General features: G+C 36.3%; 1 protein-coding gene across 2 annotated transcripts; it reads left to right on the top strand.

The window, feature by feature from the left end:
- The first annotated feature begins 42,822 nt into the window (after positions 1-42,822).
- On the top strand, positions 42,823-137,550 carry GLS (glutaminase). 2 transcript variants are annotated; one of them, XM_044669691.1, is made up of 18 exons: positions 42,823-43,187; positions 62,204-62,300; positions 62,636-62,757; positions 67,158-67,287; positions 70,042-70,121; positions 74,497-74,660; positions 78,095-78,153; positions 85,571-85,603; positions 85,701-85,759; positions 90,999-91,065; positions 91,538-91,588; positions 97,801-97,977; positions 99,075-99,206; positions 100,880-100,972; positions 131,937-131,998; positions 133,301-133,377; positions 133,464-133,527; positions 136,063-137,550. In XM_044669691.1, exons 1-18 carry the CDS (start codon positions 42,823-42,825, stop codon positions 136,217-136,219), a joined length of 1,989 nt encoding a protein of 662 aa, XP_044525626.1. In that variant the 3' UTR covers positions 136,220-137,550. The 2 variants fall into 2 exon arrangements, with proteins under 2 accessions (XP_044525626.1, XP_044525627.1); XM_044669692.1 differs by lacking the exons at positions 131,937-131,998; positions 133,301-133,377; positions 133,464-133,527; positions 136,063-137,550 and adding an exon at positions 102,109-102,255.
- Positions 137,551-144,179: the final 6,629 nt, after the last annotated feature.

Below are 144,179 nucleotides of genomic sequence, written 5' to 3'. Positions count from 1 at the left end.
AGATAATCCCCCCTTCCCCGGTTAATAACATGCCTTCTATATAGTTCCAGTAGCAGGATCACTGGGTCAAAGTATAGGATCAGATATTATTTTTATTGTCCTTTTTCAGATTACATGCCAGAAAGATTACACAAATTTATAATTCCATTAGACGTATAATATAGCATGTCTATTTCCCTATTGCTGTCCCAACATTAAATTTTATTGCTGTTAGCTATCTTTGCCACTTTGATAGGCATGAGGCCATGCTTTAGAGCTGTTTTAACTTGCTTTCTTATTATTAGAGAGTTTAAACTAATTTTCATATGACTATTGAAATGTTATGTTTTTCTTTTTAGAATTACCTATTCATATTCTTCTATCATTTATCTATTGGGGAATAGATATTATTTTTTAAATTTGTGTTAATTTCTTATCAGCGTAATTATCAGTTTCTTTACTATATATACACATGAGAAGAATTATCTTTTTTTCTTTGTATTTTTTAATTCTTTTTTTTGTGTAAAAAAAACCCTTTTTTATGTGGCAATTCACATATTTTGCCTCCTTCAATCACTTCCATCTGTTAAATAGGCAAAAATGTCCCTTCTCTCCACAATGGTAAATAGATGGATATTGAAATACTGATTATTCATTTTAATCTAATTTACTTATGGGGTATTCTATAACTTTTATGTCATTAATCCACTTTGAATTTATTGTAGGATATAAATATCTTTTTTTGAGTCAAAGTTAAGTGACTTGCTGAGGGTAATAGTAAGGAGCCGAAGCTGGATTTAAACTCAGGTTTTCTTAACTCCAAGTCCAGTACTCTTATCTACTATGCCACCTAGCTACCCCTTAATATCCATTTTATCATATTGCTATTCAATTTTCCTTAAGTTTTGATTGAATTATCTTATTTTGCAATGTAGTGTTTATGAGACATAAATCTCTTTGGTTCTCCTTCTTGTCTATTGTGTTCTAAAGTAACCTATTTGTCAACTTTTTAAATCTAGTGCCAAATATTTTCAAAATTATCTTTTTAGAGTATGATGTAAGACATAATTGGGCAAGTTCCCTTTCCTCAGTTTATTACCCTCTACTCCATACTACACTTCTTGACATTCTTGTCCTTTTGTTTTGCAAAAAAAACCTGTTATTAATTTATCTAATTTTATGAAGTACCCTTTGGTACTTTTATTAGTAATACATTAAGTCTCCAAATTAATTTGGATAGTTCTGAGATTTTTGTTATGTTGACTCTACCTAACAATCTATAGTCAATAGATTTCCAGTTACTGAATTCATCTTTTATTTTTGTTAAAATTGTTCTTATAGTGGTTATATAGGGCTCAGAGTTATCTTGCTAGGATATGGCTCAAGTATTTTGTACAATTTTTCATTATTTCAAATCACTTTATCCTAGTTGTTACTAAGGATATAGAAACACAGATTTTTTTGAGGTAGTTCTTTTCTTTAACATATAGAGGCAGTGAGCACAGAGTGATCTCAACTTAAAGTTAGAAAAGGTGTGGGCATGAATCTTGCTTCTAGCACTGATTGGCTGCATGACTATAGGCAGGTCACTTAACCTCTCTAAGGCTAATTTTTCTCATCTATAAAATGTGGATAATAAGATTTATACTACCCATTTCACAGGGTTATGAGAATCAAATGAAATATAAGATACTTGGTACATATAAGATACTTTAAACTTTAAGGTGCTATCTACATTTGTCATACATTTGTATGATTATGATTTGATATAGACCTTATGAGTAGAGTGATAAAATAGATAGATGACTTCAGACTCAGAAAGACCTGTATACGAGTCCCTCTGAGACATTCTGTGTGATCCTTGTGAGAACTCAGCATCCTAGGACTATCCTATTCTGTTGTGCTTTTAGACCCTGCTTAGAGGCAGCTAGATACCACAATGGATAGAGTACTGAGCCTGGAGTCTGGAGGACCTGAGTTCAAATATCTTCTCAGATGCTTACTAGGTATATGACCCTGGGAAAGTCACTAAGTCTAAGTTTGCTCAACTATGAAATGCATAAAATAATAGTAACTATCTCCAGAAGGTTGTAAAGTACTTAGCACAGAGCCTGAAACACAATAAGTGCTTAATGAATACTTCCTTCCTTTCTTCCTCATATCATTACAGAGGTCTGTGTATTTGGGTATTACTAACTTAAAGAAACTTTTTAAACTCTAGACAGAGCAATGAAAGACTTATACCTGATTGTGCAATTTTTAATAGTCCATTAGCTGTTAAATGTTGCCTTTCTCTGAATATTCTTGAGAAGTTTGCTATACTTCAGTGATTCACTTTTAAATATATACAATAATTTCATGAATAATTCTATAGATTCTCTAATCTCCCAAACTCTCATGCTCTCTTGTCAATGTACAGCACACCTCTCATCACTGATTCTTTTTCCTCGTTATTTTTTTAAATTTATATTTAGAATATTTTTCCATGGTTACATGATTCATGATCCCCCACTACCGTTTTCTCCTCCCCCCCTCCCAAAGCCAAAAAGCAGTTCCACTGGGTATACATATATCATTGTTCAAAATACATTTCTATGTTTATTCACATTTACAGTAGAGTGATCTTTTAATATCAAAACTGTGAAAGGGCTTCCCCTCATTTTCCAGGTTTTTTTAAACCCTTAACTTCTGTGTATTGGCTCCTAGGTGGAAGAGTGGTAAGGGTGGGCAATGGGGGTTAAGTGACTTGCCCAGGATCACACAGCTGGGAAGTGTCTGAGGTCATTTTCCAGTTTTTTGCCACCACAAAGAGCAGTTATAAATATTTTTGTGTAAGTCTTTTTCCTTATTATCTCTTTGGCATACAAACCCAGCAATGATATAGCTGGATTCATTTTTCTCATTATTAAAAGTTTTGATTTGTTCTGTTTACTGAGAGATTCTTGCTATTCAGACAGTTAGCAATAGATCTTTCTCATGTAAACATGTGTTAATAAAGATAATATATCTTGGTCAGTCTGAAGCAGAGATTGGGTAGTTATTTCTTCAACCTTGAACAAGTCAATAAATCTCTCAGTGCCCAGAATACCTCACTGAGATTATAAATTGAAGTTTAGTCTACCAGTCTACTTTGGTAAAAGGAATTTCCTCACCAAGATTTCCTTTTTCCAATGAAATCACCAACCTGAACCAAAATCATCATCATCATCATCATCATGAATTAACTTCAACGTTATCCATCTGTTACTTCCACTATATAGTTGGCCCACTTCCATTTCTGATCACATATATATATATATATTGATCAAGTATTTTATGCCACTTATCATGTAAAAATTATGGTTGGTAATATGCTACAACTATTATTGAGGAAGCAAGGTGGCACAGTGGATAGAGTACCAATAGTTCTGATTCAGTTTCAACCACAGTACTCCATGCTACTATATAATGGTGATAATTTAGCACAAATTCCTAATCCACAGCCTAGTAGCATCCTTACCTGAGAACCACGAGCTCTGGCAACAGACAACGGTTGAGGATTTTCATTTCAGTTCAACAAGCATTTATTAAGAACCAACCATAGGAGCAGTTAGCTGGCTCAGTAGAGAGCCCAGCCTAGAGATGGGAGGTCCTGGGTTCAAAGGCAGTATCAGACCCTTCCTAGATGTATAACCTGAGCAAATCACTTATCCCCGTTGTCTAGCCTTACCACTCTTCTACCTTGGAACCTCTACTTAGTTCTAAGAAGATAGGGGTTTAAGAAAAAAAAGAACCCATAATGTATCAGTATATCAAAGTGGAAGATAAAATGTCATATATGTAGAGTAGGCCAATTTGGCTGGAGCTTAAAGTGCATAAGGGGGAGTTACAGGAAATCAACAAATATTTATTGAGCACCTACTGTGAGGCAGACACTATATTAGGCACTGGGGATATAAATACAAAAAATGAAAAAATACTCTGCCTCAGAAGCTTACACTTTATTTAGAGAGACAATACATATGTAGACATAAGTTTATGCAGAATAAATACAAGAGAGTTAAATATAAAGGAACTGGAGATGGAGGCACTTAAGGAGAATCAGAAAAGGCTTGATATATAGCAAGTGATATATAGGCTGTGTTTGGAAGGAAGAGAGGGATTCTGAGATAGAGGTGAAGAGAGAATGAATAGCCTATGTGAAAGACAGAAGGTCAGTTTGGATGGACCATAGCGTTCATGAAGGGGAATAATGTATAATGAAGTTTCTTAAAATAATATTTTAATGAGGGCAGCTGGGTAGCTCAGTAGATTGAGAACCAGACCTAGAGATGGGAGGTTTTAGGTTCAAATCTGGCCTTAGACCAGTGATGGGCAACCTTTTGAGCTTGATGTGTCAAAATTTGCCAAAAAAAAACCAAGCATAACTTGGGTGGTATGTCACATTGAGAAAAAAACCATAATTTTGCAATATTTAAATGTATAATTATAATATGTAACTGTATTTAATAAACCCAAATAGGTAAATTAATATAGGTAGACTGGTCATCTATAGTGCACAGAGTGTCTACATTACACTACAGCAAATGTTTCATCCTTGGCATATGGCTCCATACTTCTCTGTATGTAGCCACATGTGGTTGCGTGTCATTGAAAATGGCTACATGTGTCAGCGCTGACACACATGTCATAGGTTTGCCATCACCACCTTAGACACTTCCTAGCTGTGTGACCCTGGGCAAGTCAACCTCCATTGCCTAACTCTTACTACTCTTCTGTCATGGAACCAATACTGAATAATAATTCTAAAGTAAAAGATAAGGGTTATAAAAATATTTTATTTTCCCCCAATTCCAGGTAAAAATAATTTTTAACATTCATCTTCTTTAAAATTCTGAATTCTAGATTCTGTTCCTTCTTCTCTCCCCCTTCTCTGAGAGTGCTAAGTAACCTGATATAGATTTTACATATGTAATCATATAAAACATTTTCCCATATATAATAAAATGTTAAGATAGGTTGCAGTCAAGTGTTAAAAACCAAACATAGGGGTTTCTATTTTCTTCTAGAGGCAATAGGGAGTCACTGCTGTTTATTAAGCAAGGGAGAGATGTGGTCAGATCTACCTGGAGTCAGTCACTGAGCATAATTAAACACTATGTATTGTGCTAAGTGCTGGGGATTCAGTGAAAGGCAAAGACATCCCTGCTCTCAAAGAATTCATATTCTAATGAAATGTCCTTAAGGAAAATCCCTGGCAGTTATGCCAAAGACAGATTGGAGTGGGAGCTACTTGAAGCAGCAAGACCAATTATGAGTGATTTAGTATTAGTCTAGGAGAGAAGTAATGAGACTCTCAACTAAGTTGGCAGCTGCATGAGAAGAGAGAAGGGGGTTGGTGAGCTGTGAGGTATGTGGAGGCAGAAGTGGCAATATCTGGAGCAAGGAGCACTACAGGCTGAAGCGATAAGTCAGTTAATAAGCATCAAAGTGCCAGGCACTTTGCCAGATGATGGAGCTAGAAATGCCAAAATCAAAATTTAAAAATTAGCCCATGTTTTCCAGGCACTCATGTTCTAATGGAGGAGACGCGTGAATAAGGAGGAATGAATAGGATTTAGACAGATTAGATGAAGGTAATCTAAAGGAGGAAGGCTCTAGCATCTGAGGGAGCCTCTAGCCAAAGGTGGAATATGAACTGAGTCTTGAAGGAATTGATTCCAAGGAAATAAGGTATATCCCAAAGTAAAGAAGACCATTGTCAAATAAATAGTATCACAGGTTTCTGTGGGAGTGCTTTGCTTTCCACAACACGGAAAAAGCAGGCTTTGGCAGGTGGAACTCAGAAGAAAACTAGGGATTCTAAGAGGCACAGGGAAGGGGTGGGAAGCTCATTCTGGTCAGACAAGCAGGCAGGAAGGTCAGATCAAACACCCTGGGCCAGAGATACCTCACCAAGATCTGGGAACATCCAGTAGGTTTATCTGACTACAAAACAGGAAATAAGATCATCCACTGAGAGCAGGCTATGGTCATTTCTATTAGAATGTATTATAGTCTTTAGAATGTATTAAAGGATTATTTGCAGTAGGTTTGCCTTACTAATTTTTTGGGGGGCTTGGCTAATATTAAACTTACTTGTCACTGACTGTGAACACAGTAGTTGTTAGCAGAGAAGGCTGAGGATAAGGAAAGAGGGAAGAGAAAAACACCCATGGGAAGGAAGGAATTAGTTCATAGACAGCTAACTTTGAATTTAAAATTTGATTGAGAAATCTGGATATGGATAATTTAGAATTGACTGTTTTGGAGGGGTAGCATGTTATAGTTAAAGGAAACCTGTAGTAGATTAAGAAACCTAGGTTCTATTCCTAGCCTCTTAATAGATTACATTCCTCATCTACAAAATGAGGGGGAATTCAGGGATAACTTGAAAGGTCCCTCCCTTATGGCTCTAAAATTCTCAGAAACTAAGAAAAGACATTTTGTGTAGGTAATAGAAAAGGAAAAGTGCAGGGGAAATGAAGAGGAAGACAAATGGGTGACTTTGGAGTCCATAAAAATAAGGGTTGAGTGAACACATAAGAGGAATATGCCCTTGACAAATAGCTTAATGCCTCAGGCAATTCTCTAGGACCATAACTTATAGACAAGTTGCTGGTCTATTTGAGGAAGCAGGAAGCAACTACATTGGCAGTTCCTTAGGTAGATGAAATCACAAGTCTTGCACACACACACACACACACACACACACACACACACACACACACACATATATATATATATACACACACATATATCACATACACACAGGTATAATATAAATGTAGGAACACATTTTCCAATGACCTCTGTAATTTACTGTAGCATTTTCAGAAACGTTTTTTTCTCATTCCACTAACCACTTGAGAAACACATAGTTCTAGCATAGTCCAAGGTTATAATTTGAATGAGATTATCTTCATGCCTATTGTTTCAGAACTTAACATTTATGGGTCTAAATTAAATCAGAGAAGGAGGGCAAACTTTTTTCAAGTACAGAATGTGCTGATGTGGAGTTTAAAGTTCAAGTGGTGATCTAGTTTCGATTTTCTCTGAAACTCTTTGGAAGTATTTATCATACTGAAAACCTCTCAGGTGCTCGTGCTTATAAAAAAATGCTTTGTGCTCCTAAGGGAAAACTACTCTTTAAGAGTCTTATTGTACCCAGTGTTTAGTAGTTTTTCTAGCAAGCTGATCTATTGTTGAGTGAATTGGTCAGAAAGTCAACATTAAATCAAATCCCCACTTGGTACAAAGCACAGTTCTAAAAATTGTAGGCTGAAGTAAGAGACTTTGAGTGTGTATAGTTGTGCCTCCTTTATAAGATAAGGTTCTTCTAGGCTTTGGAATATTTCCCTTGGGAAATCTTATTATACCAGTGAAGATATAAAATAAGAGATACAAATAACTTGTATCCTCAGCAAAAAGTTTAGGAGATGCCCTCTCCCAGACAATAGGGGCCCTCATACTGCTCCCTGGCAATCCAGAGTCCTCCACTCTGACCTGGGCCTACTTTCTCCAAATCATGCCCCTGTTTCAGGTTCTGGTTTGTTGTTGTTTTTTTTAATTCCTTTTCACACTAAAATGTACTTGTTATGTGTCTGTCCCATTTTCTTAAGCTCACTTTAAAAAATTACAGTTCCTTTCCCTCTATATTACCAACTGTCATTCATAGCCATTTCATAGCTAGCATTTCTTAAGCATCTAGCAGGAGCTAGGCTCTGCCAATTGTTGTTGTTACAATAACAGCAAAAAGCAAACAAACAATAGTCCCTGCCCTCAAGGAGGTCACAGTCCAAGGAGGGAGACAACCCAAAAAGAACAATGTACAAACAAAACATATATAGGATAAACTGTATATGTCTCAAAAGGAAGGCACTAAAATTAAGAACTGGGGGGACTCCTTGTAGCACAGGAGCCAAGGAGATCACCCAGCAAACTGGCACAGAGGGAAAAGAGAAGATGGTCTTGGGATAACCACAGTTAGCAAGCATGGCATGGGTGAAGATCAAGGGAAACAGAAGGAATAATGGTCTGATATGGGAGAACCAAGAGAAAGCATAGTGAGAAGAGAATAATCCACAGTGTTGAAGTCTGTAGAGGCATTAAGAAGGATAAAGATTGAGAAAAGGCCATTAGATATGGCAATTAAACTTTGAAGTGAGCTGTTTTGGTTGAATAAAGAAATGGAAAGCCAGTCTACAAAAAGTTGAGAAGAAAGTAAGAGGAAAGGAAGTGGAAGTGTTGTGGGAGAAACACACTCAAGTTTGCAGCAGGGTCTCCCCCAAAGAATGTGAGCCTCAAACTCCATTCAATCCAAAAGAAAGAATTTTATTTGAAGAAGAGGTGTAGTTGGTGAAATAGCCTGGTTGCAGGTAGAATAGCCTGAGGACTATTCAGATAGCCTTGGGGCTGATGGATAATAGCCCCTGAGCTAGTGGAGTAGCAGCTCTGGAGCAGGATGGACTGGCAGCTCCCCAGGTGTGAAGTAGCACCCCCAGCTGATGGGATAGCCAAAGGGATGATGAAGAAGAAGCCACAGATGTGGAGTAGCAGCTCTAGCTATAGGGATACACCCCGAGATGTGGATCAGGGTTTGCATATTTATTAGGTCTGGGTACTAGTCATCTCCTATTCCAGGGAAAATACCTTTCCAGAAAAATCCTAGAAAATGGGCATGCCCAAATTCAGGTGGATGTGTTGTTTGGGGTTTGACCGTCATAGAATAACTTGGAGACACAAGAAAGGGAATAATGAGAATGTGCTGGTTTGGGAGATTCTTCTGGAATGCCAGAGTCCTTAGTGCACATGTCCCATGCATGTTCCCTTATGGTTCCATCTTGGCATCATTTGTCACTGTGGGAGATATCTCACTACCCTTCAGGAATGGGAACATTGGGATGGGGTACAGCACAGTAGACAACCACTATAGGTAATTAATAATGCCTAACAGTTCAGAACCAAGGTAAATTAAAAACAATATGAGTATTTAATAGTGTAGAGCAGGCACAAAGCTGATGCCCAATGTAGAACATCACAGATCCAGGACAGGTGATTGATGATATTGAATGATCAACAATACAGATTCTGCAACTGGTGAGAAATACAAGATTTCAGAGTCTGAGGGTCCTGTTTCTATTATTGCCTCCCACTGCCCACTGCCCCTCTGTATCAGAAAGCATCTATTGGCCTTATCAAGGAGTTTAACCACAAAAAGGAAGAGAGATGGATAGGAAAATAGCCAGCATTGATGAACTGATTAAATGAGTGTTTTTTTGGAAGATGAGGGAAAAATGAATATGTTTGTAGGCAATTAGGGAAAGTAGCCAGGAGACAGATTGAAAATAAGTGACATAGTAAAGATAATAGAAGTGACTTGCCCAGGGTTACATTACTAATAAGTGTCTAAAGTCAGATATGAACTCAGAAGGTGAGTCTTCCTGACCCTACAGTTGTCACTCTATCCACTGCACCACCTAGTTGCCCACATATAGGAACACACGATACATAGAGCTTTATATATTTATATCTAGAATCTAGTTTAAGCATATCTATATGTATGGCTATAATTATATGCAAAAGTTATTTTCTAATTATTTTATTTAAATGTTATTTCATTGAGCCAAGTTAGAATTCCATCTTATCTAAAGGAAAACAAAAGAACTTCACTCCTCTAAATGAAACTATTTATGGCATCTAAAGCTTTGATCTGCCCATTATTAAAGCAATTACTTTTGTTAAACCTGGATTATTAGTAGTTCTTCTCCCATCTTAAAAACAGTTGATACTAGGATATTGGAACACATATGTATTTCATGCAAATATAGGAACATGTGAATATATATGCATGTGTATATATTTATATACCAGCTTTCTGGGCTGTTTATCCAATTGTGCCTCATAAAATGCACAGCACACATTCGTTATCACATTAGTTATTCCTGGGGAAATGGGCCAAACTCTTTTAAGTGATTAAAGTTATCATTTGGAAGGCTGTAAAGTTCTAGAATTTACCTCCAATCGGCATAATGTCATCTATAAATGGAAGGACCTGGAGGACTTTGTCATCAAACTCCCTCTTTGATTTCTATTCTTTGCTGAACTTCCTCCTTGAGAATGGGAAATACTTTTAATTAGAATGTTTCCCTCTTTTATGCTTTTCTTTATATAAATAGTCAGAGAGACATTGAACACAGCTTTTCTGTTGTTTCATATTTCAAAGGATTGTGCTTGATTTGGACACAGCTTGTTGGAGAGCATTTATGGTTTTATTCTGCTCAGCTGCTCAACTCAAATGTCTTTTTAATAGTCAACAATCGCTAAGCACAGTGGAATATTGTAGTGTCTTCATCTTATAGTAAGTCGTGTGACTATAAAAATATGATCTGCTGCCTGTTGCTTATCCTTACCCTCATCAAGTATTTCCTTAACCCATGCATGTATTATTTTCCAGAGATTTTGTAGAGATGGGAAAGTAATCACAGGGGTTGGTAATTACTGATATTTTCTCAAATGTCTTTTTCAGTAGCAATGTCATCCATGCTTGTTTGTTTTTTGAGTATTTGGTAGCATCTCCACTTTTAAGTATTTAGAAAATTCATCCCTCAGTACCCTTGGAATTGTACCGTCTCCTACAATTATCTTCATGGTAGTATTTTTAACAAAGAAATAGTCCTGATGAGCACTAGGAGATAAAATGACCAATTGTCCAAGGGAATTATGTTTACTGAAGCTTCTGGATGCATGAGCCTGTGAATAATTTAGCCATGATGTAGATTTAAAAAGTTAGTCATGGAGTATCACATGGACAATTGATTATCATCATCATCACTCACATTTACAGAGTTCTTTAAGATTTGTTGTTGTTGTTCAGTTGAATCTGACTTTTTAATCCTATTTGGTCTTTTCTTGGCAGAGATACTAGAGCGGTTTGCCATTTTCTTCTTCAGCTCATTTCGCAGAGGAGGAAATTGAGGCAAACAGGGTTAAATGAACTCAGGGTCACATAGTCAGTAAGTGTCTGAGATGAGATTTGAACTAAGGAAGATTAATCTTCCTGACTCCAAGACCAGCATTCTATATACTCTGAACCACCTACCTGCCCCTTCTTTAAGGTTTATGAAGCCTTTTGCAAATATTAGCACATTCTATCCTCACAACAACTCTGGGTGGAAGGTGTTCTTATTATCATCCCCATTTTATAAGTGAATAAACTGAGACAGCATTTAAGTGACTTGTCCAGGACAACACAACTAGCAAAGACCAATTTAAGATAAATTTTAGTAAAAGAAAAAGAATTTAAATTATTTATTAATTGTACTTTGCAAAGCATTTTATCTACACTATCTCATTTGAGCTTCAGAATAAACCTATGAGGTAAATACTACAGGATCATGTGATCATTGATTTAGAGTTGGAAGGGAAACCTTAGATATTATCTGGGGCAGTTAGATGGTTCAATGGATAGAGAGAAAGGCCTGTAGATGGGAGGTGCTGGGTTCTAATCTGACTTCAGCTACTCCCTAGCTATGTGACCCTGGGCAAGTCACTTAAATTCAGGTACCTAGAGAAGGGAAGGATTTTAACACAGAGTGAAGATGGAATGCTGATGAAGCAAGATTGACAGCAACGCAGTTAGAAGGTTGGAAGAAGCAAAGGCTTCTAGAAGGAGGAGTTACGGAGGGAATTCAATTTGAATGCTGGACTGAGAGGAGCTCGAAATCCAGCCTCGGGAGTGAATCCACGGCTTTCTCAGAGGATTTCCATATTTTTTACTATTGCCATATTTACTGTGAAGAGAGTTAATTTATCAGTATCTGCAGACCTGAGGGCTGACAGGACATTCAGCTGTCCAAGAGGATTTTATCCTAGGGGGCAAATTATGTCAGTCCCAAAGAGAGAACTATCTTCCTCTGAACCTGCCACATCTAAACCCATTCAGACCTCTGTGTCAATAGATTAGATTAGTCAACATTAGAAAGTCAAGAAGATAGAGCAGTGATAGCAAATCTATGACACACATGTCAGCACTGATACGTGTAGCCATTTTCAATGACACGCATCCTGAGGATGAAACATTTGCTATAGTGTAGTGTAGACACTCTGTGCACTATAGATGACAATTCTACCTATATTAATTTACCTATTTTGGTTTATTAAATACAGTTATATATTGCAATTATACATTTTTTGTTATTTAAACTATAAATATCACAAAATTATGTGTTTTTTTCTCAAAGTGACACACCACCCAAGTTATGGTAGGTTTTTTGGCGAATTTTGACACACCAAGCTCAAAAGGTTGCCCATCACTGAGATAGAGGCAAGTAACAGGCTGATCCTTTTAGCTGTTGGCCAAAGCTAAAAGGAACCTGCATATCTCTCTGAAACTTTAGATAGGGAACTCCTGTTGTCCCCCTTTCCCTTAGTTCACCCTTGTTAACCTATCCAAAATAAACATCTTTGATTACAGAGTAGCAGTCAGATTAATTCAAGAAGAAGGTAGTAGAGGCTAAAGAGAGCAAAAGGTTTATTTGAGGGGAAAACCTTTCTTCAAACTTGGGTAAATCCAAATTCCTAAGTTGCCTGGTTTCCTCTAGTGGGGGTGTGATCAGAAAGGAACATAGGGGAAGGTTAGTTCATGCAAAATCCCTAACCAACCGACAATCTCCATTCCTTCTGCATTCCTTAATCTGATTCGTACCTCTACATTTACCTCTACAATCATCTTATACAGTTAGGCACAGAGGGCAGCCCTTAGATCTCTGGCTGGTCAGGGAGGGGGAGTATCCTGGGGCTTGGTTCACTAGCACAAACCAAGAAACCATTTAACATCATCCCAGGGATTCCCTTTTCCTCTTTTAACACTAGTCTTTACCACTCTTTTACCTTGGAAACAGAAGTATTGATTCTAAGATGGATGATAAGGGTTGTTTTTTTAAAAGGGATATTATCTGCATTTTATAGATGAGGAAGTTAAGGTGCTGCTAAAATCTTATTCTTCCTGACACCAAGTCCATCAAGTACTCTAATACAGAAAGAGAGATACAGAAAAAAAAGAGAGAGATGTACTCTAATGCAGAAAGAGAGGAAAGAATCTTCAACTGTCCCCAATAACACATTAAATCTAAGAGGTTTTACTTTTTGGTCTTAAGCAGGTTCTGTAATGGACCAGCCTCTATATAATAGGTCTCTATTATCCTGATATCAATTATTTTAAAAACTGAGTGAGAGAAAAAAAAAACAACTTATAATCTAGATTTAACAAAAATAATTTCCAGTGAAGAGTGGGCAAATCAAAGCTTCAGGTGTCATAAATTTGGAAAAATGAAACCCATTTGTTCTTCTTTAGATAAGACAGATCTCTGGGCTTGAGGGTCAGTGATTATGCCTTTTTTAACTAAAAAAAATCTAAATAAATTATTTGAAAGGAAATTAGGTAGAAAATAATTGATTTTACCATCTTAAAGTAAAATAAACATCTTCATGTTTTTACCTCTAATGTAATTATACCACATGATGAGTATTAGGTAAGAAATTAAAAAGAATACATTCTAGACATTTTATAAAATGTCCAATACTTCCACAAAAGAATGAATGTTGAGGCTCTGAGATTTTACATTGTTCAGTAATACAAATGTTGCTACTTCCAGGCTAGATTGAAGATTTTTAAACTTATATTGTTGATATACTGATGTTAGTTCATTGTAACTTGTGTGCTTAGATGTGACAAAGTAGATAAGGAACTGGGCCTGATGCCAGAAGGATTTGGCTTTGGGCATGTGGAAATTGAGCCCAGAAAGAGAAAGCATTGCCCAAAGTCACATTGCCAGTAGGTGATAGAATCAGGATTAAAACTCAGGTCTCCTGATTCCAATTCTAATGCTTTTTCATCTACAAAGACAAAAGGGCCAGAATGTGTAGATGGGTTTTCTACTACTCCCACACAGATTAGGGGGTTTTACATCATGGTTCTTGTAGGCACCTTTCCTAACTATACATTTTATTATCACTATCACTGGTGGCTCCAAGAAGTTGTAGCATGCACAGGGGCCATATTCTGGTAAAATTGTGTTGGCAGACAATGGGCTAAACCAGGTTGAGGGCAACTGACTCCAACCCACTGCTGAATTGGGGGATGTGTATATCAAGACACAAAACCTTTCCCCAGAAGAATGAGATGAGAACAACTTGTTCTAACAGTCATGAAGGCTGATGAAGTAGGTACTCTAGAATGCTTAGAGATGGTCAGCTATCAAGGATGCCAAGGACATTCACTTCATCCTGGGCCATTGCCAGTTGTCCTGGCTTTTGTCTTGCTACTGGGCTTTGATGACTCTGGAAAAGGGAGTGAGGCTATGGACTCTGAAAAGCTGCCTCACTGAGATCCCATTCACAAGCAAGTCATCACCCCATGGTGTCACTGGTCTTCTTCAAAAACAAAGGATAAATAATAACAGTTCTAAGAGTCCACTGTCATCTCCACAAAAGAAACAGGGATTTCCCCAAAGATCCAGACCTATGCATCCTTTTACAGGAAAACTGTACTGGCTGCTGAAACTGGCAAATAATCCTTCCTCGACTCAGTCAATATGGCACAAATCTTACATACTTTGGTTATTTAGGTCTTTAGGCCCAAATTAAATTGTTATTTAGTTATTTTCAACTTAGCTAGAATTTTCTTTGGATTATTTATCATTTAGTTCTTTTTATTTCTCTTTAATTGATTCTTTCATATGTATATCTAAAATAAACGTATTTATTTTATAAATGTACATTATATCAAATATATTTATATTCAGAATAAATTGTTAGTTTTCATACTCTGATTGGCTAAAACTATTCCTCCAAATCAATCAACTTGTGGAGAGGCATTGTAGACAAAGAGATAGCTTCAGAGTCGGTAAAATATGGGTTTAAGTGCTACCCTGCACCCTGGTCACTTAATCTTTCATTTGCCTCAGTTCTAAGACTATAAATTGCAAAGGGGCAGCTGGGTGGCACAGAGGACAGAGTGCCAAGCCTAGAGTCAGGAGATCCTGGGTTCAAATGTGGCCTCAGATACTTCCTAGCCATGTGACTCTGGGCAAGTCACTTACCTCTGTTTGGCTAGCCCTTGCCCTTCTGTCTTAAGAGTTGTTACTAAAACAGAAGGTAAGGGTTTTGTTTTTTTTAAGTTGCAAAGCAAATACTACTCTATTGATAGGAGTTTCTCCCAGTGAACTCCATACTCCAATGAAATCATACATAAAACTTTTAAAAATCAGTTTCTCCAGATCCTTATAAATATATATATATATATATATAAACTCAATTAATTCCCCCTTTTTTATTTTTTTTGTATGTAGGTATAACCTGTTAGGTATACTACTAGAGTATCTAAAATTGAAGTCAGTTTCCCCAGTACCATAAATCATATGAATATCTTGCCTGACTCTCTTTTTTGCCCTGGGATACCCTTTCTTCTTTGGTCCCTTTCTCAAATTCTCTTCTGGATCTAGATAATCCTATGAAGGGGCAGCTTGGATTCATATTATGTAGTTCTTAGAATGATATAACAAAATATGAAGTCTGGGAGAGAAGGAAGAAAATGAATCGGGAGAGCATATACTTCTTCTGGGTGGGAAGGAGCAAATGTTGCCCTTTCTTTCAGCAAATCTGTGAAGGTATTCTGTCTGATTTACTTGACTCCTGTTTGACCATGGATGAGAAAACACATATATTTGCTTTGTAATACAATCTGGATACAATTCTAACCTTAATTTAGAGAGCTGGCTTGGATTTCCTTCCCTTCAATCTAGCTAGTTGAAAAGGTTATCCAAAAAGTAAGCAGAGTATATCCAGACATATACAGAATATATTCTGATAACATTCTGCCATTTTCTTTAGATGCATAGCAAAGACATTGCTCTAATCTGCTTCTGTGATTCCTCGATTAGTGTCCTAGAACTCCAAATCTTGAAGAATTTGATATGTATTGCTACAAATTTTGAGCTAAATTATGAATAATGAGGAAACAGAAATAAAAGACAAAAGGGCTTTACAAAATCTTAGGGGTTCGCCTCAGAGCCTATAGGAGGGGATTTGGGTATGTAGTGAGAGAACTAACCTTATTTGGAGAGCCAGTAGGCTGTAAATATGTAAATATGATCAGATTTCAGGGGTTCCAGGAAGAGAAATGATTCTCAATTTTTTTTAGTAAGAACAATGGGCTTGTGCCATAATTAGAAATAAGATTAAAATGTGTAGGAAAATATAAGTAATGGGGTCACCAGGGATATTAAAAATCAACTATGGGGTTTGTGGGAACACTCTCTGGGATGTATGAGAGACTAAAACTGAACACTGAAGACTTGTACAGCTAAGCCACTCCCAACTGAAAAAATAACAGCCAACTGTCACTCTGGCCAGAGGCCTTGAATTAACTGACAAGGTAACAAGGTGAAATTGGGTTTTAATTAGAAACAACTAAAAGGAGGGATAGGAATGACTACTCTAAAATCTTAATAACTAATAACAAAATCCAAAGGGACAGGGAAGGACTTATTCAACTACACTAATCTAAGCTATCTAACAGGGCCCAAGAAGCTATACTGGAGTCTTTGGGTTTCTGCCTCACACCTGGAACCTGCCAGGCTTGAGCAGCTCAGCTAGGGGCTTTGTGGCTTTGGGATTTCTCACTGCAATCCACTGATGATCTCTGGATGCCAGGAGCTACAGTTGTCTCAGGAACCAAGCAGTTAAGGGTTTTGCTTGGAGCACTGTCCGCCAGAACTCCAATTTCACCTCTTCTCTTGGCTTTGTAGATCTTGTCTTTTTTAGATGCCACACCACACAGGATCCAGGGGAAAACAGGAAATAGGGTGTCCTTTGCTCTGAGGTCTCCCAGGCTGGCAACAGTTTTTGCCTACCACTAATGGAGTTCACACACAGAACACAGATAGACTTCCTCCGCCTTCATTCCAACCTGGAATTCCCAGCTCCAGCTCCTTCCTGCTAGGTACTTCCTAATCAATATATAATCAATACCTAATAACCAGCTAATCTAATCTTACTCATAACAAATGCAAATGCCATATAGAGAAGTAATGCAATTCACATTAAAGTATAAATGACAGATATGTATACTCCTAAAAGAGCAGTTTTCAGGGCACTGGAGATCTGAAAAGAAGGGAAGGAAGCTGCACTCAGAGGAAAAATGAAGAAGGCTGGAGGATCCAAAGACAAATCACTTATTTCACAATTTTGCCTAGAGTGGTACTGCTTGAGAGTTTACAATGTCCAAGCAAACCTTCCAAGAAAAAGAAGATATAATAATAACTATTAAATAATGAATACATAATAACTATTAAATAACTGTCTCAATGACTCAGTAAGTCACTAAGGGGCTAGGTGGTGCAGAGAATGGAGTGCTATGCCTAGTGTCAAGAAGACCTGAGTTCAGATATGGCTTCAGAAATTTACTAGTTTGAGCAAGTTACTTAATCTCTGTCTTACTTCATTAGAAAAGGAAATGAAAAATCATTCTGACATCTTTACCAAGAAACCTCATGGACAATAGAGTCCATGGGTCCTTGAAGAGTTGAATGCATCTGAATAACAACTCACATGGATAATTTCAAAAAGTTATCAGCCTTATTCACCTAATTCAACAATTAATCAACAGATATTTATAAGCTCCTACTATGTGCTGGTCCCTCTGCTATGCACTGGGAATAAAGAATGAAACAACACTCAATATCAAGGATTTAACATCCTAATAAGTATTTATTATAATTATTATTATATTACTTTGGAAATGAATAGCTGGTTCCTTAATGATAATTTATTCTTAGAAAGGTGAAGGAACAAGCAAGGGAAATCTTCATAATGTGAATCTGATATTCTAAAAAAGGAAGAACTGGTCCCTGGGATAAAAATGAAGGAAAACTTGTGGGGAAGTGACCATTTCATTTTGGAATTTGTGATAGAGGAAAGGAAATCCTGGAATAGTATTACATCAACCCTAGTTTACGGGAGAGCTAGTTTCAAAAGGTCAGAGAAAGGAAAGGTAGGTTCCCATGGGCTAAGATTCTAGAGGGGAAGTCAATCCAAGAAAAATGGTAAACTTATAAATGAAATTCTCAAGAATTCTCAGCAAGAGTTTCCTGATAGAAAGTAAAAGGGCAATTTGTCTAAAGAACTGGTGTACATATACAAAGAATTCACTAATCAACTTAGATTTTTAAAAAGACATGCATAGAAAACAAAAGCAACAGCAGGTAACAATGAAAAATATGGCATAGTCCTGTCAGAAGTCAGTAATGTGGAAGTTCAGAATAAGCTGAAGCTAATGAAAAAAGTAAAGGATAACGATGGAGGAGGAGGAGGAGGCAGGAAAAATTAGCAAATCAGAGAAGGGACAAAATCATTGCTCAGAGGGGATGGCAAAATGATAATTGATTATGGGAGGAAAACAAAGCCATTAAGCTCTGACTAACCCACTGTTTTTTCCCATTAAGAAGAATGATTGTAGATTGAGAAGGGTAGGACAAAAATGGCTAATTGAGAATTATCTCTGACATATGGAAATATTGTAAGAGCATTTAGCTGTCCTACCTCTTTGAAAATGAAAGAATCAACATGAACCAACATGAGCCATCATTAGTGACCTAGGAAAGATTCTGGAGAACAAAAGAAAAAACTACCATAGGATAGTGAAAAGCAAAAGTCCCATTTTTCAAAAAATGGAAAGAGAATGAATTTTGCAAACTTTAGGCCAATGATCTTAATTTAGATTCTTGGAAAAATCCTAAAATGTATTTTTAAAAATATAATGTCTATCTAGGAAATGAATCATTGATCAGAAAGTAGTGGGATGGAAATAATCTCTCATATTCCACCCCAAAGAATGGTTGGCCTTGTGCTGGATGACAGGTGGATTAGGAATTGATTAAATTTGCTTTTCTTAAAGAGTTTGTGGTTAAAGAAAGTGTTAGTTATGGTTTGATGTTAACATGGAGAATGTTTTCCAATAGGGTACCCTAGGGATCTATGTTTGGCCCTGTGCTGTTAACATTTTAATCAGTAATGGGAACAACAATGTAGATAGCATGTTTATCAATTTACAGATGATAGAGCTAGGAGGGTTAGGTAGTATATTAGTGGTCATCCTGGAGTCAGAAATTTTTGACAGGCTAAAACGTTAGACCATATCTAATAAAATGAAATTTAACAGGAATGTTTGTAAAATCTTATACTTGCTCTTTGCAAATGCAAAATGGGAGAGGTATGGCGAGGCAGCATTTCATCCAAAAAGGATCTTGGGTTTTTAATGGACTGCAAGCTCAATATAAATCATCCAAGAAAGCTAATGCAATCTGAGGGAGCATTAAGAGAGGTAAATTGTCCAAGAATAAGAAAGGAATATCCCAGTGTACTCTGCCCAGGTAACATCATATCTGGAGTATTATGTTTAGTTTTGAGTATCACATTTTTTTTAAAGACTGATTTTTAGCTATGATCTTTTGAATTTCCTTTTTGGTTTGGCCTATCCTGCTTCCAGCAGGTCAATTCTGGACTCTAATTTGCTCATTTCTCCATTTAGTTTCTGTGCTGCTTTTTCCATATGAGAAATTTTATCTATTAAGCTATTATTTTATTTTTGTATTACTTTCATTTATTTTTCCCACTTTTCTTCCCATTTTTCTTCTATCTTTTTTTTTACCTTTTTTTTTAAACCCTTGTACTTCGGTGTATTGTCTCATAGATGGAAGATTGGTAAGGGTGGGCAATGGGGGTCAAGTGACTTGCCCAGGGTCACACAGCTGGGAAGTGGCTGAGGCCGGGTTTGAACCTAGGACCTCCTGTCTCTAGGCCTGACTCTCACTCCACTGAGCTACCCAGCTGCCCCCTTTCTTCTATCTTTTTTACTTGGTTCTTGAGCTCCTTTTGTTTCTCACTTTCTGCTGTTGCTTCTGAATTTTGCTCTTTTTCTCTATAGAAATTCTTCAGGGTCAAGAGCTTTTTTTGCTGTTGCCTATTCCTTTTGTTGCTAGTGGATTGGGATTCCTGCATGTTGGTGGTCATTGCCTTCTTAGCTTCGGTCTCTCAGGGCTTTGCCTTGGTACTACTATCTTCCCTTCCCGGTCAGAAACCTGCAGGAGGGCAGGTAGCTCCCGGATGTTCTTTGTGGAGCAAGCTTTAAATCATTTTGCCCTGAGGCTATATCTTCCCATCCCCCTACTTCCTCAGCAGCCACTCTGCTCCCCTAGCTCTGTGCTCTTCAGCCTCAAGTCTCACTGCCAAGGCCTGGGACAGACTTCTAGAGAAGGGCTGTGGTATTTTCAGCCAGGCTCTGAGAATTTAGAGATTGCCCTGGCCCTTGCTCTGACTCTGCCATGGTAGGTGGTGTGGGGGAGGGGTGATCAGCTTGTGCTTTGATTAGTACAGTTTCACCTCCTTATAGTGTGAGAATCCCCTAACACTGCCTACCTTTATGAATGCATCCTGTGGGAGAGCCCCTTTACTCATTCGATTGATTTCTGTCCTTTTGAGATGCTTTGTAATGATTAGTTGGAAGGAGATTCAGAAGGCTTCTGCTACTATGCTGGCATCTTGGCTGGAACCACCCCCTATCATAGTTTTTAAAACCCTTACCTTCTGTCTTAGAATTGTATTAGTTCCAAGGAGGAAGAGGCTAGGCAATTGGAATTAAGTGACTTGCCCTAGGGTCACATAGCAAGGAAGTGACTAAAGCCAGATTTAAACCCAGAAATTCCCATCCCTAGGCCTGGCACTCTGTTCATTAAGCCAATTAGCTGCCCCTTGATTATCACCTTTAAGTAAAGACATTGGTAAGCTGGTGAACACTCAGAAAGGGGTAATCAGGGTGGTGAAGGGCCCCAAATCCATGACATCTTAAGATTGATTGAATTGTAAGCATTTGGTACAAAGAAGAGAAAACCTTAGAAAAATATGGTAGTTGTTTTCAAGTATTTGCAGAACCCTCATCTAGAAAAGAAAGTAGAGTTCATTCCATTTGGTCCAATGTTGCAGAATTTGAAACAAGGCTTATAATTTTCTTTCTATTTTTTTCAAAACAAAAGACATTTACTTAGGCAAAGAAAAATAATTAAGCAAAACCTTTCCCCACTCCCACCTCCCGCTGAACCGGGATACACTATCCCTTTTCCAGATTACTACCCAAAGAGTGAGAGAGAAAATTCACTTAGGGGATATATATGTCCAAGAAGCATCCCTGGGAACATAACCCAGGCGCCTTATGCTTCTAGGGCACAATTCGACTGAATTCCACCTCTGCTTCTACCACATTTACTTGCTACTATCAGAGCCACAGATATAATATGATGATATCCTTGAGTATTGGAATGACTAAAAATGTCAAAGAAGTAGATTTAAACTTGATATAAAGGAAAACTTCCTTAAAAACTAAGAGATAGGGGCAGCTGGGTAGCTCAGTGGAGTGAGAGTCAGGCCTAGAGACAGGAGGTCCTAGGTTCAAACCCGGCCTCAGCCACTTCCCAGCTATGTGACCCTGGGCAAGTCACTTGACCCCCATTGCCCACCCTTACCACTCTTCCACCTATGAGACAATACACCGAAGTACAAGGGTTTAAAAACAAACAATCAAACAAACAAAAACTAAGATAGTCAAAAAAATTAGAGATATTCAAAAGTGGATTGGTCTGCCTCAAAAGGGAATGGGATTCCCTTTATTTAAGGCATTCACATAAAGGCTGTGTAGCTACATGCCAAGAATGTTATAAAGGGGACTCAATCAGGAGGAACAGGTTGGCTAGGTGGCTTTGGAAATCTCTTCCAAAACCAAAATTCTGAACTTTATGTTGATTGTAATCAGAGGAGGCCATTCCTCTTTCAAAGACCAAAAGGGGGATAAAGGTAGGAACTTCTTTGGAAGCAAGGGTGCTCAAGCCAAAACCAGATAAAGCCTCATAGGAGGGACTAAAGAAATATAACAACAGAGATCATCTGATTGAGTGCCTTAAATCCGAGAGTTTATGAATAGTTCATAGGATCATTGACTTAGAGCTGGAATCTATAAATCTCTGATATATTTTAATTAGATGGTGCTTGTATTCCTTAAATTGCCTCTTCCAATCAAGTTGTGCACTAGACCTTGTTATGTTAGAATCACCATCTGTAAATGCCAAACTACAGTTGATAATTTGTGAAAAGATAGAGAAAACACAAGAGAAAAATAAGTAGTGGGAAAAATGTGGTATCCAGAAATATCTGACCTTTGAGTCACTAACCTTGATCTTCTCCTTGTAATACCCCTGAGTATTGGCAGAAGTTGTTCAGTTGTTTTCAGTCATGTCTGCCTCTTTGTGACCCCATGGGACCCTACTCTCCATGGGGTTTTTCTTAGCAAAGACATTGGAATGGTTTGCCATTTCCTTTTCCAGTAGATTTAGGCAGAGGTTACATGACTTGCACAGGGTTACAAAACTAGTAAGTGTCTGAGTCTGGATTTGAATTCAGGTCTTCCTGATCCCAGGCTCAGCAGTCTATCCACTGAGCTATCTAGCTGCTTCATTGGCAGAAGAAGAAAGTTGAAATAGGTTCCCATACCACATTTTGCCACATGAGGTAGGCCTCTACAAATGCAGGCATAATGATAGATTTTCTTGATTTTGATTCCCTCATTTAGATTCACTGAAAGCAATTATTATTATTTTAATTTTTTTATTTTTAAATATAATTCTATTTTAAAAATATTTTCCATGGTTACATGATTCGTGTTCTCTCCTTCCCCTTTTCCACTTTCCTCTCCTGGAGCTGACAAGCTCTGGGTTATTATACATGTAGTATCACTCAAAACTTATTTTCATTTTATTCATTTTTATAAAAGAGTAATCTTTTAAAACCAAAATCAGATACCCATATAACAAGTGATAAATCATATGGGTTTTTTTTTTTGCATTTCTACTCCCACAGTTCTTTCTCTATCTGTGGATAACATTCTTTCTCATAAGTCCCTCCAGGATTGTCCTGGATCATTGCAGTGCTATTAGTAGCAGAGTCTATTATACTTGACTGTCTCATAATGTTTCAGTTACTGTGTATAATGTTCTCCTGGTTCTGTTCATTTCATCAGTTTGTGTAAGTCTTTCCAGTTCTTATAGAAATCAAGCAGTTCATCACTCCTTATAATACAATAGTATTCTGTCACCATCATATACCACAATTTGTTCAGCCATTCCCCAATCAAGGGACACCCCTTCAGTTTCTAATTTTTTGCCACCACAAAAAACACAGCTATAAATATTTTTGTACAAATAGATCCTTTCCCATTTTTAGAAATCTTATTGGGATACAAACCTAGTAGTGGTATTGCTGAATCAAAGGGCATGCATTCTTTTATAGCCCTTTGGGCATAATTCCAAATTACCTTTCAGAATGGTTGGATCACTTCACAACTCCAACAGCAATGCATTAATGTCCCAATTTTGTCACATCCCTGCCAACATTTATTATTTTCTTTTACTGTCCTATTGGCCAATCTGCTAGGTGTAAGGTGGTACCTTAGAGTTGTTTCGATTTGCATTTCTCTAATCAGAAAGGATTTAGGACACTTTTAAATATGATTATTGTTAGTTTTGATTTCATCATCCAAAAATTGCCTATTCATATCCCTTGACCATTTGTCAATAGAGGAATGGCTTGATTTCTTATACATTTGACTTAGTTCCTTATATATTTGAGAAAGTAGACCTTTGTCAGAGAAATTTGCTATAAAATTTTTTTCCTGGTTTGTTGCTTCCCTTCTAATTTTGGTTGCATTAGTTTTGTTTGTACAAAATGTCTTAAAATTTAATATAATCAAAATTATTCATTTTACATTATGTAATATTCTCTATCTCTTGCTGGTCTTAAATTCTTCCCTTCCCCATAGATCTGACAGGTATATGATTCCACATTTGCCTAATTTACTTACAGTATCACTCTTTATATTTAAGCCATATACCCTAAAAGCAATTACTATAACATTACTTTGCTAGCTAGAAAACCTTACATACGAAGAAGTTTCTTGGATATTGACTTCACTTTGGATATAGACTATGGCTTGTGGGCAGTGTTGGTAGTGGACAGCGACTAAACAGAGTCAAAGCACTACATGGGACCTGGAAGCATTTGGAGGATAATGTCTTCTCATGTTTCAGGAAGCTCTCAAGGCTGGCAGCATATCACAAGTCTGAGCTTGTAGAGCCATTCCTATCATTGCTGTTAGTATTAGGGACTTATCTACTGCCAGGCAGCAAACCACTGTGAGATTATCAGTTGTAGTGAGCATTTGATTTAAGATAAATAGAGGATGGGTATTTTGCCTCCTGAAAAGACCAAAAGAAACTAGACTTAAAAAATACTTCTGACCAGCCTAAACCATTCTGCTATTTACTTGTGGTTATCTACTTCTAATGACTCTGAAGTAATTTGCTCCAAAATACAGCCCTCAGCCAAGGGATATCTCCAATAATGAGTGGAGTGTTACTATGGCAGCCGGAAAGAGAGCCAAGAGCCGTTTCTGATGACGGTGAGCACGTGCATATACACTGTCTATGCAATGACCACTACCCCAGTGGCATGTGTCCAGCCTGCTGCATAGTGCATGAGCTACTCTTGGTTTTTATCTATCTCTGTATTCTGATGTCTACCACTGGAAAAAACTCAGATGATGAGAGGAGATCGCAGCCCTATCAGCTAGGATATTGAGACACCAATCCACACTCTACTGACAAGTTTCCACCAGGCAGCCTACTCACTCTAAGCCTAAAAGTCTTTGATGAGTTTGAACCCCTATAATATGGTTCTTGTAGGACTTCTGGTTGGCAGCCCAATATCATAAACCAAAAGGAACTGTATTCTTTATTGCTGTTGTGAGATTGCCAAGTGATTGTTTATCGCTTTGGTCTAGTCTGGGGACTTAAAATGTTGGTAGGGTTTTTTTTTCCTTCCAATTTTATTTGGTATTTACAGCATGTCACCTGTTATTTGAAGTATCTGATGTGGGGAGGGGGCAGGAGAAGACTATGAAATTTAATCAGTCAAGGTCTGGGAAAGATTTCGTAATCTTCAGATAAAAGATGCAATTCAGGGTGAACTGTGAATTAAGGAATGTTCAACTAGAAAGCAAGATAGAAGTAATTTACTATGATCCAATCTTTTTATACAGATAGAAAACAGAGGCCCAGAAACAATAAATGATTTGCTAATTAGTGGCAGGTCACCTGATTTCCAACCCAGTGTTTTGTTAGCAAACTACATCCAGTCTTAGCAAAAATTTTTAAATGAAAAAAATTGGTTATTTTTCAAAGGAACTTTCTTTGGCCTACTTTTCACATTACTGAAGCAAAGCTAAGATTATTTATAGATTTGATGAAGGTGCTTTGTCCCTGCACCCTTACCTTCTAAAATGTCTAAGCCACTTATCATTTCATGAGCTCTTTTTGAGTCTTTTCTCTGAAGATAGCAATTCATGCCCTGAACTTTTCTAGACCTTTCCCCCACTACCCACTAATACAATTGATCTGTGTCCTATTCCTTAGGGTTATTTTCTCTTAAATGAATGTTAACCTAGCATGGAAAAATATAATATTACACTTAGAAAGGATCTCAGAAATTATTTTGTTCAAACTCCCAGGCCATGCAGGGAATTCCTTCCACGGTACACTTGATGAATTCTCCTCTGACCTTGGCTGGGACACTACTAATAGTAAAGAATTTTGCTTTTCAACAAAACTAATTCCAAACAAAATAATTGTTTATTTATTAGTTACCTCTCACAGTTTGCATCAGCCAAAATTTTAAAAATTAACAATTAGCAAGATATCTTTTTAGCCACAATGAGGTATTCACCAATCAAACATCTGAGTATACAGGCAATGAGGCAGTGATATCAAGTCCCCTGAGTCAACCAGGTTTTGAAGAGCCTTTTATGTCCTCATGTAAATCATTGATAAAATTGTTATACAGGACTATAAGGAAGACAGCCCCATGGCAAATCCTAGAGATCTCTCTCTAGGTTATTTCATAATGTCTGCAAGGAAATCATGATAGAAACTGTCAAATGTCTTCCTGGAACCCAGACATGCTATCATGTTGTTTACACAATATTTTCCTGATGTATCCATATAACGAACCTTTCTAAAAATTTATGAATTTGACATTTGCTTCCAAATGATCCTCCTTTTCTTCCTAAAAGCTCAAAAATGGTTCATTTAGGAACCTTTTGGGGAATTTTATCGGAGAGCAACATCAGTTAGCATAGCAGACAAAGCAGACCAAATAAGCCACAAGCATCCAGCAGTAACTGTAGCTGGAACTAGTAGCCCTAAGGACACAAGCCTTTCACCCGAAGGTGTAAGGCAGGGCTAGGCAGGGTCCTTATCACTGATGTTTTAAAACTTGTTATTTAACCGCAACAGTCTTCATGGCCACATTTGGGGTTTTCTTATCAAAGATACTAGAGTAGTCTGCCATTTTCTTCTCCACCTCCTTTTACAGATGATGAAACTGAGGCAAACAGGGTTAAATGACTTGCCCAGGGCTACACAGCTAGTCAGTGTCTGAAATTAGATTTGAACTCAAGTCTTCCTGAGTCCAGGCCTGGCACTCTGTCCAGTACCAACTAGCTGCCCATTTGGAAATTAGCCCTCATAATGTTGGGCTTGTGGAGTCATGTAGTCCTAGGGGGGAAAAGGGAAGGAGAGCTAAGACTTGCAAGTCTTATTACAAATTACAAAGAATTGTAGAATTAGAAAGGTTGGATGCTCCCAGGAATTGTTCCCTTTGTTTTTATTAATGTTTCCTTATCCTGTAAATCTTTTCCGGAAGAGTTTTATTCATAACAAAAGTTGACATTTACATAGCACTTATGGTTGACAAAGCACTTTATATACAACATCTTAACAGACTCTCACAACAGCATAGTATTGCCTCCATTAAACAGATGAAGGAACAGAGACTGTCAAGGGTCAAGTAACTTGCCTGTGACTGTGACTGACCATACAGCTACCTAGTGTCAATGGTGGGATTCAAATCCACATGTCTCCTGGCATAAGTACATCATACTTGCCACTATTACAGACTAATGACTGGTTCTGCAGCCAAGTTGCCAGAGGTCTGGGCAGATATTACACCAGTGGATCTGGGTTGAGAAATCCAGAAAAGGTACGACTCTAATTTCTTTTTTCTGTAATCATTCTCTATCCCTCTCTTCCATCCCCATTCCTCTCCCTTTGGGATAGATATGAGAAGACTCAAAAGACTGGTGACAATAAGAAAGAAGTGAAGTATTGGGATTATAAATGATCTTATTGAGGAGGATGCTGTGTTAGAATACTTTGCTTGATGATCACAAAGTATCTTTCAGCTCTCCTTTAGGAAAGCCAAGAGTGACTTGCCTTCACTAGAGCAGTATATAACTCCTTGGAGACTAAATATTTATATAAAAATCTATTTATTATAATTTATAATAAGCCTGCAGTCCCAGAGATACCTTCTTAAAATTCCTTATCTTAATCAATACTTATTTAATATATTTCGTATTTCATTCCTATAGAAGGGACTGACAATTTCAAGCTCGCTAGCAGAGAGTTTCCAGAATCTAGTCTTTTCTCCCCATTCTGAAGTCATTGCTTTTGCTTATCTTCAGCACTCCCATCCTCTCATTATCTATAATTCCTCAAAAGGTTAATGATTTCCCCTCTTAGGTCTTTTAGTACTATAGGGTGTAATTTATCTGGGCCTGGATATTTGAACTTATCTAACATAGTGAGGTACTCTCTTACTATCTTCTCACCTATCATTGGCTCCATTCCTTTTTTAACCATGTCCTTTTCAGTTTAAGAGCCTTTTGTGTCCTTGCTACTCTTTTATATTTATCTTTGGCTATGTGCTCCTCTTATGAATATGTCTTATTAGCTCAAAGAAGAGTTCTTTGTACAGTAACATAGATCTATTTCTATGATTTCCCCTTACCCTGTCAATTGAGATACTGGACTATTTATTATATTATCAACTTTTCTTTTTAAAGAGATTCTCATCCCTCTTGACCCTTCTCTCCTATTAGAGCATGAGGTCATAGGATCATGTCTATTTCTTTGAACATTACAAAAATCTTTCTAAATGATGGTCACTTTCTCCTAGGATTTTCATTGCTTCTACTTTGCCATTTCCTCTGGCCAGAAATAGTTTTAGATGAAAAAAATTATGATATATTAGTGAGGTTCAGTGAATAGAACATTGATCCTAGAGACAAGAGGAGACCTAATTCCAAATCTAACCTCTGACATTTGCCAGCTTTGTGACCCTGGGCAAATTATTTAACTTTGCCTCAGTTTCCTCATCTGCAAAATGAACTGAAGAAGGAAATGGCAACTACCCCAGTATCTTGGCCAAGAAAACTCCAAAAATAGTCACAAAGAGTTGAACATGACTGAAAATGACTATAAACAACAAAACAAGTGTGATGGAATATGATTGAACTATAAGATGTGATGAAATGGATGGCTTCAGAGAAATTTGGGAAGATTTATATGAATTGATGCAGGGCTAGGTGAACAAAACCAAGAGGATGATATATATACATACATAATATATACATATATACATACGTAATATATACATAATAACAATAGTGTAAAGAAAAATTTTGAAAGACTTAAGAACTCTGATCAATATAATGACCAATCCCAAGAGAGTAAGAGAGTACCTAGCTATGTCAGATAAGTTCAAATATCCAATTCCAGAAGACCAATGTTGATCCTACCCACCATCTGACAGATTGGTGAATCAAGCTGCAGGAAGAGATATATTTTTGGACGATGTGAGACTTTATTTTGTTTGTCTATGTATATTTATTATAAGTTTTTTCTTTTTTTTTTCAATTGGGAGGTTGAAGGGGATGGTAGGGTTAAGGTCGTCAGAAAAATAAAGAAAAGAAGGTTACAGAAATGCTATAATACACAGAAGGAAGACCAGAAGTAATCATTAACTAACAAAATATCTCTTAAAGTATTAGATTTTTTATGTAATTAAAAGCAAAATCAAGGTATAATATTCACAATTTCAAATAGAATTAGCCTTTTCTGTTCTATTGTGTCTGTGGATATGCTCCTTTTAGGTGATGTTTGTTAAGTTCAGAGGGGAAAAAAAAACAACTTAAAGAAAAAAAGAAAAAGGCACAGTGTCAGTCAATCCCAAACTTTTATTAAGTGCTTATGCTATCCTTTCCCTCAAGTAGTTCCAGCTATAATGGGGAGACATGCAAATAAATAAGCATATAAAATATATATTCAGAATATTTTATGAAAGGTCACCTCAGAAGGAAGACACGAGAGGGTAAGGTGAAGGAAGGACCAAGAAAGGCCTTAGCAAAAGCTGGAATATGAGTAGACTTTTTGAAAGAAGCAAGAAAAACTAAGGGACAGAAGTGATGAAGGAGAACATTCCAAACAGGGCATGGAGGATAGCCAGTCTGAAGGATGGCTGTCCATCACAGTGTCCATAAACTTAAAGAGGAAAGGGTTTCAAGTAGAAAAAAATAATCAATAGTTTCAAAGGCAGAAGAGAGGTCAAGAAGTATGAAGAGTGAGAAAAGGTCATTAGATTTGACAATTATGAGACTACTCTTAACTTTGGAAAGAGTTGTTTTGGTTGAATGATGATGGTAGAAGAAAGAAAAGAGAAGTAAGAGAGTGGGAGGAAAGATTCGGAGGCACCTGTTATAGATGACCTTCTCAAGGTGTTTAACCACAAAAAGGAGGAGAGACATAATGAGATAGCTTGGACATTGGGATGGAATGCATGGAGATAGAATGTTGTGTATAAGGAATAGCAAGCAAGTCATTATAGCTGAATCAAAGAGAGAAGCATGGAAGGAATAAAAGGGTAAGAAGACTGGAAAGGTAGGAACAGACCAGGCTGTAAAGGTCTTTAAATGCCAAACAGATCTTTAAATGCTAAATAGCTGACCCTGAAGAACAGGGAATGACCGGAGTTTATTGAGTGGAGGAGTGATATGGTAAGATCTGTCCTTTAGGAAAATCATTTTGGCAACTGAGTGGAGGATGGATTCAGGAGACTTGATGCAGGATCACCAAACAGAAGAATATTGCAGTCGTCTAGACCTGAGGTGTTGAGGATGGTGCATGTGTGAGTGAAGAAAAGGTGATAGATGTCTAGAAGAGTTGCTGTGAATATTATCCTCATGACAAGATTTAGCAAAGAATTGGCTAGGTGAGGTCAGTGCTGGGGAAAAGTTAAGGATCATACCAAAGTTTGGAGCCTAAATGACTGGGGAGCCATGGTGACCTTTACAATAATAGTGGAGTTGGGATGAGAAGTTCTGTTTTTGGATATGTTGAATTTGAGATGCCTATAAGACATCCAGTCTATCTTAGAGGTAATTTTTGGTGCAAAACTAGAGCTCAAGAGGGAGACTAGGGCTGGATTTACAGATCTGGGAAACATATGCAAAGAGATGATAACTGAATTCATTGAAGCTGATGAGAACAGCAAGAGAAAGAAGAGAAGAGGGCCCAGGGCAGAGCCTTAGGGGACAATTAGAGTTGTGACAATAGTTCATAATACTATGTTGCTTTGTTTCACAACTTTTTTTTCTATCACAACAACCCTGTAAAATAAATTAAATATTATCCTCATTTTTGTAGATGAAGAAAACAGAGCCTCAAAAAGTGTCTTGCCTAAGGGCACAAATCACATACTACTACCATGGCTTGACCTAGGTCTGGTAATTCCAAATTCAGTGTCTTTTCCATTTTATAACAATATTTGCTACATCTGTGCTTCTTGACTGGCTATCCCAAATTTATTATTATTATTATTCCTGTTGACTCCTTAGGAGCATAGGGCCGCAACCATCTCACGCCAACGGACTCTGTTCTGGGCAACTTCCCCTAGCTGGGCTCATGTCATTCCGACCGTTTTTGTTTCATTTTCAGCAGATCTTCGCCAGGTCTGTTTTGGTCTTCCAACTTTCCTCCTCCCTGAAGGGTTCCAGCTCAATGCTTGTCTGGCTACGTTGTCTTCCGGTTTTCGTAGCGTATGTCCTATCCATCTCCACTTACGTTTCTTTATGTCCTGACTAATGGGGTACTGGAATGTTCTTTCCCAGAGACTAGCATTGGAGATCTTTTCAGGCCATCTGATGTTCAAGATGTGACGTAGACATCTGTTAACAAGGACTTGGAGTTTGTTGGTGTTAGCTCTTGTCACTCTCCAGCTTTCTGATCCATATAGGAGGACGGCCTTTACATTGGTATTGAAGATTGCATGGGATATATTTCTTTCTTATTTCCACCTCAGAGTCTCTCACTTCCTTTAATAAGAAGTTTAAATGCCATTTTCTACAAGGAAATTTTCTTTATTTCTTTTCCCACCCCAAATGCTAGTGCTCCTAGTCTCAAATTATCTTGTATTTAACTGTTTCATACATTTGTGTATTTTGCCCCTCTATGTTTAAACTACATATATTTTTATATGTATTTGTCTCCCCTACTATGATGCCAGGTCATTGCTGGTGAGGATGGTTTCATTTTTTTAACATGTCTCCCTAGGGCCTAGCATATGGTAGGTGCTTGACAGATGCTTGCCGATTAACTGATTCATTCCTCTGCCTTCTGAGATGAAACTGCTAACAAGGCAAATCAAAAATGTTTTAGATGTGCTTTTAACAGAATGATATTTCTAGAAGATGAAGTGCCCTATCATTACTGCTATTGGCTTTTATACCAATTTAGCAATCTTCAACAGGAAAGCTTCATTTATATCCTCTTTCTTTGTCAAATCAAGACAAGAAGCATTTATCCAAGCCCTACTAGGTGTCAGAGACTGCGAAGTGCTCAGGATACAAAGAATAGGAAAACAGGCAATGGTCTCAAGGAGCTTACAGTTCAGTGGGGAAGACAACATGTGCAAACAAATACAAACAAGATATAAATAGGATAAATTGGAAATAATATCAGATTAGGAAGTATTAGCTTTAATTTTTTGGGAGATCAAATTTTGTGGTGAGAGAGCGAATGCTGGTTCTTGCCCAAAGAATTGCAGGCCAGATTCCTTCATCCTAAGGTATGAAATGTTTATTCGAGGCTGTTACAGATAGTGTAGCCAGGACGATAGAAAAGCCAAAACAGGATTTCATGTGGCTACATTTATTATAAGTCTTGGGATTTCTCTGCCCTCCCTCAGATTATTCCTTCCATGGACTTTTCAGGGAGCATTCCAGGGGAAGGGATAGGGAAGGAATATAAAGATCCCCAGTGCAATTTTCAAGATTGTTTGGATGCTTTTGGATGTTTTGGATGTCTCTTCTAAACCTTGCAAATTCTTATCAAAGGGAATAAAAGTGATAACATAGTTCAAATGCTCTCCCCTTTCCAGGCTCGCCCTTGTAAGCTCTCATCAACTAGGAGTAGTTGGGAAAACACAAGGTGGCATATGCTTTTCTGCTAACTAGTAAAGAACATAAGATCTAAAAGCACCATTAAAGAAGAATTTCAAAGCATTTCTAACATTTTAAAGCTCCATTTCCCACTGCCAACCCTCATTATAAACAGGATAAATTAGAAATAATCTCGGACAAGGGGTACTAGCTTTAATGGAGACTAGGAAAATCTTTTGCAGAAAATAGATTTTAGCTATGGCATGAAAGAAGTCAGTGGAGCAAGGCAAAGGTGAATTCCAGAATGGTCAGTGAAAATACAAAGACTTAGAAAGGGTTGGGGTGGGGAGAGCAACATCACTGTAGAATACATGAAGGGAAGTGAGGAGTAAGAAGATTGGAAAAGGTAGAAAGGGGTCAGGTTTTGAAGATCTTTAAATCTTCTAAGTCTAAGTTTTAATTTTATAAATCTAAAAATTCCAAGATAAAGCTTATCTCCAATCACTGGGATAGTATGGGAATAATTAGGGAGTGGCAATGGACAGCATATGGATGATGAGAGGCAGCACTTCAGGATCACTGGGATATGGGATGCAGTGGATGTGTTTGGAAGTTGGACTTAGAGGAATAAATTCAGGTAAGCTATCAACATTCCTAGGGGTATGATGGCCTTAGGGAAGAGTCCTCTCAAGTTATCAGGCAAGGTGGCCAATGAAGGGAACTGACTTGCCCTTCCTTTGCAGGCAAGTTAGGAAAGATCAGGAGATGTATGGAAGAAGCTCTACTGGTCATGGAGTCTTAGTCCTCTCAGGCAAAAACAGGTTTGGGAGTTGGAATGGCATGATTTCTCTCTGCTTCCTTCAGGTAGTTAGGGTCCCAGGAAAGCAGATGAGGAGATTGGACAATGACTATGATGAAATGGTGTGTAGTCTCAGGGCATTAGGCTGAGATGGAAGAGGAGTGGGAAGAAATACAGACATACTTCTTGTGGAACTTTACTTTATTGTGCTTTGAAGAGATTGTGTTTTTAACAGATTAAAGGTGTATGGCAAATCTGTCAAGCAAGTCAGCAGTATTTTTCCTTTTTTTTTTCTTTTTTTTTTTTTTAAACCCTTAACTTCTGTGTATTGACTTATAGGTGGAAGAGTGGTAAGGGTAGGCAATGGGGGTCAAGTGACTTGCCCAGGGTCACACAGCTGGGAAGTGTCTGAGGCCAGATTTGAACCTAGGACCTCCAGTTTCTAGGCCTGGGTCTCATTCCGCTGAGCTACCCAGCTGCCCCAGCAGTATTTTTCCAACAGGATGTGCTCACATCATGTCTCTGTGTCACATTTTGTTAATTCTTGATATATTTTCAACTTTTTCATTATATCTGTTATGATGATTTGTGATTACTGATCTTTGATATTATCACCATAATTGTTTTGGGGTAACACAAAACCACCATATAAGAGGACAAAGGACAAATAATTGATAAATGTTGTGTGTGTCTTGACTGCTTTACCAGCAAGCCATTTTCCATTTCTCCCTCTTCTCAGGCCTTCCTGTTCCTTGAGATATATATATATATATATATATATATATATATATATATTGAAACTATATAAGTTAATAAACCAGCAATGGCCTCTAAGTGTTCAAGTGAAAGAACAATCAATCAATATGGCAGTCATCATTGTTGTCTTATTTTAATAAACTGCCACAGTTACTCCAACCTTCAGCAAGCATCAATCAGCAGCCATCAACATCATGGCAAGACCCCCTTCATCAGCAAAACATCAGCAAAATGATTACAATTTGCTGAAGGTTAGCATTTTTTTAGCAATAAAGTATTTTTTAAATTATGTGTACATTGTTTTCCAAACATAATATACCATAGTGTAGTGTAAACCTAACTTTTATATGCATTGGGAAACCAAAAAAAAAAATTCATGATGTGCTTTATTGTGGTCTGGAACTGAACCCAAAATATCTCTGAGGTATGCCTGTAAACCCCCCTGGGGAACAAGACAACCAGTGTGGAGTTGTCAGTCTGGGAACTTCCTGGCTTCTCTGGTCAGGAATTCAGGAGTATATTTCCATTAAGAGATCATTTTTTTTTCCATCCTTTTGTCTCCATCTAATGCTCTCCACCATGCTTTCACTCATCAGAAAAGTTCATGTATGCTAATATGTTGTAATTAATAGGCTTGTATTTAAATTGGGGTCTTCTGGAAACAAGGCCTTAATTTCAGGGCATAGTACATATAATGCTGGACTTGTTTAGATATACCTGGATTCAAAACCTGCCACTGATATTAATTGACTAACCTCTGTAAGACTCAGTTTTCATTAAAATGGGCAAAAATTACAAATCATACTATCTACTTTATTGGATTATTATAAGGCTTAAATGAGATAATATATTAATCATTTTGTAAACTTCAAAGCTCTCTATAAATGTCGGGTATCATTATCATTATTTTAATGATGGCAGATCTAAGGAGATCAACTTTGGGGATCAAGAAAGGCCCTCTCAAATTGTGTTGGGTCAAAGTCACCTTTTTGGTCAGGTGGTCACCAATACTGGAAGACACTGACACTTGGTCTACCACTTACTGTCCCAGAGAATGTCTTGCTTAGAAAAAAACCCAATTAGCACATATAACATGTAAGACACTAATAATGCTGGGAGGATACAGAGAGGGTACCCCATCTACATGGCAAAGCAATTGAGTGAATGCTTTTTTTTAGCAACAGGAGGGAGGCACCATGTCACAGTGGAGGAAGAGCTCTATCTGGAACCAGATGATCTTGATCTGGCTCTCTCTTACTTTCTATATGATGTTGGCTAAATCTCATAATCTGTCTGAGCCTTAGTTATGTTCTTCTCTGGAAAAAGAGGAGGCTGAGCTGGATAACCTCCAAGGACCCTTCCAACTCCACATCTATTATTCTCTCTGCCTTGTTTCATTGTTCTTTGCTGGTCCAGCATCTATTTGAAAGTTCAAGTATTGTCAGTATTGAGACAACTGCAAGTAACTTCAAGAGAAGCTACTCTGAGACCCAAGCATAATGGTTTCTCATTTTAGCCTTGGATGTGTCCATACTAGTAAGCTGGAGCAGACATTTTGGTCCAAAAGATTTTTTGGTGTCCCATCTACATGGTAAAATAAAAAACATTCATAAGGAAAAGGATATTTTTGAGGATGGCTCATTCTATGGGTTACAAACAGCTCATTTAGTAGTTTGGTCATTGAGCACTGATAATGAGAACTATATTTATTGAGCCAGTTTCATGACCATATCTGTTAATTAGCTCTAATTATGAATTCATTTAACATTCATCTATTTAATTTTATTATGCAGAAAAGCTTAGTAAGACATGAGACAGAGTCTGTACCCTCATTAACCTTATAATTTAGTACAGGAAATAAGATGTGTAAACCAATTCTTTAAATATAGGCTGTCCCAGAATTTTAGTGCAGTTTTAAACTTTTATAAATGCTACAAACTTACAAACAAGAACATTTGGGAGGTTAATTATCAACAATTTAAAAATTGCCACAACCTCCATTTTGTGCTATACATCATTTTGGCCAAATTTTCCAATTTTGTAAAACTCTTATTAACTGTTGTTCAGTAATTGAAAGCACTGGATATCCTAGCCTTAATATCATCCAAAGAAAGAGGTTTTGATGTATACATGATAGGTTAGACGTGACATCACAAGAAGAAAATCTAATATAAATCAGGTGACCAAGGTGGCCAAGCAAGAGAAACTCTTCTGTTGATCCAGTGGTCTGAGGAAGTATCATTACTGTTTTGTTCAGGTATCTGAGGTTTAATCTGGGTTTTTTTCTTTTCACCATCAGTAGTAAGATTCCTCCCCATCTTCTACTCTTGCAAAGTAAGGTCTTATGGCATTTATAAAAATAAGCAAGATACAGTTTATATTTTTGTTGAGATTTTTTAAATGGTATTAAATAATTTTTAAAGAACCTAAAAACTGGATAATAACAACCTTCTTGAGTTATCATTTCAACATTTTTCCTATCAGGTCAGAACTTTTAAAGAAAAATTTCAGAATTTTAAATCCATCATGTAAATATACTGTATTTTTACAATGATGATTTTTCCTTTAGTTTACCCACTTTATCCTCTATATTTTCATCCCTCTACATCTATCTTTCAGAAAAAAGAATGGACTAGAAGTTCTTTAAGAGTCATCCTAGCTCTAATATTCTATGATCTCATTATAAAACGTTGTAGGAATTTGGAATTAAAAGGAGAAAAAAGATTACTTGCTGCTTGAAGTGATCAAAAAAGGGTTTACAAAAGAGGTAACATTTGAGCTGGGCTTTGGGGGATAGGTAGAATTTTCATAAGAAGAGATGCAGTGAAGGCTCAGAGAAAGAAAGATAAAAGACATCCTGGCAACAGTGAGTAGTAGACTCATTTAGATGGAGTGTCTATTTCCTGTAGAGGAGTGGTGCAAGATAAACTCCAGACATTCATGAATCAAATAGTAATTACTGGGCGCCTTGGTCAAAAGGAAAAGGAAAACTCTGGTTGCTGGATTCAATCAATATTTATACTGAATGCATTGGGTATCATGATTGTGTGACTGATTACATTAATGACCTAATAACTTGATCCAAAGTGATTCTATGAATTTTTCAATTTTTCAACTAATATGGGTTATGATATGCCGGGGTAAAAATTTATTTTTATCAAGGTCCATTGACTGGAAGCGGGGGAACTAATCTATCTTTTAGTTTCCCTGCTTCATTCAAAACAACCCAAATTCTATCTTCTGCAGGAGACCTTTCCTGGTTGCCCAGCTGCTAGTGCCTTCCTGTAGGAGATTATCTTCCATCTTGTCTGTGTTTATCTTTTATGTGCCAACTTATTTAAACGTTGTCTTCCCCAGTAAAATGTGAACTCCTTAACGTCAGGACCATTTTTGGGGGTCTTTCTTTGTATTCTCAGCATTTAGTATAGTGCCTGGAACACAGGAAGCACTTACTAAATGCTCATTTACTAATTATCTGACAGTGCAGTTGATGTTCAAGTGTACAACTGAAATAACTCACAATTATAGGATAGATTATATCATACAAAATGCTTTTCTCATAGGAGCCCTATGAAATATAGTACAAATATTATCTAGATGCAGAAACTGAAGCTCACTAAGGTTTAGAGCAGCACAGATTTAGATCTGTTGGGAACTTAAAGGTTAATTAATCTAATATCCTCATTATACAGATAAGGAAAATGAGGCCCAGAGAGGTTGTGACTTATCAAAGATCACACCATGGTAGGTGGTAGTCTATTTACTTATAACTCTGGTCTTCTTCCTCTAAATTCATCCCCCCTTTCCACTATACCATGAGGCTAAAGTAATCTACTGAAGGTCACTCAATATTGCTCAAGTAATGGATTGTCTCCATTGGGATTATAAAGAGCTGATTAGGTGACCAAAATTTAAGTGGGGTAAACCTACAGTTCAGCTATTTGTCATTGATATTAATATGCAAAAGACTGGTGTTCTCATGATTAGCAATGACACTCTGGTGTGAATGTGGGATGCATGTATGTGTCTATGAAAAAAGTATTTATATATAACATATATTTGAGTACTATAATGGATCTGTGATTTCAATGATGTGTTCTCTCTAACCATTCAGATCATATTGCCTATCCTGTGTGACTCTTGTTCAAGTCTTTCTATAAGTTTTCCATAAGGATCCCACTCAATGAAATGAAAGTCATTTTTGTTCTTTCTTGAAAGGACACCAATGGAGCACAAAGGTGACTGCCCTTCATTCATCCTTCATCCTTTTCAGGTGACCAGCCCATTTTGATCATGCATTTCTTTGATAACATTCTTTATACTACTCTTCCTGAGTGATTTGTTGCTTTTATTTATGTGTGTAAATAGATATACACACATATGTGCACATACACATATATGTGGTCTATATGTTTACCTTCATTATAACTACATTTTTCTAGTAATTCTTCTCTTTTTTGGTTTTCTTTCTAATTGCTTGCATATATCTGATAACCTTGGCACTGAGCTCAGATTTGCTTAATCTGATTGTCTTTATAACATCTTGGAATCCTGAATTGTATATTGAGATGTCTTCTAAATTACTTCTAGTTATTTTAAGGGGAAATTAGATGTATTTTTAGAAAATATACTTTCATGACCTGATAAAAGTTTTAAAATATCTTTAACTTGTGTTTTCAAAGGTAGGAGTGAAAGTTTATCACATTACTAAAAATTTACATAGGGGGATTAGCCTTTAGAATAGAGCTCACTTCTTTTTATATTAGTCTATATGTACTTCATATATATGTATGAATATATATGTATATGTATATATATACGTACATATATATTTAATTGTGGTGCTAAAGAAGACTGTTGAGAGTCTTTTGGGCAGCAAGGAAATCAAATTAAATGATACTTAAAGAAATTAACTGTGACTATTCATTAGAAGGACAAATACTAAAACAAGCTTAAATACTTTAGCTACATAATGAGAAGGCAGGACTTATTGGAAAAGACTGATGCTGAAAAAGATTAAAGGCAAGGAATAGTAGGGGATGGCAGAGAATGAGAGGGATAGATAGTGTAGTGTCACGGAAGCAACAAATATGAATGTGGACAGACTTTAGAAGATAATGGAGGGGGAAAGAGTCTGGTATGTTATATCATGGGGTCACAAGTCAGACTACAACTGAACAATAACATTGTCTTGTAGGGGAAAGTTAATCTCAGGGCTTCAGCTAGGGAAAGCAAGACACTAACAACAATAACAAAAAGGACCAGCAGATATAGATTCTCTAAGAATAACTACATTCTACAAATGTAGTCCTAAATTATAGCTCTTTTAAACTATCCAAAGGGAATATAATTTTCTGTGTGTTTGTAAATATCTACAAAATTGTAAAACCAGTGGTATTTTTTGGGAAGAAAAAGTTCTGTCTCAGACCCTCAAATGCCTTCCTTTCTTAGAGTCTGTACTGGAAAATAATTATTTATAAATCCATCTGGGGATACAGAAAGAGACAAAAAAGGTTTCTGCTCTTAAGGAGCTTGCACTAATGAAGGAAACAGCAGGCAAACAAATACATAAAGAAGTAAGTTATATGCAGGATAATCATCTTCTTTTGAAAAGAGTCTGACCTCATAGGTTCCCTGAAAGGGTCTTCCCACAACCTACAGGTCCCAGAGCATACTTTGAGAACTGGACCGCCCCACACTTTGAAGAATCTAGGGAAATCTCCCAGGTGAGGAAACTCAGGTGAGAAATTTCTGTTTAACTTAGAATTTTAGAAAATTGCATAAGGAGACACTCAAAGGTCAAGTGACTTGCCCAGGGTAACAATCAATATGTGTCAGAGGTATAGGACTGAAACCAGATTTTTGGTTTACAAATAAAGCTCTCTATCCTTCTTGCAATGCTCTTTTTCTCTATATGATGAAATGAAATAATAGGTGAATTTAATAATAAATCCAATTAAATGGAGAATAAACTTAAAATTAGATTTTGAAGTTGATTTAATTTGGTTGAAATGATTGTCTAAACTAGATAAAATATGTTAAAGGACAGAGAGACTATAGCAATTGAGAATCAAAATTTGAATATTAATGATCTACAATTCTAAATTTGTTTACTGTGGGTAACTGTTTAGATTTGTAGTTTACAACTTGTCCAGTTGCTGTTTGACTCACTGAATCTGATTAATTGGATAGCATGCTCCTATTTTGTCTAGCTACTTGGATTAACATTCGATGGTCATCTCACAAACTTCCTTCTTCAACCTTATCCCCTAAATCACATGATTCTGCCCCGACCCTTTCAATTTTGACATTTTAATTTTGTTTCATAGGTTGTCATGATCAAAGAACTTATCACCCCAGGAATAACCTATTATGAGCACCTCTATACTTGGGTGGATCCTTAGCAGCTGATTATATTGAAAGCCTTCTGTTTGGGTGGAAACTGCCTCTACTCCAGGCTATGCCATGATGAGGCACTGGAGGAGAATTTTTGTGCTTTTATTACATGTAAATTAGAAAAATGAATAGGCTAAATTAAAAATATAAATATTGTTCATTTATATTGGAGACTGGCAGGATGAATGAAAAGCTATTAGGAAAAAAACAAACCTTGATTTGTTAATCGCCTGGATATAAAGTCAAAGCATAAGAAAACCACAATTGGCACCAAGATTGTGTGTGAGAGGGAAAATAATAAGGTTTATAGAAATCATTGTTAAACTGAGCACCAAGGAGAGGTAAGAGGGACCTTTCTGGAAAAATTGACTGTCTCCTCTTGAACTTGTTTTAGATTTACTAGCACTGTAATATTAAGTTATAATAAATTGTACACAAGGAAAAGAAAATACTTTTTAATTTTATCAAGAGGCTTTTCAGGAAGATTAATGTGTTTTACAGCTGTTAGTCTTCCTAAAAGTTCAATAAATCAAGGAAACATTTATTAAATGCTTACAAATGTTTAAAGTGTAGTGCTAGGTGCTAAGGAAGATGAAAAGTTTAGAAAAGATGAAGTTCTCACAGAATTTACAAGAAGACCCAGACTCAGATAACTAGATAATATGAGATAAATGCCAAGACAAAGTTCAATGTGAGATATGAGGGGGAAGGTTGTAATGGAAAGGGAAGTTTCTGGGTAAGATTCTTTGAGTAGGTGGCATTTAAATGGGTTTTCAAATCCTAAATTGAAGGAGTGGGGCACAAGGGGATGGGTAGAACTTTTAAGCAAAGGCAATCTGAGCAAAGCCTAGAGATTGTTCTATAGGTGAATGAACCAATACAGTTAGCATTTTATAAAATTAAAAAAAAAATGTGCACAGGAAGGTTCTGGCATTCCAAAGGTCAAATAGCTACAAGTGCAACTAGATTTTTTCTTACTATTAACTTAATGAAATATGCCAGGATTCATTAGATTACTAAGCCTGGTGAGCTATTAATGATATATTGATGTTACATCTGAGAACTTTGTGCAACCATCAATTTTAAATCTATTTTAGTGGTATACATAAAAACATTCTGATTATGAAGCATCATAAAAATGGGTTTATGGCACACAGTCAAAAATTTAAATCAATTGGAATTTCTAGAACCCCTAATTCACCAGAGATTTTTGGTTAAGAATGAAAGAGAAATGGATATAAAGTTTAGACTAATAGGCAGCTTGCACATTTTCTCTTTAAATGAAGCAAATCACTGTACAATTGAAAGTATATGAAAACTACTTAAGGTTTTATTTTCAAGCTAATGAGTAACTGGTATAAGATGATGAATGAGTGCAATTAAAAATTCTTACTTTTTGAAGCACTTGTGTAGCCCTCGAAATAATTTCTAAAAAGGAAGGGAAATTTGTTCTGTCCCCTGTTCCCCCCCCCCCCCCCCTTCTTCATTGTGGCTTAAGTCACATAACAGAAAGGATTTTATTCATTTTTTCCAAAACACTTCATATCTGGGTGGAAGCCAAACATGGAAAGTTTCAAGAAAAACACACACACACAAGTGCCATTTGGGAAAAGGTATCTTACTCCTCTTAACAGGACTGTTCCGGCATTGAATCGCATTTCTGCATACCTTTATCTATAGCTGGGGGTATCGAGGCAAACCTGGAATCATCCAGAACTCAATCTACCCTCATCCCCAGCTGCTCTTGCTCTATAGCCAAGCGCTCAAGGCCCATCAGTTATACCCAGTTTAAGGCCTCAAAGTCAAGAACCTTCCCGCCGCCCACACAGCCTTTCACTGTCTAGACTGCAATCTTGGGAGAATGCTTGGGTCCCCCAATTCTCGAGACTAGGACTAATGCACCTCTGGGAGCCTGAGGGCACGAGAGAAGAGTCTGATGCCCGAAAACAGGTTCCTCCCCCTCCTCCTACGTCAGTTTAATTCCTCACCCTGCCCCTCCTCCGTCTTTCCCCCTCGCGCACCCGGCATAGAGAAATTTGACTGTTGCATTCGCCAATCAGAAGAGAAGCCTATCTTTCGAGCCAATAATAATTGGCGTGGCGGGCGGGCCGTCTCCAGCTTCCCGCCTCTGGGTGGGCGAGAGCAGAATGTGTCTGGCCCTCCCCTTTGCTTAGGTCTCAGTACTGATCTCTCGGCGGCCGGAGAAGCGGTTCCCGAGGTGGTAGCAGCAGCAGTACCGGCAGCCGCTGCGGTCACTGACTAGGATCTCATCCATCGCCACCCTAGCCCCGGAGCCCATAATCCTTCTGTTCCCGCCGCGGCCCGAGAGCCTTCCTGAGGAACCGCTCACCCGGCGCACCTTGCCTTGTCGAGTCGGCGCCGGGAGAAGGAAGCCTTGGGTGGGGGCGGGTAGCGCGGGGGTGAGCGAAGCTTAGTGGCCGGCATGATGCGGCTCCGAGGCTCCGCGATGCTGCGGGAGCTGCTGCTGCTGCATCCGCCAGCCGCCGGGGCGGCTCTGAGACGGGGACAGCCTCTCACCACCTTGTGCCGGCGCCCCCGAGCCGGGGGCCGGGCTGCCGTTACTGCCCGGGAGCTGTTTCCTTGGCGGGGTGGAGGTGCCCGCCGTCTTGAGCCCCCCCTAGCCCGTGGGCTGTCGAACTCGCATTCGGAGATCCTGCAGAACCTGGGCAAGGGGAGCGCCAAGCCCGAGGCATCGCAACAGCCGCAGTCGACCCCTCCTAAGGACGGCCCCAGCGAGGCCAACGCCTATGGCAACAGCGAAGGGAAGGAGCTGGCTGGGGGAGAAAAGTGAGTCGCTTCCTCTCCAGGAGGAGGAGATGGAGGCCTCTCCCTTCTCCTGGGCTCGGGCTGGGGAGTGGCCGGGGCCGGGATGGAGATCCAGGAGGCGAGGGAGGGAGGAGGGGGAGATGCCGGCTTGGCTGGCTCAGCGCAGAGCTAAGTGCGCCATGTGATTAGGCCCGGGCCCCGCCCGCAACTTCAGCAGCCTGGTGGCCGCGTGCACTCACTCCTTTCCCCTCCCCTCTTCTTCCGGGCGTGATGTCCGTGGGCCCATCCAGGAGCCTGAGCCCCCAGGGAGCTAATGGGGGGAGAGGCGGGAGGACGTGGCCCGGGCTGGCCACGCTGCTCGCGTGCGGAGCAGGGATCTGCCCCAGGGCTCCCTCCCCTCCCCCACCCTTTCCCCCAGTGGGTCCTGCTACCCGACGCCACTACTAGGATGATATCCACGTGAACTTTCTCCAGTGACATGGGGGGGGGTGGGGGGGGGTGATGCTAGAGCCAGCCTCACAGCCCATATTTTCTTGATTTGTCACACCTTTTAAAGAGGTCGTTTCCCTTTCTCCCTTTGCTTCTCGTCTTCCCTTTTCTCCTCGCTCCTCCTCCTTCCCCTCCCCCATTCTCTTTTACCACTCCTCTCTCTTCCCTCCCTTTTTCCTCTCCCTTCTCTCTCCTTTTCTCTCCTCACTTTCTTATCTCCCCACTATCTTTCCTCCCTCTCCTTTTCTCCTTTTCTCTCTTATGTTGATCTCTGTCTCCCTCTCCTTCCCTTTGCCCTTGCTACCACATACCTCTGGAAGCCTTATATTTCGAAATAATTATAGTATGAGGAGTCTCCTTTACTTAGGTGCAGAACCTGTGGGGACACTTGAAACAATGTAAAGGAAACCAGACTATGAGGAAGAGTCCTGTAGACCCTCAGAGGATGGCATAACACTGTGGCTTCCACTCGGAAGCAGCCTTGGATTGCCCCCGATGTATTCTGTAGGATGTGCTGATATCTCTTAGGAAGCAGTCAAAAGAGCCAAACGGAAATAAGAAATAACACTGGTTAACCTGATGAAAAGAAATCTTCACTTAAGGTGGCATATGTTAATAGGATTTTTAATTAAAACATGCATTACGTTTAGTTTGTTGTACTTTTCTTCACTTATATGAACATTTTGCTAGTGGTATGAATTTTGCATATTTAATGTGTGAAACCTAATAAGTGCTTGTAAAATCTAAATAGACAAAATGTAGAATGGGCTCTTAAAAAACGATTTGTGAATGAGACAGATTCTCCTCTGCATTATCTGTTACTTCACCACTCAGTGTGGATATCTGCCACTCCTACTTTTTTCTTTTTTTTTTTTTTTTTAAACCCTTACCTTGTAGTTCTAAGACAGAATAGTGGTAAGGGCTAGGCAATGGGGGTTAAGTGACTTGCCCAGGATCACACAGCTGGGAAGTGCCTGGCTTGATTTGAACCCAGGACCTCCCATCTCTAGACCTGGCTCTCAATCCCCTGAGCTACCCAGGGGCCCCCTACTTTTGCTTTTCTTAACCATCTTCACTCATAATTGAGAGTAGTACAACAGGAAACTTGGCTTTTATAGTAGTCACCTGTTTGCTACTTCTGGTAGTTAACATTGGTAACTCCTGAAGCCATTTCAAATACCTCTGAGTATTCCCAGTATTCAATACTCTTGTGTAATTTTTTTTCTCAGAATGAAAAACATTTCAGCTCTTTTGTAAAAGTTGTACAGTTCTGTATTATGAGTACCTTTGTTCTCTGCCAGTCTCAGAGCAAAGGTGTGTATGTACAAAACCAAAAGTCGAATGGTAATATACTTTGGAGAACTATGCTATGTAGTATTTTATAATTTGGGTGATTTACTATTTTTTTTGAGGCAGCTGATCAATAACAACACACCTGAAAGCATACATTTTTCCTAAACATAGAATATTAATACCTCAAGATGAAAACAAGACTAGGGAACCAGTAAGATAATTATCATATATAACTAGTTGCAAAAATGCAACACTTTTCAATATTTGATGGTAGTGTCCAAAAGAGCCACAAGATGGGGATCTTAATACACAATCTTTTCTCCCCCCCAATGATATATAAATGCGTGCAGTATCCCCCCATATGTATTTAATAAGCTCTAAATCAGTGTCAATCTAATGTGTAGGTCAGTTAAAATTATCCAATTCCCCAAACCCTTTTCATTTGGTTGTTCTTTTTTGATATTGATCTTTTCCTTCTGACCTCTTGCCTTTCCCCTACCTGCATCCCTCCCTGACCTTGCCTGTCATTGGGGAGAGAAAAGAGTTCCTTGCTTGGATAGGAAGAATCCCTAATGGACTCCTTTGACTTGAATTTATGAAATATGGTTAGAAATTTAATATTTTCTTTTCCAAATAGATAACAATCTGTTAACTCTTAATTTATCAGAAAAATCAAAAAGGCATTTTACCTTTATCGTTTCTGATAGAAGAGTGCATTTATAAAATAAAATGTGCCTTATTAAAATAATCATTCTCTTTTCTGATAATGGGTCGAAAAGAATAGTCACCTTCAGTTCTGTGATCTAGAGTAGAATTTGAAAAATGCTATTAAAACTAGGAATTCAACATCAGCTATTCAAAATACAAGGAGAAATAAAAAGAAAATAATGATATTTTGTTCAAAATAAGCTAAGATTTCCTTCTGTAATTATGTTCAGCTGAATGAGACAGCTTCCCAAAGCTCTGTTGCTGCATCTTTGGAGGAAAAGATGCCAGAATGTATCAGATAGCTAGAAGCAGATGAAGAGAGGGTGAGGAGATAACCACACTTGAGGGATATGTAAGTGAAAAGGACAGATTACTTTCAGGCTAGTCCTTGGATAGCTCCAGAGAAGGTGGAACTAATTAATACTTGTCATTACAAAGAGGAAAGTTGAGAAAATCAGCCTTAGGGCCCATTGATGTTCTTGCCATATTGACAAAGTCAATCTTTGTCTAAAAAAAGTGATTCCCATCTTCTCTTTATACATTACCAGGAGCTTTTTTTTTTTTTTTCTATGCCTGGAATTAATAATAAAAATCTCAAATTTATCATTGGCTATTTTTGAATGCACTGATTTCTTTTTCACTGATAGCCCTATTTACTCTCAACTTAAGTACCAGATGTTTGCTTTTAAAACTGAGGTACCTTGAATAAACTTAGAAAGATAGACTTGACCTTTTTTTAGGAATGAATATTTGCCTTTTGTTGTTTTGAGAAGCTGGAGTAAAGGAACAAAGACTTAAGAGAAACAAGAGAACAGCAACATGGGACTGAAGAATTAATAAACCTTGTAGGACCTTTAGGACCTGGGAGGTGCCTTAGAGATAAATTTAGTCCAACCTCTTTTATATAGATAAGAAACTGAGATCCAGAGAGATAGAGGAGATGTCTTGTCTAAGATCTGAGTCATTTGAGGTCACCTGTATAGGGTAATTAGTAGAGCTGAGATGGGAACTCAGACCATTTAACTTGTGGCCTTGTACATCATGTGAGGACCATCGTCTGTCTGGTCCTGATTGTTGCTTTTATTGTATCTTTTATCATCTTAGCTTTCTGCAGTTATTTCTTTTTAGTATTCCTAGCAAAATGCTTGCCTCACAGCAAGTGCTTAAATCCATAGAGAATTCTCTGCTAATATATTGTGATCTCTAGATTTTTTAAAACAATTATTTACATTTTGAAATATTTAAGTTGATGTTACCACAGGTTGTTGGTGCTGTGAAAAGACTGATTTAGGCAAGGAGCCCAAGTTCAAATCCTGGCTTTACTACTTTGCCCTTGTTTGATCTCTAGGCCTCAGTGTCTTCATCTTTGTAAAGTAGAGGATTGAACTAAATGACTTTAAGGTCCCTTCTAGATCTACATTTATAAGCCTTTGAATTATTACAGTATGCTATAAGTAGGGCTAACCTTGAAAAATGACTCCGACTATTCCAACTATTTTCATACATCCTATTCTTGCATTAATGCTTGCACTGTGATGCACTCAGTAGTGTGATGGTTTAAGTTGGTTCGTTTTTCATTTAGCACTATTTTGAGTCAAATGTAAAATCAAGGTGGTAACCATCATATGTAAAGCACAGATTGGATATTTTAGAGGTGACCACTTTCCCTAAGAATTATTACCATAGTAAAGACTTGCTATAGGGTACTCCTGGCTTCTCTGAACTTAGCAAGTCAGTCTTTGGACAATAAATAGGGTATAGCCTGTCACTGGTCAGTGGTTGGAATCTTTTCAGCTTTAGGGGAAGGATCTCCCCAGAACTTCTGCTTTGCTAACATAGCTGGCAGGAACCTGGAGTTATGAGGAAGCATTAGAAAAAATTTTATTAGTAGTCAAAAACATATACACAAAATAGGGAATGCTAATTATTTTCATTTCAATTATACTAAAATCTGTTTCATACTTTTTTCTTTAAGTACACATGGATGCAATTGGTGTCTATACACTTTCTAAAATCCACTGAATTGCAATCAGTGATTATGTTTTTGGCATTGAAAAATAAAGATGTGCTAACTTTAAAAGTTGACTTGTAGGGGGAAGCTGGGTAGCTCAATGGATTGAGAGTCAGGCCTAGAGATGGGAGGTTCTAGGTTCAAACCCGGCCTCAGCCACTTCCCAGCTGTGTGACCCTGGGCAAGTCACTTGACCCCCATTGCCCACCCTTACCACTCTTCCACCTATGAACCAATACACAGAAGTTAAGGGTTTAAAAAAAGTTGACTCGTATAGCTCTTAATTATGCTTTTTTAAATAGAAAAGCAGAACATTAATGTTTAATTGATTGATATCCCTAATTGATATTATTATTTCAAAACCAGTCTGAAAATGACTCTCTTAATATTACTATTTATTGATAGAAGAATACAGTTGAATAAGACAAGATTGGTTTGACTCCAGGCATACAAAATATTATTATGAAATAGCACTCCATAATTCTACTCCATTGCTGTGATTTTCTGCTGGTGACTTCATCACTGGTGGTAGTGGGGACCCTAGGTTGTGAGCCTACTCTGAGGTGTGCTAAATCCTAGTTATTTCATTGATACATTTTCTGGTTTCATTCCCTGAGGATGCTAAAACTTGAGAGAAGGAAGAAAATTTTGAGGATTGGTCTTCCTAGGGTTTTAGGAACTGTGTTTATTAGATCCTAAATCTTTGTTCTGGTTTTAGAGATATAAAAGACTATGCCAGCCTCAATGCATATGTTCTCTTCTTGGTGAAGGGTCCTTGGCAAAAAACTTTTTTGGATGAAATTATTTTCCTGTGGATCACAATGGAAAAATGACTGTTTTAGATTTACATACCATAAAAAGTTGGAGTAAGATTATTATTTAGTGGCCTATAAAATAGCTATTCAAGAAGTTGTTTAGCTTAATAAAGAACATTGTTTATTCTTTAAATACTCCAAGCTGAAATGTGTTTAGGTAGCTTTAAATTGTGGTTTTTGTAGTTTTAATAAAATAGGAAGTCCAGTGGGGGGGGGAACCCACAAAATCTTAGGATATTGGGAATTGTATTGCAAATTGAAATTAAATAATGTTTCTAAATGTATAATTGTTCTTTCCATGTTATTACAACCCAATCAGCATTGAATTAGGTTCATGGTGATGAGATAAGAGTTGGTAAGTGAAGTATATGTTTTTTGGAATCTTTCAATAACGACCCATTGATTTTGGTGGCTAACCTTAAAAAAAAAATTTACAAAGATATTTTGTGTAATCTACCCAGTTTTTCAAGATTGTTTGAAAAATTTAATGTTTTATATTTTTCTCTTCTGATTAATGACCTCTTCAATTACTGCATTTGATAAAATGACTTCATTTTAAGAATATTTCTTAAATTCAACTTTTTATTATTTAAAGTTTATATTTAGTATGCATGCTTGCTTAAAAAATACTACTTTTGTGCCTGGAAATAGCGTGAATTAGCTAACTAGTGAAATTTGTTCAAATTATTCATAGTCATTTTCAGTTGTTTATGAGTTCATTTGAAAGCTATTTAAATGAAGATTTTTACAAGGACATTGCCAGTTAAAGTTAAAGAAATCATAGAAACAGAAAATAATTCCTAAAGTTAGAATTTGCCTTTTTTTAAAAAGAGTTAGTCGCACCAAATTATTATAAGACTGTATAATTGCCTGTGATTTCTGGATTATACTAATTCAGCTCCTGACTGACTTTCTGATATGTGCAATACTTAAGAGATAGCAAATGTAACTGATAATACTAAAAAATTTAAGTAGTATTGCCAGGACAAAAGACTTAAGTAGTATTGAAAAGTTTCCAAGTGAGAGTATAGCAATTAACATAGGGTAATGGAGCTGCTGGAAAAGTTTTGTCATGGAATCCAGTGTTGTCTGTTGTTTAATTGTGAATGTTCAAAAACAACATTTAGCTAACTTTATGACTCTGTAAAATTTAGAAGCATAAATTTTAAGGCATTTGCCATGCTATGAATACCCATCAAAGCCTATCCAACAGAGATTATTTGGTAATTAATGTTTATTATCATTTACTAGATGTATTTAAAGAGGCAAATATATTTAAAAATTAAAACATCAGTTTTAAACCAAATAATATTGTATGTTAAATTAAAATGGATAGTTTTCAAGGTATGTTTGTATTTGACTTACTTGTAGCATAAGCTTATAAGATAGATTTTTAAATGATCCTCTTGAAAAGCCACCAGTGTAATTAATTCCCTAGTATTAATTAAATCTGAAGCAAGTTAGCTTTATTATTACTCCAAAAGTACTAAATTGTGGATAGTTATAATAATTGCTTTGATGTGATTTGGGAATGAGATCTTCTGTCCAATGTGAGTCAGTTTTGTAGGTAGCTGGAACTTAACTCATTTAGGCATCAGAACTTTTTGATTTAAAATTAAAAAAAAATCTCAGTGAGAACAGACAATTCTCAAAAAAACCTTTTTGATTTAATAATTTTTCATGTAAGTGAGCAAACATATTTAGCCTTATGGTAGTGCTTCAGGGAGACAAATTACTAAAAAAGAGAGGAGATTTTATTTATGGCGACTTTGAATAAAAGAGAGTACAGGGATTTGGAGTCAGGTGACCTGGATTAAAATCCCAACCCGGTTACTTACTTACCTCTGTGACCTTGACCAAAGCACTTACCTTCCAAAACCCTTAGTTTTCTCATCTGCAAAATGACATTTGGGATGGGCAAACTTTAAAGAGGGGGGCCAAAGGAAAGGAAATGCTCATTCGTCAGTCTGTTTCTAATGCATCTTTCGAAGTTTCATTGTATTGCATCCTACTCATTGAATTCATCAGATTAGGAATTAATGTCCAGCAGCCAGATAGAACATTTCAGAGGGCCACATCTGGCCCATTGCTGGGTTAGAACAAGGGTTCTTAATCCTTTTTGTGGCATCATAACAGCAGAATGCTTAAAGATTTTCAAAGTGCTCTTTAAGTTTAAGGTTTTTCAAAGTGCTCTTAAAACATGACAACTCTGATGTGCTATTATTATCCTCATTTTATAGATAAGGAAACTGAGGCAGAGGTTAAATATGTCCTGGGTCACACAGCTAAGTGTATAAGGTAGGATTTAAACTCACGTCTTCCTGACTCCAGATCTAGTGCTCTATCCACTAGACCACTTAACTGACATAGCCCCTTTAGGCTTGTATTTAGAACTTTTCTGGCCTACTGTAAATCTTGATGGAGTCAATACTTCACTGTTACAGACTTCAAAAATCTATTTTCACTCTCGTGCTAAGATGAGACATTAGAATAGAACTTAGGTAGAAGCCTTAAATTCTAAAATAATAAAATTTTTGGAGCCAGAATGTACCTTACAAATCAGCTAGTCTTAACTTCCCAATTTTATACATAAAAGAAACTGCCAATAGCCTGGTGCCATTTAGTACTAATCTGTTTCTTTCATGTACTTGCTGATATAATTGAATTAAAATTATAGGGCATCTCATTTTCAATTGCAGCCTTTTTAGTTAATGGAAAAAATTCTTAAATGACTAATTTGAAGTTTTTCTCATTTTGTTTTTAAGTAGATGTTCCTAAAAATGAGACTGGCATCTATAGCATTCTCTATAACATTATATAATAGCACAGATGCAGTCTAAGGTCTAGATAAGGCTGAGATTCATCTACTACCAGCAAGTAGCTGTTACTATTGTTTCAGTTCACATTTTATTCATTTATTTAACTGGTGACTCACTAGGGAGTCTTAGAAGATGAAAAGAGATTGTTATTGTTTTTTATGACCAGCAATTATTCTTGTTAACAAAAAGTTGAGGGACATAATCAGGATTTATCAGCATGTTGGACTCAATATATTTGTTTTAACATCTTCTTAGGTGGTCAATAAATAATCCATCGGATTGACAGCAGAAGTATAAACAGGCATAATCTAAATTTTTAGAGTTGACGTTCATTGGCTGTGATGCATAGCATATAAATATACCAGTAAGTAATGGTAAAAGAACAAAAATAGTTAACTTATAAAAGATAATTTTATATGTTATTAAAGTAAGAATAATAGACATTTTGTTATTTTTATAAATTTGTATTAAAAATAAATTTGTATCTATTTTATATACATATATATGTGTAAGTTTGTGTATATATAATTGTATATATAAAAATAAAAAATAAGTTTGTATTAAAAAAGACACTATTTGTAGAATCTCAGAGTTGGGAAAAAAGACTGCAGAGGCTATCTAGTCTACCCTGAACCTAAACAGGAATCCTTTAATAAAAATACCTATCTCCTAGGGTTGTCATGAGTGTCTAATGAGGTAATAATTGTGAAGTGTTTAGCACAATGCCTGGCACACTGTAAGCCCTATATTAATGTTAGCTATTATTATTATTAATTGGCCTCCCTACTTTATCTTCTATATAGCTATCAAAGTGATCTTCCTAAAATACAGGACTGAATATATCCCTATTCAATTGACAACAATGGCTACCTATTACCTTTAGGATCAACTATAAATCATGTCATTTCAACCCCTTGATAGCTTGGCTGTTTCTTTACTTTGCAGTCTTTTCATACCCTACTCCATTCTATATACTCACAACTCAGTGATAATGTATTCTTTGCTGTTCCTTGAGCAAGGTACCCCATCTCCTGACTCCTTGTATTTTCACTGGCTGTTCTCTAGGCTGGAATTTTCTTTCTCCTTAATCTTTACCTTCTGGTTTCCCCTGACTCCCTTAAAGTCTTAGCTGTAAAATTCCATCTTCTGGCAAAAGCTTTTTTAAAAGTTCCCCTGATTGCTGAGACATTGATCAATAACTAGTTAGAATCAAAAGAGGCAGTAGGTTTCAGGGAAAGAGACTGCTTTTCGGGGAATTGAAGCTCTTCATTAGACAATTCATTTCAAATCAGAGACAAGCTATTAATACTATATTTAAACTTGAAAGATCCAGCTCCAGTTAAAGCCTGATAGTAAGGCCTAATAAAGAGTCTTGTTGCTTGCCTGACCTGGCAGGATATGAAATTCTCTAAAATCCAGAGTGCGATTGTTTCGATAAATTCACGGAGTGTTAGAGGAGACAAGAGTTCCTTAAATTAACTTTACAGATGAGATAAACTAGAATAATGCTACGGGGAGAAGAAGAAGCTGGTGGGCTTGGAAAGCCAGGCCACAGAGCAGAGCAACTAAGGAATCAGATCTTATTGCCTCTCTCACTTTCTCTCTGGAAAAGGATAACAGGGAGAGTTCTCCCAAAATATATTGTGATAATTTTTATGGGAAAGTCCAGCTCTTTGGACTAGATAGTTTCCATTAGAAATACTGTGGGAGATGAGAGACCTAAGTTCTAGTCCATCCTACTACTAATTACTGTGCAACTTTGGACAAGTTACTTGGTCCTTTTCCACCTCATTTTTCTTCTTTGGCCAGCCAATGAAGGGGATTACATATCACTAAATAAATCTGTAAATGTACAAGACTGAGTTTAAATAGGGATGCCAGGATAGGTACTTGATTTATACAGTAGAATTCATAATAAAAAGTTATGCACCATTTTTCAATACCATAAGCTGCAACAAGATATTAAAGATTCACTTACTGGGCAGAACTAATGGTATTCTTCATTTGCTTTGGGGTTCTGTTAAAAGTGTTAGAACTCTTAATCTAAAGATGTTGCTGCTTTATATGAGCCAAATTTGTCTTGTTAGTTGTGATGGGAGGTGGTACATACATGAATACATAATATATATGAATGAATGAATGTATAAAAAAGTGACTATTAGGGGGGCAGCTGGGTAGCTCAGTGGAGTGAGAGTCAGGCCTAGAGACGGGAGGTCCTAGGTTCAAACCTGGCCTCAGCCACTTCCCAGCTGTGTGACCCTGGGCAAGTCACTTGACCCCCATTGCCCACCCTTACCACTCCTCCACCTATGAGACAATACACTGAAGTACAAGGGTTTAAAAAAAAAAAAGTGACTATTAGGCATTTATAATGAAGTGTAGGCACTTTACTAAGCTTAAAGACTAAGATAAAAGGCAAGATAGTCCCAGTTCTCGGTGTCTTAAAATTTTAAACTTGGAGTAGGGATCAGGAAGGGTTTAAAATTTTGCTTTAAACAAAAAGTCATTGGGATGGACTGTTGCATATTTGTTATATTAATTTGATTGTTGCTGCCAGAACAAAATGGATGGTCTTGAGATCAGAAGGCAGTGGGGAGGAACAGTATTTAAGTGGGAAAGATAGTTGAAAAGATGATCAGCATGTATTGTGGTGGGTGTGGGGATCTTAATTAAAGGTACGTGGTTTGCCCTTTTGAATGGCCTGTTTTATGGTATATGCTGGTAACTAGTTGTTCCTTCTTTTTCCTTTCATGTAATCTCCTTGAGGTCAGGGACTGTTTTCAGTTTTGTGTTTATATTCACTCCCAGTAGCAAGAGCATACTGGGCACTTAATGCTTGTTGCTGCTGTTGTCTATGTTATGACATTAATTCAGCAAGTATTGTATTATATTCTATACATTCTTCAATCTTTCTTTTTTCCACACATTATTAGAGGGGCAGTCTCAATCTTTCTCTTCTTTGTTAAGGCCTTCTTTAATACCCCTTTCTCCTACCTTCTCAGTTGAGGCTCTTGCGAAATATGTTACTGAAAAAATTAAAGCCAGACATTTCTCAAATTCCATCTTTTAACCTAGCTCTGAATGTGAGGTACTATTCAGTTATACCTGTTATAGGAAAACTTAAGGTAAGGTAATCTTGGCCTCTGCTGTCCATCTCCAGACTTACACCTTACCTTTCACTGTCCTTGTCCATTGTGTCATCACTGTCCTTTTCTCATCCAGGTTCACAATCTCACCCCAATTATCTAATCACTCACCAAACCTAATTCTTTCTTCCTTTACAACTTTTCTACAGATGTCCTCTTCTCTACATTCACAATAATATGGTCTAATTCAGGCCTGGACTATTTCATTAGCCTCCTCAGTTCTCTTCCTGTTTCAAATCTTTCTCCTCTTGCTAATCCCTCTTTTGTACAGTAAGCAAAGTGATTTTTCTAAAGCTCAGGTGTGACTGTCTCTCTTCCTCTCAGTCAGTAAACTCCATTGGGTTTCCTATCACCAGGAGTGTCACATTTGAACTGCTCTCTTAAGTATTTAAAGCTTTTCATTACTTGGCCTCTTTTTACCTTTCCAACTTCATTACACATGGGCAAATTGGCCTTTTGGCTGTTTCTCATACATGGCACTCCATTGCCTGTCTCTATGTACAGGTCGTAAACTCTTTGAGAGCAGGTTCATTACACGTGACAATATAGGTGCTTAATTGACCATGTTAAGGATCAAAGTATAATATACAAACTTAAACTCTTAAGTGACAATGATTCTTGAGTTGCTACAATCAAAAAATGTATTACTTCGTGGCCAACCCTCTGGCGATGAACTTGTCTTTACTTAGTGAAGCTGACTCTATACTCCATTGCCAGACTCCCAATCTAGTTGAACCTGGCAGAGCATGTTGTTATGTTCCATTATTCCATAGACTTCATGATCCCAGGCAACTTCTTCATTATAATGAAATATTGATATAGGATTATAAAATGTGGCCAGTAATATTGAAGCTACCTGATGACAAAAAAAAATTGTTCATTCTGTAGATTAATGTCACCAAATAACCTTGTGATAGACCTTTTCACACTAGGTAACTCTTTGGCTGAAAGATAAAAAGTTCTTGACCTGGTCTGTTTTCCAAGTGATTCCAGCCTAGTAGATTTCCTTAACTTAAATCTCCCCTAACATAAACCTTGAGAACCCTAGATCACATCTATATTAAGATAAGTATCAGAAAAACTCTGGTGGAGGGAGTAATTTAATGATTGATACTCATCTTTAGGGATAAAAGGTATGTGTGTATTTGGTTTGCATTCTCTCATTTGAACCTCAAAGCTGCTTCACAAAGGAGACAAGGCAAGAAATATTAATCTGTTTTAAAGAGAACACTAACTTTCAGAGAGAAGTGATTTCTGAAGGTAAGTTAGTATTGAAGTCTTATCTTGTCTGCTGATACATATTTCAAGGTCATCTGTGTCACATTGGTGACTAACCTTTCTGAGAAGAGGGCATTATGTATCCTAGTTATTGTTATATCTCCTACCACCTGGTAAAGTCTGCATGTGTTAGCCTCTTAATAAATGCTTTTTGAATATTTATTCTGTCATATCCAGTCAACAAGTTTGTAATACTCCATTAGCCATTCCAAAAGCCACCTGTCCTTTTAGGCCCTCTCATAAATTTCACTTTCTCCATGAAAAAAGAAAAAATTTTTTTGGCCACGCCTTACATCGGTATCTTCCCTTCTCTAAGGCCAAAATCTATTATTGAGTTATTGGTTACTTAGCTCCTTATTCTGTTCATCTTGGTCTTTTCCTTTATAGTTCTGTTGTCTCCTGGTTTGGCCTTTCCTTCCCTAGAAATTATTTTATATCTACTTTATATATATTTTGTAATTATCAGTATACCTGTGGTTTCTCTCCAACACAATATAGGCTCTTCGTTTTCAGTTATTATATTATTCCGAGGTTTCTTTTTTTCCTCCTTTGTATTACCAGTGCTTAGCACATATTAATTATTTAATAAGTGCCTATTGAATGAATGATGAAATTATTCTATCATGGGGGACCAAGTTGACATATTAGCTGGGCTGTGAAAGTTAGTATGGAATTGGATTTGATTAGGTGGAGTTTAATAGCAATAGTGGTCATAGGATCATAGAGAACTTCTGACAATGATTTTGTGACTATGATCTCCCATTCCCCCACCCCCCACCCCCCTTTGCCATTTTCCCATTCAAGTACTTTAGGCAAGAGGCCATAACTGCTAAAAACTCAATAGGAAGTGTCACCAAAGTTCATTGCAATTTAGGAAAGTTTTTTCTAACTTTTAAGGGTACCTTAGATTATATATTATAATGCATATAAATGTGTATTTGTGAGCATTGCTCATCTTGTTTTTTTGTACAATATTTTTTAAGGAGCTAAAAATAAGAAACAGTTTTTCTTCCATCCTTATTTAAAAAATCAAAATATCATGAAGCAAATAAGTATTTGCTTTTGCTAACTATAGCAGTAGAACATTTATTATTTTTCATTCTGTGGCATAAGCTGAAGAACCACATGAAAAAGTTAATTGTATGTTTTATGGTATTTACTTTGCTTTTAGGCAAAGTAAATACCATTCACTGGCATGATAAAGATATAGAAGGCTTATTCTGCAAGTTTTTTTCAAGTGACAAACTTCATTTAAGGGTAGTTCATTTGACAAAATCATTTTCTGTAAATAATCTGAATGTTACTATCTATTTGCTTTGACAGATGGTGTAATTTTTTCTTCACATGTTAGGGCATTAGAATTGTTTAGCTTAATTTAACACTATCAGATGTGAATAAAATATGGATTATTTTTAAAAATTTATTTAGAATATTTTTCCATGGTTACATGATTCATGATTTTTCTCTTCCCATTCCCAGAGCTGACAAGCCGTTTCACTAGGTTATACATCTATCATTCTTCAAAACCTATTTCCATATTATTCATATTTGCAGTAGAGTGAACTTTTAACATCAAAACCTTAATCATATCGCCATTGAACCAAGTGATGAATCATATGTTTTTCTTATACATTTCTCTTCCCATAGTTCTTTCTCTGGATGTGGATAGTGTTGTTCTTTCTCCTAAGTCCCTCAGAATTGTCCTGGGTCATTGCATTGCTGCTAGTGGAAAAGTCTATTACATTTGATTGTGCCACAGGGTAGTCTCTGTGTACAATGTTCTCCTGGTTCTGCTCCTTTCACTCTGCATAAATCTTCCTGGAGGTCTTTCCAGTTCACATAAAAATCCTCCATTTCATCAATCCTTTCAGCACAATAGTATTCCATCACCAACAGATACCACAATTTGTTCAGCCATTCCTCAATTGATGAACATCTCCTTATTTTTCCAATTTTTTGCCACCACAAAGAGCACGGCTATAAATATTTTTGTACAAGTCTTTTTATTATTTTTGGGGTACAAACCCAGCAGTGGTATGGCTGGATCACAGGGGAGGCATTTTTTTAAAGTCCTTTGAGGGGACAACTGGGTAGCTCAGTGGGTTGAGAGCCAGCCCTAGAGATGGGAGGTCCTAGGTTCAAATTTGACCTCAGACACTTCCCAGCTGTGTGACCCTGGGCAAGTCACTTAACCCCCATCGCCTAGCCCTTACCACTCTTCTGCCTTGCAGCCAATATACGATATTGACTCCAAGATGGAAGCTAAGGGTTTAAAAAAAAAAAAAAAGTCCTTTGAGCATAGTTCCAAATTGCCCTCCAGAATGGTTGGATCAATTCATAACTCCACCCACAGTGCATTAGTGTCCTGATTTTGCCACATCTTCAACAATTATCACTTTCCTTTGCTGCCATATTGGCCAGTCTACTAGGAGTAAGGTGGTACCCCAGAGTTGTTTTTATTTGCATTTCTCTAATCAGGAGGGATTTAGAACACTTTTTTATGTACTTTTTGATAGTTTTGATTTCTTCATGTGGAAAATGCCCAATTTTGACTCTTGACCACCAAATATCTTTTAAATGTTGAGTAGAATTCATATTCAGAAGAAATACAGAATCTAGTATGTTTTTGTATAAAATATTTGATCTCAAAGCATGCATACTTTTAAGATAGTTCATCTAAATATTTCTATATTTGTAAACTTTTCTATAAATAAAATTTATGCCAGACTTAAGAGCAAATTCACAAACTGAAAACTAAAGCAGAGGAAAAGCGTATTAGGAAATAACTTTATACATGTGGCACATATTAAAGTCATTGCATAACTTTTCCATAATCCAGGAAATGTTTAGACATCTAGAAATGGTCTTTGCAGACTGTCTAGCAGTACTATTAACATAGACTTTGCTGCGTGGCAGTTTCTACAAAGGGACTGTGTTCTATAATTTTCCTGTGATAGTTGCCAGCATACCTATGAGTCTTCCAGGATTTCATTAGTTCAGTTCCTAATTCAGTAATGGAAACCAACACCTTTTTTTGTGTGTGAGAAGGTGAGGGAAATGGGGATAGAGAGGACTGTTCTTAGTGGAAGTTTGTTATTTGTTACTGGTATGAAAAGAATTTAGATATGTATTGAAATATATAGATAAAAATTAAATGTCAGTGAACTTAATGTAGTCTTAAATTTTATAAATAAATATTGGTGAAGTAAAATGATGACTCACTGTCTTTTGCTATTTTCAAACCAGGAGGTGATAGCTGGTGCTTTAATGGAATTATACTCAATAAGTTAAGAAAGAGTGCTTACTTTTAAAAGATTTTTAAGAGGGATTGGAAAGAATACTTATTGGTTATTCAATTGACCACAACATCTTATTCTATCAACATTCTGATTAATTTAGGTTATAGTTATTTTATTGTTATAATTGCATTTATATATATGATTCTTGGAGTTTAATCTGTATACTTAATATATTTGATGAAATCTGTGGTCTATCTTACTCTTGGTCAAGTTTCTTAACCTTTCTTAGCTCATTTTCCTCATCTGTTTAAACAAGGGGATTTGGGTTAGGTGGCCTACAATGTCCTTTTCAATTTAGTCTGTAGTTTTACGTCAACCTATGTAGGTTAGAGTATCTTACCCTTTGTGATTCTTGTTTGATTTTTCCATTAATCCTCCAAAGAAGAGTGATGCCACGGAAGAATTCATTTGTTCTTTTTATTTTTTTGCAGTTCCTCAGGTAAAATGCTCAGTATACCTGTTTTCTCCCAGTCTTACAACATGTCCATTGTGTTTTCTTTCTTGTTCATACATACCCTTGAAGATGTATTTTCTGTCATTTCTTTCAACCAAGATGTTCCTGGCTGGGCCTGACTCAGGTCTGTGCCCAGGCAACTTAGGCTCAATAGTAGAACAAAGTGAGACACCTTTTAGTTATTAACAAAATATCAATTTACTTAGCCAGAGCAGAAGAAGGATAGACACCTTCAGCTTAGTGAAGCTCTCCTCTTCATGATTTACCAGGCGAGCCTCTGAGAAACTCTAGAACTCCTCCAGGCTTCCTTGTCTTTGAGTTTGAATCATTAGTTCTCTGAACCTACTAAGTTTCAAGGCTGATGGTTTTGATACTTTTAAAGGAAAAATTAGCCTAATTTACAAATGAGAAAGCTTAGATGTTGCTTCTACCATAAAACTCATTGGAAAATATGCTCCACACTAAATGCAGCAAAATGTACGTCTTCCTGTTGGTCTTGAAATTTTTTTACAAGGTAAGGTTCCATGGATTTTAAGTGCATTTAAAAATTTGAGTCAATGCCAAATTTTCCATATGTAATCGGTCAACTAGTATTTATTAAGCATCTACTCTATGTACCAGGCTCTGTGCTTAGGTGCTGGGAATATGAATACAAAAAATGAAGCAATTTCTGTACTTGAGGAGTTTGCATTCTGTTAGTGGAGGCAAGAAGGCAAGGCAGAATAAATATAAAGAAAATAGATAAAAGTCATTATTTATATAGATATATGCAGGGTAATTGGTGATATCAGGAAAGGTTTCATATGGAAAGAGAGACTTTATAGCTGTGTCTAGAAGTGAGAGTGGAAACTTTTCAGGTGGAAGAGGGAAAGGGAGTGCATTACAGGTCTGCAGGAGGGTCAAGGCAAGAGGAAATTTTTGTGAAGAACAGAGAAAAACTAGTTTTGTGGGATCCTAGAGTGTGATAAGGCAGAATAACATGAAATACCAGAAAGCTTTGGGGACAGGTAGTGAGGATCTTAAAAAGTTATAACAGAACTGATTATGGTGATTCACATGTGTAATATGTGTTGTCGGGGAAACTATTGCTGAGAGAGCTCTTGAACTTGGTAGTTTTGAACTGCTGTGCACACAAGCCCATTGAGTGTCTGCACTGAGCCCTGGTACAAAGAGAGTGAGGTGTTTTGGCCCCGGGTAGAAACATCAAACCAGGGTATATATCTTTGGAGTAGCAGCTTATAGCCTTGACAGGAAAATTCAGCCTTTCTCCCTTCCTGCCCTCCCCCAAACAAAACAAACCAAAGCAACAAAGGGAACAGCAATCTATATGTGATCCTAGAACCAATAGGGAGAACCAAAGTTTGAGTAGGACATAGATTTTTATTTTGAGGAAAATAACTTTGGCAACTAGGTGAAGAATGAATTGGAAATGGGGCCTCTGAGGGGAGGGTGGGGTTGTGGGGGTTAGCAGGCTATTGGAATGGTCTGTACAAGAGATAATGAGGACCTGAGTTAGGGTGTGAATAGAGAGAAGGCAGATGTCAGAGGAATAAGTACAGTAAATGGTAAGAATGACAACCAATTGAATATATGTGAGGTGAAGGAAAGTGAAGTCAAGGATAATACCAATGTTAGAAACCTGGGAGACTAGGAGAATGATGGTACTCTCCAATCCAAGGAAACTAGCTTTGTTGTTCCTTAAACAAGACACATTATCTCTCGACACTGGGCATTTTCATTGACCTTCCTGCATGGAATGCACCTCATTGCTGCCTCTTGATTTCCCTGGCTTCTTTCAAGTCCTAGCAAATCCCACCTTCTACAGGAAGCCTTTCTTGATTCCTCTTGATTCTAGGGCCTTACTGAAGTTAGATTATTTCCAACTTATCTTGTATATACTTGTCTGTACATAGGCATTTGATTTTTGTTTCCCCTATTAGATTGTGACCTCCTAGTTAGCAGGGAATGTCAGTTATCTTTTCTTTATATTCCTATCTCTTAGCACAAGTGCCTAACATAATACTTAAGAAATATAGTGCATTTGATAGAACTAGGAATATTTGAAAGAGAAGATTGAGGTTGTGAGGTGGGGGAAAGAAGGGAAAGATGAATTCTGTTGTGGACATGTTGAGTTTGAGATATCTTTGGAATATGCATTTTGAAGTGATCACTAGGGGATTGATAATCAAACTTTTTTTTTTTTTTTTTGCTACTCAATTTTAGGCCCAACTCTATGTTCAAATCAGTTGCCATTTCCCACCTTTCCAAAATCTTCTAAAACGTTCAAGTTAACTTTGTATATAAAACAAGATTTTGTCATCTTCATAAGTGTCTATTTACATGTGGTACTTGCTTACTCAGCTGAATATTTGCTCAATATGTTTACAAATGATGCTTAACAATGCAACTCTGGATTCTTTTTTATTTGGGGCAGATGGTTGAGTTAAAATAGAGGAAAAATATACATTTAAAAATAAGATCACATTATACATTAATAGAACACAGGATGCAAAATAGTTAATTTTTAGTATATTTTTATTGCTGATTTGATTTTTAATGTTATTCTTTATGAACATAAACATGGCGAATAGCCGATATACAAGTTGGTTTGCAGTGAACATATGAACATGGCCAAAATTTAGTTGGGAGCATTATAAATATGGTAGCTTTGACAGACTATTTGTACAAAATACTAATTCTCTCCCTCCCCACTTTTTTTCCCCAGTAGGATCAAACAGGGTCTTCTACCTAGTTTGGAGGATTTGCTGTTCTATACCATTGCAGAAGGGCAAGAAAAAATACCAGTCCATAAATTCATTACTGTAAGTTGTCCTTTGTTTGTTTGTTTGTTTGCATCTTGTTTACTTCATTGGTAGCACTAGGTCTTTTAATTGAAATGTTTTAATGGCTTTCTACCTGTGGATTCTGATAGTTTCATATTACATTTTTATTTTCATGATCTTCTTATCTTTTTTGGACAAACATTAAGCAAAAATAAAACCATGAATTACTACAGAAATTTGGTGATAATGGCATTGAAGATTTTTTTTTTAAATGAAAGCATTTTTTTTATATTGGGATAAAAATGTGTAATTAAGATGAATGTACAAATTATCTGGGATATGTATTTACAGATTCTTTTTTTTTTTCTTAATAGGCACTGAAATCTACAGGATTGCGGACTTCTGATCCCAGGTTGAAAGAGTGTATGGATATGTTGAAATTAACTCTTCAGACAACATCAGATGGTGTCATGCTAGACAAAGATCTTTTTAAAAAGTAAAAATTTCCCCAAACTTTAATGAACTTACTGTGCTACATATAATGAACTATAAAATTTTTTTGTTTAATTTTTTTGAAGATTATTGCTTTTTGTATAATTAAAAACTAGATATGAAATCTCATTTTAAAGAAATAGGAAATATCAGAAGCACACAAAAAAATACATTTACGGTATTTAAATAATGAATTGACTTAGAACACACAACAATCTTTTTCATCCTTGCCCACTTACTCAGACTGTTTATCTATATCTTTTTATCCTTGTAATCTTGCTCATATAGTTAGAAATGGATTTCAGGAAGGACTCATTTTTAAAAACCTGTTATCATGCCTACTCCTGATTATCTGAACATGTGAATTTAGTTATATTTTAATGAAAATACTGTTTTTGTTTCTTTTTTTTAAATTGTAGACTTTAAGTCTGATTAATTTTTATGAATGCTTGATTTGTAATATTGTACATTTTGCTTATTCCCAATTTTAACTTCCACTAACATCTTTTTAATTCAGTTTTGTTGTGAAATTACTTACTGGATTATATATTCCCTAAGTGACACAAAGTGTTATGAGATAAAGTATGAAGGGTCTGATAGCAATTTGACATCTCTTGGGGACTACTCAAAACTCTTTGTGAATGATGATTATAAACTTCATTCCCTAAAAGTCCATTGGGATCTTGGTAAGGCCTAAAACCTTGCTCATCTCGTTCATAGAAGCTTATATTGTCAGATGAGTTGTTTTCGTTACTATGTGGGATATTAAGCCATTTGGTCATTTTTTTTGGCCTTTTTTTTAAACCTTTACCTTCCATCTTGGAGTCAGTATTGTGTATTTGCTCTAAAGCAGAAAAGTGGTAAGGGTAGGCAATGGGGGTCAAGTGACTTGCCCAGGGTTACACAGCTGGGAAGTGTCTGAGGCCAAATTTGAACCCAGGACCTCCTGTCTCTAGGCCTGACTCTCAATCCACTGAGCTATGCAGCTGCCCCCTTTTGGCCTTTTTTTGTATCTCCAGTGCGTAGTATGGTTCCTGGCACATAATAGATGCTTAATAATAAATATTGACTATTAATTTGTTAATAAGTACATTGAACTAAAATCACATAGAATTTGCCAGGAATAATATACTTGGGGTGGTCACAGAGTCTTTTTACCCTGGAATTACCCTGGAATGTCATTTGGAAATCAGTATGTCCTATCCCAAATGTGGAAACTGATTCTAAAGGGTAGTTTGCTGAACCTATTCCAGTGAATGTTAAAGCCTTACAGCTATAAAGCATAGATAAAAGGTGGCTTCTTTAGCTAGATAGAAAGTACCTGGAATTTGAACCTAGGTCTTTACTGACTCCAAACAGTAAAAGAGATAGCTCAAATTGTAATGGATGTTAGATATTATTTTGCACATATTATGAAAAATTTCTATTTTAAGCTGTTTATATAGGTGATGGCCCTTTAATCCATAAAGGTAGGTGCATGATTTTTTGTTAAAATCGAAAAGTTAATTTCTAAATTACACCATTTAAAAAAATAAAATTCAGGAGAGGGGTTGAGGAGGAAATCTTACTTTGTGGTTGGTATATATGGTCTTTGATAGGAAATGGATATGGAATGACCCATAAATAAAAGTGGGTTCAGTACTTGTGTGGCGTTCACCCTTTTGTTCCTCAGTTCAGAACATCTTGAATAGTCAAGTGCTTTCTCTCAAATAAATAGAGTTCAGTTAATGAGTAAGGCCTAGGCATATCTGCTTTGCCCACTGAGGCCACAAGTTAAGAGGAAACTGAAATGTGACATATTTTCATTGGAAAGATAAAATTACAAATAGTGCAGTACAGTTAAAATAATGATGGCCTTTCGGGTGATTTATAAGTTTAATAGTATTTTCTGTGATGACCTGGGAACCAAACATTACTTTAAAGGAGAATAAAGTCCAATTCTAAGTAAATTAATGAGGAAACTTATGAAATACTAGTAACTATAACTTTGGAAATTTGAAGTAACATGTAACCATCTACTAGGGTTAATCATCTGGAAACATTTTAGAATGAGGGTGTTTTTCCTTTTTGCTTATCATGGACCCTTTTGGCAGTCTAGTGACACTAGATGCCTTGAAATTATGTTTTTTAAGTGCATAAATAAAACAGAATTACCAAGAAACCAGTGATATTGAAATACATTGTTCAAGGACTTTACAGGATTAAGAAATAGCTCCTGGTATGGAAGGTTAATAGTGGATAATATTTCTTGAAAGATAATGTTTTAGGCTTCAGGTTGTTGATTGAGGCAGCATTTTCCTTTTTAGTTTAATTGATTGCTGGAAATGTGCTTTACATAGGTGTAACACTTGTTTTGATGTTCTGTGAATTTATGAGGAACTTGAGTAATAATGATTTTATAATACATACTTAATACAGTGCTCCTATGTGTAGGTAGGGAAAGGCAGCAGATTTTCTTATTTTAAAGATAAGAAAACTGTGCCTTCACACAATTAGTTGGAGAGCTGGGAATTGCAGTTATACTGACTATATTAGCTTGGTGTTGTATTTAATTCTTTTCAGAATTATTTACTAGTCTCGTGCTGTATACTCTTTTTAGGTTTTAATTTTCTATCTACAAAGAGAGCTCTTTTGATGAGGGTTTAAAGAATAAGAAAGAGTTAATGTGTTGATATGTGTGTGTGTTGTGTGTGTTTAGAATAAGACTTCATGAATATAAAATAAAAATAACATAACATTAAGTACATTTAATCCAGTATTCTTGTATAAGGTTAAAGTTTTTTCTTAGGCTTGATTATCTTAGCATTTACCAACTAGCATCTTGTTGGGAGAAAAAAGTGTTTTACTGGCTGTTTAAGAACATAATTTATTAACTGCTTTTTAAAAACTTGATTAATTTTAAAATGCCAAATAGTTTTAATTATGTGTTGAAAATGATTTTTGGAATTACTTCTTGAAAAAGAGTTAAGGTGGTTTTATAAATTTAAATCATAAAGAAAACGTAGACTTCATTTTTGGAACATGTTAATATATTTAAGTTATATGGTTATTTGGCACTTTTCCCCTCATTTTGCAACAACTGAAAATTTTATTTACTAAATGTAATTGAAATGTATATGTTTTGAACTATTAGGAGATTGACCAAATATAAAATATTTGGAAGAATATCATTGTTATTCTATTTTAGGATATCCTAATCACTAAAACATCAAACTCTCTTAAGGGTTTTGTATTATTTGTCCTAATAAAATGTTTAGCTAATGAGGATGTCAATGTAAATTTTATTTTAAAAATTAAAACTAGGACAATTTTAGTAAAAATAAAATGGACTTTTGATCTAGGTCAAGATAAATTTAAGATACTGGGTTAACTTAAATCTCTAATCTGGAAAAAGATGTTTGACCTTTTTTTTCAATTCTCAAATAATTTATCAATTCATATTTAGTTGCAGAGAGAGAAAATATTTCTCAGTTTAAGAGTGTAAAATCTAATGTTTGATAGTGATAAAAATCCAGATTGCAATTTTATAATATATGAAGCATACACATGCCTGCACAATTAACTAGTGTGACTGTAGGAAATGTTTATTTTTTGATCAACTCTCATCCCTGAATAGTTATCAGAAAGATAGGGAGGAGAGAGAATGTTTGCTGTGTGCCACCTCTTAGCTAACTTTTTCAGCATTAGTTACAGGTTGACTTTGGTGTGTACTGAGTGTAAGAAGTAATAGTGAGAAAATGAGCAGGGGATCATGCACAGCATTCTGTGACCTATTTATAAAACTTTTCTAAAAGGTTATGTGGACATGTTGTTTTGAATGTACTAATTAGAAGTTATATTTATGACACTTGCTTTTTTAAGTCATTACTTTATTTTTCTGCAAAGCATTTTAGTAAGGTTAAACAGTTAACATCAGTGCTTTTTTAAAACTTGGTTGAGTTTTTATTTTCTGTGTTGTAACTTTTGTCTTTTCTTGCTTAGGAATTCAGGCTTTTCCAGATGTTGGCAATATATTATTTTTCTAGATTTTCTGTAATGTTGATGATTATTAGAATAAAAGTATAAGGTCTACTTTTCCAAAGTCCTCTAAAAATAGTTTAGATCTGAAAGTATAAGAATATTTCCCCCTGCATCAAGCAACATGATTAAATCTTATCAGTTCTACTAAGCTAAATGCTTTGTTTTGGATATAGTTGCCTTTTTTGACTTTATATATATTTATAAAATTCTCAACCTTTACTACAACTTTTTACATTTAAAATGTATTTTCTAACCACATTCAACAATTTTCGTTTGATTTCACGAAGTAACAATGTGCATAAAAGAATGTATGTTAACGTACTATTTTTTAAAACTCCTTAGTTGAAATATAGTGTTACTAATTTTTTCCTCTCCTGTTCACAGATGTGTTCAAAGCAACATTGTGCTTCTTACGCAAGCCTTTAGGAGAAAGTTTGTCATTCCAGACTTTATGTCATTTACCTCACACATTGATGAATTGTTTGAAAGTGCTAAAAAGCAGTCCGGAGGAAAGGTACACTTTTAAGTGGCTTTATTTAATGTCATTAATAAAAACCCAAACTGGGTTGCAGTCAAAGCACAATAAAATTTGTTTCATTTTATGATTTATTATAGCATTGAAAAATTTAGGACCAAAAAATTGTCCTTGACATTTATTATATCATTATACTTTTTAAAAATTCAGATTGAGGTTTTCCTGACCCTGAGGCCAATTGAATCACTCTGTGTTATACTCTTGGCTTTTCCAAATGATTACCAAGTAATTAGAACCAATGGCATCTTTAAAAAAAGTTTGCTAATTTAAATAATTTTATCATTGGAAATGTCTAAAATAGCAATATAATTGATTTTTTTTGCTATTGTACAGATTTTGAACAAATGAAGGAAAAATTTAAATATTGAGCTTAAGTGTGTAATTACTAAAGGAAATTCTAGTAATAGAGAGCAGTACCTTCTCTGCAATTTATAGTTTTCATAGAGTTATCTGGGTAGCTGAGAGTTTAAATTAATAAGCCAAAGTTTATTAGGAGTAGGACTTGAACCATATCTTTCTGACCCTGATTACTCTTTGTTCACTATGCTTATACTACCTTTAGTTGATGATTATATTAAATTCCTCATGTTAATGATAGTGAAATAGTTAAAACTTGATTTAATAATGCTTATAATGCAGAGTAACACAACATATTCTTACAACCATCAATCCTGTTGAAGGTCTTGGGTTTTTTTAGTTCTAGGTTAAGGACAAGTGGTAACTTTATATCTTTAATATGTGTTCACATTTGTGAACTCTCAAACCCCTGAAGGTGCCTAAGTGCCCATTTTTGTCTATTCTTTCTACTGTCTTATTTATTTATACTTCTAGCACTTATCATAGTGCCTGGGGTTATAGTGAGTGCTTAATAAATGTTTATTGGATTGTATTATATTGTTCTTTTCCCAATTTGGGAAAGAACAAACCTGTTTATAATAAATGTGATGTGGTTTGAGAGGTAGGGAGAAAGAATAGACATGAGGAAATGCTTAGGGAATATATTGCTTAGAGCTCAAGTTTGAGAGAAACTCTTTTCTTTTGTTTTTTGACTTTTCCAGTTGTTTTTTTTTTCAATCAACAAAAATCTTCCTTCCTTCGCTTCCACCCTTACTTGAGAAAGAAAAAAAAAAACCTTCTCTTACAAAATTTATAGTCAAGCAGAACAAATCTCTGCATTGGTCATAACCAAAAAAAAAATGTCTCTTTCTGCACTCTTGAATCCTTCACCTTTCTATCAGGAGGTAGGTAGCAGGTTTGATGATAAATCTCTGGTTATTATGCAGAAGAGAGTTAATAAGTCTTTCAGAACTATTTGTCTTGTAGTGTTGTTGTCATAGAAATGATTTTCTTGGTTCTTTACTTCACTCTATATTAGTTCGTACAAATCTTTCCAAGTTTCTCTGTAACCATTCTCTTCATCATTTCTTACAGCACACTAAGTAATTCTTCTTACAGTAGAATTTCATCTGTTATATACCATAACTTGTTCAGTCATTCCTTAATTAACAGGCATTCCCTCAGTTTCCTGAGTTTTTGCCAGTACACAAAGAAGAGTGCTTTCTTTAGAGTTAGTCACTTAATCTCATTTCCCTTTCTTCAATTTCTTCTTTCCATTCTGTATTCCTGTGGAGTGAAATGTATTTCTGAACCCAACTGTGTGTTTGTGTGTGTGTGATCTCCCCTTCTTTGGTCAGTTCATATGAGAATGAGGCTCACATGTCAGTCACCTCCTACCCTTTTCTCCTTTTTTGTGTAGACTTTTCCTGGTATATCCTAACGATATGAGTGATATAATTTCTCCAAGTTATCCTCTCTCCTTTTCCTCTAGTGCTCTTTCTCACTCTTTCCTTTGTTTTAAGATCATCAGGATATAATAAAACTATTCCTAGGTCTTCCATTTAGACTCCCTCTGTGACCTTTGATGATGATAGTGTTCAGAGGGGACCTGGTATGTCATTTTTCTATATTAGAATGTAAACAATTGATCCTTGTTTAGTTCTTTATCATTGTTCATACATATTTTACCTTTTTTGTGTTTCTCTTAACTCTCATGTTTCCACCTCAGAGTTTCTATGTAGCTTTGGTCTTTCCATCAGGAATTCTTAGTTCTCTCTTTTATTAAAGATCAATTTTTCCCCTTTGTAGGATCCACTTTGGATCTATGACTGGGAACTAGGTAGTAAGTGACAAAAGCTGTCAATTAGCACCTATTCCTACATCCTACACAAGTTTAGGCCATCTCCAATGTGTGTGAGATCTCTTCTTGCCCTGGTGCATAGCCGCACTCTGTGTTGGAATGTTTCATGTAGTGCGTTCCAGGGCACATATTTCATCCCCTTTCCTTCCAGACTTCTGTCTCCTTATGCAGACCTGGGCCAGAAAAACAACTTACTTTGATGACCTCTCCTCCAACCCCCTTGGATTTCCCAGTTAGGATTCAGTTTGGAATGTTTTCTAGCTCTTTTTAGAGTGTTGGGAGGAAGGAGTGAGTATAAGGGAGTGGAATTAGTCTGCTATTCTGCCATCTTGGTTCCAACTTAGAGGGAGGTATTAAATAATAAAAAACCCAAACCACAGAGGTTTCACAAATTGAGATAGACATCTTTTAAGATTATGCTAAATTTGTTAAAAGGTATTCATTGTTGCAGAATATGCATATTATTTGCCTTCATTGTAACTTTATGTTCTTGGATCTTTCCAAATTTCTCATTTCTTGTCAATGTATTGATTTAGGTTGCTGATTACATCCCTCAACTGGCTAAGTTCAGCCCAGATTTGTGGGGAGTGTCGGTGTGTACTGTGGATGGACAGAGGTGAGTTTATTTTAAATAAATAATTTCTTTGTTAATATCTGAAATATTTCACATATTTTTAAAGTTTATGCTTTGATGCAATGTGAAGTTGGCAGAAATTCAGTTTGTTATTTGAGTGGTGTTTACTTCAGGAAATCTTAGTGTAAAAGAAGCACTTGATTTACTTTAAAAGTATGCTGATGTTTAAATGGAAAAAGAACAAATGCTGTCTGACCGAATTTCTCAAAATTGTGATCAATTTTGGTCACTAATGTGGTATGGTCTAAAGTGTGGTCACCTGCTTTGCTCTTTGATGTTGTAAAAATGTCAAAAAAATTAATCCTGCTAGTTTTGTTACCAATGACCTCTGATTCCGAAACAAAAAAAAAGTAGTCCCATTTCTTTAAATGTAAACTGAAGCACTAAGTATATCTAAATGTTTACATAAATATGGCTTGGGGACTATATGTTTAATTATACCCACAAAAGTGGGTGTGGGTATTTTAAAACATGTTTTTTTAGGAAAATGAAGCACATAAGCCAACATTAATTTAATTTAACTTTAAAAAAGGAAATCTTTTATATTTGTGTGTATGTATAAATTCTGATAATTCTAATTTTGTGTTTGTATATGAATAAAAATAAATATTTTATGTAGTCTTTATCTTTTATGCATGTCAAAAATTTTACCTTGGTGTTGACATGTTTTCATTTTCTCTGAAAGTTTCTTTTAAAAACTAATTACAAGGGGCAGCTGGGTAGCTCAGTGGATTGAGAGCCAGGCCTAGAGACAGGAGGTCCTAGGTTCAAATCCGGCCTCAGACACTTCCCAGCTGTGTGACCCTGGGCAAGTCACTTGACCCCCATTGCCTACCCTTACCAATCTTCCACCTATAAATCAATACACAGAAGTTAAAGGGTTTAAAATTAAAAAAAAAACCAAACTAATTACATAGGTATATTATCACAATTATTATTTTTCTCAATGGCTTTTGAGAAAACAGGAAAGTAATCTCAGGGATATGTAGTTCATTTTTTAAAATCTTAAGTAATCAAAAACTAAATTTTCTGTGACTTAACAGTATGATATCAAATAAAAAATGGTTTCTGCTCTATGAACAGGAAATATCTCAAGTTTCTTTAGTAAAAAAATGTAAACTGAAGCATTAAGTATATCTTATGTTGGCTTATCTGTTTCATTTTCCTAAAAAAAAAGACAGGTGTTTTAAAATACCCACACCCACTTTTGTGAGTATAATATATGTAATGTATGTGTGTGTGTTTTAAAAATGTGTTACTCAGATTTTGTTGAAGGTGTTATATAGAGTTTGGAGAATCCATTGGAGAATACTATAAATCATAATTTTAGAGAAACTAATGCTTTCACTGGGTTTACAATGTGAATGCTGTATTCACTATTGATAGAACTGAGGATTTCATACATTTTGAGGAAGTTTCCTTTGGGAATTCAGGGAATTAAAACCAAGGTCTTAGTATTTGGAGGTCCTTTGTATTGAGCTTTGATGTGAACCTAAGAAAATAGCACTTTATTTTAAAAATATGACACCTTTGCTTTATGAAAAAAATAACTTTTAAAAAAACTCTTACCTTCTCTCTTAGAATCAATACTGTGTATTGGTTCTAAGACAGTAGAGCGGTATGGGCTAGGCAAAGGGGGTTAAGTGACATGCCCAGGTTCACACAGCTGGGAAGTGTCTGAGAGCAGATTTGAACCCAGGACCTCCCGTCTCTAGGCCTGGCTCTCCATCTACTGAGCCACCCAGCTGCCCCTAAAAATACTATTTATCTAATAGTTTATTCACTGACTAGCCTACTTGGCCTTCTTGGATACTGAGTTTAACAATCTTATGTATCTGCGTGATCTTCAGTGAATATACACAGAAAATTATGTTCTCTGCAGAGTAGTTTGGAGCCAAATGTGCTGGCATATCATACTGCTTACAAGTCAGTTTCTCTTATTAAATATCGACCTGTATCTTTTTTCTTTTATTGGAAGAGTTGTTTTTTGTTATCAGAGGACTTAAAGGACTTTTTAAAAGTTTGAAAAGCTTTAAATCTAATACTAGTGATAGTATTTTAAGGCTCACACAACTAATCTTGGATAATTTCCCCCTTGGTAATACATCATTCACTATATCAAATCAGTTCAACCATTGTACCTGAATGGAGTGTGTTGACCTGTTTGCTCTCCTAAGGGTCTCACCTACCATCCCCATAACTTAACCACTTCGTATTGTATGTGCTAATTCTTCCATCAGAAAATAAGATCCTTGAGGGCAGGACTGTCTTAGCTTTTATGTGTGTATCACTATGCTTGTACTTAGTGAATACTTTTTAAAAATCCATTGATTATACCCTATTTACATGTTCTCTCCCCTGATAAAAGGCAACTTCTTGAGGATAAAGACTGTTTCAATTTTGTCTTTGTATAGCTAGCACCTTGCATGGTGCTTCTCTTACTGGTGCTTAATAAAGACTTATTTATTGAGATATAAGCAAGAAACTTCTGAGTAGGATGCAAGCCTTTGACCTCCTTCAGTTTTCAGTCGTGAGCCATATTCTCCACTTTTTATTATCATTCCCTGTGCCCACCTTCAAATGGAAAGTTTCTACTTTTTATATCTTTAGACTTGTTTGGATGGTCTTGTCAAGATCTTTTTATCTCTCTTCTCTACAATAGAAGTTGGCACAGAAATCGTAGTTATCTTTATGGTGGTCTTTTTGCTTATAACATGTTGAACACTGTAAATATCTCATGAAATGAAATTTCATTGTTGGCTTTGGAGTACAAAATGAAACCATTCTGCCTCTACTTCTGCCTTTCAAGGGCATTGTGGGTGTAGATGTGAACTGATAGAGCCATTTTGGAATGCAGTTTAAATCTGCAAATAAAGTGGCTAAAATAAACTTTTTTCACTGTAAACATGTACTCCAAGGAGAGATCTTTAAAAATTACCCAAATGATACCAATTTTTTATAGCAGCGTATTTTGTGGTTGCAAAAAACTGGAAACCAATAGATGCCCATCAACTTTAGAATGGGTAAATAAATTGTGGTATATTAATGTAATATTACACTACTTTAATTAAGAAACAGCAAATATGTTAAATACAGAGAAGCAATTAACTGTTGCAAAGTGAACAGGGTCAAGAAAACATCACCATAGAGCAAATGAAAATGAACATTGCAAAACTGCAAAAGACAAGCTTAGTCTCAAAAAATACATACTTATTCTGCTCACTTTGCCCTTCCTTTGTAGAGGCAGTGAATCCATGCATATGAAGCATTGCTTTATATTATCGTTTGTTTTTTTTTGAAATATCATTTTTCCTGATTTTTTTCTTTTCTATAAAAATTATTACATGAAATGATTTTTCAGGGAAGTGAGTAGGTGAAAAAAAGGATACATGGGGTAATTTAAGAATATGAAAGAGCAAAACTTATTAACAAATTCTTAAAATTGAGGTACTATACAAATACAACCTTCTTTTTCTTTCAAGCCTTTGTGACTTTATTAGATTTTTTCCCCAAGTTGATAATTGAATTTTTGTCATAGTTACAAAATTGCTTCTAGAAAAATGATCAGACTTTTTTACTCTAGCATCTACTCTCCATTTTATAAGCTTTCTAGTTTCATAGCATAAACACATTCTTCCTACTTTTTCTCATGTGCAATGCATAAAGGTAGACAGAGGCAGGGGTATAGTCACCTCTTGTATCTTAGTGCAAACTCTAGAATTGTCTGATACAATTTCCTTTCATTCAGATGGGTTGCTCTCAAAGACTAAACAGAACTTTATAATTTGGGAATTTTAAAATTAATATTCAATAACTAAATATTACATTTTATAAAGTTTTATTGATAATAAACTAACATAAAAAAACTAGAGGGAAAAGGTGCTAAACTCACCCAGCCCACTCCCAGGAGCAAAAGAGAAAGAAGGAGGAGTTACAGCCAAATATAAAACAATAATGTGATCATGCAAACGTGGAGGCACAGGAGAGATTAAAGGGAATTTTAGGAAAACTAAGGGACTTGTGAGGGATGACGTCCAAGGTTCAAAATCTCCATTTATACAAATTCTTGAGAAGTTGTTTAGCCATTAATTCAGTATCTTCAAAAGTCTCTCCAAACAAAAAATTACTGACTCTTGCTTTATATATTATCCAGTTGTGAATCAGGCTTCCCTTTCTTGGGTGCATAATATGTTGCCTATATGTAATGCCTCTTAAAACAACCTGTTTCTTACATTTATTCCTTAAGATTCATAATTTTTACAAAGGAAAATCAGAATAAATACATTAAAATGTTATAATTATGCAATTCCATCTTTTATTGATTGCTATTCTTTTTTTTAAATCTGCTTTTAAAAAGGCATTCTATTGGAGATACCAAAGTACCCTTTTGTCTTCAGTCCTGTGTAAAGCCCTTGAAATATGCCATTGCTGTAAATGACCTTGGAACAGAATATGTGCATCGATATGTTGGAAAAGAGCCCAGTGGTTTAAGATTCAACAAACTCTTCCTGAATGAAGATGGTAAGAATCAGATAACAAAAGACAAGAAATTTCATTTTCCTGCCTTAATTCTAGGTAGTCATTACCTACCTAGAAAGGTGGGTAGGTAAAAAAGTAGGTAATTCCTCTTAAAAAGGAAAGCCATTATACCTTAAAGACCTTTGATGTAATGAGGATATAGCAAAACTTTCGCTCATTTCAAAATAAGACTTTTTCTTCATATTGAGCTAAAATCACTGAAACCTCCAGTTCTTGGTCAGATGATCTGTTGTCTAGTCATACCTCCCCTAGCCTATACTTATTCTTACACTTGAAAAATCAACTTCACATGTATAAAGTTGGAGTGGGATACTAGATGGCAGTTCATCTGAGAAAGATCTGAGTTTTTAGTGGGTGACTACAAGTTTAATATAAGTCAGCAGTGTACTATGGGAATTAAGAAGGCTATTGAGCCTTAGGTTGTCTTAGGAGATAAAAAGTATTTAGGATAGAAGAATAATTTTTCACTGTGATCTCTTCTGTCAGATTTTGTGACAGGGATTTTGTGATTTTATGTTTCATTCTGGATGCCATAATGTAGAAACATTTGATAAACTGGGGAGCATTTAGGGCAGAGCAGCCAGAATGGTGAAAGGCCTTGAGATCATGCCAAAGAAATAGACTTGATAGTCTGGAGAAGGACAAGTTTAGGGGAGAAATAATTGTTGTTTTGAGTATTTATTTGAATATATATGAAAAGGAGAATAGTTTTCTTGGCCTTGTGAGGCATAACCAAGAGAAATGAATAGAAATTACAAAGTGGTAAATTTAGATTTTATAGTAAAAACTTCATAACAATTAGAGCTATCCCAAAGTGAGATGGACCATTTCTAGAGATCTTTATATAAAGCCTAAATGACTTTGTCTGGTACCAATTGGATATCTTCTGAGATCTCTTCCAGTTCTAAAATTTGGGAATTTATACCCAATTTTTTTAAACCCTTACTGTTTTAGAATCAATATTATGTATTAGTTCCAAGGTAGAAGAACAGTAAGGGATAAGCAATGGGTGGGGGTGGGGGTGGTCACTCAGCTAGGAATTGTGTGAGGTCAGATTTGAGTCCAGGATCGCCTGGTTCTCAATCCACTGAGCTGTCAGCTTCCCCTATACCCAATGTATTTATGAGTTCTTAAAGTGTGTGTCTAATTTCTTTTCTAAATTGAAACAGAAATAGCTTGGTTATTAGTGAAAATCATATTTGGGGGGATTTGAGGATGCAAACTAATTTTTTTACATTTACTTTTTTTTTTTAAACCCTTAACTTCTGTGTATTGGCTCCTAGGTAGAAGAGTGGTAAGGGTAGGCAATGGGGGTCAAGTGACTTGCCCAGGGTCCCACAGCTGGGAAGTATCTGAGGCCAGATTTGTACCCAGGACCTCGTCTCTAGACCTGATTCTCAATCCACTGAGCTACCCAGCTGCCCCTTTACATTTACTTTTAAAATATCACCTTGAGTTTTTCTCATTTTTAGCATTTTATATTTGAAAATTCCTGATGCTTTTAGTTTATAGAATTTAGCTTACTTTGCTGACTTTCAAAAGAAAAGAATCAGAAGAGATGACTAAATTATATTAAAGATAGAAAACCTAAAAAGGATTAAGATTGGCTTATTGGCCATCCATTTTATAGGGTCTTTCATAACTAATTTTAGTTGAAATTAGTTTGAGAAAATAATTTTTTAACTTAAGTAGCTTAAAACTTCATGTAGAAATCATGTAGAAATAAAATGTTTTGGGAGTGATAATTATTTTTCTACAATACCAGACCAGAATGATTCTCTCTGTATAGGGCAGATAGGTGGTACAGTGAATAGCAGTGGTTTGACATGGAGTCAGGAAGACCTGTATTTAAATCCTCCTCTACTTTTATGATTGGGCAAACCAGCTAACAACTCAGTCTGTTTTTTCATTTGTGAAATGAGAGTAATAATAGCACCTATATCATAGGGTTACTATGAGGATAAAATGAGATGTTTGTAAAGTGTTTGCAAGACTTTAAACATGAAAGCATTATGCTAGCTCTTTGCATCACCATTATCATCATCATGGTGCTAAGAGATGTGTATTGACTTTTATTTCTTAATTACATATATTTTCAGTGTCTTTGATTCAGTTGGAACTTGAGCTTTTTTCTGCAATGCTGTTCAATATTTGAATAGTAGGTAATAAGAATACTTGTAGGTCATCTCATCCTTAAAATGAGGAATTGGTGTAATAATTATTGTAATTGATACTCATATTGATTATGGCTTGCAAACAGCTTCATGTACCTCATTTTATTTCATTAATACTAACAACCCCCTGAGAAAAGTATCATGACTTTTTTACCTATTTTATAAATAAGGCCCTAGAGTATTTGGCTTATCCAGGGATTAGTATTAGTAAATTTCATGGATGACATTTGAACCTAGATTTCTCCTGACTCTTAAAATAGTATTCTTTTGAACTACCTCTCAATAGAGAAAACCTAAATTGTAGGAAAATGTACATAGAGAGTAGTACAATTAATGATCTTTAGAAGTGATAAATCCATTATTGAGAGGTGGTTTGATAGAAAAGGTACTAAATTTGTACTCAGAGAACCTGGGTTTGAATCCTGACTCCATGCGACTTTGGGCATGTCACTTATCCTCTTTTAGCCTCAGTTTCACTATAAAATGAAGGGGTTGGACTACTTGACCTTCAGATTCTTAACCTTTAAAATGGAGATGATAATAGCATCGACTTCCCAGAGTTGTTTTGAGAATCAAATGAGAGAATATTTATAAAGCCCTCAGAACAGTACTAGGCATATACAAGATTAAATTGCTTTGAGAGGAAGTAGCAAATGATAAGAGCTAAGATTTTAAACCAGGTTCTTTGACTCAATATCCAGATTCATATGATGGTGTGCTTATATTTTATTATTAATATTTTCTTTCCTGTGATTAGTGTTTTCAAATCTGGCCTCAGATATTTACTCTGTGTTTGGGCACATTACTTAACCCTGTTTGCCTCAATTTCTCATCTGTAAAATAAATAGGAGAGGGAAATTGTAAACCACTCCATTTTTTTTGCCAAGGAAACCCCAAATAGGGTCATGAAAAGTCTAATACAACTGAAATGACTGAACAGCAACAAGTTCAATGTGAGGAAGAAGAAAGATCACTAACCTAAGTTTCTAATGTATTCAATGCAGATTTCTTTCAAGAATCTTGTCTCTTAGTTTGGAACGCAAGGTGACTGAGAAGGGGGAAAAATCTCACATCCTAAGAATTTCAGAAATATATATTAACTTGATTTGTTCAGATCACTGTGTACATTCAAAAGCACTAAAATATACTTTTCTGGGAAGTGTGTGTGTGTATTTTTTTTTTAACGATTTGTCTTTATAGTATCCGTCATTTTAAGTAATATTGTGTTTTTCTATTTCACAGATAAACCTCATAATCCTATGGTGAATGCTGGAGCAATTGTTGTTACTTCATTAATAAAGGTAAAATGTTGACATTTCTTTTTTCTTTATTTACTCTCATTATTTTCAGTGATTTCAGCTTATTAAAAAGAATCCTGCATTGTTGTCCATAGTTGGAAACTCAAATAAATCAAATGGTAATTTTTTTGTTTTGATAATTAAAAAGTAAGTATTTAGGAAGTGTTATAGATTTTTAATAATATACTAATATTAATATCAAAGTTTTTAATGGAACCATCTAAAAAAAGAGAGTTTCCTTTTGGTTCCTTTAAAATAGAATAGTAAAAGATCCAGGCTGAAATGTTTTTCCCTTTATGTTCTGATATGTATTTTCTGTTCCATTTGGTTTTTATATGTAAGGAGCAGTTTTGGATGGGGTTAAAGTTAAAAAGAGTATAGTTTTGTCATAGGTTTATATGTGACAGATAGATTGTGCTTTTCATTAATGACAAAGTGCATTAATAAGTTTTTTAATCTCCCCAAACTTGTAAGCTGAAATTATAATTGTGGTTGAGTGTATTTCATTTGTTTTATTTTTATCCTCCCATATCAAGTAGTTATAGTGTATATTCTAAGTATTATCTTATATACTTCAAAGTTTAAAAATTAATTTTTTTGAGGTTTGATTTCTCTAAAGTAATTGTAAGCCACATCATTATTTTGGTAAAAAAATTTTTAAGTTAATTCTTATTTATAATTGTATATATTATTGTTTGAATTTCCATTTGTACCAAGCTCCTGTCATTTAACTTTGGAACTTTTTAGTCAGCAGATCTGTATGTATATCTGAACTTAGAAGGGTCATACCACATGACTACATGTTAGGTGCCATTGCTATGAATGAGCTATAGAATATTTTTGTTTTGTTTACATGGGAAAATGTTTTAGCATAAGTTGTATCCTTTACTACAACTTAGAAAGAGCCGAATTTTTAGATTAAACATTAGAAATATGTCCTGTTTTCCATATTTTAATGTATACTTAATTGTCTGTAGTCGGGAAAAGATCCCTTGAAACAGATGTGGCCTTATGCATATTATTCTTAGTTATTATACAAAAAAGAAACCATTATGTGTGTGACTATTCACAACTATTATGTACTATTTTATGTGACATAAAAACCACTTACTTCACAGCAAAGTAAGTCTTTAATATTTTAAATACCCTATCTAAAATGAGGCTTGATCAGAAGTTGTATTAATGGTTTCTTAAAATTAGAACTAGTAACCTATATACTAGGTTAGAAAATTTATCATGCTAGATATTACCTTTAATGCTCGATGACAAAACCTTTTAGAGAGAGACTAACAGTACCCTAGGGTTGAGACTTTATGGAACCATTTGTTAAAAGTCTAACTGCTAATGATTTTGGGGTGTTATTTCAATGCATCAAAGTCTTGCCTGTAGAATTTGCATGCTTGATTGTTATCTTACACTATCACAACATTATTTGTTTTTAGTGACACTCTTTGGACTGTGTCCTAAATTTTGATTAAGCTATTTCTAATATGAGTACTTAAAAACATAAAGTAGAAATAATTGGATAATTTAAAGGGTCATAGTATGAAAAAGCCTTACTTCTACAAAGAAATTTGCTTAGCAGTTTTTAGTAGAGAATATACTTAGAAGATGGGGTGGGAGGGCAGAATAAGGATTTGAACTATGATTTTATATTCAGGGTAGCTTTCTATTATATTTTACTTAGAACTATATTTCAGCAGAATTGTTAACTTGTAGACTTATTTTAGAGAATCTTAAATCACTTTTTGTGGTAAAATTGTTACATAAGAATTTATTACCATTTTCATGGTACCTGTTTGATGAAGAATTCAGACCTTTTATAGAAAATCATAGTATCTTATACCTCTAGGATGACCTTATTTAATTTTAGACTATGATATTTTCAAGTTGAAGTCAGTCATAAAATTAGAAAACCTATTTGAGGTTCAACTCCTTTCTAAAACCAAAATCCTATGATTTTAGTAAGAATCCCTCAGTATATGAGGAAACCAAGACTATTCAAATTTAAATGCGCTTAATTAGGGAGTTTGTTACAAATAAAACTGGGACTAGGAGAGTGACCTCTACATCTACATTTTGCTATATGATTATGTTTAGTTTTTCTTTAAGATGACTGATTTTGACCTAACTACTTTAATTACTGTGTCTGATTTGGGGAATGGCTTTTCTAAAAGATAATATAATTTTTAAAATTGTGAACCGTCAAAGGACACCAATTCAGTGTGTGGACAAATTGCTTAGGGAATTGTAACTTATTAAAATATGATCATCAGGACCACTACTAGTGATAAATGTGCTTTAAGGTTAATTTTTCTGTGTATATACTTTGTAAGAGAAGCATTTTGATACAAAGTGCTTCAGTATTTTGCTGTTAGCATGACCTGCGAACTAGTTTATTTTTCTACCCTTCAACATAATATATATATGTATAGATACATATTTTCTTTAAAGTTAAAACCTTAATTTGTGATGTCTTCTTAATTTCAGACTTTCTTGTAGTGCTCTTTGCTCCGTATTCCCTTATGTTGCTTCAAAAATTTAAAGGTGTGGAGTCTTAAGTATGACTCTTTAGATTACACTTTTGTAGTATTGATATTTTTTCCTTGTAGGATTGGTGGTGATCTCAGGAAATGGGGGAAGAGGCAAAGGAAATGTTCAAAAGGATTAGCAGATTGTGGAAAGAGGAGAATTTGGACAGAAGGAACCTGTTGCATATATACTTAACTACTAAGCTTATAGGAAAACTCCAATTTTTAAAAATTTAAAACAAAGCTTACATAGGTAAATACCTTTTTAAAAACAAATGTAATCTTGCACTTAAAATTCACATCATTAAGTTTTTAAGGGTGTTACAGTTACTTTTCTTTTGGTGGGGAGGTTAATAGTTGGTCACTGTGGGCATTATTACACTTGAATGTAGTCAATTTCATTTGATCTCATATGTCTATGGGTTTTAAGTAAATTGGAAAAGCAAGAGAGTTTGAAAGAAGATGCTCCTATATTTGTGACAAAATTAATAACTTTTAACATTTTATATTAATTTCCTTTTCAGTGATAGGAAATCTTTATGAATTAATTTGAATTTACAAGTAACTATGGAAATAACTTGGTGGGGAAAGGGACAACAGTTATCAAAGAAACTTGGAAGACAGTTGTCAATTTCTCCTGCTTTTCCTGTTAAAAGTTAAAAGGGAGTTGCTTAGTTTTGTTATGTCATTTTCTACTCCAGCAGTCTCAAGATTTTATTTTTATTATTTCTGATGTTAACTTACCTGGATGCTGATTTACCTTTAAAAAAAAAAGACAAGATAAAAACTTTGGAATTAAATAAAAAACATTGGAGTTTTCCTTCATTTAAAAATACATAAATATGTAATTACAACTTATTTCGTAGGTGCCCTTAAGTATATCACAGAAATTGAACTAGGATTTTTGTCATGCTAGCAACATCTCTTTAGGCTTACTTGTGTATATTTCTAAGGACATTTATGACTCCAAAACTTAATTGTTGATACATTGGACTTGGTAAAGAAAGGATTATTTAATCTGTTGCCTTTGGTGCTCCTTGATACTAGTAGTCAGATAAGAATATAATTTATTATCAAAAACATTTTCTATTTTTTGCATTTTTGTTAGGAATAATCAGTAATAACAATTGATATGACTTGTAATTTTCTCATTTGCTATTGTAATATCTTCTTTAACTTTATCAATTACCTTTGGTTTCAAGGCATTCTCTAACAAGAGAGCTAAACCAATAATATGAGCATTTTATTAAATCATTTCAGTCCCATTCTTCTTACGAATGCCTCTTCTCTCTCTGACTTCTTGGATTCATTTTTAAACCCTTCTATATAGGAGGGTTTGTTATATTAGTTATTAGAATCAGGTAGCTCATTTTGAGAAGAAAAGAAACACTCCTTTAAACTCTTTCTAAATTAACTGATTTTATAACCGGGCCATACTATATATTATTTTGGTAGAAACTGCTTCTTTTAACTGTAGCTTCAGAGTCACCTAATGGTGTTTTTCATATCAATATATAGTAGAAATCCATTTTAAGATGATTTTTATAAAGAAATATTCACCTATATTATAGGCTGGATTATGTTTCATATATATATATATATATATATATATATAGTCAATGTAACACCTTAACTTCAGTGTTATAAATGGGTTCTCCTATATTCCATATCATTTGCTTCTCTTTTTTTGAAATTGACATGGAAAATTACTAACTCTCCTTCCAAAATTAATTCTTTTCATAATAATAAAACATCTTTATTCAGTACTGTACAGTTACACCTTTCTTCATTCCCCACATGGGGTTCATAGCAGCTCTCTGAGTGCAAGTAGATAGTGCAAGTATAACCCATCTCCATTTTATAAATGAGAAGAATGGGATTTTGTTATTACATGGCTAGCGAAAGGCTGGGAAAGGCTGGAAAAGTATCAAACTTAAGTGTTCTGACTACATGTCTAGTGTTCCTTATGCTGTGCTACATTGTTTTATTTGTAGTTGGTATATTTATATTGCTAGAGGTGAGAATCTGGATAACGTGGCACTGCCACATGTTTCAGGTTAAAATGAGAACATGAAATATATCAATTTGTGTACCCTGTGTTTTAAATACCGCTTGAGTAATTAACTAGGAAGTTGGTTAGATTTTGCTCATGCTTCCTTTGTCCAATTCACTTTTTCCTCAACTATTTACACTTTAGTGAAGAGAATTAAGATTTGCTTAATCAGGACTTCATAAATTTAAAATAGTTTCTTTTTTAAGGCTACTGTAAAAATCCACTTAATTTTTTTATAACCTTTCCATGTAAATAAACATAGACTTTTTAAAAAGTAGTTTTAAGTGAACAATACTAAGCTCTTATTTTTAAAATATATCCATATATGATAATAAAAATTCCAAGCCAGTATGGTTTTTCAAGTTATCAGAGATGACATTTGAAGTTGATCTAGATATATGTGTAGTCAGGATTCTGTCACTTTAGACATAAACATTTAAGTCTATTTTATTCATTTATAAGTATTTGTTTCTAATAAAAAGTGTGCATGTACACAGTTTATATGAATATATATACATACAAGCATGTATATAGTAAATGTGTGTGTATGTATACACATGTGCACATATTAGGATGAAACCAACATCTATATTTTCCTTATTTAAGTGTACAAAATTTAATCTGAAACTTAAGAAAGTTAAACTCATGCAAAAAAAAAAAAAAAAAGACATCCCAAACCTGAGTTCAAATGGAGAAAATTGCAAAAAGGAGTAGTTGTAAGTTATTATTGGGGAAAATAATAGGTAACAAATAATAAATTTGAATATTTAATTGTAATTTTAGATTTATTATAGATTTAATTATAGATTAGATTATATCTATATCTAGATATAGATATATATAATGGGACTTATTTTCTGTGACTTTCCACATTTCAGTGGTATTTCTAATACCTTCAAACCAAAACATGAAATTCATGGTCATGATACTTAGTCCAAAGCTATTTAAGTATCTTGGTTTTTCTCTACTACACATAACAAGGAGATGAACTTAAATGATAAGTTCAACACATTTTAGATAACAAATATGAGATACTATACAAAAAAAGACATTCATTTATATCAACTCATGGTGTTTCTCAAAAAATGGAATAGAAGCAAAATGAAAAGATCTTTTCTTGACTTGCCAATTTAAAGATCAGGCATATGCCTATGTAGAGTTTAATACATTTTTGCATTAGTCGTTTTAAATAATGACTAAAGGACCAAAATAAAGCCAGATATTAAAAAATTTATATGCATTCAGAACCAAAGTGTAACTTGTTTTATTTACATTTATTAAAATGTATAAGTAATTCTACATGACATCCCATAACTAATGCTGACGTACCTTTCCAAAAGAGATGTTCTTTGTTCTTTTTAAAAGGTTGAAAAGGTTTTTTGTGGTTTAAATGTTGTTACATATTTTACAGCATTAGGATCTATGGAATATTTTGACAACTGCAACCGTTCAATGAAGTTGGTAATTTCTTCTTTTAATTATTTTTCATTGAACAGCTGGGGAGTTACATTTCTGCGTTTCATATTTTCTGTTATATTTTAGAGACAAAACATTTTGATGAAATGTTTCGTCATAGAGACTTTGTAAGGGAAATAGGTATGACTACAATATGGTTATTGTTTAGTTTCTCTTATTTTGTAATTATTAAGTTTGATTAGTGCTTACAGTTGATACAACAGTGTATGACATTCCTTACAGCTAGTGATTGTACCTGTGCGACTGCACATCCTCTTTCTCTTGTGGATAAGTTCTGATACATGGGAACTCGCAGATTATCATCAAACACCCATATCCATTGTAGAGTGGGAAATGAATCTGGCTATATGCATTTCATCAAGTAAAATATTGATACATTGTCCTTACCTTTATAATAAAAATACTACTTTCTTAGGATAAAATTTCTATATATTAAAACTAGCTGTGTTATTTTTACATTAAACTTTTTTTAAAATTAAAGATGTATTGTTTCTGTTGTGGTGCATATCACAAATTAATACGTTTGATTTCAGATCTACAACTTACTGCTTTGTAAACTTCTCTGAGGTAAAATGAAACCATTTGGTTACTTGAAAACAAAGTAAGCTTAGGAGGTTTCCCTGTTTAAATTTGCAGTAATTCAAATGTTAGCATTAGAAAGATGAAACAATACATCTTCCATAGCCTGAACTTGGTTCAATACCACATTTTGTTGTAGCCAATTTTCTTCAGAACGGACTCAAATAGTTTTTATAGTCAAGGTTTTGGTGTAGTAATTGACATTAAGTGTAGACTTCTCTCTACACCAGTAGTTTATATGCCTAGATTTTTAAAAATTATATAACAAATAAAAATCTTATTTAGCTTTGAAAGATAACCTATTTTTCTAACTTTAGCATTAATTAAGGCTAGTTACTGAAAATAATTTAAATGTAATTGTTCTTGGGCTAAGGGTAAAACTTTATTTTAAGTCTTTGATATTAATTAAATTGACAGCACTAATCCTAGTTAACATGAACTAGGAGCATAATGTGCTAATGAGAAAGATAGGAAGAATTGTTTTATAATTATATAATTAACTTCTGTAAAATTGTGTTGGACTTTTAAAATACTTAAAATAAAGCATTCCCTTCCTCCTTCAGATCCATTCCCAACATGCAGGCGTTTGATAAAAGAACTTATATGTAGTAAAAGCAGAGTTTATCTAAATCCTAAGTTATTTGAATAGTAGTTTTTTAAATTTAAAAATACTAATGTACCAATTATAATGGTAGAAATTTAAAAGTACTGAATTTAGTAGCTTAAAAGTTTGTGGTAATTAACATGTTAACATTTTCTTATTTCTCATTTTTCTTTGCAGCAAGGAGTAAATAATGCAGAAAAATTTGACTATGTAAGTGAACAGTTCTACTTTGTATAGTTTTCAATATTCTTCCTACTGATCCTTTAATTTCATCTTATTAAAGCTTTCCTTTTTTTTTGTTTTATAGGTGATGCAGTTTTTGAATAAGATGGCTGGTAATGAATATGTTGGATTCAGTAATGCCACGTGAGTCTCAGCTATTGGTTTTGCTCAGTGTAGGGGAGTTTATGTATGAAATGAGAAAGGAAATGTTAGTCTAATTTATAATATTTTAAAATGTACCTTTATTTACTTATGTTCAGAACTTGGAACTAGGTTCTAGTTGTATCTAAAGGAAGTCCTTTACTACTTTAATAAATAAATAGAAGTAATATGTTAGTTACATAGAAGCACTTGAAGACTTTTTTTTCCTTAAATAGCTTGATATATCTATTGACTTTTTTTTTAACGTGTTAATGTTTTTAGGAAACATTTTAATCATAAAACTGGCAAAGGTAAACTTCAGGACAAATGCTATTTTCCACAGATCTCAAACTAGCGATGTGTTTACTGTGCTTTTATCCAACAAGATAGAATCCTTTGTTTCTATATGGTTAGAAACATAATATAAATATAATTGTTTTCTTGATTCTGCTTATTTTGTTTTGATTGGTTCATGTAAGTCTTTCTTGCTTCTCCATGTTGTCAGGTTCATTGTTTCTTCACAGCATAATAGTCTGTTCCATTCTTGTACCACCATTTATTTAGTCATTCCCCCAATAGATTCTGTTTCCAGGTCCTTGCTATCACAGACAGTGCTGCTATAAATATTTTGGTATACTTTAAGTCTTTCTTTTTGTCTGTGACCTACATGGGATTATAAGCCTTGGAGTAGAATGTTTGGGTTGAAAGGTCTGGCCTCTATTTGCACAATTCTAAATTGCCTTCCAGAATAGTTATACCAATTCATAGCTCTACTAACAATGAATACATTAGGTTCTATCTTTCTACAACCCCTCCAACATGGATATTTCCATCTTTTGTCATCTTTACCAATTGACTGGATGTGAAGTGATGTAGAATTACATTGATTTGCATTTCTCTTATTATTGATTTGGATCAATCTTTCATTTGGTTGTTAATAGTTTGAAATTAATCCTGAGCCTTGTTTGCTCATATCCTTTGAAATACATATGTGTAAAGGAATATCTTTTTTGTCTTATGTTTCTGTTAAAATAGACGGCTAACATTTCTTCTGTTTTTTCGTCCCTAAAGTAAACAGCCTCTTTTAAGATTTTCTAGATTTAAGCTGTTCCATCTAATTCAAGGGGTAAAATTAATAAACAAGGGCAGTTTCCATACTTCTCGATTAAAAGGTGTTTCCTAATATTATTAACTGGTCAGGAGTAGCTTAAGATCTAGAAAGGTCTTGTTAAAAGGTAATTTTGAAAAACTCTGAAATCATGTCTTCAGGTAGCTAACTAGAACAATGGTTAGAGCTCAGGTCCTGGAGCTGGAAAGAATTGATCCCAAATCCTGACTCAGATGTTTAACTAGCTGGGTAACCCAGGGCAAATCATTTAAACACTCTTTGCCTCAGTTTCCTCATTTCTAAAAAAGGGATAATACTAGCACCTATCAAGGTTTTTAGGAAAATTTAGTAATATTTATAAAGTGTATTACAAACAAAAATTAAGTATTATATAAAAACTCATGTGCTAATATGTAGCAATATAGAAATACTAACTGCAGATGCTATTGCATATGACACTCCTACAACTACCACCACCACCACCACCACCACTACCACTACCACTACTACTATTATTATAATAACATTACCTAAAGCCCTCTCATTCCTGAGTGTTATGGAACCCTCAGGTCACTTTCCTTTCTTTAAGCAAGAGAGATTCTCTCTTTGTTCATTCATGAACTAATTCAGTGTATATTTATTGATTATATACAATGTGCAAGATCTTTCTTACCTTTTTTTTCCCCACTCTGGCCTTATAGGAAAAAACTACACAATTCCTAGGGAAAGAGAAAAGTGCTGTGTACAGGATAGATCATTTTTAAGAATCACTTAAATCAAAATTCTTTGACATTTCATATTCTAGGTATTTATGTGTGTGTGAATGTGTACACCTACTAACATACTCAGTTCTGAAATTGCCCACTCTGACTTTTGTCCATAACCTTCACCTATTCAGATTTATGAGTCTGTTTTGCTCATACAGAATCTGGTTCTTTGAACCTTTTGTCTAGTCTGTCATCTCTTTTCTGGCTTCATTTCTTTAATTTCATACTTTCACCTATGGAATTATCAACCTTTTCAACAGTTGTCACCAGGTATGGCGGCAAATAGCTATAATCCCAGGCATTAAAGAAAGCCAGGGCTGGTGGAAGTTCTGAGCTATACTATAGTGGGACAACTTAGCAGGTTCTCAAACTTAAGTTCATTGTCAGTATGGTGGGCCCTCAAGGGGACCACTAAGCTGCCTAAGGAGGGTTAAAGTAACCCAGGTTGGAAATGGAACAGATTAGAACTCCTGTACCAGTTAGTAATGGTTAATGGCCAGCCTGAGAACTGCTCCTATATTTCTATCCTGGGAGAGATGGAAATATCCAATTAAAAAACTAACAACATTTACATGTAATTAGGGAAAAACATATTGTTTAAAAGAACAGCAACAAAACCCACCAATGTACTATTCAGACCCTGGCATCCCACACCTCTTTGACTTTCAGCTGTTCCTTTCCTCTAAATCTAACTATGGGCCATTCTCACCATCTTTTTGGAATTGTGAAATACTTTTGAAGGAAGTTGGTTAAGAAACTACTTGACAACATCCACTACAAATTTATACTTTAAGTAGGCCTTTATTGCTGCATGGCAATCCTTAGATTTGTGTTTTAGCAACTTCCTACCATATTCTTCACTCTAGCCATTCCATATTTACTTATACATTAATTTAGGATTTCATTAACCGGAACATTTCACTCCTCAAATAATGTGTATTTTTGGTATACTAGATTTTCAATTCACAGAATTATTTTAAGAAGATAGTTATGTTTAAGAAAAATTACTCTGGCAGCTGAAGATGATAGATTAAAGCTAGAAGATCAGTAGAGAAGGCCATTAAAGTAGTTCAGGCTTGGAAGTAATGAATGCCTCATTGGACTAAGAATAACTACAAAAATGGAAAGGGAAAGAGGTGAATTTGAGAGCTGCAGAATTTAGATCATATCAGCATAAGCTGTGATTCTCAGACATTTTAAAATTAGCAGTCAGGAAGCTGTAATTTTTCCTTTTTTAAGCAGCCTGTCTGATTCTCCAGTGAATTCCATATGGATTGACTATGGATATATCACCTCAAAATTAACACTGGGTCGTTGACAATGGATTAGTTTTTTCCATTTCTCTTAAAAAAATCGGCAATATGATACGTTTAGGAATAGCAATTCTTTAGTTTTTTTTAAGTATTCAAAGCATTTGAAATATAATTTCCCTAAAATTAGTTTTTTCAGTCTAAAGAAAAAACAGGCTGAAGTTCTAGTTTTTCTATGCCTTATGGTATTAGAAACAGATGTCAGATTTTGTCCACTTGTGGATTTATATAAGAGTAAAGCTGAGTAAATGGAATATTGCTAAGCAGAAGAAATAGCTCTGTGAAAATACAATGAAAGCAGCTCTGTAAATGTTTAAGGAAACAATTTTATCTCCATCTTTGATTGCTAGATCTTGTAAATGTGATTTGCTATTTTTGAAACATTTGTAGTGACAGATGGATTTGTGAGTCTTCATGTCTCAGAACCTGAACTATAGTTTTAATGGCATATGTAGTGTAAACATTTAATTTAGTGATTTAGTTAAATAACTAACCTGAAATTTTTTTTTATACTTAATGGCTTCTATTTTACTTATTATACCTAGATTATAAAGACTTGTTTCTAACTAAACAAATAAACCATCTTTATCCTAGAATGAGATTATTCTGTTCTCTGGAGATTACTAATTTTTATAATACATAATGTAGTTTACTTTCTGAAAACAAACCCAAAAAATGGGAGAACAACTGACTTGGGTTCAGATACTCAGAAAATCTTAGAATCTTTGAGCTGGAATGAATGGACTGGAATAAAAAGGACATTTGTTATTTAAACACTTACTGTCTGCCAAAGGCTGTGCTAATTTTCCCCTGGGCATACAAATATAAATGCAAGACAGTTTTTAGTTCTCATGGAGCTTCCATCATAATTAGTGGACATAGGGGGCAGCTGGGTAGCTCAGTGGATTGAGAGTCAGGCCTAGAGACAGGAGGTCCTAGATTCAAATCTGGCGTCAGACACTTCCCAGCTGTGTGACCCTGGGCAAGTCACTTAACCCCCATTGTCTACCCATACCACTCTTCCACCTATAAGTCAATACACAGAAGTTAAGGGTTTAAAATTTAAAAAAAAAAAATTTAAAAAAAAACTTATTAGTAGACATAACACATATAGGATGGTTTAGCTTCGGGGCAGATTTAAAGGCCCAGTGCCCTTAAGCCTGCAATTTCTTTCTTTCTTCCTTTTTTTTTTTTTTTTTGTAACCCTTACCTTCCGTCTTGGAGTCAATACTGTGTATTGGCTCCAAGGCAGAAGAGTGGTAAGGGTAGGCAATGGGGGTCAAGTGACTTGCCCAGGATCACACAGCTGGGAAGTGTCTGACGCCAGATTTGAACCTAGGACCTCCCATCTCTAGGCCTGGCTCTCAATCCACTGAGCTACCCAGCTGCCCCCAAGCCTGCAATTTCTTAAAGAAAAAAATGGCAGGCCAAATGGTAAGAACCAAACGGTCCACCACCAAAAGTTCTGTAGCTGTCAGTGGTCTTGTCCCTGACCAATATTACTATACAGAGATGATGATCCCTGAGGATGAGAATGGAGCAGGGCTCATGGTCAGCAGCCAGGTAGTAGCAACTAACACCTGGTAGGAAGTGGGTTATAGGATGACAGAGGAGAAGAGAAGATTTAGCTTTTTCTTGGTATGTGAGAATAGTGAACCCACTTCTGTCAGAATCCACATCTTGAATAGGTAACTTATTTAAGTTAACAGTCACTTGAAAGAGCCAATTACACCCTTAATGACCTGATAATGTAGCATATCCCAAGAACAAGTTTGTTAAACTCTTGCTTTCTTAGCTAGAAAGCTTTGCTCGTATACAGAAATTAGAAAATACCCTTGTCAAGAATTCCGTCTCTTTTGTGTGAGACCCAGTATAGTTTTCATTAAGTGTACTGAATTGCCATTTGGGCACAGTGGGAGAATTCTGGAAATGGCATTTTTAGTGATATAACATCCTATGAAATGTTTCATTGTCATTCTTTTGGGGGATTTTGCTTATAGGTAATTTATTTTTTAGAATGCCACAGTTTTACAGACTAAATATATTTTGTTTTACAGATTTCAGTCTGAACGAGAAAGTGGAGATCGGAATTTTGCAATAGGTTATTACTTAAAGGAAAAAAAGGTCTTTAATCTTTTTTTATTACAAATTATGGCAAATGAATATAAAGATTTTATTTCAAGCGTTTTTAAAAATTTTTTCATAGTTATCATATTCTTAATATTTAATTAAAACTATATCCAAAACTATTAAAGTTTCATATCTGTAATTCGTAATATTTCTCAATTCCTTCTCTAAATTATCCCTACTTCTCATTGATGTAATATGATTATAGTATCTCTGTACCACAAAATTCTGTAGATTAAATGGTAATACTTTTTAGTTGCTGTCCAAAACAACTTAAAGAATTTCCATTGTTGTGTTAAAGTAGCATCTGGAAAGGCAGATCAAGTGTTCTGACTTAATATATTGCATTATTAGCTTAGTTATTTTCCATCTTGGTTTGATCAAATGATTACTTAAACATCTTTATTTTGAGCTTAAAAATTTTTTTATAGCTATCACCAGTTTATAATTGATATTTTTCTTTTTCTAGTGTTTTCCTGAAGGCACAGACATGGTTGGTATATTAGACTTCTACTTCCAGGTAATTTGCTGATTTCACTATACAAAATGTGTATGTCATTGTACTATAAGTTATAGGATGTTCTTATATTTGAAAAGTTGCCTAAAGAACCTAATGTTGTTTCCCATAAAATGTGTTTCTTAATAAACACTCTTGCCAAATAGCAAAAGGATTTGCATGCAGCCTTTTATTACATTTCAGAATCGAATAAGCATTTAAAAGTTATAAATCTAAGGAAAAATAATTTTTTTGTTAAGGCATTGCTCCTTTCAAGTAAATTAGTACTTTGAACTATAATTTCATTGGCATAGGAATTTCAACACACATCATCATCAGCTTTGTAATTTATGTTGTCCAGGGCCAAAAAAATTCATCACCTGAAGGCCAATGTTGTTGTTATAAATTTCAAACCTTATCATAAAGCTTTGGAGTGTTAGGACTTTTGTGGAAGAGTCAGAGCACTTAATATTGTCAAAATACTTTGCCAGTAACTAGGGTCTCCAGATTGTAAACAAAGGCCAGGCATGAGATGGTGCACTCTTGGGGAAGTTGAGACTGGAGGATTGCTTTGAGCTCTGGAATTATTGATGGCAGTGGGGCTAAAGCCAACTGAATGTCCACACCAAAGGTGGCCTACCCCCCAAGGGAGTAGAGAGCTGTAGGCTACTCATAAAAGGGTGAAGTAGTCCATGTTAGAAACAGTGTAAGTCAAGGATGGGTAGGTGAGGCATGGATTCAGGTACTGAGCTTGGACTCCAGAAGATTTTGATTTCTGATTTCTTGCCTCTGATACTTATTAGTTATGTTGATTTTGAATAAGTCCCTTGATTTCCTCATCCATAGAATGATGATAAGAATAGCACCTACCTCTAAGGATTGTTGTGATTTAGCATAAAGGACTTTGCAAACCTTTAAGTGCTATATAAATGCTAGCTGTTGTTATCATTATCCTATTGCCATTATTATTCCATATTGATCAACATTGGAGTCAGGCCTGTGAGTGGTCCCTCTATTTCTAGCCTGGGGGCTGGAAATTTCTCCCTTCTCCCCAAAAAGAGTAAGCTAGGAGTACCTGGCTTGTGGGTCTTTGTTTACATTTGGCTATTATTTTTAAAAGACACCTGCCCAACTATTTAAAAACACATCTCTTTTGTTTCTAGGATTATAGGATCATAGATTTAGAGCTTAAAAGGATAGTAGAGAACAGGGAGGGGACTTTTAAGATTTTTGTTAGAAGACTGACTGCTTCTATTTGCTATTTAAATAGTCATTTTTATAATTATTTCTTTGAACTTTGATGATGAATTTTCCATTGTATTACATAATGTAGGGTACTTATTGTAAAATAATCTGATGTTTTGGTGAACTCACAGTGCAGATTCATCTTGAATTTTTCATCTAGTAAATAATTTTACAGAAAAGCGAACTCCACACAACTTCATGAACCGTGGTGTAGTCATGCTCCATTTCCATTGCATTTGTGTAGTATTTTGACTTCTGAGATCACTTCATTTAACATCTTAGCTTCTCTTCATAAAGTAAGTGAAGCTAGATTACCTTGGTGGAAGTTCAAAGATGATAAAATTACAACTAAAATATTTTAACATGATTGGAAAACCAGGGCTAGGATACAAGTCTTGTCTCCTAAGACAATTCTTTTCCTGTAAGACTACTTCTACTATCTGATGTGCACATCTATATACATTCTTGTATATTTAAAAATGCTGATTAAATAATATATCATTTAGTTAACATTTAGTAAAACCTGATTAAGTAGAAACTACTTACCAGGATCCTCATCAGTAGGATTGCCCATTGTGTCTTCCTTATACCTCTAATCTTCTTTACTAGACCATAGGAATTTTTTCTAGGCCTAAGGAAGTTTAATCTTGAAACATAACTAACTTTCCACTGCTTTTAGTCTGAATATTTAATTAGAACATGTGGCCAAGTGATATCTAACATACTTTATATAGCCTAAAAATTAATGAAGTTCAAGGTTTCATTTGTGTACAAAATGAAATCTGTAAAGGAAGAATGAATTTCAAATTATGATATAACCAACACTTAAATAATTCATAATCTTCTTTGTACATTATATTTTAAGCTTCATAGCAATCCCATAAAAAATAATATTTGTTACCATTTGATAGTTATATTCAACTGAGGCTTGCATACATTAAATGGTTTGCCTATAAAGTTGGAGGCTATCATGTATCACTTATTAGCATAAACCTCCATATAGTGAATCAGCCAGAAAAGTATTAAATGTTTGAAAACAAGGTGTTTTAGAGGGGAGGTGTTGCCACAAATAAGGCACAAATAGAAACTAATTTATTTGCCATACTATGAAAGTAGACTATTCTGCTTAACATCATTCATGAAGATGATTTTCTTTTCAGTCCTATAGACTTTGTTAAAAGGAGACTCTTCTATGAGAGGATTTATGGAAGAAAAATTAAATGGAGAAGAAAGGGACTGTAGTTTTCAAAGTATTCCAATGCACTGTTGTTTAGCTGAGGTAATTGAGGCCCAAGAGGTTGTAACTTATCCAAGATGCCTACCAAAGGGGGCCACATGATGGGGGTAGCAGTTTTTTAATGTGTAAACATATGCTTGATTAGCTGATATTTGATTTCAGGCTGCCTTTAAATTATAGTGTACTGTACTGCCCCAAAATATTCGAGAATCTTCAGATAAAGGAAACAATTTGCCTTTTGAAGACCCTTAGTTAGTTTTCTTGAACTTAAAATATTTTTGTAATTTTTTTTAAACTTTTACCTTCTGTCTTGGAATCATTATTATGTTTTGGCTCCAAGGCAGTAGAGTAGTAAGGACTAGGCAATTGGGGGGGGGGTCAAGTGACTTGCCCAGGGTCACACAGCTGGGAAGTGTCTGAGGTCATATTTGAACCCAGGTCCTCCTGTCTCTAGGCCTGGCTCTCAATCCACTGAGCTATCCAGCTGCCCCCTATTTTTGTAATTTAAAAAATGTTTTGAAATGTGCACACTGCCCCCCACCCCCACCCTAGCCTACCCAAAGTCTTTTAAGTTGCTGATTTAATTAATTTGGGATTGCCAGCAGATGCCACAATTTGTTTAGCCATTCCCCAATCGGAGGGCATCCCCTCATTTTCCAATTTTTTTGCCACCACAAAGAGTGAGGCTATAAATATTTTTGTACAAGTCTTTTTCCTTATTATCTCTTTGGGGTATAAACCCGGCAGTGGTATGGCTGGGTCAAAGGGCAGGCAGTCTTTTAAAGCCCTTTGGGCATAGTTCCAAATTGCCCCAGAATGGTTGGATCAATTCACAACTCCACCACCAATGGTTCTTGGGTAAATTTTTAAGTAAAAACTGGTTTAAAAACAAAGAGTTTTGGGGGCAGCTGGGTAGCTCAGTGGAATGAGAGTCAGGCCTAGAGACGGGAGGTCCTAGGTTCAAATCTGGCCTCAGACACTTCCCAGCTGTGTGACCCAGGGCAAGTCACTTGATCCCCATTGTCTACCCTTACCACTCTTCTGCCTTGGAGCCAATACACAGTATTGACTAAAAGATGGAAGTTAAGGGTTTAAAAAAAAGTTTTAGGTCTGCATCTTTTTTTTTTTTAACGAAAAAAAAATTCTNGATGTGTATAAGAGACAGGTCCTAGGTTCAAATCTGGCCTCAGACACTTCCCAGCTGTGTGACCCAGGGCAAGTCACTTGATCCCCATTGTCTACCCTTACCACTCTTCTGCCTTGGAGCCAATACACAGTATTGACTAAAAGATGGAAGTTAAGGGTTTAAAAAAAAGTTTTAGGTCTGCATCTTTTTTTTTTTTAACGAAAAAAAAATTCTATTCAGTAATATTTTTATTTAAGCACACCCTAGCATCCAACGTATCCCAAAATTCTTATAGTTTGTTTGTTCTGCTTCCTTATGCTTCATGTTCTTTTACCTATTCCTTACTTCCTCCTTCCTAAGCACTTGAAGATTTTTCGCCTGAAGTTTAGAGATTCAATAAATAAATCAATAAGCATTTAGTTAAGTATATATTAAATATACCAAGTATTATATGGTAGGCATTGTGAATACAAAGACAGAGGGAAGTTTGGAAGAGGTGTATGATTGTAGAAGAAAATATGTTTGAAATCATTGAGACATCCAATTTGAAATTTCCAATAGTTGGACATTTTTCTTGTGAATTTTGAGATTGTGTTGGACTTTTTTCTTTCATCATCTGGATAACAAGCCATTCCTTACCGAGATTGTCTATACTGAGCTGGTGCTAGTTCATCTGCAGCTTGAACTAGAATAATTGCAACATCCTTATGAGACACAGAGTTCTCTAGGGTTACCTGTGTCTTTTCTGTAATCTCAGTTAATGAACTGGATATTCAGCAGGGAGCCCAAGGCCCAATATGTAGATCTGGGAGACATCTGCGTAGGGATAATAACTAAACCTTGCAGGGTGTGATTAAGTCACTGAGAATGTAAAAAGAGAAAAGGAGGGCATCCAGGACAGAGCCCACAGTTAGGGGGTGAGTATATATGATGTTTCAGCAAAGGAAACCGAGGACAGGTCAAAGAGGTCAGACAGGTAGAGAGGGTTAAATACTATTTTAGTCCATGCCATTTTCAAATATGCCTCAAATATCTTGGCACATCTGTCTCAGAGAAAGGTTCCTAGTATATGAAACCTGTGGGTATCAAATAGACATAGTCATCATCTAATTTAACTTTTTTATTCTAGTGTGTTTCCTTAACTTTAAAAATAAAATATGCTTCATTTCCCCTATTGTTGAAATAAAAGTATGTCCTTTACTTTGAGTATTCCTGTTTAAGCAATATAAAATGGTTTCTGGTTCTTGAATGAATGAATGAATGAAAAGACAGTTTGTTAAATGCTTACTATGTGTCAACCATGGGGTATACATGTACAAAATAGGAGACTCCTTACTCTCAAGGAACCTGGATTCTAAAGGGGGAGCAACACATTGGAAAGGAGTGGCCAGGGAGGTATATTTAGTTTGCAAAGTTATTGGGATGATGAATAGAGCCATAGAGGAGTATATTTATAAATTCCTTCCAATAACAATGGCAGTATTGATGTGATTATGATTCTAGAACTATTAAGTGGAGGTGGGGAATGGGAACAGAACTGTATGTGTCCAGTAGTGGTGTAGCTGGTAAGAGGTCCATGGCACAAGTATGCCAGGCTGCTTGGATATAGGGGGCCCCAAGAAGCATTCAGTAATCAGGAAAGAGAGACTTGGAGTAAGTTCTTTGAAGGGGGTTTGTTGGGGAGAAGAATAGGGTATGGATCTATAATGTAATTGGTCTAGGGCAGTGATGGCAAACCTATGGCATGGGTGCCAAAGGTGGCACACAGAGCCCCCCTCTCTGTGGGTATGTGGTCTGCACCCCTCCACCCCCAAGTTCATTACTAGAAAGGCAGAGGGACTCTGGTAGAGCTGCTTCCTTCCCCCTCACCACCACACCTGAAAACATTTTTTAATTTCACCCTACCCCTCTGCCCAGCAGCCCTATGGGAGCACTTTCTCCCTCCCCTATGTGGGTTAATGGGGTGCTGCATGCCTGGCACTCAGTGGGTGGGGAGGGCATGGCCCTTGGTCTGGGGGCAGGGCCTGGCACTTTGTCTCTAAAAGGTTCACCATCATTGGTCTAGGGCAGTGATTCCCAAAGTGGGTGCTACCGCCCCCTGGTGGATGCTGCAGTGATCCAGGGAGTGGTGATGGCCACAGGTGCATTTATCTTTCCTATTAATTGCTATTAAAATTTTTTAAGAATTAATTTCCAGGGGGCCAAGTAATACTTTTTCTGGAAAGGGGGCGGTAGGCCAAAAAAGTTTGGGAATCACTGTTCTAGGGGAACCATCACTCTACCCCTGCAGGGCCCCCCCCCCCCCCACCCCTGTAAAGAAATTCCCTTTACCAAGGAGGGCACCAGTATGTGTCTGAAATGAAACAAGATTTGAATGGGGCCTTCCTATCCATCATGGAGCTTCACTCATGTGACTCATTTATATTGTAAATTGGGGGGCCTAGGTCTGCTGCTAGGGTGATGAGCCATTTCAATTATCAGATTTTTTTTTCTTTTTAATAAAGATATAAAGTTGTCATATGTCCATAAAATTAAAATTCAGGTAGCCTAACCTGGGGGTTAACTTTAAGTTATTTTATAAGAGATTAGGATACACATTTTCAGAATTCTTATTTTTTATTCTTTTAGTTGTGTTCCATTGAAGTAACTTGTGAATCAGCCAGTGTGATGGCTGCCACGTTAGCTAATGGTGGTTTCTGTCCAATTACTGGTGAAAGAATACTAAGCCCTGAAGCAGTTCGAAATACACTAAGTTTGATGCATTCTTGTGGCATGTATGACTTCTCGGGTCAATTTGCTTTCCATGTAAGTAATTATTACATGCTAATTTTCTCTAGCAAGAAACTAGTCTGGACTGGTTTTAAAAGATATGTTCTGAGCACAGTTGTACTTTGCATTTACACTGTATAATGATTTGAAAGAATCTTATTATCAGGGTTAATTTATTACTAAATTGGTAAATAACACAGCTAAGCATTATCCTTAGTGCTCTTAAAAACTATGGCTAGTTTAATAGAATTACTTCATGTCCTTTCGTATTTTCAAGGTCAGTAGAAACATATTTATAGCTGTTAATGTTTAGCACTGGGGTGATCACTAATGCTTCAAGAATTCCCAAAGTTTAAAAATAAATAATCTTTAATTGATTTGGTAAATTCTTAGAATACATGGTTTTAAAGTTAGAGCTATTTTTAATTAGACTAGGTAAGGTAAAAGCATGAGAAGACCAATTTCTCTAATAGCCTGATAAAATATTTCTTTCAGATCTTTCATATATTTTCCACTATGACTTTATTTTTTTTATTTTTTATTTTTTTAAACCCTTAACTTATGTGTATTGGCTCCTAGGTGGAAGAGTGGTAAGGGTGGGCAATGGGTGTCAAGTGACTTGCCCAGGGTCACACAGCTAGGAAGTGTCTGAGGCCGGATTTGAACCTAGGACCTCCCGTCTCTAGACCTGGCTCTCAATCCACTGAGCTACCCAGCTGCCCCCTCCACTATGACTTAAAAAAAATCCTCTGTATCCCAAGCCTTAGCTTTTATTTTAGCTTTAAAATTTTTTTACCTGGTCATTTATTCGGTACCCACTTAATTGCTTCAAAATCCAGAACTGTAAGATTGGCATGGTATTAGGACATCCCTCCTTGTTCCTATTTTTGTATCCCATGTAAAATTAATCTTTAAGAAGCTAATGCATTTGAGTTCCATCATCATACATTTCCAAGTCATAGGTAAGTAGATAGCACAATGGATTGAGTGCTAGACATAAAGATAGGAAGATATGACTTCTGTTTCTGCCAAAAAGTTTAGTAGCTTTGCAAACCTTAAAGTGTTATATACATTTTAGCTTTTGTTACCATTTATCATCATAACTTGAATGCCATTTTTCTTTAATTTTGCAGGTTGGCCTTCCTGCAAAATCTGGAGTTGCTGGAGGCATTCTTTTAGTTGTTCCTAATGTTATGGGAATGATGTGTTGGTCTCCTCCATTGGATAAAATGGGCAACAGTGTTAAGGGAATTCACTTCTGTCATGTAAGTAGATTTTCTTATTAAGAATAATAACCATTTAATCGTTACTCCAAGAAATAATATTAGGTCAATGTTGTTAGAAACTAATGTCCTTGTTGCCTATGTGTAACTGAGGGTTGATACCCATGGTTAGTAGGAAGATGAGAGAATATCTAGCTGCCCTGGATGAGTTTGATTTACTGAAATCATGAGCCATATCTTAGGGCATTAAAGAACCAACAAATGTGATTCCTGAGGCATTATCAGTGATCTTTGAAAGCTCATAGAAAACAGGAGAGGTGTATACCAAAATTGGAGAAGGGAACATTGTCCCAATTTCCAGAAAAGGTAAGATAATGGAGTTTGCAAGCTAGAGTCCAGTGCACTGGATTTTGATTTCTGATACCCCCACACACACCCCAACCCCCCCGCCAATCTAGAACATTAAAGGGAATATTTTTATAATAGTAATTTCTAGAAGAGGAGACAGTGATGCCTAAAAAGCAATGTAGCTTCATCAAGGAAAGCTTTCCAGGGAAGTATACTGTAGATATAATTTTTCTAGTTTTTATCCAAACATTTGATAAAGCCTAGTGATATTTTTGTGGGAGAGATGTAGGCAGGTTTTATTAACCTTTTTCTGTCATAAACCCTTTTGACATTTCTAATGAAACCATGGAACCCTGCTCAGGATGTTTATAAATGTCTAGAATAAAATATATAAAATTACAAAGGAAACCAGTTATATTAAAATACAAATATTCACATTAAAAAAGTTCATAGATCCCAGGTTAGTATAATACTGTATATTTAGGTGCATTTAGAACTGGTCGAATGGCTAGACACAAGGAATAATAGTTATTAGTGGTATTATATTAATTTGGAAGGACATCTCCAGTATCCTAGGAATCCCTGCTTGGCTATATGATATTTTAATAGCTGATTTCAATTAAGGGTAAGATGGCATATTTTTTTCCTAATGTGCAGAAGTTACAAACCTGGATGGAATGGCTAATACAATGGATGAGTTAGGATTCAGAAAGCTCTTGATAGATTAGAGCTTTGAGCTGAATGCATAATGAAATTTAGACTGATTTTATACTTCGTTTAATAAAAATAACTTCTTACATGCAAATTTGGCTGGAAATGATGCTAGAAATGGGGAGTTGGAGACTTAAAATGCAATATGAATCAACACTGTGATAAAGCAGCCAAGAAAACTAATTTAACTGTGCATTAAGAGACCTAGTGTCAAGGACTAGGGATGCTTTGGCTTCTACCATATTCTGCCTTGTTCAGAACCTGTTCTAGAGGATTATGTTAACTTTGGGAAATCACATTTTAGGAAGACATCTGTCAGTAAAGGTAGAAAGTTTATAGAATAAAATACTCAAGGAGGACATCAGAGTCATGCCGTTAGAGGCTATGTCTCAGCTGAAGAAATGAAGAGACTTAGAAATTGGAGGAAACGATTGTTCTCCGAGTGTTGAAAGACATATTTTATGGAAAAGGGATAAAATTTGTTCTAACTGATCCCAGAGGGCATAACCAGGAATATTGAAGGAAAGTTACAAAGTGTTAAAACATAAACTGACTATGTTTCCAAAAATATGTTTTGGCTGTGTATTGGGAATATTCACCAGGAATTATTAATAATTAGTAAGCTAATTTCTTATAGCATCTCTTTTCATTTGCAGGATCTTGTTTCCTTGTGTAATTTCCATAACTATGATAATTTGAGGCACTTTGCAAAAAAACTCGATCCTCGAAGAGAAGGTGGTGATCAAAGGGTAAGCTAAAAACTATTTTATACTATACCATAGTCTGTTTTTATAGTAAATGAATAAGGTGTAGCTCTCATTAGCATGTCAGTATGTAATACAGCTTTTTAGTTGAGGTTTTATAAACTATAAATGAGTCCAAATAAATTATTTGAAGCATTTGTGGAAATTATCTTGAATTCACATATGTGCACAGTATTTCCCTTGTGTTTTTAAAAACTAGAGCTACTTAATCTAATAATAAGTTTTTTGTCATCTGCACTACTGAATAAGAGATGTGGAATGAATTTTTTATAGAAACATATAGACACTGGTAGTGCTACAAAAAAAGTCTTGTTTTTAAAGTTTGTTAGTTTAAAAGGAAAGTTCTGCTTTGAAGTGAACTTTTTGTCTTGGACTAGAATGTTGGTGGATATGTTAGAAAAGAAAGATCTATAGGGTTAGTGGTAGAATTTACCTAGTTGAGAAAGAAAGCTTTTTAGATCATGGTAAGTTAAATATTTTTCATTAAAAATAGTTTATGTATGCATTTTTAATGTGAAATACTCTCAATTGGAAGTTGTGTTTTTATTTGTATCAATGGGCTATATTTCAAGTATGGTAGTATTTATCATCCCCTTGTTTTGAGACTACAGTAATAGGCAAATTTTAGCATAAGTATACTTATAAAAAATATTGGGTTGGTTATTGGACTCATGTGTTGAAAGTTTTGTATCAGCTCTTTTGCTTTTCATTTATAAATGAGTATAGAAATTTGTAGATTGTAGAAATTTGAAAGTTTTTATGACTAGAAAAAGATCTGATAAATGTTATATGACATACGATCTTGCTATTCTCTCTTGGAATAATAATGATAATAGCTAACATTTATATGGTGCTATAAGGTTTGCAGAGCACTTTACATAAATTACATCATCTGTTACTCTCTTTTGAATATTTTACAAGGTATATGAGTAATGCAAGACAAGATAGAACCTTCCATAAGAGGTATCCTAAATTATATGAAATAAAAGCTCAGGTGGTGGTGGTAGTGGGTGAATACTAATGGATTCTAATAACATTCATTGAAAAATACCATTTTGTAGCTTGGACCTTTCTTCACTCAAGTGCACTAATAAAATTATGTATGTTGCTTGAACAACTAGCATGCCTTTGGACCCTTGGATTATGAAAGTCTCCAACAAGAACTTGCTCTAAAAGATACAGTATGGAAAAAAGTGTCACCTGAGGCAAATGAGGACATCTCCACAACTGTAGTGTATAGAATGGAAAGTCTGGGAGAGAAAAGCTAAAGGAAATGGGATCTAGTGTCAGATTTTTTTTTTATTGAAGCTCACAAATGTCTTTCGTTTTATGCATATTCTCAACATCGATTTGAATTTTGTTTGTTTCTCAACTTTTGGGGCAGGCCATAGACATTTTCCCCCTTCTCATCCTTGTGTAAAATTTTCAAATCAAAAAACTGGATTTGTTGGTTTTAAAGACTGCAAAAAATAGGCATTAAAGCAAATTTACTTTATTTTAAAAGGAAACTATAAAAAGGAACCATGTCGCTTGTTTAAAATTTTCCTGTAAAATGTTATTTTGCAATAATTAGTATTATATACCTCAGATAACATATTTTCACATTGGAAAAATAGGAGCTCTTGACTTTAAATCTCTTTATTATTATCTCTTAAAGTCATTTTTCAGTTCTATAAACTAACTGGCATAGTGTCTATATTATCACTTTTTAAGCCACATCCAAAGAGCAAATTAACTGATTTTCAGGTTGTTGTTTTTTTTTTTTAATATTGATCATTGAGACTATATCAGAATGGTTCTAAAATACAGTGACTTCAGGTTAAGCTTGGGAACATTTTTGTAGCACTTTTGGATATTTTTTTATTCCTTTTGATATTCTTACTCATTTTTTTTGAGGTCTGCTAGTGAACATATGTAGTGTCCTAGTTATTTTTTGCAACTCCACTGTCGTGATAATGAAGAAATTTCAGTGGGTAGGGAATAATTTATATTACTCCCAAACATTCCAGCTAAATAATGGAAGGTATAGAATGATTGCTCAAATTGCTAGTAAATTAGAAGGAACATAAACATTTCTAAGAGGAAATGTCTCTGATTATTAGCAATTTTATTATTTTTCCCTAGGTGAAAAGAAGAGTGCTTTTTTTCCTTTAATTTTTTCAAAAGAGTTTTTTAAAAAAATAAAGTAGGAACACATCTCTTAGTATGGAAGGATGTTTGATTTGCACTGTGTCAGTGTAGTGACATAGGAATGGACTAAATAATTTTTGAAATTGAGTACTGTTATCAAGACATTTAATTTTATATTCTAAGTTTTTGAGGTTAGATTTCTAGTAACCTAAAATGTGTATTGAGAATAACATGTCCAGTTTATTACTTTGTATTATTAAAAAACTAGTAACTATGATAAAGATACTCAAAACTTTTGACTAATGATATTTTGAAATTACACAGACCTTTTCACAATTCTTCTTCCCTCAGTTTACCTATTGACTTTACCCCAAAGTTTCATCACAGGCCAGTTCCTTTTGTTCTTTTGAGAAGAGTTTAGCATGTAGATTTTGTCATTGTATTTGTAATTAGTAAAGGATAATAAGACATAAAAAAAGTTATTCAGATCATTTAGATATAGGTGTCTTTTGACTGTATATGTAATGATTAGCCAAAATTAGAGAAAGTGTTATGTTAAGGACAGGGCAGTATGGCAATACAAAACTAGGCTTCAAGTTCTGCCTCAAATACATACCAGTTTTGTGACCATGAGCAAGTCTCTTAAACTCAGTGCTCTGCACAGTGCTCAAAGACTCCTTTTTAAGTTTCAAAGTAGGTGTAGATCTGCTTTGGGGGATGGAAGTTTCCTCACTTGGAATAAAACGCAAGGCTCTCCCCATGTTAATGACAGTATAGAAATTCATCCCAAAGAAAGTATGAATACTGAGTTACTTACACATAGGGACCTTTTTAAGGCTTTCTCCATGAATCATGTGGTTATTTAAAATCATATGATACATTACTTCTATGAAAGCCATTGTTGTTATTATTTTTTTTAATTTATTTTTAAAGTAGCAGTGACTCTTTTGGATAGCATCTTTACCACTATAACCTTGGATCTGATTCAGATTCAGCAGTACTCCTCTAACTTGCTATTAGTGATTTAAAGAGGTTGAATGCAGTGAATTGGAAGAAGTTTCTCTCCCCCATTTCCCTCTTCATCCAAATCCTGCTTCTCTTCATTTTGCCATAGATTTTGTTTTTTAGAATTAGCATATAATAGCTGATTTTGTTAGTAAAAGAGTAAACTGGAAATAGTTATGAAAATATATAAAAAGGAAATTTCATATTTTCATGTATTGATATATCTATTTATAAGTTGTTTATTTGTAGAATTCACCTGACTTAGTAAACTAAAATTTTCAGTTAGAAGTCAAGTAGGATAATCACAAAATTACCACCTCTCCCCTAGGAGGTTTAAGAACTAGAGCCCCCAAATATTAAGAAAATACTCACTCATTGGAGAAAAGAGAGGAAAATAATGAGAGGGAAGATCTTTGTGACTAGGACCCAAAACATCTATTTTTTTTTTAATTGCCAGGGGCTTAAAGAATTCAGTATTACTGATACTATTTCCAAGATAATCCTTTAAAAGTGCCCATGATTGTTGGGTTTCATTTGTTTCATATCTTTACTGATTCTTGATATTCAAGCATTTTAGAAGTTAGTTTATTTGTTTTTCTTTTTTTTTTTTTTTTTTGGTATCATTGACATTTCATTTGAAATGTACTTTCTCTTTAAATACTTTGTTTTTTTAACATAAATGTTGTGCATTTTGCTTGAGTATTTAGATTTAAAACGTTTGTCTTATTTAGCCTCTTTTTCAGTTGCTTTGTATATTTAATGTACCTTTTGTTTTCTAGCATGCATATTTTTGTATTGTATAATAAATTTATTTTAAGCTGATTTTATTGTTTTGAAAGTGTTCTTGATGAAGACAACTCCAACTATTATACAGATCATGTTGGAGGTTTTTAATTTAGGAAAATTTTATGTTATGAAAATATCACCAAAAGTGCTGAACATTTTAAATTAAGAGTGCTATGAAAAAAAAAATCTGGATACTTAAACTGCCTCAGTTGCTTTTTTTAAAATTTTCCTTGCAGTGGGGTTGTTGGGAGATGTTTTTTTTTTTAAATTTCATTTTGTTTTTTATTGGTTGTACTAGAAGCATTTAAATAAAGACTTTTCTGTTGAGTTTTTTTTTTTTTTGGTTGTTCTATATTTAGTAGCACTAATTCCTTCCTCTTCCCCAAAAAACAAAACAAACCATTGGTAGAAAAATAAAAGTTCAGTTAAATTCCTGCTTTCTGAGAAGAGAATATTATTAATCCTGACATAATCCTAGATTTTTATTGATTAATACATGACCCTGAATTTATTCACTATAACTTATAGAGTAAGGAAAATGTAGCTCTAAATTCAAAGAAGTGTAGCGACTCAAAGCTGACAACACCATACTACAGAAGCATTTCTTAAACCCCCATGAATGAGAATTTCACTTTTGGAATTGTCTCATGAAAGTTTCACAATGGGCTAAATTATTTTTTAAACTCTACCTTTCCTTACCTTTCCTATAAATTGTGTTTCATTGGTTTTAAATTTATTTGATTAAATTCTTACCCTGTACTATTCTTATTTGTGCTTTCCCATAAAAACTTCCTCTGAGGGTCTACCCGAGACCTTCCTCAGTGAGATTTAAGATTTGGATTGGAATTTAATTTTAAATTAGATTAGGGAACATTTGGATTGTAGCAAGCTATCAAGACTTAATTAAACAGAGCATAAGAATATAATATTTTAAAAATACATTGCATTAAGTAGGTATTGCCTGTCCAAGGCTGGACATTTTTCCTTTGGGGGAGTTTTATACATGGCAGAATAGCCACAGTTTTAGTTTTAATAGCCCATTTTACTTCATCAGTAGGGATTTGCATATTGACTTATTTTGGTGACCTTGGAAACCTTGAAGTGTGTTTTTAAAAGGTAATAATTATATTTCTTCTCAGAGAAATGGGTGTATGAGCAATTTGTTGCCTCCCTTACTGTTTTTGAATGTCATTAATCATTTATTCAATATTTCCAGTATTTTAAAAAATTTACATTTGTAATAAAACCCAAAGTGGCCAAAACTTATTTGGGGAGACATGATAATTTGGAATTTGCTGTACTAGCTTCACAAGAAACCATTTTGTAATGTAACCTACATTAAGTTTCCAATATAATTCAAATTGCTTTTGTTTAAAACAGTATGATAATTTTTTGTCTATACATACAATTAGAAAACATACCAGGAACTTTTTATTTATATCCTCATTTGTATCCCTCTCTATTATTTTGAAAAGTTCATTTCTAATATTACATTGAAAATAGTAGATTCTTTTTTTTTTTTGCTGCTAAGGTAATTATAAATTTTTTATTATGAAATCCATCAACTTGAAGAAAAAAACATTTTATTGTAATATATTTTTATAAAGTATTGTCAAGGTTTGTATTAAACTGAAAAACTAATATTTTCAGAGCCACCATCTTGTCAATGGCAAATAGTGTTGAATTGAAATTAGGTTCACTTTAGAAATCTAGTTTTCAGTTATTCCTGTGCCCAGATATAAACTAAAAAGTGATATGTGGGAAAAGGGAAAATCTAAATGGAAACTTAGCAAAACCCAGTTGATTGTATTTACTTGAACTTTTTTTTATATGAATAAAAAAAGACACAATTTTTTTAAAACTGGGTTTATATAAGCTTCTTATGGATTCATATTGCTTACTTTAAAATAATAATCTTATAATAATCTTCCTTTTTTATTTTTTTTTTGTAATTGCCAGAAACTGAATACATATTTTGTCTAAGTTGTAGGTTTATATTATTATTTCCATGAGCTTATCAGTGGTAACTTCTATCCACATAACATCTTAATAATTATCTTGAATAAAATCTCCCTCATTTATTTTAATCCATTCAAATGAATATGAATTTGATGAATACTTGACTATATTTTAGATTGTTTGTTGTACTTTTATATATAAATTATCATATATTATCAGTGTATTAAATAGTATACCTCAGCATCTTTCAAAACAGTCTTCTCTAATAACTAAATTCTAAAGTTTTCGCTATGAAATTAAATGATAAACCATTGTGAGGCAAGGAACAAAAAATACATAACTTTGTGGAAAAGTTATTTTTTCTTGGCTATCAATTTATTTTATAAAATATTTGTTAAAACAAATACTGCAGAAATGACATTTACATTATGCCTTGCATGAATCTGAAAAGCCCTAGAAATACCCCAAATTTTTTATCTTTATATGATGTATTATAGGTCTATCAGTTCAGTTTAAAATTTTACCAAGCTTTATTTTCATTTATGCTCAACAATATCCAAATAGATGAACTTTCTTTCTAAAATGAGTTAGTTTATGTCAATATATTTATGCTGTTCTTTTGGATTTTTATTTTTAGAATCACAGAAATTTGACCTAGAGACTAATACCATTAAGTCTAGTCTCTTTGTTTTTTATTCTGGAGAGGAATAGCACCTATATCTATTGAATGGCTGCAAATTTTGGACTTTTCAAACACTGTCCAGGACAATGAGTTGTTTTCACTTTGCCTTTTAAAAGAATGTTCAATAAAATGACCAATAGCCAGTGTAAAGGCCAAATCATTTGTGTAATGGAATCAACCTTTCTGTGATTATTAAATTCTAGTTGATTTCTCCCTCACAATTATAAAAGTTAATTCCTCATTAATACTGGAAACAATGGCATAATGTACAATTGTCTTAGAGCCGTTGAAAGTCAGTTCTGGGACGTTACATCTCCAAAAATAAACATTGCACCATCAGCTTTTTAAACATCACTATGTTGGGGGATAGGCAAAAGATAACTAAAGAAGTGAATAATGAAGAATTGGGGGAAATGTTTTCTAATTTTCTTTTGCCTAAAAAGCTCTTCAAAATCCTATACTGCATTGCTCTAAATCTCTTTTAAGTCTCTAATCAGAATTGTTTGGCTTCAAAACAATGACATTGGCACCCCATAGTTAATGGTTTTAATTTATTTTAATCCTCATTTATCCTTTTAAGTTTGATAAATCACACAAGCTTAATTGATATGTTTTTAGCTTCTGGAGAATGCTAGATCCTTTAAAAGTAACTCTAGCCACTGCTTCCCTCAAGTTTAACAAATCAAGTAGAGCCTTAGAAGCTCATTATGGAAATGGGCACCCGGTAAAAAATTGTTCTTTTAGGAACACATAATAAAATTGAAACAGCTTGTCACAAAGTTGATATGCATATTTTTGGAGTATTCCATTTAGAATTAATACCAAAATAATTCATATTTAGTCCTTCATATTGTTATTTTGGGGGATATGTTACAAATGTGTTTTGATTCTGATTTTATTATGACCTACACTTGGAATGTTTTGCGTATTATCAAGATACATATTAAGTATCTGCTTGTACTCAGTACCAAAATTAAATCTTCTATTTTGAATTTCCCATTCTGTAAAAAGTTGTATTAAATATACTTTGAGAACTTGAGCCAAAATTTATTGCTCTATTCATCCATGTTCTCATTTAATGCTGTCAATTCAAATTTTCTTACTCTTGTCTGGGGGGACAGTAAACCATTCAATTTTATAACTTACCACCTGGAATTTCCCTTTTATGTGTCTTTATTTTAACAACCTGGAAATTTAAGATAATCTTTTATTCTTTTAACACCTGTATTTTAAAAAAAATCTATATTTGATGTTAATAAAGACTAACATTTCTAATTTTATTTTTCTTTGAAACTTCTTAGCCACCTTTGGGTACATTTAGATTTGGCCTTGTGTCCAAGCCTAAATGCACCAACTGTCTGTATCATAAATAAAGGAATGAATGAAATGATTTGCTGTTGTTAATTATAACCATTTTAATAGGTAAAGGTGAACTGAAATAAAAACAAACTATTTCAATTAATTAAATTCTACACATGTTCTCTGCATCATCAAATTAAAAGGCAACTAAAACAATGAACACTTGTTAAATGCAATTACAGCAATAAAACCTCCTTTTTCTCTTTTAACTTGTTCAGTTAACCTGTTTGGTGGAAAGATAAGATTGACTTTTCACTTAACTGTTTGAAAAATTGTTCCATTAAAGAGAAATAGCATCTTCCATTCAAAATATGACATATTACATGAAAGAAAAATGAAGAGGTGAAAAAAGACTATCAAATCCCCCTTAATGTTTTAATCTTAGCTCTTTAGCTAATTTCCCTACTCAGTGTTCACCTCATTTCCATGAGCATCCATAAGTATTATTGAATCAATGCTGATATTTCTTTTTTTTAATCCATCTTATCTCTCCTCCTCCCAACCCCCTACTTCTTTCTTCCCTATTTATTATTGACTTTGCATCTCAATTTAATATCAATGCCTTATTTATGTAAATATAGCTTACAAAGTTGCAGAAACAGCTATTATGGAAATGGAACATAATGGATGACAACTCTTGGATGTCCTATATTTTTACCTTACAAATCAAATGTTTATGGCTTTATTCAGTGCCTCATAAGATGAAAAATAAAGTGCCCTAATGATCTTTAAACCTGGATCAATGGCACCACTCCTAATTAGGTTTGAAAACCTTAGTTTTCTTAGTTTACTTACATTCCATTCTTAACACAGGTTTTGTGTGACTAATACAGATTTTAAATTTCTGTGGTTTGTAAGTAAGTAGAAGAGGATTTTGCAAACAGTTTTTTAGCCTATATTAAGGCCTTAGAATCCAGAAGAAAATATTTTTACTCCTTATCACCCAGCTCTGAGAAGACCTCACTTGAATATATTTGCTCTTTTTCTTGCCACAGTATCAGAGGCCACTCTGGTAGAAGATTGAAAATGCTAGTTCTAGGAGCCATTCAAGTGGAAGGAGAGTTGGTATGGGCCATAGATGATTGTGCATTCCATGCAACCTCTGGGGCTAAGATGCAATAGAATATGGACCATTTTGCTATTGCTTGTGCTAATTTTGGCCTGACAACACCAAGAAAACAGTTGTCCATAAGCAAGGAACACAGAAAATGGAGAAATTTCTAATGTTGTAGATGAGTTTGCACCATGGCAGTATTCTTTCCAGGGATGTCCGTGTAGAGGATGGAAGCATTGTCAGAGGTAGCTCAGTGTTTGGGAAGCTCTGAAGGAAAGTGTTGAAGAAAAGAGTTATTGGGCTGCCTAACAAACTCAAAGTCATTGGGTTGACTATAACTGTGTGCCAATGAAACCAGGACAGTCTCTACCAGTGTCATTTCCATTTGGATTGTCTTTGGAAGTTTCTAATGATGGCAAGATAAGATACCAAATGCTGCTCGCAGAACTGCCAGGCATCCAAACTCTGCTAGAAAGAGCACAATTCCAATGGCCAGCCATATGGTTCTAAGCCAAAATCACCTTTGCCTAAAAAACCGTCAAGAGCTTACACAAAACAAATGCTCATGGAGGTCAGAAGCAGCAGTCCAAGGACCCTCTCGAGGTCTCTGCAGAACTTTGGCCCCGATTGGGAGCCGTAAGAGGCACTAGCATGGAAATGCCCAGCATGCTGTGCCCACAGTGAAGAAGGCGCTGTGCTCTGCACGCGAAGCGGAATTGCAGGAGCAGAAAAGAAGCATGAGATGCACAGACTTGGAGACTGCTCCATCCCAATTTCCAGACAGGCTCTCTGTGCCCAACCTGTGGTAGAGCCTTCCCAGCTGCTGTGGGTCCAAGCAGCCACAGTTGGACATACTTACCATCGACCCCAACCATGTGATGCCATTTTGGTCCTCTTCAAGTACCAGGGACAGCAGCCAACCAACCAAGCAGCTTTGCACCTGCTCAAAGATGCAATTAAATTTCAGTTCCCGTCCTGCCATGTAGTTGATCTCTCCCTACTAGAAATAGTCTGACCTAAGGGTTAACTGTCATGATGTTGACATGATGTAGTTATGTCGCATATTTTTCCTATATGAAATGAATTCCTGTTTCCAAAGGATGTTTATACATGCCAGTAGGAACAAGAGATGTGTCAGAAGTTTGCCGACTCACATTCTATTGAACTGTTTGTTTTAACTTTGGACTTGTCATTGATAGTTAAGCCAAGGGATGACTGATAATATTTTCTTTGATAGGGTTTATTGTTCAGTGTTTTCCTTCCCCGTGACAGTGAAGAAGAATGTACAGACTCCATAGGAATCAGGGCTGTGCAGTGTAAAGGACATCGCCACTGTAGTCATGCCCAGTATTCCCATCCCCCCAAAACTGCCTATGGGACTGGCACATCACACCCTCCCTGGCTGCAGTTTCCAAATCTGTAAAATGAAAGGTTTAGACCAGGGGTTGGCAACCTTTTTGGCTGTGAGAGCCATAAATGCCACATTTTTAAAAATGTAATTTCATGAGAGCCATACAGTGCTCACAGTGTGAGCTCCTGTAACAGCGCCTGAAAAAAAAAATTGACTTTATGGCTCCTGCAGAAAGAGAATATGGACCCCTGCTTTAGACTATAGTACCTGAGGTTTCTTCCAGCTCTCGCTTTATGATCCTACCTTTTTCTTTTTTTCTTTAAAACAAAAGATCTCTCTATATATATCTTATAATCAATACTTAAGTATTGATTCCAAGGCAGAAGTATGGTAAGGGCTAGGCAACTACAGTTAAGTGACTTGTCTGGAGTCACACTGCTAGGAAGTATCTGAGGCCATATTTGAACCCAGGACCTTTCATCTCCAAGTCTGGCTCTCTGACTATCCACTGAGCCACCCAACTGTTCCAATTCTAGTTCTTTTTGATCCAACTCTTGTTGAATTGTAAGGATCAGTAAGTTACAAACTCTAAAAAATCTTTTTTAGGTCTTTCACTTGGCTGAGTAAAGTGCACTGTGAAGAAAGAGGACTAAATTAAACTACTATGTGGTACTTTATCCCTTGTCAGTAAGAAATGCTGATTGCAGATATATCCTTATTTATTCCTCTGGTTACTGAGGGAAACGGAATGTGTGAGGTTTCTAAAAGTCCCTCTTCATTTATATCTGCTTGATAAAGAATTAACTAATGTGCCTTCTAAGAATACTTAATAGTTAAGAGTTTGGGGAAGGTACTGAGGGCAAAACTTCCCCTATCTAGGAGCCACAATGATCCTGGATTTGTTTTCTTGTTCTTTTTGTTTTTTAATTTTTAAAAGTAGGATTTTATTTGCTTCCTCTAAGCAAAATATTTATTTCTATTACTTCACAAAACAATTCACATTTTAAAAGTTACTATGCTTTGATGGGATTATTCCTTGATGGCCAAATAATTCATTCCCAAGCCAGCCTACAGAGGGTGAGAGTGAGGACTTACCTGGGCTAGGCTAAGAGTAGATATACAGTGTTCACACTGGGCACTAGGCCTTTGCAGCTCATCAGAGCCTGCTACAGCTCAATTGTCTGACCTTCACAGCACCATGAAGCATCAGAGGAGGGGGAACACTTACTCAATGCCTATGCACTGACCATAAAGACAATCTTAAGGTTAATTGCCCTATGCCCAACTTACCCTTTTCTCCCCAGTGAAAACAAATTAAAAATATTTCATTTAAGTTTAAAAGGAATCCAGATTTTATGTTTGTAGATATTTCATTTAACAGATAAAAATAGATTTTTTGCTTGTAAATTCTCAGTAAACTTGCACTTGACCGTGGGGGTGGGGGTGGGGAGGCCATCCCTGGATATCCAATCACCTGGTGAAAAACTTCCTTGAACTTGGCTAGACTGGTCTAAAAGCAGACTTACTCTGTAAAGATTTTATAGTTTGATATAGGCCCATAACTTGAAAACCCAAGGTCACTTGTACACTGAGGAATCCTAGTACAGTGATTGAGGAAAAAACATTTATAAAAATAGGATCATGATTTTTTTTCTCTACTTCCAGGTTCCCTCCCCCATCTCCTTTTGCTGGATGAGGTTTATGGTTAAAACTACAAAGCATGATTTCTAATACCTTTCCACAGAACTAAGAATGAGGTTTCCATTGCTTTTAATACCATCTTGCAATTTGCCAGTTGTCTTGAAATATTTGACATCCTAACTAGAGGGGACCAAGAGAGATCATTGGGTGTGCAAAAGTGGTTCAAAAATATTAGGGCTTACAATAATATGTCCATTTTGCATGTGCCTTGAAAAATGTAAATCCCCAGTTATTTTTTAAAATTGCAATCGCAAACTCTGATGTATAACCCTGTACAACAATGAAAATAGGGAAAAGAGAATATGCTTTACAAAAGGGATAGATGTGAGCATACAAGAAAGTATCAGAATTAGAGCTGTGACAGAACATGAGATTTTATAGTCAGTATTTGGAACTTGTTAGGAAGTGTGTCCTACTAAATAAAAGCCCTGAAATAATTTGGATTTAATAACCACAATTTTACAAGTACATATGCTCACATAGTTTTCTATTGATTTATCTCCAGCAATCTCGCTGGAAAAGATTGTAATCCCTAGTTTTAAGAATTGACATCTAATTTTTTCTTGTTATTGGGAAATTCCATTTGGTTTCTTATATACATGTCATTTTGTTTAGTGACATTCATCGTAGTGGAGGGGGTAAGATTGAGATGGGATGGAGAGATGGTGAATGAGGGATAGCTGGATGTGCTGAACCCACCTCTAGACATCTGCTACCTTGAAAATGTTTTCTATTGACTTTTAAGTTTTGCATTTGAAGATCTACTCCCCCCCAACCCCCTTTTGATCTACAAATTTGGTGAAGCAGTTTGTGAGACCCATTGCTAAATAAAGATATAAATAGTTAACTTTTGTAATCAATAATAAAGGCGAGGGATCCTTCTAAATGGTGCAGATTCCTTTTAGAACAGTTGGGAATCTGGTAGCTTAATATGAGCCACTAAGAGATAAGAGATGTTTACCTCTGCTGTTGTTTCAACAGCTATATTTGCACTTGATGACAGGAACTCAGAATGAGGCTATACTTTTGGAGCTTTAAAAGCAAATAAAAAAGGAATAAAAGCATATTTGCTTCCAACTTTCCATCTGTTCTTTGGTACATGTATGTATCAACACCAACCATTTGATTTTTCTTGCTTTCATTTTGATCTCTTTAAAAACATGCATCCATTACCACTATCCTCCCCAATAAAGGCTTTGATAACCTCAATTCAAAAAGAAAAGTTATTTCTATTCCAGTAAGATTTCTTAGATAATTAAATGGCACTTAAACTTCCCCAATGTAAAATTTCATATTGATACTATGAAGCTTTGAGATTTTCAGATTTTGTTACTGGAAAATACCTGGGCCCAGGTATATTAACTTATAAAAGTTTATTGGAATTAATGCTGGATAAGATATTAGGAATCATTGTAGTTGAACCCTTTCAATTGAGATTTGAGGAAACAGATAACCAGAGGGTCACTTAGCTATTAAGTGTTCAAGAATCGGGGTGCTATCCTTACAACATGTGACACTGATTATAGTTTGAATACTGGCCCCAGTTTACTATGTTCATGAATGGTCATTCAGATTCTATTTAATGGCAAGGTGAAATATTTCAGAACAACTATTAACAACTGGAAGTATTTTAAAATTGAATACTTAAAAAAAATTGAGTAATCCCAATGTGTGATAGAGACTTTCAACAAATATCAGGTATTGGAGTTTCTGTTTCGGGCCATAGTTTCTGAAGTAAACAAGCATTTCCTGACCTAAGTACACTAGTTAAAATTATACAGGTTGGATTGTAAATTCTCTCTCCATGAATTTTCCTCTGTTAATTTCAGAATCTGGTCATGAAATCGTAGAATTGTTATTCCCATAAACGTTTTTATCTAGTCAAGTGATCTAGTTGTTGGAGGATTCCATTTTATACTTTTATAGGGTATGTTTATCCAGGCTCAGGCCAACTTCTATCCTCTAAGCCTTAATGAATCCCTCTCATAAAAGTTGCTGACCTGCATTTGTAGAGAATGTCCTCATCTATGAATTCCCTATACTGATCAAACAACAGTCCCAGTCCCCGTATCTTATAAGCTGTCGGTGAGACAGCTCAGAAATTTATAGTAATAATCTCAAATAACTGCTATGATTTGATTTTTTAAAAATATATAGATGGTTGCTAGCTGTTAATTAGTAAATGAAAGGAACTTTAAAATACCTTTGGGGTTATATGAACTTTCTAATAATACTGTGGCATGCATACCATTTTATGATTTTACTAAGTGTTTTTTTGCACAGTAACCCTGTAAGGCCAGTAGTGGAAGTATATTTATTTTTTGGTCCAGGCCTATAATTTTAACATAAGGCACTCCCTGTGTAGAAACTTAGTCTTAGTTGCCTCCTGGGTCACCGAAAGTTTAAGTGAAACCCTGATCACGCAGACATGGCAAAGGCTAGGCCTGAAGCTCCCAACACTGACCTTTACCACAATGTCTCGTTGTCTCTTGTAGGAGAAAATCAACTTGACTCAGACTAACAAATTCCAGGATTAGAGCTAGTAAATGAAAGGGTGGAAACCTTAGTTTTCTAATTTGAGTGACCAATACTTTTTATATGCCACACAGCATTAAATGAATGCCGTTTGAGTGCCCATCATTTGAAAAGCATTCACAAAATACAATTTTCCTTCAGTTTTATCAACACTTTAAATAATGGAAGGAGGGGAAGTTGTTTAATGGTGTTTAGACAAAAACCTACATGGTATTTTGCAGAATATACCACCTATCTGAAAACCTTTCATTTGTATCGGAAACATCTGATTTTAATGTGACTCGAACACATTTTCTCAGAAGAGTTGATGATTTCTTTAACAGAAAGGGTGAGAGTCTGTCTGTCTATTCCGAGGCCACAGATCCCACAGTAGCCCTGAAAGGAGAGCAGAGTTTATAAAAACCGAAACTGGAGGGCCCGGAAGAGAACATTTCAGTTAACTACCTTTTTGATTAGTCACTTCCTTTCTTGAAGGCCTTATTTTCCCAGAGTCCAAAAGCCTGAATTAGCCATTGTGTGGGAACTGGGAACTAAAGATGAAGAGTAAAAGAAGCCTTAGTAATTTTTTCAAGTTGGGCTATTGGTAGGAGTATGAATTAAAGCCAATATAACTACATTACTATTATTATTTTAGGCTTGCCATAAATGCCTACAGGGACTGAAGCTCAATTAATGTTTAATCCCTTGGTTTCCTTTTATCCTCTGGATAAAGCTTTGAGACTGTATTAAAAAGAGGTCTACTGCAGGACTGGGGGATCAAGAAACCTGGGTTCTATTCCCAGCTGCACCACTAATTCCCTCTCTGACCTGACCTTGAGCAGGCTGGTAATCTCAGTGATGATAATAAATAAAATACCTATAAAAGCAGTGGCCCTTCCTACTGAACAGATAGTAATTAAAGCTATTTTAAATTTTAATTAAAAAAACAAAAACTTACAGCCCTACAAAGACTAGCATTATTTAGGTATAAATTAGAAAAATGAAAAGATTCTGATAATTACTTTTTAGCTGCACAAGAATGCCAGTGGGGGACCAGGAAAAAGTCTTTTAAATGGAACATATTTCTTATAAAAACACTACATGCAGGAAATGTTATAAAGCTAGCAGTGATAAGGAAGTGATACCATGTTTATGACTCAAATGAGATGGAAACTCCAGTTTCCAGCCCCACCCAGTGTTTATGGAAGAAAGGGACTGGGGGTGGGAGGGTTCCAGGTGGACAAAGTTTGGGAAAGTGTTAAAGGAACTTGTGACCTGGAACATTTTTGTTCTACTGTTGTGACCTTGTACAAATAAAGCCCTGATAAAGCTCTGCTAAAGGGATTTGATAAGGAAGGTCTGGTCTAGCTGTTCAGGTCACTCGAAGTAATAACCCTTCATGCATGAGGCTTGTGAACTCGGGGTGTCCGTCTGTACCACTAGGGTTTGTCCCAGGCACTTAGAGAGTGTACAGTTTGGTGGTGGTGGTGGTGTTTTTTGCTGCTTATTTCCCTCTCAAATAATCACAGAGTTTAGGGCTCTTAGTCTCTGCATTTGGAGTAGACAGCTGCTTGCAGGGTACTGAGGAATGTTTCATTCCAAGTGATTCATCAGTTCTAGGCTCCAGGCACTGCCATTAACTCTTTCTCTACAGGGCCTTTACATATGTGGCATTTTAAAAGCATTAACATATTTGTAAAGGCTCCTCCAGTAATTGATGTATAAAGGTGGCACAAGGCTGGGCTCTGATCAGCCAATCCTAGCCACATGTCCAGTGGTTGTAGAGATTGGTTGATGATGGATGCACAGTTCCAAGGTTCCCTCCACCCACTTTCTGTCCTCCATGGCATCTTTTCCAGAGAATGAGTCAGCTTAATTACAAACAGGTATTTGGACTAAATTAATTACAAATGTTAAAACTAAAAACATGGACAAATGCTTCATATCCTGTACAACACATCCCAGTGGCAGTGGGATATAACTCTTAAATTTTCATTTAATTAACCAGAAAAACCCTCCCTGGCTTCTCCCCCCCCCCCCCCCCCATCACTTAAGAGCCCTTAAAACTGGAACACCATCATTCCTTTGCAATGACAAGTCAACTTCCTCAGCTTATCCCATGTTGCATGAAAATTTCAAAGTGCAGGAGTTCCTCAGAGAATTGGGTTTGCAGTGGATTTTTTTTTTAATCCATTCCCCACCCTTTGTGGACTCAAGTCCCAAGGGATAACCTTGCTAACACTGCCTCCTAGTGTTCTTCCATTTCTGTCCTGGGGACAGGGAACTCTAGGATGTATTTTCCATCAACCTTTTATTTTCTGTTAAGTCATTCCATCTTATACAGGCATTACAGGCAGCCATTCAGGAAGGAAGAAGAATGAGAATCTGTTTTGTACCATCTTTATTCATGTTGGAGGTTTTTTTAGTTGGAGAAGAAATTAAACCTTAAAAATAAAATGTGTGTGTATATGTTTGTACACGTACATTAATACATCTATATATATTTCCATAAAGGTTATATGTTTACAAAATTTACTCATAAATTTCATTAAAAACAAAAAAGGTTTTATTGACATCTGTTGCATTCACACTGTCTATTCATATACATAAGCTGATTAGTGCTTAAAAGCCTGTTAATACCCTCTGTGAGGAATCTGATTTAGAATCCATCCCAGCCCCTTCCTGGGGGACTTGTGTGGATCTAACCTAGAATTTAAAAATGAAAAAATTTTCCTGATAATATTATTATGGGACTTCACAAATAAATGATTAATAGGCAAGTGCTTAGATGTTGAGGCAGAAGGCACCTTATAGTTAAATCTGACAGATTTGGAGGAGAGAAACAAATCCAAAGTGATAAAAAGTCCCCTGGGTGATTTTTTTCAAAGGCATGCATCAGAAATGAGTATTAGACTTATTTTCATGCTTATAGAGGAATACTATTGAATTAACATTAATTATATACTAATTCCACATCCTTCCTTTGGTGTTTGAATTCTCTGTCCTAGTGGTCCCTCAAGTCTGGATTGTGCTTTTTCCACAGCCCCATCTTGCAGATTAGTTTCCCTTGTTCAGTCCTACTCTTCATGGCCTCCCTGGACCATAATGTCCCTGGGGTTTTCTTGGCAAGACACTAGAGTGGTTTGCCATTTCCTTCTGCCGGGGTCACACAGCTAGGGTCTGAGGCCACATTCAAACTCAGTTTTTCCTGACTTGAGGCCCAGTGCCCTATCCACTGGGCCGCCTAGCCTTCTCCATCAAAGCCTAACATAAGAATGAGCACTTTCACGTAGCCATCCTTTTCCAGATATTAATGATTCAAACCTCTGCCCCCCTTCCTGGAGCCAACAAGCAATTCCACTGGGTTATACATGTGTTGTCACTCGATACCTATTTCCTTATTCATTTTTACAATAGAATAATCTTTTAAAAATCTAGGTATTAATGAGGTGTCCCTTAGACGCAAGCCTGTAAAGCAAGGAAGGTTTAAATCTCCTTTTGGACGTTGTGGCAATGTGACCCTGGGCAAGTCCTTTCTCTCTCAGTGTTCCAATAGACATAGATGGTAGAGAAGATGCAGACTTTTCATTATTAGAATGAGTTCCTTCACCTGGGTATTTTCTAGGGAAAAGGAAGGTCTAGTATCCTTTATGAAATTTACTTTTGTCAGTCTGCAAGCATTTGTAGAGCTAATCAGCATTCACTAGCCTAAAAAGCGTTAGTGTGTGCCAGTCCCTGGTGGGCCCTGGAGTTGAGGGTAAAAAGAAAGGTAAAAAAAGCCCCTGCCCTGACTTTGTGCAGCATCATCTTCCTTAAAAATCCTGAGGCCCTCCCGTTAGAAGGGAGCATCCAATGCCAGGCTTGGCATCTCCTTGACCCTTTTTCACACTGAGCCTTCTTGCCCATAGGAGGCGTGAGTACTGGCTTATTGGATTGAAATGGCTCGTCCACCCTTAAGGAGATGGCATCGCTCAGTAATACGTTCCATGTTAAAATTGCACGCGATCACTGTGTGGTCAGAAATTACACATCAGTAGCTGGCCAGATAACATAAGTTCAAAAAACTAAATACAATTTTAAAAGTGCTGTAGATGGACAGAATTTGGTTGTTGTAAGAGACCCTCATGATGGTCTAATCAAAGATTCCTCCACTGGTGAGGTTGTAGGGAATCAACAGGTCCAGCCCCACCTTGCCCCTTGTTATTAGATGTGGACACAGCGGTCTAGAGGGGCCACCGATTAGCTAGGCAGTAGCGGGGCTAAAATGAGAATGCAGTGGTTTTTACCCGTTTCACAAATATTTTATCATAAATTTAGAGCAGGAAGTGAACATGGAAGTCATCGAATCCCAAACCTCAGTTTTACAAATGAGGAAACTGAGGCGCTGAGGTCTACTCACTGCCACGTGGATGCAAAGCTAAAGTAGACACAGTCCGTACCTTTAACAAGCTTGTTGCTGAGAAGACAAGGCTGTGAAACAGTCACCAGATGATGTTTTCAGTGTGCTGTAAAGTGTTCTAGGATCCCAGAGAAGCAAGGAAGCCCTCCCTTGTGACGAGGATTCTCCAAAAGGTTTTATGAAGCGGGTAGCATTTGAGCGCTTGAAGGGTGGGTAGATTTTCAGCAGATAAAGTCAGGACTGGTGTAAGAGGGGAGTGATTAAGAAGTTTGGGGTGTAGTTGGTAACCCACTAGAGAGATGTATAAGGGCCTCTCCTCCCTCTCTGCCACCCCTCCTTCCTGGGAGACAAAATAGGGGATCCCCATAACTCGTGCCAGGGTAGAGGGGTTAAAGAAATGTCCCCTCAAGGGGAGATGAGTGTAACCCTGATAAGATGTCAGTGCAGGTCAGGGCACACAGAAGCCTCCCCCTATTTCCCTGCTGAAGGTCAGACTTAAATAGAGGTCAGCCTGCCTCCTTTCCTTAATCCTCTCACTCAGCTTCCCACCAATAGGATACACGCAGATCTGACTAGAGAACTAAGTTTTATTTTAGGACTTGATAACTAGGAAATGGAGATGGGGGTCACAGGAAAGAGGGAGTAGGGTAATTTCTAAAGCTCCCCCAGTCCTTGACTACGCCAGGTACCCACAGAGATTCAGACCCTGAGAATCTGATTTCCATGTTCCCCAAATGCAGCTTCACTGTCCCCAGCCCAAGATTATATTTCTAAACTATGAGTGATATTATATTCAAAGGAGATATTGTGGGGGCAAAGTCCAAGACAAATGGGGTCCAGGAATCAGCTCCCCAACGGAAGTCCAGACGCCCCTTTGCAACTCTGTTGAATAGTTGTTGTTGGATATTCAGAGAACTTCAGGAACCAGTATAACTCAAGAGTAAATGCAAGTCTTCTTAGAAAGTCTGAGGAAAAACCTCCCAGGCTCCCTTCAGAGGGGTCTCACAGCCAAATTACAACCTCCTTCCCCCTTGGCTTCCCATCAAAGCTGCCCCTTCTGGCTTTTCTCTCCCAGAATCCTTCGCTTCTCACCAACAGTCCTGCTTCCTCAGTGTTCCAGCTGCCAAATTCCAAAATGACGAGGATTGCATTGCATCCTTACAATATCCCCCTTTTCATTTTTTGTGGGATCTTTTTCCCAAAAATCCCACCTGCATCCTGCCAACTCTTTTCTAGTCCCTTATCTTATGTTCCCCCTCCCTCCGAAATAATAAATCCTCATCCTATTCTATTACTATACTAAGAATCTATTTTTCTTCTAAGAGAGGGTTTAGGAGAGATGGGTAGGGAAATAAGGTTTGCAATATTCATAAAACTATTTCCAGGATGTGAAACAATTTTGTAACAAGAAAATGAAAAGTTTTCCAATGAACACAATGTCTATTTTTACAATGCAACAATTTTTCTATCCTTACAATCTTCTAAGTTATTATTTACCTTGTCTATGTTTATTAACAATTTCACTTGTATTTACTTTGCACCTATAAATCTATCAACTAATGCAATAACACTTATCTTCTTATTCCTATTATCCAAGTCATGCTTTTAACTATCTATGTTTTAATGTAATGCTAATTCTTCTATTAAGAATCTATGTTAGTCTGTTATTATTCCTACTTATCTTTTCAATTACACTTAAATATTTTATTATTAAGCTTTCCTATGCTGACTTGCTGAAATTTTAGAACTTTCCTAACTCCCTGCACTTTTCCCTATAACTATCCCCTGATTATCTCTAAATTTATTAGTATGTTAAGTATTTACATGGTTAGGGACTATTTATAATCCTACTCTACTTTTTCCAACTTATGTTACAAGTATATATAAGATTTACATTATGTACAAGCATTGTAGTCTACATTCCAATGTTAACCAGATACAAGGCTTTTCACCTTTATATGTGGCTAAGACCTTCCTGAGACTTGCTAAACTATTTAATCTATGTACATACAATACATTAATATATATTTTTATAATACAATCTTCTGACACTTGTTTATTTACACAAAGTGTCGACTAATTTGTCAGTTTTGTGTTGTGTTTTGTATCCTCACATGTTCTGTGAATGCCATATCACCTCTTGTTCCTTGTAGACCGTCTTTCTTCTAAAGTTGTCTGTAGGTCCCTTCTTTTTTGAAGTTGTGTAATGTGAATGCATTTCCCTAATGTGTGATGATGGTAATTTGTGTTTTTATGTTATCGCTGCACCAGTCTTACATATCCTTTTCCTGTCTGTCTTCTTGCAAAGTTCATGATTTTTTTCTTTTCCAGTTCTTTTAGAGTTCATTTCCTTTGTATGAGTCTCCTTGGTGGTGGTTCACAGGTTTTGCTGGTCTTCTCTTGCCATCTTTTCTGTCAGCTATCTAATACTTGTTGGTTGTCGAACTTTTTGACTGTAGCGATCTCTGGTCCAGTTTTGGAACTATTATGAATTGTGATGTTTTATCAGTTGTGTTACTTGTTATGTGTTGGCTTATGTTGTTTGCAACTTTTTTCTTAAGTTTATGTTTCTTGGTTAGTGATTCATTCCAATTGTCCTGGGTGTTTTGTGAGTTGTTTCTGCTTCTTCACATACGATGCATGGAACCATGAATCTTTGTTTCAGACTTTGATTGCAGTCGGAGAAGACCTGATATGGTCTGATCCATTCAATATCCAGTGCCAACTTTCGATCAAAATTCTTTAAGTATACCATGTCTCCAGGCTTTACGTTGTGGATCTCAAAAATCATTGGGCACTCTTTCCTGTAACTGTCCCAGCTCATGCAATTCTGTCATTCTCTTTTGAAAAGCAGATATGTAGCTGTATAAGTGGCAATCTGCTGCTAACATTGATGTGTAAGCCAGCTTACACAGTTTTCCTGCCCATACTACATGTCCATAAAGCATTTCAAAGGGTGATATATGCAGATCTGTATTTCGCTTTGTTCTCAGATAGTACACAATAGGTAAAGCATCTGTCTATTTTAGGTGAATTTTTGAACAGACCTTTCCTGTTGGTGTTTTGATCTCTCTATTAAACCTTTCTACTTATCCTGCAGAGGCTGGATGGTAGACTGAGTGGAAAGATCCCTGTACCTCCAAGTTCTTATAGAATTCCTGTAAGATTCTATGAGTAAAATGACTCCCCTCGTCCAAGTCTATTAGGGATGGCATAGAATATCTCGGAATGATTTCTTTTAACAGGGTTTTTATGACAAATGCTGCATTGTTCTTAGCATGGAAAACCTCGAGCCATCTGGTCAATCGATTGATTATGACCAAACGATATTTGAACCCTCTATCACTCAGCACTTGTATGTAATCAATCTACAGGCATTCAAATGGGGTATAAGCTAATGGTCTCCCCCCAAAATCCTTGCTTTTAAAAACTACCTCGGTTAAATTGCATGCAGATTTTACATTTCTGACAGACTCTTTTTGCAACTGAGGTAATATCTGGGGTGATCCAAAATATCCTGATTGAGTTAATAATGGACTGTGTGCCATAATGTTTCTTTTCATGGACTGAGTTCCACTCTGGGTAGTATAGAGCCTTTGGCAGAATGGGCTTGCCTGATTCTGAAAACCACATTCCTCCCATTTGTTTGGCACCTAGATTTTGTTCCCAGTCTTGAACTTCCCTGGGATTGTAGACTTGTGCTAGTGTATCTTCTTCCATCAGGGTAAAGTTCAGAACATGGGTAGGTCTAAATCTAGCTCCAAATTTCACGATGATATCTGCTCTATGGTTTGCTACCGATATTTTGTCTGTACCCTGAGTGTGACTTTGGCAATGCATGACTGCCACTTCTCTAGGAATATGTACTGCTTCAAGAAGCTGCAGAATAAGGTCCCCGTATGCAATTGCCTTCCCCCCAGATGTTATAAAACCTCTATGTCTCTATATTTCTCCCATGGCATGAAGGACATTAAATGCATAGCCACTGTCGGTGTAGATGTTAACTTTATTGTCCTTTCCTATTTGCAGAGCTCTCAATAAACTTATTAATTCTGTTCCTTGGGCACTAACTGTATTTGGTAAAGAAGCAAAACCACAAAGCCTCTGTCTGTGTCACTATAGATTTCAAGGTCTAGCTGTGCAATAGGTTTATCTTTCAGATCTGCCATTGTTTTTTGTACAGTTTCCAAGGTATCTTTGTAATCATAGCCTGGTTCTCCTGACATTGGTAGTTGTGGAAGCAAAATGGCTGGACTCAGTGACTGGCAACGCTTTAGAGTGATGTTTTTGGTGCTCAAGAGTATTATTTTGTATTGAGACAATCTTTGTGGGGTGAATGCATGCAAGTTGCTATTTTTGATCATGCTCTCTATGTGGTGTGGGGAATATACTATCACCTTGCTTCCTAATACCAAATCAGATGCTTTTTTGATCATGAGCACTTCAACTCTAATTGCTCAGGGGCAATGGGCCATTCCCTTTTCTACTGTATCTAACTGAGAGTTGTAGTAAGCCACTGGTCTAAATGCTTGTCTTAGGGTCTGCATAAGCACTCCAGACACAGTGCCTTTGTCCTCATGTACAAACAGGTGGAACTGTTTTGTATAATCGGGGATTCTGAGAGAAGGTGCTGTGAAAACTGTGTTTTTGAGCTTTGATATTGTATTTCGATGTTACCTTGTGAGTTTTAAAGGCTCTGAGAGAGAGTTCCTAGTCAGATCACTAAGACATCTGGATATTTGACTATACCCAGGGATCCACTGCCTACAGAAACCTGTCACTTTCCCAAATGCACTCAGTTGCTTCTTTGTGGTTGGTAAACAGAGCTTTTAGATATCCTCCACCCTCTTTTGGGAAATTTTCCTTGTGCCCTTTTCTAAGATGAAGCCTAGGTATTCCACTCTTGGCAATACTCACTGCAACTTGGATTTTTATACTTTATGGCTTCTTTTGCATAGTTCTTGCAAAAGGGTTACAGAGCCCCTCTGACAAACTTTTAGCATTTGGACTAGCTAAAAGAATGTTGTCCACATAAAGGAGCAGTTTGCTGTCTTTGAATTTTATGCTCTCTAGATCTCTTTTTAGAATTTGGCAGAAGATTGAGCCATTGTCGCAGAAACCCTGGGGTAACTGAGACTATGTGACTTGATGGAATTTCCACATAAATGCAAAGATGTTTTGGCTTTCTTTAGATATAGGAATTGTATAATAGACACTACATAGATCAATAGCAGTGAACCATCTTGCATTGCTTGGAATCTCAGATATTATTTTGTTGGGACTTGGTATGACAATATGGCGTTTTTTCACAGAGTTGCTTACTGCTCTTAGGTCTTGAATTAGTCTCCATTGAACTTTGCCGTGTGAATCCAGTTTGCTTTTCTTTATAGCCATAATAGGGGTATTATAATCTGAAATAGTTGGAACAGGGATTTTCTGCTTTAAGAGAATCTCTATTATTGGAGTTATGCCCTCTATTGCTTCTTTGCTCAGCCTGTTCTGGTGTATTCTTGGTGGTATCCCTTCTTTGACCTCTATTTGTACAGGGGTAGATGATTTTTAAATGCCCACATTGCTGGAGTATTTTGACCATACTTCTAGTGGCACTGTGTTTGGGATTTCATAGATGGTTCCCACTCTCTGCTCTTGGTCATCTTCTGCTACTTGCCCTAAGAATAGCAATGGATGGTGGTTGAGTGATTGCTTTGTCAAATGTAGATAGATGTCCCCTAATTGATTGCCCTGGATGGTTGCCCCAATTTTGCATAAAAAATCTCGCCTTAAAAGGTTCAAGGGGCATCCTGGGCTTAATAGAAACATATGGTTGATGCTAAGGGGTCCTAGGTTTACCATCTTTGTTCTTAGCTTTGGTACCCTCTGGATTTGCCCTGCTGCACTCTTTACTTGGACTGGCCTTATGATCTTACTATCCTTTGGAGATGTTTTAAGGACACTTCTTGTTGTGCCAGTATCAATCAATGCAGGGTAAATTTTGTTTCCCACTCTAATCATAACGTTGGGTTGCCTGTTTTCAGTATTTTGATTGACCTGTACCATTGGTGCTGTTATTTCTGTAATTTCCAATCCTTCTCTTGTGGTGTATCAATACCAGTTTGTTTCCCACCAAGAATCTTTTCTTCCCCTATGTATTCAGCATGGCTTGAACTCACTTCTCCCAGTCTTGTATTATTTGTTGTTAATTGCATTTCTGTCTGACCGCTATACCGTATGATAGTGTTGATGGATACATGTTATTTCTGTGAGGTATTATCATGATTGGTTCTGCTGCTATAGTTTAGCTTTGTTGCTGTTACTGATTTTGTGTAAGGAAAAGACTTATTATCTTCCTTAATCATTTCTTTTTGTGATTTGTCCAGATTTGAATCAAGGAAGGTTTACATGTGATTAAAGGTTTTTACTGCTATCCTGCTTTGTTACTTTGTAATTTACATTGACAAGATTGAATGCAGACAGGGTTTGTGATGGATACGTGATGTTATTAATTGCATTAATAGACAACAAAGGTTTTGTATTTGTGTTTCCTTCTGTTGCTACATGTGCTTCTGTATGTGTTTTGTTTCCCTTCTCCCTTTCTTTTGCATAAGTCGGCTTGGATGTCCTTTAATCTACTAGATCTTCCTATAGGCACTTCTGTATGTTTACAAGCTTGAAGGATTGGTACATTTGGAATTGAGTTTATCCTAGGAGATGTTTTGGGAATAAACTCTTTACTTCTTGGATTTAACTTTGAAATCGTTATTTCCCAGTAATTCATTTCTAGTATAATTTTTCCTTGAACCGACTCCTCGAGGTGCTTGCTTGCATGCCTCAAGATCTTAATGTTCATCTTTCCTTCCCCACTTCACATGTGAAAATTTGGTTTGTATTGCCTATTTCTTTAGCAGTTTGTGCTCTAAGTTGTCCAGAACACCCTAATGATCTTTTTTTCTATAAATTTTGCTTTTGCTTTTGTTGGTAATTGCTTTTGTGATATGTTTTCTGCCAATGTGATTTGATTTTGCACGTCTGTAGATTCTTTGTCAGTGTGTTTTAAAATGTTATGGTGTGAATTTGCTTCTTCTTGTGCTTTGCATTGGTTAATGTCTTTGCTTTTGCTTTTTCCTATTAGGATAGCCCTTGTGTTTGTTTCCCTTGCTTTTGTGAGTGTAATTTGTTTGTTTGTGTTTTGCTTATATCTATTATCTTTGTACCATAAATTTCATTTTTAAAATCTACCACATTTTTTTCATTTACATCTTCTCATCTGTCATTTCTTTACACTTATTCTTTGCTTTACCATCCATATTATCTAGTTTTTATATCCCAACCTTTCTCCTTTTAATTTTCTTTTGCATTTTTGTCTTTGTACTCCTTTTCTAGTGCTTTGAATGCTAACACTGTTTCCTGGGTTCATGCATTGACCTGAGTTCTAGAATAGTGAGGCCTTGCCCCCTGAGAAATATACTTTTCCATTGTTTTGATATCAGGGGTACTATTTGTGTTTCCTGTGTTGCTGCAATCATGGTCACAGCATAATCTATTATTTTTTCTTGAGTAACAGTTATTCTGACTATACTTTGAGTTTGTGTATGTATTGGTGTAATTTCTTCTTCTGTTGTCATTGTTGTTGTTACTGTTAGAGTTAATTTGTTGTTTATAATAACATTGCTGTACCAGGTGTCCCACTTTGCCGCATAAAAAACAATGTCTTTTATTTGGAGTTTGTCTCTGTTGGTATTGAGTTCTAATGTTATTTCTAGCTTGTAAGGTGGCTAAGTTTTTTGTCTCTTCAATTTCCTTTTGTTTGATTGTTATTTTAGCCTCTTTAAGCTACCTTTTAAGATTTGAGATGGTATCATCTTTGTTTTTCTCTGACTGCTTTTCTTTTTCATTTGAACCCAAGTAAACATATGAAGCTGTCCTTCTTAAATCCTCTAGAGACAAATCCTCCCACCCAGGGTAATGCAAATTAAATTAAATTTTGATGGGCAAACTGCTCCCCTTTATAAATTGCCTCTGAATGTGCTGGAGGTTAGGTTCTGCTAAGTCTCTAAACCCAAGAAATGACTCCCCAGCTTCCATGACCCTGTCTAGATAAGTACTGGGGTGTTCCCTGACTTGTTGTTTTATCCCCTTGAATTTTCCCCAGCTATCTGGTATCTTTGTGTGGACAAGTATTGCTTCTATAAGGTCCTCTCTGCATTTCTTTAAAAATTCATGATTCCCTGGGTTAGAGAATCAAGATCTGAGTATACTGCTGGCCATGAGATTAGGTTGTCATTATCCCTAGTTTCCTGGATATGGGGCCGCTAGATGAAGTGCATCACCTCAGGATGGTCATAGAAGAAGGGAGACAGGAAGCACTGAGGCAAGACTCTGGAGAGGGGCCACATCAGTGGTGGATCCTCTTCCTAGGTTGGTCCCTTCCCTTTGCAGCTCCCCATGTGGGAAGGGCTTCAGAAAAGACCTCCTCACTCCATCATGATTTTTAGTTGGAAGAGAACTTTGTGTCATCTTTTACAGATTTGGCAAGTGACCCAAAGAGCAACTTACCCAAAGTTACACGGTAAATAATTAGCAGGGCTGGGATTTGAACCTGCCTCTTCTGATGTTATAGTGGTCTAAGCATCACTCCCCTAAACTGCCATAATATAAATAATATTTATTTTATATTGTTTTAATATGTAACTATATATATAATTAATTTTATGTATATTTAAAATATAAATGATGTTTATAAAATATATAATATAAAAAAAGAATAAAGGAAGGGGCAGCTAGGTGGCTCAGTGGACAGAGAGCCAGGCCTAGAGGTGGGAGGACCTGAATTCAAATGTGGCCCCAGACATTTCTTAGCTATGTGACCCTAAGCAAGTCACTTCACCCCCAATTGCCTGGCCCTTATCATTCTTTTGCCTTAGAACCCACACTTGAATAGATTCTAAGACATAAAGTAAGAGTTTTTAAATTAAAAACAAAAACAAGAAAAGGTGACCTAGGAAGAAGGGTTTATATCACAAGCAGAGGGAAGGTGGTTATAAATGACAGTTCAGGCAACAGCAAAAAAGATCAGTCTGACCCTTGTAGCTGGGGTAGAGTTTCATTTGCTGTGCGGGGCTAGAGAGAACATGAGACCAAAAGGTAGACTGGAACACTGGAAGGCTTCAACCAATAGACAAAGGGGAGGGGAGAAAATGAGAGGGATTTTGAATCAGAAGAAAAGCATGAATCACTGGGGGAAAAAAAGCCCAGACATGATGTATTTCCTATGTTCTAAGCACTGTGCCTATAAACCCCAAGAATACAGATACAAAAGGGAAAACAGTCTCTGTGCTTCTCGAAGAAGTTTGCCTCTTAATAGTGGGGGACAGCACACATGGCAGAAGTGGTGGCTGAAGAAAGGTGCTTTTGGAGACTTTTCTAGGGATGGGTGGGTTAATGTACCCCTTCTAGGAACAGAAGCAGAGTGGAGGAGCAAGGATGGGGTGATGGGCAAAGGGCCTGGGGTGCTACCCCACAAGCAGGGAATGAGGTGATGCGTGCTTCACAGCCAGCCGTGGCACCGGGTGCAGGAAAGGACAGCAGAGTTACAGGAGGCATGATGGAGGAATGGATGGGACTTGGAGATCAGTAATGAGGGAGAAGGGAAATGGGAAGAATGAACTGCGGCTTGATTGCCTGGAAAGCATGACTGCTTGTGTGATAAGACAGTACATGCACAGCACAGAAAGTCCGAGAGAAGCATAGTGGCATGTGCCCTCCATCCCATTGGTGGGGCTTGTAGCCTCCATGCTTTGTTTTCCTATGCAGTTCGCACTCAGTTTTTGCTCTTTTAACTGGAAAGGTAGTCAGCAGGGTGTGAAGCTGGAGAAATAGGGATGAGGAGGAGGAGAAAAGATAATAATAGGCTGTAAGATTTGGGTGCCTTCAGGTCTTTGGGCTCCTTGGATGGTATAGTTTCAGGACAGTGGCATTAGGGAAGCCTGACTGTAAAGGATGAAAGCACAATTGGCTTCTGATTTGAGAAAATTGACAATGAATGGAAAAATTAGGAGTAAAAGGATCATATGAAGGGTTTTTGGTTTGCTTACTTTTTTCTTCAAAATAGAGGAGATAGGAGGGCAGTGAGATAGGTTGGTGGATTGAGAGCTAGGCCTAAAGGTCCTGGGTTCATATGTGACCTCAGTCACTTCCTAACTGTGTGACCCTGGGCAAGTCACTTGACCCCCATTGCCTATCCCTTACTGCTCTTCTGCCTTGGAACCAATGCGCAGTTTTGATTCTAAGACAGAAAGCAAGCGCCTCTATTTAATTAAAATAATAATCATGGATATTGACTGCATATATATAGCCCATATCAAATTGCTTGCCTCCTCAATGAGAAACTGGAAAGGGGTGGGAGAAAACGTAGCACTCAGTTTTGGAAGGTGAATATTGAAAATTATTTTTATGTGTAATTGGAAAAAATATGGAAAACAGAATAAAAGGGGGAAATGTTTGCCAATGTGAAAGCAGAAGTGAAGGAGCTGGTGGAGAACTGGATATGCTTGAGGAAGAGAATCACTGATTTAGTATCAGGAGAAGCCAGGCAGGATTGGGACTGTGAGATAGCCTTAGCCTTGGGAAGGAAGAGGGACCTGACTTCTTCCAAGATAGAAGAAAGGAGAGACACACTCATACTGGAAGAGAGGAAGCTAATGCCATTTTAGGCTCATCAGAACCAAAGGTGAGGTCATCAGTAGGGGTCCTGGGTTCAAATCCTTGTCCCTCATTTTCTATCTGTCTGATCCTGGGTGAGTGACCAGTCCTTCTTGGACCTTCCTTTCTTCATATGTAAAGCCAGCAGGCTGGACTTTTAAGATTCCTTCCCTAAAGAGCTTTTCACACTATCTTCATGTCTGCCAACCATCTTACTTTGGGGTTCCTGTACAATGGGTTCCTCTCCCATTTAGGTACCTTTGCATCAGCAATCCCTTGTATGTGAAATGCTCTCCCTCTTCCTCTACATCTCTCCAAATCCCTTGTTTCCTTGGAGACCGCCTTCCACTAGGCCTTTCCTGATTTCCCATAGCCCTCCCTCAGGCGTCTGTGCCTCCTCGGCGCAGTGGCTGGCGTGGGCTTGGGTGACCCGGGAATGTGCGCCTAGAAAGTGGTTATTGAATAAAGGAACGTGGCCTTAAAGGTCAGAGCCATTGAGGAGGAGATGGAAGCCCGAGGATAAATGGATCGTCAGCAGGGATGCTAGTCACCGAGGAAAACGCGTGGCTAACGTGTTTACTCTGCCTCCCGGGAGCAGGAGTGATGGCGGGAGGTCATGCCCCCTCTGCCTGGCCCTGGCCATTTCCAGCCAGACATCAGAGTTCTGCTGTCTGGCGCACCTTCGGCACAGCTAGTCCAATAGCCGAGACCCAGGCTGCCGTGTCTGAGGGGATAATTAAAGGGGATACCATCTCTCCTTTTTTGGGTTACAGTTGCAAAAAAAGCTAAATGGTTCTCGTGATGGTGATTCCTGGCAGGGCATTGGGCCAAATGGTACTTCTACGGTGTGTATTGGGCATCCGTCTCTAATCCTATGGTGATGAGCCATTTTCTGAATTGTTGAGTACTTAAGGGATACTGTATACAAAAAGTAACCCAAACTACATTTTCTTGCTCTTTTCATCCTACTGTATTTTTATAGCATAAGGATTTCCATGATTAAAAAAAAATTCTTATGGATTGTTGCCAATGCTTGTTGAAATAAACCCTCTTTTTTCCCTATTATCTTTTCTTTTGGTTAAATGACCTTTCTTATGCTTTAAAGAGGAAAAGTTGGTATCAAGTAAGGCTGTATTCTGTTACTTCTTATGAGCACAGGATGTTGGGCATAGGGAATACAAATCAATTTTCTTCATTTTAGTTCGGTATGACTGCTATGTATTTTAAAAATGTATAATAATTCATAGACAATAGCCCTGTATTCTGCATTTTCTCCCTTTAGCTGACTCCTGAAATTTATCTTCATTCCAGGTGAAGTCAGTGATAAATCTCTTGTTTGCTGCATATACTGGAGATGTGTCAGCCCTTCGAAGGTCAGTTAAAATGGTGGGAGAGACTGGTTAGAGAAAGACTGGTCGACACACATACACAGCTTATTTCTTAATAAGTGATCATTTTAAGGATGACCAGAAGCCACTTCTGAATTTCTCAACTCGGAGAGAAAGGCCCCAGAGAAAATTTCAAAAGGGACAAGGTTTATGTTAAGCAGACTCTCAATGTCCCACTCAGGACTACTGTCCTTACATGGCACCCACTTGTACTCTTGCACTTTTCTCATCTCTTGACCCATAAAAACTTATGTAGCTTATTTTTTTCCCTCTGGGAACCTGATCTTTATGAGGTTAACCTAATGAACTACATCTATGGATGCTAATGCACTGACCATGGGGGACCCCTTCCTCATTTCCCCTCCCAAGGCATGTTTTAACAGTTACTTATTGGATACAGATCTATCTCTCAGGATCCTTGATGTCTAATAAGCAATGACTCTAATTAAACAAGTGGAAGAGAAATAGGCAAAGTATTTTTAGACAAGTAAGGGCCTTTTGGAGCCTCTAAAATGCTGTGTAGGCAGCTGGACATTCCAGCTTTGTGTTGCCTTGAAAAGCCTATCATTGATGGAGATTTAGAGCTGAAAAGGAACTTTTATGGTCGTATAGTTTAACCCACTTAGGTGAAATCACTTGTCCATGGTCATACAAGGAGTAAAATAGCAGTGTCTAGATTTGAACCCAGTTTCTTTGGACTCCAAATCCAGTGGTTTTATTGCTCATTTCTGAAATGCAAAGGATCCTAGTCTTCAATTTCTACTGATGTTTTTTAAATCTCTGACTCTCCTGTTTAGACTACAGATTTTAAAATGTAGAGTAAGCAGGGTTTTTTTTTTTGGTTTTGTTTTTTGTTTGTTTGTTTTTTGTGAACATGGGGGACTTTTTGGTGTTGGTTTCTTGTCCTCCAGAGACTTGAAGGTGCCTGTTGTGCTTCCATTCTTCAGATCTCTGAGTATTTATCATAATGAAGTGTAATTGTCTTGTGAGGTGCTCAGTGTTTATACCCCTATGCCAGTCGAGCAAGCTAACACAGAGAGAAGCAAGGTAATTCCCCCAATATGCATGTGAACTAGTTGTCCAGTATCTTGGTTTCCATGAACCTTGTTTTAGCCCAATTTAGCCAACCAATAGAATTAAAGAGAAAAGTTTGGCTGAAAGGTTTTTAAGGTGATTTATAGGTAGGGCAACAAGCTCTTGATGTACTAGACTTCATTGTAAATGTCACAAGTGAATTAATTTTAGAGTATCTATATTTAATGAATGATTTTGCTTGTGAATTTTCAGATTTGCTTTGTCGGGGATGGATATGGAGCAGCGGGACTATGATTCTCGAACTGCATTGCATGTTGCAGCTGCAGAAGGTAATAACCCCAGCCTGCAATGAATTCCACTCTAGATCAGCTTTCTGTGTGATACCAAGGACTCACTGTTTTTGTTTGGGGCACAGGTCACGTGGAAGTGGTTAAATTTCTGTTGGAAGCCTGCAAAGTGAATCCTTTCCCCAAGGACAGGTGAGCAGTTATTTTAGCCTCTCCTATGTAAATATGGAGAGCCTTACTGGTTCCTTTAATTATACTGCTGATGTTTTATTGTCCCTTGTTAGGTGGTGCTGTTTTTTTTAAATGAATACTCATTACCTGCAACCATGACGTATTTTCCAGCTGGTCTCATAGTCGACAAGCTCCTTGTTTCTGAAGTGTGGTGTCTACTTTCAGTCTCTCTCTGCTCCCCTCCCCACTACTGCCAGTACCCATTGAGGAGACTGTGTATCTACTAGGATTTTTCCGACTGCTTAGCCAGGCAGTATTTAGCATCCTCTTTGTGTAGAATATTATATTGAGTGTTGTGGGAACAGAAGACTGGTTCCTTGACTTCAAGGACCTTACAACCTAATGAAGGAGAAAAGATAAACATGTGAACACTTACACAGATGAACTTAGGAGAGATACAAATGAGCAAATGCACAAATAATTATGGCACAGAACTATGTAAACGAATCCTGGGGGCTCGGAAGCTGGATGGTGGGGTGCTGGGAACGCCTTTATTAAGGAAGATTGGAATTTTGGATGGGATGATTCAGAACAAGGGAAGAAAGAAGGTAAAGTTTTAGGCAAGAGGAATGGCTTATGTGGAAGAGAGGCGAGAATGAACACATAGAATTTATTTGACCAAAATGGAGGCTGTGAGGCACTGGGTAATGAATAAGAGATAGCAGCCTCCAGTGGCAAAGTGATTTTCCTCGTTAGACCCAAAGCTGAGTCTCTTGTCCCTTTTGGTCAGGGTTTTTCTCAGAAGGCTGCAGTGCTGGTCAATCCATGTAAAACTGGGTGCTCTTAGCCACTTTATGGGTGAGCATCCCAAAGAGGGAGAACAAAACCCTGCTTTTGGAAAGAAGTACATTCATTAATAGCCACGGCTTAGGCTCAGTGCAGGGGAATCTTACGTTAGTTTAGTGTTCTCCCAAATCTTTCTCATTCAGGAAGGTTCTCTATTAGCAGGATGACCACACCTCACCCAATTTTCTAATTTTTGATCCAATCACACAAAGATGGATTTGGGGAATGTAAAGATAGAATGTCACTTAATACTAGTATTCAGGGTTTGTTGTTGTTGTTCAGTTATTTCCAGGCATGCCCAACCCTCTGCAACCCCTTTTGGGGCTTTCTCAACAAAGATACTAGAGTGGTTTGCCATTTGTTTCTCCAGCTCATTTTACAGATGGGGAAACTGAGGCCAAGTAACTTGTTTCACATTTAGTGTCTTAGCCTAAATTTGAATTCAGGAAGATGTCTTCCAGATTCCAGGTCTGATTCTTTGTTTACTGTGCCAACTTACTCAGTTTCATTTATATGATACTTTTGAGGTTTAGAAAGCACTTTCCTCACAATCATCTTGTGAGGTAGGTGATGCTGTTAGTTTTATTACCATTCTAAAGATGAGGAAACTGAGTCTGAAAGACTTTGAATGACTTTCCCCAAATCACTGAGCTAATAGTGTCAGAGATAAAACTTGAACCCAGGGCTGTAGATGTTCTTTCTAACAAACTATTCTGGTGTTTAGCTGTTTCCATTTATTTCTATTTTTAATACAATTCATTAAATTATATTTTTATCTAGAAATAAATGGGTTTTCAAGATGTAGAAAGGGATAGGATGGCATTCATCCCAGAGAGAAAAAAATGCAAGCATAGAAACAGAGGTGGGAGGAAGACTCGGGTAATTTTCAAAAGTTAGCAAATACTATATAAATGTTAGCTACTATTATCATCATCATCGTCATCATTATTATTATTCTATTCTCTGCTCATTCAAGTGTCTTCACCATTCTGCACCATTCTTTCATATGCTAATTATCTGGTTAGGAACAAGGTTATCTTTGCTTTTAAGTCTTCAACTTTTTCCCTAAAAATAAACCCCAAACCACTACCTTTCAGAATCTCTGAAGGAGAGTCACAGATCACTGAAGAGAATGGAAGGGACTCCATTGTGTAGTGGTGGCTGGAGGAAATGAGACTGCAGCCTTCCCCCTCTTTGTTAGGAGATTAGAACTTGAGCTACAACCGATGCTCCTCCCTAGCTATTTCCATGTATTGCCCATAGCAGCAGTTTCTTTATAAAGTCTACTTTTCTAAGTGGCTCAGAAAGGTAAATTCATCTCAGAATAAAAATTCATTTTCAATCATCTTTGGAATTTAAAGACCTTTTCTGAATTTACCCTGTTAATTTCCATCTACAAAAATCACCAGAATAAGCCTAAGTAGGGTTTAAGTATACAGTACATGGTTATCCAAAGTGTAATAGAGAGAACACCAGAAAAAATCAGAAGATCTGGGTTCACAACCCAGTTCTAACACTTTGCAGGCAAGCCCCTTCCTTCCCTCTTTAAGCTCGGTTATCCGTCATCTAGAAGAGGGGGCGGGGGGCTCATGGACTCTCTACCTCACTGGGCTGTGGAAAGGAAAACAGTGTAACTCTGAGGGTTAGATGGCTTGTCCACAGAGTCGCATTCCCTGAACGCTCCAGTCACGGTCGTGCTGTTTGTTACAGGTGGAACAACACCCCCATGGACGAAGCCCTGCACTTTGGACACCACGATGTGTTTAAAATCCTTCAGGAATACCAAGTCCAGTACACACCTCCAGAAGATTCCAACGACGGCAAAGAAAACCAAACAGTCCATAAGAATCTAGATGGATTGTTATAATGGGGTCTCAGGCTTGATCCTAAGAATCCAATCACTTTAGCTATTTAATTGTGGGAAACGATTATGAAGAGCGTGTGTACTTCCCTGGTAGTGATGTATATTTTACAGAGTCTGTCTGTTATCTCAGTGTTACTGGAGTTTTTTCTTCATTGTATGCAGAGGACAAATCTGAGCTCTCTGGAAAAAAAAAAGAAACAAAGCAGGATCTCCCTTCATAATGTGAGCGATATTACCTCGTGCTATGGATAATTTGATGTACAAAACAAAAAAAATCACCATTGCTCGCTTTACTGTGGTCTTCACAATTTCTTTCTGTGTCGTGTGCATTTGTGATGATTGTTCTTTCTGCTGAGTATGCATTTTTAAACTAAGACCTTGTTTGTACAGTTAGCCCAGATGATCAAGACTGCCTCGAAGAGCAAATGAAAGTGTTTTGTTTTTTTTTTCCCAAGATATTAAGATTTGAAATGCAGGAATAGTTTGGGTGTTTTTCAAACACTCTATGCACTTAAGGTTGTATGTTCCCACTGTTTCCCATGCACCCTACACCTTCCTGTGATCTTAAGAGAATTATCATTGATGACTGTCAATAAATAGTGAAGGCTAATTTTGATTCGACTTTTATCAGGGATTTTAAAGTTTGTTTGGTGACCAAAAGATCTAAGTATGAATGTAACTTTGGACCCTTCCAGAGGATTCTTTTTTCATATCTTCCCAAGTCCAGCCTTTCTTTCTTTCTTTCTTTCTTTCTTTCTTTCTTTCTCCACATTTAACTGTCTGCTTCTTCTCTTGAACTTGGCAGTGGTGCTTCTATACTATGCAGTTTTGATCTTTGCTACATTAGTCAGGAAGCTTCTCAACCTTGGCCTTTTGCACAGTAGCTACAACTATGCCCGTTCTCTGTGAAAAACAAACCAGAGACAGAAAAGAACCACTAAGCCAGGTCAACCCCAGTGGAACTTAATGGACTTGACAACAAAACAGACTGACATGTTGATGCTGCTCGAAGGGCATATTTTTCTGCTTTTTTGCCTCACTTAAGTTCAGAAAGCTACCAAAGTCATTTTGGCTGTGTGTGTGATTTGCCATAAAGTGGCATATTTATTATTTTAAACCTATCACCAAAAATCTGAATCAGGATAATTATTCATTTTGGGGGACCACTAGCAAAACACTCCAGCTTTCTTCTGATTTGCCATTGTGTGAGATATCTGGTGGTACAAGCATTTCCTAATGAAAGAAGAAAAAAAAAAACAACAAAAAAACACCTCTCTTTTTCATTTTAAGGCTGGCACACCCATCTATCTTCATCTTTGGAAGGTAGATAAAGAGAGGGCACCTTGGATGAGAGGACAGACTTTTGCTAGGAAACATCTGTGTACATTTCACCCTAGCATCTGAATGAATGAATGAATGGACACTTACGCTTAGATTAGGGAGAAATGAAGATCTTTGATATTAAGTACAAAGAATAGGACACTTCAGGGAATGTGCCCTTTGAAGTTGAGTTTTGATCTAATGAGTGAAATCCTCAGCTACATGAACAGCAATCATTAAAAATATTAGAAAGCATTTTTCATAGTTTAATTTTCCCTTTTCTCTGCCCATTACAGCTTTCAAGCTTTCCTAATGCATGTGGCTACACTCACCCCCTTCAGACATTCTTCAGGTGCTCCCATTTTGGACTTTCAATCTTAAGCAACCTAATTTAGCTGTCACTCTCCCAGTCAGTTGAGTGACCAGTAGACCTCACTGCTGCTGAGCTGTAGTCTTTCTTCCTGACACACTCCAAACTAGACCTGATGCTTTCTTTATCCTTGGGTTGGTCAGGCCACATTCAAAGGTATTACTTGTGCAGTACCATGTAGGAGCTTAGCCCCTTTGTTAGGTAGGAGAAAATTCTGTCTGCTAATTTTATGAAATTTGTGTATATTATAATGTCTTTTGGGAGTCGGGAGAAATTCACTGGTTTACATAGTAAAATAACTACAAACCTGCTTTTCTCAAACAGCAGCGTGATTTAGATCATTGAAGCTTTCATGTAAGGGCAGCTGAGCTACCTTTTGATCGATGCTCAAATTCTGCAACTCCAATGGAAAATGACAGCAATTTAACTATAGGAAGCAAAGATGACCCCCTGAAGCTCAGGCTTTCCTCTGGGAAACAATGCTTCGAACTGGTGTTTGAGAACAAGAGTTAGTCTTAGTATTTTCTCCAATGTTCTGAAGGTTTTGTAAAGCATTCATGTTCATGTTGAGCACTGCACTGATTTCTTCATGCCGTTATTTTTCAATATCTGCACCTTATTGATTTGGCTGTAATTCACTGGCTGGCACTGACATATAGATTTGGTTTCAGTGATGTTTGGTTGTTTTTTTTCCCTGTTAAATTGCTGCCATCTCTACACTCCAAAGACCTTTTTGTTTGTTTCAGTATCATATGTATTTTCTATACCATGACAGTTAGATATGGTCATGCTAATTCTTTGTACCCCAAAATGTACTCTTAGTGTTCCTTCTATCATCCTCGTGTGAAAAGTCTGTTCTCCTCCCTTAGAACCCTTTAGTTTCAGAGCTGGACTATAAGTGACTATTTGATACGACCATCAGTGACTGGGACTGAGCGGCTCGATGTTTGATTTAGATTCTTTGCAGGGAATGTGCTGCGATGAATGTACGTGCTTCTAGCAGTTTTCCCATAATGGAATCTAACCTTAAAATGACTTAAGTTGTAAGTGTTCAGAAATTGGGAAATATTTATTTTACATGAAATCAAATAGTGTTGCTTTTTTCAGTATAATAAACGGGTATACCAAAAAAAAAAAAAAAAATGGTGTGCGATCGTTTTTTTTTCCCTCTTGGGGCAGCCACATTTTGCCTTGTGTTCCTCCACAGCATAGATACTAGTCTTTATGAAACATAGTATTATGTTCCAAGATGGTGACGTTCCCAGGAGGTCAGGGCACGGAGGTGAGATTGTGGCGGGGAGGCGGTAAGCCATCTATGCCTCATCCTTGCTAGAAACATGTGGGGACGGGGAGTGTGGGAGGTGGTTCCTGCCACAACCCACGCCTTGACATGACCTGTGGAGCACTTTCACACTGGACTGGGAGTCAGAAGCCTGGACTTTGAATTCTGCTGTTTTCTACACGTGTAACCTTAGGCAAACACGACTTCACTGGGCCTCTGCTTGCTCATCTACAAAATGGAGATAACAGCTGTTTCCCCAGCTTTTCTAATCAAACAGGGCTTTTACAATCACAAAGTTGTGTGTACTTTGAAGCATTCTATCAGCATCAGCTACTGTAACCGTGTGGAAATGATGGTCATTCCCAAATAAAACTAGACATGTCAGAGAATTCTTTTCACTTCAGAGGATTTGGGGAGTCAGCACATTTCAATATGAAGGCTGGTTTACATTCCCGGAGCACCTGCCAAATATTGTCAGGAGAAGAAAAGCGGGCCGTGCCCGAGGTGTTGGGGGGGAAATTAGCTAGAAAGTAAACATCGCCATAGATAATGGATCAGACCAGGGTTACCTACTTTCCCTAGAGGAGAGAGAGCCAGAGAGAGTGCTCATGTGTGCATGCCCGAGCAGGCATGGAACACGTTCATCATGGGCCTGGGAGTGGGGGCCAAAATGGTTGTGGTTCACTGGCACAAAACTGCTTTTTTCCAGAGTTTAATACGTCTTCTAGCACATGGAAAGCACTTCATAAAGGCTCTCTGGTAAGGAAAGTCTTATCCCTCATGGCTGCCGTGAGACAGGACATATTGGTAACAGAGTCCTTTGAGTGGTCACTGAAATCTTTTTAAAAGCATCCTCGAAAACAATGGTCCAATTAGAATGGGTGCTCCCAGAAAGCCATGAAGTTTTCTTTGGAGTGCAGAAAGCTTTATATGCTATTCTATGAATTTCACTAAAATTCGTTAAATCTTCTATTGTATTAAGGGGGGGGGGGGAATTGCACCTGCTCATAAACCAGAAGTGGGCAGCTTCCTGAGGAAGCAGCTCTAATTAGTATGCATGAGACGATTCCTGGCTTGTATGATAAATTTAAAGAGAAAACTTCATGGCTGCCATGGTCAGAAATTCACGTTATTTCCAAGGCAGCCCTCTCACAGTTAAATGTCTGGCAGCGGGCCTGCCCGTGCAGGAGGCTTCATGACTCAGTATCTAGCCTTCCGTCTGTTCTTCTCTGTTCCTACCCCCAGGCGGTCCAACATGAAGAGTGGGATGGTGTATTTATGCATCTGAGCCCAGCTTCTGGCTTGTTTCCTTAGGGTTTGGAGCCAAGTGGTAGGCTGGGTGCCCCAATTAATACCTCTTCAGTAGAACTATATGGGAGCCATCCTTGATAAGGAGAGAATGAGGCATCCCAGGCGATCTATCAAACATGAAAGCTTGCTCCTTACCAGGAAGATTTACTATTTTTTAAAAAATTCATTGACCTCCCTGGTGGCTTCTTATAATAGCCAATGAACATAGGATTCTAGTAGAGGACCTATTCTGAATACCCAGCAGAGTAAAAAAAAAATGTTTAAACTACATGCACCACACTCAATGTGCAGAGTAAAAGCGATGGGAAGCCCTGTGGCCACTTACTACCCGTGTGAGCATTTGGATCTCGGTTTCCTCATCCACAAAATGAGGGGATTGAATAAGACGGTGTCTGTGATCCCTTCCAGAGCCGAGTTTATGAACTATTACAAAGGATGGACTTGGTAGGTGTGTGTTATAAGCAGCATTATTATTCCATTATGAAAACACCAAACAACCTCCCTGGTGGCATAAGTCCTTCAGGATTTATGCGGATGCTCGACTAGATCTGTGGGAGGGACCGATAGGAGTGTATTTTTTCCAACAAAGCCATCACAATTCAATCCTGCTTGCCAGTTCTGGGGAACTTTCCTCTGTTTTCTCCCATGATCAAGCTCCTTAACAGTCTGTAGCCATTGCTTTAGTTCTGTGTACATTAAGTGGCTTCCAAGGGACTCCATCTCTGGCTCTCATTCCTGTGACTAAGCCCATCTTCTTTGGGCCTCTGCTCAGACGCCTCTCTATAGCACCTTTCAGAGTCTTCTTGCATAAAAAATAAAAATTTATTTTTAAAAGGTTGCAGCCTGCTTCCACCTACCATGTACCTCCTCAATAAGAATATTAATGTTAAAAATATCCCTCTATTTTGGGAACAAACGAGGTCATTAAAGGTGCTAAAGAACATCTTAATGTCGAGTGCTTGATGCAGTCCAATATAAATGTTATCTAAACAGTTATATCTAATCATGTTACTGGGGGCAGCAATGTGGTATTGTGATTCAATCCCAGGTCTGAAGTCTGGAAGACTCATTTTCATGAGTTCAAATCCAGCCTTAGACCCTTACTAGCTGTGTGGCCTTGGACAAGTCACTTAACCTTGTTGGCCTCCATTTCCTCATCTATAAAAATGAGCTGGAGATGGAAATGGCAAACTACTCCAGTATCTTTTCCAAGAAAATCCCAAATGGGGTCATGAAGAGTTGGATAAGATTGAACAACGTGTTGTTACCCTCTCCTTGCCAATCTTTCTTAAAATGGTTATTTTTCTTCCACTGCTTCTGGCTGTTTTATGAGGGAAAACTGTTCAGAATCTTCCACTATACTTCCTGCAAAGATTTCATAAGTGACTTTTATGTTAAAAAACAGTGTTGGTTGCTCTATTTGCCCACTTATTGACTAGAGAAGCTTCTAGGCTCTTTGGTCTCCTGGCGATAACTGATGAGGCTACATTTCTGCCGGATATCATCATACCCCATGTGTTAATGTCCTTTTTCTCTCCATTTACATCTAATGGAATGTAAAGCTGTTCCTTTTTGTCTTTGTATTCTAGTACCTAGCTGGCATGAAGCAGACACAATAAATGTTTACTGATTGATCTATCTCCTATATTGTTTTTAAATAGGAGAGATTGATGTTATTTTCATTGTTCCCATTTTTATCATTTATTCCAATTCCATGTTAATTTTTCTTTGACTTTACAAGTCTGTGGTCTGACTGTAGACAATTGAGGAATGACTCCTAAATTAATAAGAAATAATTTCTTATCTACTGAATAGGTAGATGGTGCAATGGACAGATTGCCAGGTCTGGAGTCTGGAAGACCTGGGTTTAAATGGTCTCCATATTAGCATAAAATTAGATTTAGGGTCTGTTAAGTAAGTTTTATAAGTGAGGGATGGGAGAGAATTCTGTAAAAGCTATCTCAGGCTCAGCTTGGAACTTGAAGCAGTGCTGATGCTGGAATTCTGTGGAATTAATTTAACCTCTTGCTGCCTCAGTTTCCTCATCAGGTAAAATTGGGATAAGAATAGCACCCATCTTCCAGAGTTGTTGTGAGGATTAAATGAAATAAAAATATAATGCTTAATGCAGTGCCTGGAATATGGTATGTGCTATATAAATATCAGTTAATATTATCATTAAATATAATCAATTTCTGTTGAGGGAGAAGATGGTATTTGGTCCTTATGACTACAATTTTACCATTCTTCTCTAAGAAAATATTCATAACATATTGGCAGGAGGCTGTTTAAAAGCCTTAGGCTTCTTTCATTCACTACTTCTGAATATTTTCTAGTATACATATTGTTAACCTCATCTAAGTCCCACTATTACATTGTGGTTACCAAGGAGGAAAGTAGAGATTATTTAAATTTGGGGCATCTTATTGGGTTCTTTGTAGACTCTGCCTAATTGGTCCCTTCTCCAGATGTGGGTGCTTAAGCTCCAGTTAATTTTCAAGGAGGTTTTTCTGCAAATGCTCATCACGAACATTGTAATAATAGATCAGTCATCCTGTGAAATGATTCTTTTCATTGACTTTGGAGGCAAGAAGAAGCCGACTCTATGTCAACTCCTTTATCTCCCTCTCCACAGAGCCATCCTTCCATTTGGCTGCAACATTCTTTCTGTTGTAGTTTCATTTACAGCAAGAATGCCAAACTGGATTTAATCCAGTTCATTTAATGCCATGTCCACTTAACTTGTCACTGGACAAGGCTTTCCCATTTGGAGTGCCAACCATTAAGTCAATGCACTGGATGGTTTGAAAATGGTGTAGTTCAACCATTTCTAAGGAAGTGAAACAGGACTACCCAAGCCAGAGCGCCATTTTGTGTTTTTGCTTTTTCCTGGGTGGCTAGTGAGAAGCCTCCCCAGAGTTAGCAAGGTTGGTCCTTGGAAAGATATAGAAATCCCTCCTCCAGATGAAGTTACCTGGGGAGAAGTCTACCTTGGTAGCCGTAAGAATAACAGAATTTGTGATGAGCGCAGTTCTTAAGGTTACTCCTCTGCTACTCTTCACTAATGTCATCAGGGTCAAAAGGAATGCACTTACATTTTTTCTTTAACTAGAATTTGATTTGACTCGAGTTCAATATAAGTGATCCTGTCTCTTTATTGATATATATGCACGTGCGCACACACACACATATTTATAGGACTGTTAAAATTTAACTCTCTCTCCCTATCGACAAACTCCCACTCAAACGCTCACCTTTAGCCTTAATCAGCAAGATAGTCTAAACCAGGGGTTGACAACGTATGGCTCTTTCTGTAGGAGCCATAAAGTCAATTTTTTTTCAGGCGCTGTTACAGGAGTGGCACTGTGAGCACTGTACGGCTCTCACGAAGTTACATTTTAAAAAATGTGGTGTTTATGGTTCTCATGGCCAAAAAGGTTGCCGACCCCTGCTCTAAAGCAATGAACAGAGGAGTGCTGGACCAGGAGTCAGAAAGACCTGCCCTAGTTCAAATAGGGCTCAAATACCTACAAGCTGTGTGAGCCTAGGCAAGGGGCTTAATCCTTGTTCCCCTCAGTTTCCTCATGGCACCTACCTAAGGTTGTTGTGAGGATAAAGGAGAGAATATTTGTAAAGAGCGTAGCATGGTACCTGGCACATAGTAAGCGCTACATAAATGC

Source organism: Gracilinanus agilis, chromosome 3 (genome assembly GCF_016433145.1).
Source record: "Gracilinanus agilis isolate LMUSP501 chromosome 3, AgileGrace, whole genome shotgun sequence".
Classification (NCBI taxonomy): Eukaryota; Metazoa; Chordata; class Mammalia; order Didelphimorphia; family Didelphidae; genus Gracilinanus; species Gracilinanus agilis.
This window is presented reverse-complemented; position numbering and strand designations above follow the sequence as displayed.

What these genes read in the sequence shown, in the direction of transcription:
- GLS (XM_044669691.1), top strand. Translation starts at nt 42,823, where the DNA reads ATGATGCGGCTCCGAGGCTCCGCGATGCTGCGGGAGCTGCTGCTGCTG. An exon ending in CAGTCCATAAATTCATTACT is followed by an intron (nt 62,301 to 62,635) that starts GTAAGTTGTCCT and finishes TTTTCTTAATAG; the next exon opens with GCACTGAAATCTACAGGATT. An exon ending in GACAAAGATCTTTTTAAAAA is followed by an intron (nt 62,758 to 67,157) that starts GTAAAAATTTCC and finishes TCCTGTTCACAG; the next exon opens with ATGTGTTCAAAGCAACATTG.